The sequence below is a fragment of the Toxorhynchites rutilus genome, chromosome 1 (assembly GCF_029784135.1).
Source record: "Toxorhynchites rutilus septentrionalis strain SRP chromosome 1, ASM2978413v1, whole genome shotgun sequence".
In the NCBI taxonomy this organism is placed as follows: Eukaryota; Metazoa; Arthropoda; class Insecta; order Diptera; family Culicidae; genus Toxorhynchites; species Toxorhynchites rutilus.
The window spans coordinates 172,186,834-172,330,305 of NC_073744.1; the positions used below are offsets into that span (position 1 = coordinate 172,186,834).

The 143,472-nt window shown below is 39.6% G+C and overlaps 3 protein-coding genes across 5 annotated transcripts; 1 reads left to right on the forward strand and 2 right to left on the reverse strand.

Moving 5' to 3' along the window:
* Positions 1 to 56,276: 56,276 nt before the first annotated feature.
* LOC129775350 (transcription factor SOX-8) lies at positions 56,277 to 113,574 on the forward strand. 2 transcript variants are annotated; one of them, XM_055780017.1, is made up of 4 exons: positions 56,291 to 56,375; positions 56,448 to 56,913; positions 94,622 to 94,768; positions 111,717 to 113,574. In XM_055780017.1, exons 2-4 carry the CDS (start codon positions 56,540 to 56,542, stop codon positions 113,170 to 113,172), a joined length of 1,977 nt encoding a protein of 658 aa, XP_055635992.1. In that variant the 5' UTR covers positions 56,291 to 56,375; positions 56,448 to 56,539; the 3' UTR covers positions 113,173 to 113,574. The 2 variants fall into 2 exon arrangements, with proteins under 2 accessions (XP_055636002.1, XP_055635992.1); XM_055780027.1 differs by lacking the exon at positions 94,622 to 94,768 and having other exon boundaries at positions 56,277 to 56,913.
* Positions 113,575 to 117,984: 4,410 nt separating this feature from the next.
* On the reverse strand, positions 117,985 to 119,808 carry LOC129761910 (syntaxin-1A-like). 2 transcript variants are annotated; one of them, XM_055759755.1, is made up of 5 exons: positions 119,669 to 119,808; positions 119,517 to 119,612; positions 119,140 to 119,458; positions 118,574 to 119,076; positions 117,985 to 118,524 (listed from the first exon to the last, which is right to left on the reverse strand). In XM_055759755.1, the coding sequence occupies exons 1-4, from the start codon at positions 119,699 to 119,701 to the stop codon at positions 118,622 to 118,624; spliced, it is 903 nt and encodes a 300-aa protein (XP_055615730.1). In that variant the 5' UTR covers positions 119,702 to 119,808; the 3' UTR covers positions 117,985 to 118,524; positions 118,574 to 118,621. The 2 variants fall into 2 exon arrangements, with proteins under 2 accessions (XP_055615730.1, XP_055615731.1); XM_055759756.1 differs by having other exon boundaries at positions 119,699 to 119,795.
* A 7,515-nt stretch (positions 119,809 to 127,323) lies between these two features.
* LOC129762622 (syntaxin-4-like) lies at positions 127,324 to 136,609 on the reverse strand. The gene is made up of 6 exons (XM_055761071.1): positions 135,997 to 136,609; positions 135,463 to 135,543; positions 128,166 to 128,262; positions 127,841 to 128,092; positions 127,701 to 127,774; positions 127,324 to 127,641 (listed from the first exon to the last, which is right to left on the reverse strand). Exons 1-6 carry the CDS (start codon positions 136,027 to 136,029, stop codon positions 127,324 to 127,326), a joined length of 855 nt encoding a protein of 284 aa, XP_055617046.1. The 5' UTR covers positions 136,030 to 136,609.
* Between the last annotated feature and the right edge of the window lie 6,863 nt (positions 136,610 to 143,472).

Below are 143,472 nucleotides of genomic sequence, written 5' to 3' on the forward strand. Positions count from 1 at the left end.
AGCTTTCGCTTATAATCAGATAAGAGTGTATATATCACGTTGGCCATGCTTCACTGTCAATTTTTCGTAAATTTGGAAAAATGTCGTTGAAAGAAAAAGAGCGTCGTGAACTAATCCTGTGCACTCATTTCGAGAATCCGGAGTTGTCACATCGGGACATCGATAAGATGCTGGGAATCGTCCAATCCACAGTAGAGCAGAGTACTAAAACGATACTTCGAGAACCTAACCATCGACCGGAAGGTGAAGAACGGCAAAAATGGATGCTCCGTCAGTGAAAAAGATCACAAGCGCGTAGTTAAGCAGTTTAGACGTGATCCGAGAAGTTCGGTCCGGGATGTCGCCAAAAAGCTGAATTTGTCAAGTTCATTCGTCCAGCGGACCAAGCAGCGGGAGGGCCTGCGTACATACAAGGTTCAGAAGGCTCCTAACCGCGACGAAAGGCAAAACATGGTGGGGAAGACGCGAACCCGGAAGCTGTACACCGAAATGCTGACGAAGCCGCATTGCCTGGTAATGGATGACGAAACCTACGTCAAAGCGGACTTTCGTCAGCTGCCGGGCCTGTTGTACTTCTCCGCAGAGGACAAATTCAGCGTTCCGTAGGAGATTCGCAAGCAGAAACTATCCAAGTTTGCCAAAAAATACATGGTGTGGCAAGCGATCTGCTCTTGCGGAAAGTGGAGCGCCCCCTTCGTGATGACCGGCACGGTAAACGGACAGGTTTACCTTAAGGAGTGCCTACAGAAGCGCTTACTACCACTATTGAAGCAGCACGAGGGCCCGACCATCTTCTGGCCGGATCTCGCTTCGTGCCACTATTCAAAGGACGTGTTGGAGTGGTACGAAGCCAACGGGGTCACCTTCGTGCCAAAGGAAATGAACCCGCCCAACGCGCCGGAGCTTCGCCCAATAGAGAAATATTGGGCGATTATGAAGCAGGCCCTCCGGAAGAACCCAAAAGTTGTCAAATCGGAGGCGGACTTCAAGAGAAAATGGATTTCTGTTCAAAAAAAACTACAACCTGACGTTGTACAGAACCTTATGGACGGGGTGAAGAGGAAGGTGTGAGCATACGGGCTTGGGCTCGAAGTATGAATAAAAAGAAAACGCCAAAAGTTGTTTAATAGTTTTTATTTTACTGTCTAAAATTTTCAAAAGGATCGGTCTACTGGGCGAATTTCTACAGCGTTTTTTCCGTGATGCAATTTTATGTGACACACCCTTTACTTCACGATGAACTGTAACACAGTTTATGTCTAAAAAAATATTTGCTATAATTCTTCTTCGCGTAATATATTTTGCAATGTATCACAAAAATAATAAATGGAGTTTTCCATTAATCCTTTCTTCAAGCATGGATGACAGCTTTTGTTTATACAGAGTACCGTTATCTATTATACATAGTAGCACCGTTTTGATTCGTGGATAAGTTCACAAGACATTAAAATTCGTTTAGAAAAAGTGTGAGCTGATACACTGTTCCATAAATTATAATACTAGTATACTTTTTTTGCTGTGATAGCTGAAGGCATACAAACGACCGCAAAAGGTTGATACAGATTTCGATACAGATTTTCTGAGGAAAAACACAAATAAAAAGATTTTTTGAGAGAAAAAACACAGATTTTATTATGGCAACCCTGCCCCAGACTCCATGGTTTTGAAGTCTGTGTTAGGAAAACATCATAGTCGTGAGTGTCACCTGGCAACACCGGGGGCGGGCTGTCTCCGTACACTACTGTATAGGGGGTAAACTGAAAATCTAGACACTGAACAGGTAGGAAAAATGGAATATTTAGAATGCTTATATTTCAAGAATTCCTTAATAGATCGCAAATATGTTTGCATTAGTTGATGAGAAATATTTCTACGCATCTATCACAATAACATTTTTTTTTCTTGAGATAAATCACTATGTACCACGTTTTGATTGTTTCAATGTGTGCTCCTTAAGTGGTTCCGACCAAAAGGAGCAACCAGAGCAAAAGCTGAATAAAATTTGAATACAAGCAATGAATTGTATTGTAAGCGATTTCCCTTGCGATTCTACTGCCAACAGAAAAAAAATTATAGGAGGTTGTGTCCAAAATACGACCGCATTGTTGACGTAGAACTACGCTGTTATTCTATATAAATCGCTTATTCATACCTTCGGATATTATTCTATAATGCTGTGAAATTTTAGAAACAACTGCTTAGTAGAATAATCTCTGAAATGGTTTTTTCATTGTAGAATTTGTTGACGATATTTGATTGATGATTCATTCTTGCCCTCGCAAAACAATACACTAGTTGATCGTAAGTCGCAATTTATTTCATGTCAATGCAATGAAAATTTACCTCGTACGCTTTTCTTTTCTTTTTGCCTTTTTCGCAATTGACATAGACTCGGCTAGACTCGATTATATACATGTTGCATCAGCACCATTATTCCATATCTCATAACTACATCAATATATCTTTGGTACCGCATGGAAACAACAACAATGACAACACTTGCAAGTATCAAATATCATGCTACATGTTATTTAGTATTGTCTTAAAGGAATCGCACCTCTGGGCATCGTTCGTACAACGTAAACCAAGCGCCAAACAAGCGTTCGCCATAGCATGCATACAGAGCCATACATTGGTGGCTTGAAACTACTAAGAATATAAAACACTTCTCATCATTTTGCGCTATTCTCAAAAAAAAACGCTTCTGTTAATATTACTGGCCTCGAAAAAAGTTGTATTTCTTTCTCATGCTCGAGAGAAGCGCAGCTATCACCCTTAGTGGAGGAAGTTTTGATACTGGCAAGCGAAACCACATACAAAATTCCAGAACGACATTTATTTTCTCGGTGACTAAACAAGCGAAATAAACTCTTTTTGTTAATAACAACCTCGAAAACAGTAGCAATGCCTCATAGCGCTAATGCATCTTAGCTGAAGGCAGTTTTGCAACTGGCACGCGAACCCAAATAACTTATAACATTCCAGTAAGACATTCAAGATGCTTGGTATTCCCCAAATATTTTTTGATGCACAACCTTATGATGACGGAAAACAAACAATGTTAACTGCTTGGAAAAAGACTGAATTATGCCAAACAGCTTGTACTCCGCTGTAACACCCATCGATGCGACTTCGCTGATGAGTTTGTCAAGAGCGACCGCCTTCACCACCAGCGGGGGAGCTTGATTTTGATTGCTGCCTGGGTAACGGCGTTTACATTTTCGACCGACGCGCCGAAATCGCCTACTTCGCTGTTGTGCCACATCGGTGTCACACTCGCGAAAGTTCGGTTCAGTGCGAACGCTTTTCACTGCACCAACATCGCGTGCATCATTTGATGACACTTGCCTCGAAATATTATTGCCCCTGGCAATGCGTTCGGTTTTTCAGGACTCGAGCCTGCCTTCCTCTTCTTCTTGCTCATCATACACTACGCGAAGCGTCCAATTTATGACGCGGAAAGAAAAACACACGATACGAATAACGCGAAAAACGAACAGAAAACCCAAACGACGATATCCAAGTTGGATTACCACTGGTGGAGTCCAATCTTATATCGAAGCGCAGCGAAAGCAAAGTGAACTGGATTGTTCAACAGTCCGATGCCTAATGAAAGTTTGCCTTCTTCTTTCTTTCATTCCTCTGGGAATTTAAAAATACATTCATGTGAAAGAGTTTATTTTAATGTTTTCTATCCATAAAATATCCATATAATACATTTGGGTTTGTGATTTGTCAATCAAGTACAGTTAGCAGGTTAGCTTCTGAAGATTATTGTTCAGAACAAGGTTTTTCGTATCCTATATTGGATGCATAAAACCTTGTGCCTCCAACGTAACGCTCTCGTTTCCGAATTCCCCCAAATATTCATTTATTCATTCATTCAGAATTTGATTTAGATTCAACTTCAAACAAATGATCTCTAAATCAACGATAGTCCTACGTCACCCTTGCGGTTATACCATAGATATAACCCACTTCCTGTTTTTAAGAGGCTTTAAACTTTGCAGTTCATTCGCCTCTAAGTTTGCCTCAGCGAGATCCACTGTTTATACTCTAGGCAAGTATTCCCCTTCATTCTTCTACTTTTCCTTTGTACATGGGGAATTTGAATCCTACGATTTCCCCTCCGTTGGCCGTCGATAAGTTGCTCGTTATTGACAGGTCTGTTCGGGAAAGCACACAAATGTACAGAACAAATGTATGGGAAAATGGAAACGCCTCAAGTTTTCATGAATTTTAACCATTTACAAACCAGGGGATTCTAATGTATAGCATATTAAACAAATCTTACGGCATTTCCGATTCGTTTAGTATGTGAATCGCCAAAATCCGTTCGCGGCAAAAATAGTTATTAACGTTAACTTTATTTCATAAAAACGTGACCTGTTTTCTGATTTGGCACCCTTAATGAAAGACGTAGTTCTACGTCAAAAATTAACGCTAATAACTATTTTCTATAATTTCTTCGGTACGTTATACCTTACTCATGAACGATTTAAACTAACGATAAAAGGAAGAATATGCATATGGCCGAGTATATATACGTTTGTTTAAATATATAATTATTAAATAATTAGACAAGCATAAATCGGTCGCTCGAAATGCAAATGCAGCATTCATTCTACGGATAATATAGATAGAGAAAATGTTGCAATCTAAGCTCCGCCGTATTCTAGTCACCAGACGACAGCGAGGCTTTCTAAATTATTTTTCTCAAGGCCGGTTGTTTAGTTTAGTTTTCAAAAATGGCCTTCTTCAAGGATAGGTGCGAATGAACTGATGAATTTTAATTCAAAACATCATCAGCATCATTCAAGACAGCAATTTATCTTAATGCTGATGTCACATACAGCGATTTTGCTTGATTCTAAGAAAGAATGAGCATTGACATCGCAGAGTATGGTGCAATCTTATTCGGTTGGAGCACCGCGGCGATTTGCATGCCGTCTGGTGAAGAGTGCCTCTGTGAAAGTCCATCTTAGCCAAGATTTGTCTTTGGCTGTCAGTGAAAGTTCTCTAAATATTGTGCTCGCCCTTTTTTTTATCCCATTTATTTATTTAAGGCTCATTAGCATTTAGCTGTAACAGAGCCGAATTTTAATCGTGTACATGTCACATGGTTATCATATCTATAATTAGCACATTACACAGTTGCCATTGGCCAGTATTCCTTCTATACCATTACATATGGTACATTCACACAGTAGCCATTTAGGCGTAAGGGTATTCTTTCTGTTCTTCCATTATCCAGTTGGACCACCGGACAGCGGAGACAGTTGATTGATCATTGTTGAGTTATTTATAGAACAGTAGCCCGATGTGTCTGGCAGAGAGCAGAGCAGTTGTATGGATGAATCGATCTTATTTCGACCGTGGATCGATCTCCATCGCTGATGATTGTTGCGTGGACGTAGCTATTCTGTAACAACACAAAGATGATCAATGAGGGCCCTGAATTTTGAACTCACGATCGATCGCTTACTAAGCGAACGCGCAACCAATGTGGCTACGGAGACCCCCTTGTGCTCGCCCTTGCCAACCTCAATTTCATTTCTATTGTGAAACTGTGTTGAACAATTTTTTGCCAAAGAATCCAACTTCAGAATATAAAAGAAGCAAACATAGTGTAGAGCAGAATAGAAGCAGAATAGAAATACTAAATAACACGTACGTCTTCGGTTCGGAAACGAATGTCCCGATGCATACTGAGTGGGTAACGTGAGTGTATGTGTTGTTCTCACGAGAACAAGAATGATCCATGAATCAATCATTTTCAGCTGCGTTTACAAAACAACGCAAACCCATTGGCCCTTTCCAAGGCCACTAACTTTCGACTACACTAACACTAACTAACCTTTGACTCAAGAGTTATTTTAAGAATTCAGTTGCATTCTAGAAACCTATTGTATATTTAAACGGAAACTACTGAACCAGTCGACATGAAAATTGGTATGTAGGGGTTTTTGGGGCCGTGGAAGGTTTTCATAATAGTTTGAGACCCATCCCTCTCTAAGGGGATGAGTAGAACTGCAATACAAATGAAACATAAATTTCTACATTACTCGAGAATTAATCAAGAAAATGAAACCAAATTGGGCATATGGAGGTTTTAGGGTGCAATAAATGTTTCTATGGTGGTTAGACACTCCAACCCCTCTCTAAGGGGAGGCTGTCATACAAATTAAACACACATTTCTGCATTACTCGAGAATTAATCAAGCAAACGAAACCAAATTTGGCATGTGAAGGATTTAGGGTGCTATAAATGTTTTTACGGTGGTTAGATACTCCTCCCCCTCTCTCAGGGTGGGCTATCATACAAATGAAAAACAAATTTCTGCATAACTCGAAAACTAATCAAGCAAATGAAACAAAATTTGGCATGTGGAGGTTTTAGGAGGCACGAAACGTTTCTATGGTGAATAGACACTCCTCCCCCCCCCCCTCTCTAAGGGGAGGAGAGGGGAGAGGTCTGTCTTTATTCTATCATATTTTCTGTATAAAATATTTATTCCATGTCACGGAGAAACACGTTATTTGCAAGTGGTTGAAAAATCTTGAATGAGAATTGGGTCTGAAAATAATTTGATATTATAATGATGAGTTTTGTTAGAAATACTAGGAATTTTATAGTAAAAGGTAAATTCAACGGGGTCGATTAGAAGATCAATCAATGAACAGTTCTGCGATTGGACCCATGAACTTGCTCATAGTAAGAAAACGTGAATGTTTGAAGGTATTGATAACAAAAAAACAAATTTTTGGCGGGACGAAGTTTGCCGGGATAGCTAGTTATTTAATAAAAATCGCTACGAAAACCTCTATTCAATTTACTTCCAACTTCTTTCAACTTCGATTTCGATTATCTTTTCATTCTCCACTCAAAACCTCCCTTTGTTTTTATTTACACTGCAGAACACATAGCTCCCGAAGTTGTCTGCGATCACTTAGTAAACATAAAATCTCATTTTCAGCGGCGGGATTTTTGCGCTCAGTGCAGTGTTCCCAACAAGTAGTGTGTTTATTTCGGTGTTTTTTGGTACAATTTTGGTGCAATGAGGTTATTTTGAATTATTTACCACTAGCTTTGGAAAATACCAATAGCCTTGGAAAAGGAATGATAGCTAAATTGTGAATGACTTGTTTGTGATTTTTTTTTTCAATCGATCATTCAATTTTTGTGATTTCAATTGTTATTCCCGGGTTTCCGTTGATGCTCTGCATCTTCTAAGATGTTTAGTTCTGCATTGAAGAGATACTGAGATACTACTTAGATATTCAAGAAGTTCAATACAGTAATGTCTCGATTGTTTTGGGTGTTTTAATCACGTCTCGTTCATATCACCCTCGATTTTATCACTGAAAATGTATCGTTTATTTCACGTTTTTCGAAATGAAAGAAATGATATGCAATTTTCAATTCGTCGTTGAGTTTTTGAACAAAAAACGAGAAAAAAAAGTTCCTAAACAATCGTATAAATTTGTCTTCATTGCGAAAGGTTCGAAAACAATCTTAAGTCTGTCCAAAAGTTATATGAACATATACATAATAGGACAATGAAGCCAACAGACGCACACCCAGTGATCTGTTGTTGCTATTACATACAACGATTTTTCCAAATACAATGAACACATAAACAGAAACTGAGTATTATATTGTAAGCCACATCCCTTGTGATTTTATCGCCAATTGAATCAAATAAATTGGGCAGTTGTTTTCTTAAAACATCACTCATTTTCTAACCGTGAAGCAGAGCTCATATGCTCAGGCCATCGTTCTAGCATGTAGCGATAGCAACGACAGAAATGCACAGAAGAAAGACCAACGGACAACCATAACCAATCGTGTAATCAATCCACCACACAATGATGATATTTATGAGAAATTGCATGTGACTGCATTTAGTTTGTCTAGAAAAGTGCATTGGAAAAATAAGGATACAAATTTCGACATCGCGGAAACAAGAATGAATCCATTGGGGCTTCATATATACAAATACTTCACGCAGAAGAAGAAAATGAAACGATATATTTAAAAATATATTTAACGAAGGCTGTCCCCTTTGTGTAGTCCTACGTCACTCTGGTTATGTTCCCGACATAACCCACTCGTTTTTTATAGGGTCACAAAGGTAGATGATCTATATATCGATGTTCGTATCGGCTAGGATTGGGCAATTTTTATAAAAAGATCGATCTTATCGGATCGATTTTCCAAACGACTTAGGGATCGATGCACTGAATCAATCGGTACCAAAGAATCGATCTTTGCCGAATCGATTTTTGAAAAATAAAAGCTGTCGTTTATTTGAACAGGGAATACAAAATTTATATTTCTATTCAAATATCAAAATCATTTTGTTTTGTTTCACATCATGAAGGCCACAGCCACAGATCACTCATCTTGTGCCGCCAGGTAGTCGTTTTATCTGATAAATAAATTGAAAAAGTATTATTAGAAATTCAACAACCGCCTTAAACTCAGCTGACAATGATCCCATAAAAGCCAATCGTGCCATACATCTGTCATTTAGTCGAAGCCGATTCTTGATTTTGGTCTAGATAACAACCTTTCGCCAGTAATTGATGGCAACACCAGGTTCAGTGATCCTATGTGCAACCGATTACAGCTCATCCCCTCAGTAGCTGCCGCTAGTTCTGTCTCTGTCAGCATTTGTACAGAAGTAAATCGTACAAGAAGCAATCCAAATGTTGACATTATGTTTAAAAAAAAAGTTAGGTGGCCTTTGGTGAGATAAAAAAAAATCGATGTATACTGAAAAACAAATCTACAAAAAGATCGAAAAGATCGAAATCAAAAATTCGATTTTCTCGATTTTCTCGAGTACAAAAGATCGATCCAAAAAATCGGAAATCGGAATGGAAAAGATCGATCTTCTAGGAATCGATCCGAGATCGCCCAATCCTAGTATCGACAGCAGAATTTCTATCCGCCCAATTTGAATGGTACATAATGAACAAAGGATTTTTTTATTGCGTCCGAACCCGTATTAATTTTCCTCGGCTGATCCCGATCTCGCTTCGCCCCATTAAGCGCCACGAGCCGATCGCGGATCGTTCCTTCTCACTCACGCACACAAATATTTGCCTGCCGTCTTCTCCAAATGCATCCCCACCGCCCGCCGCGTTCTGGAGCGAAATGAAACCGCGGTGGAAATGTAAGCCTATTTTTAAAATTTTACTCTTCCGTTTGCATAGAAAATAAATTCGATAAACAAATTTTCCAGCCACTTTCTCCGTCACTCACTTCCAGACCTCTCCACAATGATCACCAGACACTAGTGGCAGGAATGTTAACTACTACTACTATCGCTATCACCACTATTTCCACCATTGTGCATTTGCGTTGCCAGCTTTCTTTTTTCCCACCTTTCACAAATCTCTTTTCGCATATGGCATCCTCGCCACCACTGTCACTCTCGTGTTGACACGGGTGTCAAATACGTGCCCTCGTCTCGCGATCTCCCCGCGTTTCTCTCCTTCCCACTATCTTTCTCTTTCTTCCGCACACAACCACCGATTCTAAAATTGTTCGAAAAGTGAAAATTTTTCCCACCGAGATGACCACCGCGAGCGAAACACACTCAAAGACGCGCACCAAACAACTGAAAAGCGAACTGAAAATATGGGCCAAACTTTTCCGCACTTTTCCGAATTTCGAGACCGGAGCGAGTTTTCGTATGCGCGTGTGTGTGTGTCTGTGTGGCGTAATGTTTTTCAGAAATGTCGGCAAGTTCTCAGGTTTTATGGTTTGGAAATTCTACGTTTTATGTTCTCGACAGTCGGCGATGAAAAGCGGCATAAACAACTGAACCGCGCGGCCTCTGAATTGGTGGATGATTTGCTGAATTATCGTAAAGTTTTCAATGTTTCAATGCTCGCAGTATTTTGTTTGCTTCCGAGAAAGCAGAAACAAAGTTTTTTTTTAAGCGCGTAATCGGGGAGAGCGAATCGAAACCCGTGATGTTTGCTAATTCGGGAATGTTTGATTCCCATGCGAGAGCTGAGACGCCATTATCGAAAGTGGCAATAAAGGCGCGAGATTGCGATCACGCGTATGTTTGTTTATCGGTTCCAGCACGGATCGAATGTATAACATCTGTAATTTGTAATTCGTGGATCAGGGTCCAACGTTGTAGACTTCCTAGCGCAGTGTAACATGTACAGAGTGTGGTCAAATTATTATACTCAATTCAAAAAAATAGGTTATCGAAGGTTCAAGCAATGAAAATTGCGAAAATGTCTCTCGTTTTTTAGATCTTTTGAAATTTTTCGTTTTGCATTGTACTATTCAGGCCTCAGTTTCAAGCAAAGGACAACAACATTTGCAGTATTACTTTGTAATCCATCTTCTCCTTTATAGAAATTGACAATATTCTGCTTTTACGCTTTGGTCGTATGAACAAGTTGCCATCGGGTGGAGCTTAAAATGCAATATTTCCTTTCTCCACAGCGTCCGTTCATATGTGGCAGTGTTTGTTCTCTGCGTATACATTTACGTACGACTGATTCGCAGCTGATCATTAATGACGGTGATTGAGGTTTCGAAGTATTTTCCTTCGCCGGTAAATCAAAAACGAAGATTTTTCAAATTTTTCGATTTTCTTCTAAAAGTTTCTTCAAAGGAAAGAGGAGGCCTCTAACTTTTGTGGTTTTTCCAATACGAATATAATACTCATAGTATACTTATAGTATACGGGAAGGTTGCCCTAATCCGACCGGTGGCCCTGAACCGACCACCCCTTGGATCTCGGGAATGGCGCTACCTACTGGATTTTCTAATAGTGTCAAAAAAAGATGTCTCTATACTAACAATTTGATTGAATGGTGACCTTTCTCCTGCTCCCTGAATTCTAGCGTTTTGGCGTCGTTTCGTGTTCGCAATGCATAGAAAAGGGAAAAGATAGAAGGTTAACTAGTACGAAAAGTGAGTTAAAAGTTCTTGTCGATGTCAAAAAAATTACAAAACTAGGCAATTTCGATTGCTTACGGTCACGTCACTGCACGTCAAACCAAGCAGAAATGTTGAAGAGTTAAGCGTTGAGCTGTGAGCGTTTAGCATTGATAGTTTAGTATGAGCCTTGAGCGTGAGGCGTTTGGCATTGCATTAGCGTCGAGCGTTGCAGTTCTCGTTCTCGTTCTCGTTCTCGTTCTCGTTCTCGTTCTCGTTCTCGTTCTCGTTCTCGTTCTCGTTCTCGTTCTCGTTCTCGTTCTCGTTCTCGTTCTCGTTCTCGTTCTCGTTCTCGTTCTCGTTCTCGTTCTCGTTCTCGTTCTCGTTCTCGTTCTCGTTCTCGTTCTCGTTCTCGTTCTCGTTCTCGTTCTCGTTTTCGTGGTTAGTCGGCGACGACTGGTTTGCTACGATTTGCTGGGCACTGACATCGTTATAGAGATGATTTTTTGTAAACCATGGGTTCGTCATCTATGGATAGAAATGATCAGGTTGACCTGACTGGATAGAGAGATATTGGGACCGCATTAATCTGCTTGGTTCCTACGAGTCTTCGAGCGAATTTTGGTGTGCTGCACCAGGTCTCACTTTTTTGGTTCCGGACGAAGATTCTCCAGTGTCGGAGATTGCGCAATCTTCGCTACAGACCTTATGATCGCTTCCGGGTAATGCAGTTTTTAGGATGCCGTCACGTATCACTCTATCTCTACCCGTATGTACCTTAGTGATCCTCCTGGTTAGTGGTGTACGTGGCGTTTGCACGGCCAAACAGCGAAACATGCATCAAAAAAAAAATTATCATCCTCTTTGATTACATTGTATGAGTTTAAAGGTGACAAAAAATGTTCCTTCCACCCGTACTGGTACAGCATTAACTCAAGCAAAAAGCGAGTTTGTGTATAATATATATGACATAACAATAAAAGAGCAATATGAGAGAGTAAATTAAGAGACACTTTGCAAATAAACACACATCAACCCTTTCGCAATGGTGCACCTGTAACCACACTTTGTCACATTCCGTGTACTCTGCCACATACACCGCACCCGTCCCGAAAGGGTTAATGGTTCACGTTATTTACGCTCTCCGTTTTACTCTCAGATAACACTTTCCGTGTATACTTTTAAGATTCAACTTCATTTTATAATGTGGTGTAATATGTAATACTCCTGTCCATTAGTATAATACCATCTGTGGTTATGTGAATATCGTGGTCATGCGGAACAGCCTCACAACCCAGCCGGTTTGGATTTAATTTTTTTTAATTTTTTTGTATAATTCCAAGCAGACATTCAGTCTAGAAAATGAAAAATCTGCTCCATACATACAAAAATTTTTTAGATAGTTTCGTAGCCAATTGTTCCCTTACTAAGCGAATGATCGTATGTTGTATACCTGGACTCTTTTTTGGAATCTCCTAAATGGCCTTTTACAAGCCTATAGTATTTTTTATCCCCAGCTGACCAAATTGTAAGCATTTCACGTTGCAGTTTCGTGTCTACATCCCCTCAAGTAGTATTCCCGCATGAAATAGGACTAACGTACGAATCCGTTTCGGCATGTTTAAAAAGCTTCTGTTGATGATTGTTTAAATTCCTAGACAGACGTTAGCTTATTAAAGTTTCCCTCATAGAAAAAAAAAGTATAAACTAGGTTTACGCCGTCAAACTCGTTCGACTTTTCACCGTACCGTTCTCCCTGACTACTTGATAGGAAATAAATTGAGGCTCTCCGTGTGAATTTTCGTCCGCAATCCCAATCTGCATGTCAGTGGGCATCACGGTTGTACATTGTGCAAACAAAACACCTCGCTTCACTGAAGAAGACCGGCATGTGAGCGATCGCGGCAAGTAAATGGAACCTTAAAGATAAAAGAGCTGCAAAAAATGAAGCGCTCAAAGTGTACATTTACCTAAATTCTGAAATTTGCTTCCCTATTAGTCCTACCGTACCTGATGCTTATCTACCCGTACCGTCAATAAGGAGCAACAACGAGGAACTATTTTTAAAAACCACCAAATCAGTCGCACGTAAACTGATCACCCGAAATGCATATGCAGAGAACAAACACTGCAATATGTGACCGGAAACTGTGGGAAGAGGAAGTATCGCAATGTAAGCCCCGCCCGATAGCATTGATTCATTAAAATGATGAGAACACTAACAATTTATTTTACTTAATTACACTTCGGTAGTGAACTAGTTAACAACCAGTCGGTGGCGGTGGCGGCGAATGCGTCCAAGATGGCTCAAGATAAATCTTTTAAATTGATCTTAGAGACGAATGAACTGCGAAAGTTTCAAGCCTCTACACTTCAACGCTTACTAAATTTCTATTACTCAGTCTTGCTTCTCCTAGCGAACTGTCAACGTCAAATCGTGGTGCGATTTTGCTGGCAATTTAAAATCCAAGGAGGAACTCGAAGAGATAATACAAAGCGTCAGCTTTCATGCCATCTGGTGGAGAGCGCTTCTGTATTTTTACATCACATGCACACATTATTAAGCGCTTTTATTGTTCCGTTCATTAGAAATGTGAAATAAAGGTGGTGGTGGAAACAAAATGCAATCCCTATATGCCAACTGGAAACAGCTCGTCGAGATAGCCGTTATAGGAAGGTAACACAAAGTAGTAGGAAACGCTTGTGATGCTTTTTTCATAAAAAAAAAATATATTAAAGAGTTCAATCTTAAATTTCTATAATGTTGTTTCTCGCCATCAATAATTTCGTAGATCTACGTGTCTTTATCCGATTTTTTCGATGAAAAAAACACATAATTTTCACGAGCCTCAAAATAATTTTATTTAAAGTAATCAGACAAGTTATGAATTCTTTTCAAGAAACCTTTTTTGTTTCGACGAACTGAGACTATTGAATCAAACCACGCAAAGCCACCAAAATATCTACCGGAAAGGGTATACTCAAATTTTGTCTTATACACGCATCATTCACGGTCAAAGGTCGTTGCTCTGGAAACATCACAAGTTCTCGGTAGCACCTTCTTCTAGATAATCTGTTCCAAGCGCTCGTGATGTCCGGACCATATTTTAAAACACAATTAATAATGAGTTGCCACGCTTCTCAACAATACTCTTACTCATGTGCCCCAATTGCTCAGCAACGATTGGAATCTTTTCTGGGAAACCACATTCCAATTCTGAAAGTTTTCCATTAGAGAATCACGCCAAAGCTATAGGGTAACGACATTTCTCTGACTCACTTTTTGTCCTACCGCCGAAATACTAGCGAACTTGGAAACATTCGCTCTGCGAACGCGTTTTTATCACCCCACGTAATAACGGTATAAGCAAATTTTTAGTGGTTGGTTATTCTGCGACGTAATCACCGTCATAAGCAGGGAAAACCGTTACAGTGATAATTGAAGCTGATTAATGTGCGTGACAAAACGTATCTTCGTCAGGGAAGCTGCGAAAGAGAGCGTGCGCGAAATACGCGCCGAGGAAAGAGTTTTCATTCATTAATATCGTGCCGAAAAATTATTTACACGATGGGATGTTTCTTATTTATATTTTGCTTCTGTTTCGCTCCTGCAATGTTTGTTGTTTTTTGGTCGTTTTCCCCCGGTGTGCTTGCTGTCACACGATTAAAGCATTTTCACTTTCCTGCTTGCGCAGGAAAAAATCCCACTCAAGTGCAACCGTTACGGTGGTAAATCATTTCATCGGAATTCGTTCTCGAAAATATAGTTTATACTTTCAATAAGAGGTGTGGACCCTCATTTGCAAGTTTGTCGCTTAGAATGAAATCCAACACAGTTCTTCAACATAATTATCGTGATAAAACAGATGTATTTCTCCACATTGTTTATTACGAGTGTAGGCAGTTATATTTGATTAGAAAGTTTTTTTGACGTAGAACTACGTCTTTTATTAAGGGCGCCAAATCAGAAACAGGTCACGTTCTTATGAAATAAAGTTAACGCTAATAACTATTTTTGCCGCAAACGGATTTTGGCGATTTACATACCAAACGAATCGGAAATTCCCCAATATTTGTTTGATACGCTATACATTACAATCCCCTTGTGTGTAAATGGTTAAAATTCATGAACTGTAAGCGTTTCCATTTTTTCATACATTTGTTCTGCTGATTTGTAAGCTTTTCTACCCGTGCCGTCAATAACGAGCAACTTATCGACAAGCGATGAAGGGGAAATTTAGAGGCAAATGAACTGCAAAGTTTAAAGCCTCCTAGAAACAGAGGACTGACTGAAGGGGAAATCGTAATATTTAAAGTATCCGTGAACAAAGGAAAAGAAAGAAACAAAGGTACGGAGGGGAATATTTGAATAGAGTATAAACAGTGGATCTCGCTGAGGCAAACTTTCAGTATCGTTCTAGATACGAAGCAATGAACATCGCTTGTTTTTCCTTGTTTTGCGCCATCACATGTCTTCGTTTCGGACTGAGCTGTGGACGCGACCAAATTACTCACTCACTGATGTCTCTGTCATTGCAATCATTGTATCACACTGACGCCATTACATTAAAGTTCCGAGCTACACAATTGTGTGGGGCTAGACAATTGTCGGCGCACCAAGAAAATAAATGTGGAATGGAATTTTGCCTGTGATTTGGTTTCGCATGACGGTAGCAAAGCTCTCTCCTCCAAGGCAAGCTAAGCTAGCTAAGCTAATCTAGACCGGCAATATTAACAGAAAGGGCTTCTGTTGAAATAAGCGCAAATCGGAGATAAGTGTGTGTTAGTTGCTTCTGTGGGCGGGACCGATCCTCCACAGCTGGAGAATAGCACAGTTATTCGACTAATGCGTGAGAAACTGTGAATTCCGGATGAAATAAAAGACACTCGCGACGACACATGCGGTTACAAAGTTGTGTACTGTTTTATTCTATGAAAAGTTCAAGGTATTATAACAAGGTGAGACAAAAGAAAAACAAATCTTACAGTTCAGTGGCTCAGCGCCCCTATGGTAAATTTATACGTTCAACACTCCTCCTCGCTGATTACTGAACAGATTTTTTCTCTTACCAGATTGGTCAACCCTAGATTGGCTGTATGCTGCTTCATCTTCAGTGGTCCCAAAGGCTTCGTAAAGATGTCCGCAACCATTCTGTCGGTTGGGCAGTACTCGAGCTGAATCAACCCTTTCGTATACAGATCTTTCGCATGGTACAGTCTTGTATCGATATGCTTGCTGCGTTTGTTTTGCCGCTCAAGAGAAACGAAGTCGATACACCCTCGATTATCCTCGTTGATCTTGGTTGGCAGCTGCTGTTCTTCCCCAAGCTCACACAGCAAACGTCGTAGCCACACTGCTTCCTGTGCCGCCTCAGACAGAGCGACATATTCCGCTTCCATTGTGGACATGGTTACACAGTTCTGCTTTCTACTGCCCCAGCTGACCACTGCATCACCCAGCTTGAAAACGAAACCGCTGGTGGACTTCCGGTCAGAAGTATCACCAGCCCAGTCCGCGTCGCTATATCCAGTCAGCTTCAACTCATCTTCCTTCTTGAGCCCAAGTCGTAGAACCAGATCTTCGGTTCCGATCAGGTATCGAACCACGCGCTTAAGTTCGATCCAATCCCGCTGTGTTGGATTGCTACTGCTGCGACTGAGGATAGACACGGATGCTGCAATATCCGGTCTGGTATTCGTGGCCAAATACAATAGGGCTCCCACTAAGCTGTGGTACTGTACGTTGTCGGGTAATGGTTCAGAATCCGATTGCTTCATGTATCCTACGTCCAATGGATACTTGGATGCTTTCGCCCCGGTAAGTCCGAAACGTTCCGTGATCTCCTTGATAAACGCTTTCTGACTAAGAGAGTAGAATCCATCACCGCTTCTTCCGACCTTAACACCCAGGAAATGGCTTATCTGTCCTAACGACGAGATTTCAAAATGCTTGCGCAGATGTTGTTCCAACAGGTTCATCTGCTGCTCGTCACCACATACCACAACAATATCGTCTACGTATATAAGAAGGTACATCCACTCACCGCTGTCCAGCTTCTTCAGAAACAGACAAGGGTCCGAATCCGACTGACGAAATCCCAAACTCAGCAACACCTTTTTCACAGTTGCGTTCCAGACGCGAGCTGCCTGTTTTAGACCGTATAAGCTCCGATGCAATCTGCAGACGAGCTCCTCCTTTCCGGGTTCAGCATACCCAGGAGGTTGGCGCATGAAAATTTCTTCGCTCAGGGTTCCGTTCAGATATGCGTTCTTCACATCGATGTGACGAACCTGTAGCTTCCGCTGTCCCGCCAGTGCCAGGAGTACCCGGAATGTCGACTGCATTGCAACGGGCGCAAAAACTTCGCCAAAGTCTCTGCCGTATCGCTGCGCATATCCCTGGGCAACAAGCCTCGCTTTATAGCGCACTACCTGTCCAGATGAGTCCTTCTTTCGTCTGAAGACCCACTTAGACCCTATCGCCTGTCGACCCGTCGGTAAGGGAACCAACGACCACGTACCCTTCTTCATCAGCGATTGATATTCGCCGTTCATCGCTTCGACCCATTTCTCACTTTCAATACTGTTCATTGCTTCGCGATAGCTCTTCGGTTCACTTTCGTCAATTTTTGCGACACCGACAACAAAATCATTGAATTTCGACGGTAGCACACCGGCATTTCCGCGTAGGGGTCTACCGAGCCCCGCTTGGTCTTCACTGTAGTCTTCGATACTATGATTATTCACTGATTCTAAATCAATCAACACTAATTCTTCCGAACTCACCTTCGATTCAATTTCGTCCATCTTCGCAGGTTGCTTCCTGTTACCTTTTTCTGAATTCTTATCATCGCAAGATAACTCCTCCTGCAGTGCTGGCTTGAGTTCCAGAAACCTGGCATCTCGACTGATAACTATCTGGTTCGTCTGCGTATCTAAGAACCGATACGCTTTAGAACCGCAAGCGTAACCGACGAAAATAAATTTTTTCCCTCGACTGTCAAGCTTTACCCGTTTCGTGTCCGGAATGTACACGAATGCTTCGCATCCGAACACTTTAAGGTGACTCAAATCAGGTTTTTCTCCACACCATACCTCCATGGGTGTCTTCGTCACCGACCGTGAGGGTAGTCGATTTTGAATATATGCTGCAGCAGCTATTGCCTCTCCCCAATACTGCTTGTCCAAGCCGGCATCGAGGAGCATGCACACCGCCATCTCTTGAAGGTAGCGATTCCTCCGTTCCGCTACGCCATTCTGCTGCGGTGCGTACCCAGCCGTCAGCTGCATCCGAATACCTTCCTCTCGGTAGAAGCGTTTCAGTTCATTGTTGACGAACTCACCACCTCGGTCAGATCTAATTATCTGAGGCTTCCTTCCGAACTGGTTCTCAACCATTCGAACGTAACTCATAACACACTGTTTCGCCTCAGATTTCTCTTTAAGAAGGAACATTACCGTGTACCTGCTATAGTCGTCGATGAAGGTTAAGAAGTATCTCTTCCCGCCAGGAGTCACGTTACTCATCGGACCGCAAAGATCAGTATGGATGAGCTGCAATGGCTGCGTTGTTTTCCGCTCGGCTTGCTGCGGATATGGCAGCCGAGTCATCTTCCCCTCCATACACAACTCACACGGAATCCTCGCACCACAGTTCACTAGTTTCATGCCGGTAGCCAGATTTCCCTTTTCGATCTTCTCAAACACTGCCGGGTCACGATGCCCGAATCTTCGGTGCCACGTATGCTGGCAGTTCACTGTATGACACTGTGTAGCTGCCACCGCTACCCTTTCCGGCTTCGCTAACACGTACAATCCACCGCGGCGCTCGCCTACAGCGACGACCGAATCCGAATCGTTTCGCACTTCGACACTGTTCTTCGTGAATAGCACACTGTACCCTTTATCTGCTATTTTACTCACTGACAGCAACCCACCGTCAAGGTTCGGCACGAACAAAACTTTTTCCAGTTTGATCTCAACCGGATCACCGATATCGTCAACACCGCTCAAGGAACCGAAACCGACACCACCGGACTTCGAACAGTTACCGTTTGCCATCGTCACCGTCACGCACGACTTTTCAAGCTTCTCGAAAAAATCCGGACTGCTGGTCATATGGCAAGATGCCCCACTATCGACCGTCCACAAACGATCCACTTTCGCCGTTGCACAGATGTTTTCGCCCTCGACATTGGCAGAAAAACAAACACTGTTATCTTCCGGTTTCTTCACCTGTTTCGCCTTTGCAGGCTGTTGGCTACTCGTACCCGGCTTCCCAACGGATGCCGCTTCACTATTTTTGTCCTTCGCATTCAACCATTTTCGACATTCACTTTTAAAATGTCCCGACTTTTTGCAATAAAAACAAAGTTTGTCTTTGTTTACACCCTGCGTTTTCAGCACTTGTTCACCGGATGACGATTTTCCGCTTCGTTCTTGCCTCTTGTGATACTCGTCCATTAGTTTTGACCTAACCAGTTGCATTGTTACGTCCGCATCCGGCCGTGCTTCCAGGGCCGATGCCAGGAAATGGTACGACTCTGGCATACTCCTGAGTACCATCGCAATCTTCAATTTTTCGTCCAGCTGCAAACCTGCATTCACTAAGCGCTCGAACAACGCATCTAGCTCCAACAAATGTTTCTCAACGTTTCCCGTTTCGCCTAACTTGGCATCACACAACCGATTCAAAAGCGCCAGCTGCGACGAAGCTGTCGACTTTTCATGGTATGCCTTCAAGGTGTCCCATACCGCTTTTGCACTGTCACAGTCTTTTATTAGCACATATTGATTTTCTTCAATACACAGTCCCAGCGTTGCACGGGCTTTCCGATCCGCTTTATTCCACATTTCGGTCACTGGCTCCGGTTTGGCATCCGCCACGACGTGCCACAGATCCTCACGAATGAGGAACATTTCCATTTGGAACTTCCAACTGGCATAGTTGGTGTTCCCCAGCTTGCTCAAAGAAAATTTTCCCGGATCCGCCATTTTGTGAAAGTTCACTGTCGGCAGCAATCAACCGAAAAACGTACAGAACGACGCCACAAAAATGACAGAATAAACTTCCGCGAATTCCACCGTAAAAGACGCCGATTTCCACAATTCCGCTCTGGGCCCATAACCTGTGGGCGGGACCGATCCTCCACAGCTGGTTATTCGACTAATGCGTGAGAAATTGTGAATTCCGGATGAAATAAAAGACACTCGCGACGACACATGCGGTTACAAAGTTGTGTACTGTTTTATTCTATGAAAAGTTCAAGGTATTATAACAAGGTGAGACAAACGAAAAACAAATCTTACAGTTCAGTGGCTCAGCGCCCCTATGGTAAATTTATACGTTCAACAGCTTCAAGCCATCGATATATGGATATTTGTGTGCGTACGTGCGTACTTCATAACCCGTACGTAAAAATAGTGCATCTTCGCTACGCTGAAACCCTTTTTGTATCTGCTCCCGTGTGCGTTGGCCCTGTCACGATGCAAAATAGCCTAAATTGTTGGTGCTATGATTGACGATTGTTTGGTGGTGCAAATTATGCAGCCGTAATGATAAATATAAACAAGGAGGGGAGATAGCGGGAGGAAAATATTTGCGCTAGGGTATTAGTAATGAATCTCTGCTGGGGCAGTTAACATTGTTAACATTTTTCGGTCATCATAAAGGCTTCGTTGGTGCCTTTTGTACAATCCTTGCAGTCGACTTGCCACAAGCCCTCAAGCTTCTATCCGCTGGTTAATTCCTTTAGCACACCGTGGATACCACGTCCGTTCAGCAAAGGGGCTTACTCTCAACTGCCTTAACTTCCCATTCCTTGTGCAGCACATTCACCAATACGTTCGTTACTTATATACATGTGCATATGTGTAGATACCGTTGCTCGTTGCTCTGGTACCGCCAAACTCTCCACATACACTGTTGATATTATTTAGTCAATTCACCATACTACCTTCCCGTTTCTGATTAAATATGTTTCATCACAACTCTACACCTTTGACATTGCATCAATGCATTGAACTGACCCTATGGCGCAACAGGCGTTAAGGTCATGCGCCAAAAAAATATTTGGGGAATACCAAGCATCTTGAATGTCGTGCTGAAATGTTATAAGTTATTTGGATTGCGATTGGGTCGCAAAACTGCCTTCAACTAGGAATGCGTTTGCGCTAATCTTGATCATAATGAAGCAACGCTACTCTTTTCGAGGTTGTTGATATAAACAGAAAAACAGAGTGTTGACTAGGTACCTTGAAAATCCTTGAAAATCAGGGAATATCAGGGAATTCAAACAATGTCAGGGAAAATCAGGAAATATCAGGGAATTTCATCACCAATATGGAAAATGTGAAATTCCGTCAATTATAATTTTAATTATTGAAGTAATTAGAAAGTTTATGATACCGAAAAAGTTGTATTTGACTAGTTTGACTCTCTGTAGGTTTTTCAGTATATGATGTTTGCTTTTGCCTGTAGGCGAACTTAGTCCTTCCGAAGGGTAAACAGCGCAAAAGTAGACGGCTTTTGCATTCGCGATGTTTTCCTGGTATTTTTGGCATCAGTATCTGCCGTTCAGCTTGAACAAATTCCCTTCCTTTTCTTCTTCGAAAACTATCGATAAATTAATGCCTGAAAATCATACTATGAAAGCCGAGCTCCTGTGGTGCCTGGAAACAGTTATGTAGCACAAATCACTCCACACTGCTGAAAAATACATTATTGCATTGAGAAGAATGTTTCATGACAACCAGGAAGCTGAGAAGGTCCAACTAGGGCGTGATAAAATGAGCTTCATGACGATTTTTGTTTCGATGAGACTATGTAAGCTATACATTGCCTTTGGTTTCGGCGAGTCTTTGAACAAGACTGCAAAGAGGATACTGATGGATTTGAATGTCAGATTTTAGGATGAAAATGAGAATATAAACGTGAATGGGTCATATTACGCGAGCTGCAACTGGTTTTTCAAAATGAAGAGAAAAAAAAACTCTTGAATTTGGGTAGCTTTGAATTGGATATTTTACACGGTTCATCAAAGGATTAAAAACAAACACGCCAAAATTTTACGACTGACAAATCTTGAAACTTCGTCTGAGATGCGAAGCACTGCGTTGTGTATCCTAGATCTTTCCATCATTGATTACTATAAAAAATGGAGGGAAAACGATTCGAGAAGCTTTTGACTATAGACTTTTTTGATATTTGACGGATTTTGGTCGTATCAGTGGAGCTCCAACAGATTTATCATTGAAACAATATTGCTAGCAACATAAACAAGTTTGCTCACTATGATCCGAAAAACTGAACGACTGAACCATTTTTGAAAAGGACAGGTGTACGGAAGATTTACCCAAAACGGTCTCTCATTACAAACCCCAACGTCGAGAGGGCTTTTCCATTAGCGAATGTTTTTATGAAAATATGTGGGAGGAAACGGTTGTGCTATGCGACAAGTTTATGATGCTATTCTTCACTTCGGAATTGGCTCCAAGCCTCCAATGTATGGCGCTGTATGCGTGCTATGACGTGCAACAAGTATATAATCGACTGTAGCTGAGTCTATGTCAATTGCGGAAAAGGCCACCGGAATAGCGTTCGAGGTAAATTTTCAATGCATTGACATGAAACAAATTGCGACATACGATCAGCTAGTGTGATGTTTTGCGAGGGCAAAAATGAATCATCAATCAATTATCGTCAACCATAAACCATTCTACTAAACAGTTATTTCTAAAATTTCACAGCATTAGAAAATAATATCCGAAGTTATAAACTAGCGACTTATATAAAATGACAGCGTAGTCAACAATGCGGTCGTATCTTGGACACAACCTTATATAATTTTTATTTTTACATTTATTTATTTTTTAAATTTTATATTACATTAACTGCTATCCAAGAACTCGTATATTGCGTGGGTAGAGCAAAAACGAGAGAGAGTTATGAGGAAGATAGGGCAGAAGTACCTATTATCGCAATAGTACATATAATGGTAATATGAGTGAGGTTTTTTTATAAATATATAAAATATATTTGATTTTAAATGGCCCTAATATGATTTTAAACATCAGGAACAACTTTTTTTGTTGTTGAAACATTTAGTTTGAAAATAGTGTGTCCACTTGATGCTTGCTTTCTAGCATTTTGCTAAGGATTATGTGATCAAAATAATGAGATCTTAATACTGTGAATAGGTTATTTTGATGCAAATACAGTGGAGACGCATGCATTACAACCTTGTTGATGTTGTGATTCGACAAATTTATACGATTTTATCGAAATAAACTTGTTTTTTTATATTACCATAATTGGTACAATTTTATACCTATCGCAATATCGCAACTAGAGGCGAATGAACTGAAAAGTTCAAACCCTCTTAAAGCCAAAAAGAAGAAGAAGCAATATCGCAATATCCTATTATCGCAAAACGAAAACCTCACGTTTCGACGCTGTGCAATTGCATATCATAGGGCGCTTTTGAAAGCTCAGAGTACTCATACACTGTTTGACCGAAGCCAAATATTTGACTCTTTTGACAGATAAAATTTGATCAACGTGTACTGATCAAATATATTCGACACAAAACTCAACAAGCAAATATTCAATTATTGGATTGTAACAGTTGCCACAACTGTTTTCATCATATGATATTTTTGGATTAGTTATTTACTTATTTATTATTGGTGTGCATATTTATTGAGTGTTGTTTATTTATTTCAAAATTAATTTATTTACAATATTATTGTGTATTTATAATTATTTATTTATTTATATATATAGTTATTTATTTATTTATTGATTAGGATAGTTAGTAATTATTCAAATATCAAAATTTAAATTCAAAAATTCACACTGAAACATTTACAGTGTACCTGTACTAAGTCACAACCGAAAGTAAACTAAAAGATACTCCAGAAAGTATACTTAAGAGCTTAGATTTCCCATCCCACCTCCCTGGAGCTGGGCGAAAGCTCAATCGCCAAAGTTGTTCGGCCAATGAGTGTCTGTTCGCGCAGCGCTTACTTTCGTGGCCTTGAGTTTGAGGAGGGGAATGAGAAGGTCGTATTCAAGGACGGTTAGTTGAAGCAAGATGCACACAAGGGGATGCTTTGGGGAAATTGTCTTCGGCTGAGCTTGAGCTCTGAATCGCGAGATACCCTGCGGTTTATCTGAGGACTACAATGTTCTTCGACCATTTTGCCAAGAACTGTCCGACATCGCGGAACCATTGTGTGTTTTGTTCGCGATCGCTAATTGTAAGTTTTTTTTATATAACGTGAAGTCTTTGTGGTGATAAAGTTGAATTGTTTCAGTGCCATCATTTGTTCCTAGTTAGCAAACAAACGCTCAATAAAATTTAACGAGCAAAAAAAGCGACTACAACAGGTACATATATTGTATAATTTAGGGACATTTTTCTAACTGTGAACAATTTGCTAAAATAGGGAAATTCCTCTTGGCTAGACCCGACGAACCAAAACGCGTCGGAGAAAAGGCTGCGCCGTTACCATCGCGCCTTCAACAGACCCGCTGGAAGCTATCAACCGGTGGAGAATCCGCCGCAAAGAAGCAGAAGGAGTCGGTGAGGAAATTTGTGTCCTCACCGCACTTCCCAGGTACCCTGTTTTGTCCATGTGCACATGTGATGTCCCTTAGATTTAAGCAAAAGTAAATGTACAAATAAATTGTATAAATGTGAATCTGTAGTCCACTCAGGAAGTTTTTCGTCATGTTGTTAAGTTATGAGTAAAAGTCATATGTGATCCTGTAATCGTTCACTTTATATTTCATTAAGGTTTCACGTTATCCGTGTTTCGAGATTATTATTTGGATTTCGTTGTTGTTTTGGAGCCTTTGTTTCCCAGATGGTTAAGCCAGTCTGGTGATTTGTTCGCTGAATACTTCCGGTGATGAGAAAACCCTGTTGTGGTATTCTGTGCTTTTAGGGTGATTCTTGGTCGTTTGATGGTTCTCTCGGAGTACCCTACGGGTGTCTTCTAGAAGTCTTCGCTGGTTGGAATTGGTACAGCTCGATCGTCCCCCGATCCTGATAAAAGGATACAATTTAGGCCTGCCTGTCAGGCCTCTAGCTGGGCAACTAACGCGGCGATTGGTCCTCGAAAGAGGTGACGCTTAAGCCAATCGCTTAAGAGAGGTCGGGTGGGAAAGCTGAGCTGTTAGCCTTCTTCGAGCTGGCCGTAGGTTCCGGGTTGTCTTTTGAAACCCGGTCCGCTACAGGATGCCTAAAATATTTTTTCGGTCTGTTCTTCGAACCTGTCGGTACATGGTTAGGTTACCTAAAATATTTCAGTCGACTTTTCCATGTTCGATTTTTGGCATTGTTTGCCACTGTTGAAAATTGAAGTGAGTGTGTACCGCTAGAGTATAAAACACGCGGACCCCAAAAAAATAACTTATTTTCTTTCAAACCGTAAACCCGTGTGGTTGTACGGCATCGGCATCGTGGAAGTACAAAGGAGGACAAGTTAAGGGAAAGGCAAAGTCGCACTCGAACCGTGCAGGTCTCCAGTTCCCTGTTGGTCGCATTCACTGATTGCTCCGCAAGGGTAACTAGGCCGAACGGATTGGTGCCGGAGTACCAGTATACCTAACTGCGATTATAGAGTTTCGGCCGTCGGAGTGCTCGAGTTGGCTTGCAAAGCTGCTCACGACAATCAGAAAACTAGCATCAAGAAAAGAGCAGCTTCGGTTCGGCGCTCATCAAGACAACAATTAGTTTCAGTGAGTGGCAAAGTGTTTCTCCGGCACGTCGCATTAAATGTAATTCACTGAACAACATGTCACAAACTGGATGGGAAGAAATTTTCCAACTGTGAAAGCTGTGGCGAGTGGCAAACGCAATAGCTAAACAGGAAGGTTTAACCGAACAAGATGGGAATATCGAGTGATAACAAAAACACAACACCAAAGGTTCTTTTCAGAACCATCAACATATTCATAAATAGTAAACAGTAAACTAATCCATTTTTCAGGTAGATAGGTAGGTATTCACGTAGGTGAAGAAAATAAAACAATATATTTAAAATATATATTTAACAAAAGCTGTCCCCTTTGCATAGTCCTACGTCACTCCGGTTATGTCCCCGACATTACCCACCCGTCTTTTTCAGTTTGGTTTTCAAAACCACTACACATGGTTATTCCTATTTGATTACCTGACGTGCGATTCGGGCGGTATTTTTGAAAAAATCAGTGTTTTTGGACCGATTCAGTCAGCGCGCAGAAATGTTTGTTTTGATTTCACGGATCAAGTAAGAGTAAACAAAAGCGCGGATTGCGTTAATGCATTCCAATATTCTGGTAATGGCTGTCATAGGGTGGGCTGAAAGATAAATTTTACTATATATATTTTAATAGCGTCAATCCATCATTCCTAGTGAAAGTTATGATTCCCGTTTTAACTTACCCCGAATTTCAACTTGCCCCGGTGTACCTTATAGTAGTTTGCAGTATAAGTAAGTTGTGTATATTTGTATTATATTGATGGGAAAAAATAAAAATATTCTAAATATATATTTTTATCTAGTTATAGAACTTAACCCAAAAATGCAAAAATGTTTTAGAGGACGTAACAGATTCAAGAGAATACTTTGCTGATATCGATCAAGATGTTTATGAATTTAAATTCTGAAATTTGACCAGTATCTGAAATATAGATGATCAAATCATAAGAAAAAATGTTTGTTTTATCAGAGAGCAATAGTGAAGAGAATCAATTTACGTAGAAGAATATTGAAACTGTCGTCATCTTTGGAAGAGAATGACCGTCAACATAATTTCTTTTGATGGAACTACCTGCACAAAAAGCTGAATGCACTCCAGGAAGGATATAAATAAACAGCATTTTCAAAGCAATAAATAGAGGGGTAGAGTGTGTGTATATGTGAAAATACGTAAGCATATGTGTGTATATCATCACTCCTTACGATCATCATACTCACAAACGCATGAGAACGGAAGTTACGAATCGTTCATTTGGAGGGTACGCATAGCATTTTGTAATTTTGTTACAGTGTGTGATGAAGTGCTGCTCTAATTTACTCCAAACTTTGATCGATCGGCTAGAAAAAACGGCTGAACGTATCAATATGGAATTTTCACAGGAGTATAGGGGATACACTATGCTAAAAATTTACTTGCTAACATTCAAATTTACTGCAATATTTGCAAAATTACAGAAGATTTTATAAAATAGCATAAAAACGTAATTTTGACACTTTTTAAAATTGATGCAAAAGATTCAAATTAATTTTGTCGTCAAAGCAACAAATTAACTTTATACAGAATTTATTGGAGTTCTCAAAACCACCTCTCCGTTTGCGATGAGATAATTATTTATTGAATTATTTATCATCAAAGATTAAGGGGTAACTTTTCATTCAAACAAAAATATCTTTGCATGTAAAAGTCCTACATGAATGTTATAGGTTTGATTGGATTTGTTATTGATTTGGTTAGCAAAAAATTGTGTTAGCCTACAAAAAGTTTGAAAAAACAAAACGAAATCGATTTTTTATTACTTCCTGATATTTTTGTCCACTACATCTACATACACCAAGATAAAATTATGTTCATAACTCCAACACAAGGGAGTTTGAGCTTCAAAATGATATGCATCCCATCTTCATACGTTGATTTTTCAAGAAGTTACAGCATTTCAAACATCGCTTTGCACTTTGCACTCTGTTCCTCTAACTTTTTAGTCTTTTATGTCCAAATAAAAATACAAATTGAAATACTGTATTTTATGCAAACAGATGTATTTATCATGTACTTGCAACATTAGAATGAAATATATTTTATTCTCTGTAATTTTTTTTCGAATTTTTATAGTTTGACAGCTAAACATCACACCGGTCAAAATGACCGGTTTGGTGGAAATAGGTATATAACAAATGTCGGTAGTTCTAGTGTGAATTTTTTTTCCCTAAAATGTTTTTTCCAGTTTCGTATTTGCAAATAAAGAGCCGAATATCCGGCTATCGGATCTTCGGCCATCCGCCCTCGAAGCTTGCCGGATATCCGGTATCCGGCCGTGTTTCTTTCAATCGATAATTAGTAGTGGCAGTACAATTATAAGTTCTTCTCAGAACTAATTTCCGAAAGATTTTCGGTTGTTGATATTGCATGTTCAAATTTTCAGAGACACCTTTCCAACGCAGAACCGTGCACCATCCGACAAGATAATATAATTAATTAAATTAAATTATTAAAGTATGGCATATAAACAATATAATATTATCATCAGCTTGCCCTGTCTATATGTATGTTTAAGTGTTTGTAGAATTGTCCCACATAAACTGAAATTTGACCCCGTTCCTGATCACTGATTGATCTGAAATTTGGAACATACCTTTAATTCTACTGCTATTATAAAACTGGGTATTCCATGATCTTGAAAAATTTAATTTGGCCGCCACCTTGGAGTATACACCATGAACAACATAAAGTCGAAAAGGTCGCCGCCACAAAATAGTCGACTATGTATTTTTTTGCAATCCCCTCAATGTTGGTATCAAATGAAATCATTTGATTAATAGAATACAGTATATCATCGAAATATTCCGGAGAAAGTTAGGTAAGAAAAAACATAAAAATTTAAAAAAGACGGGTGGGTAATGTCGGGGACATAACCGGAGTGACGTAGGAATATACAAAGGGGACAGCTTTTGCTAAATATATATTCTAAATATATTGTTTTATTTTCTTCTCCCATGTGAATACCTACCTATCTAAATGGATTGGTTTACTGTTTACTCTATATGAACATGTTGGGGGTACTAAAAAGAACCTTTGGTGTTGTGTTTCTGCATTTTTTTTACAAACTTTCTCAATTTTTTCTCACTATCTTATAGTTGATTCTTGATTTTTTTCTGAAGGCTTTGTACTTATTAAATGTTCAACGCCGGGCATCTTTTGGCGTATGCATCGTACAATCAAAATGATGGCTGTGATAGGGAATGCATAGGTGGTCATCAGCTCATTCACTATCATATATTTCACTATTGAGCACATTACCGTACCTTAAACTGTGGTTTCGGAGACGATAATGTGTAAGATTTGTAGTCTCCGCAAACAAAGTAAATAAAAAAGAAAAATAACTGAGATTTTGGAGACGAACTCTACGATCTGTCGAGGAATAGACGAGCTATAAGTGTTCTGAAAAACCAACAGTAAATAAAGGACGGATGACCTTCAGATTAAAGTGTTTTAAATTAAGAACAGAGCAGCAGGAAATACATAGCTCATCATGTTGCAACTTAGTTATGTTTCTATAGAATGCAGATGTTACGTCAGTCAATTTTCAACATCAGTTATCAACCAAAGAAAGCAGTTCTTGCTACCGAGAAAATTCGTTAATGCCATGCAGACCAACACAGTTCGAGCAGGATTTTGCCTTTCCCTTCACTTTTCCTCCTTTGCCATGTCCAGACAAGGATGCTTGTGTTGGTTTGTTGATCTGATATGATGCGAAACGATGTGGTGTACGGTTTGGATGAGAATGATCGTTACGGCAGCGGAGCGGGAATTTTTAAGCTGACTGGCTGGCTCGAGAATTACGCATGTGTGAGACTGCGACCAATGTTTCGTTTATTTTATTTTTCTTCCTTTCCAATCGTGCTTCATTCTATTTCGCTGCTGCTCTGGTTGCCCGTTTTGGTCGGTACGATTTGAGGAGCACAAAATGGACCAATCAAAAATGGGCACATAGTGCATTTGGACAATGCTTGATATTTCACAATTATTCAATTGTTTATCTCAAGAAAAATGAAATGTTATTCGTTATGATAGATGCGTAGATATATTTCCTATCAATTGATGCAAGCACCTTTGCGATCTATTGAGAAATGCTCGAGTTATAAGCGTTCCAAATCTTGCATTTTTTCCTACTTGTTCAGTGCCTTGATTTTCATTTCACCCCCTATATCTTCCGGTTAGACGTAGTCCTACGTCAAAAAAGTTGAATGGTTTTATTGTAGAGAATTATACTAATGATACAGATAATTAACTAAAAACTAGAAAATAAAATGAGTAAAAAAACTTTTTAATTTATACGGTTTAATACACTAAGAGCTAGAAAATAATTAGACAAGTAGCAGTTAGTAATTATCACATCCGTTCCTTCATTAATCATTAAGCAATGATGAGACTAAAATAAAATCGTGGGGTGTATGATGAAACAACTAACTGTAGATAATAGAAATCTAACGTTTATTTCTTACCTAATTTTCTTCAGAATATTTTCTTACATCATGAAAATATTCCGAAGAAAATTAGGTAAGAAATATTAGTCATTCTATTAGTCAAATCATTTCATTTGTTACCAATATTGAGGGGATTGCAAAAAATTATAGGAGGTTGTGTCCAAGACACGACCGCATTGTTGACGTAGAACTACGCTGTTATTTTATATAAATCGCTTGTTTATACCTTCGGATATTATTCTATAATGCTGTGAAATTTTCGAAACAACTGCTTAGTAGAATAATCTCTGAAATAGTTTTTTTATTGTTGAATCAGTTGACGATAATTGATTGATGATTCATTCTTGTTCTCGTAAAACAATACAAAACAATACATCAATATATTTTTGGCACCGCATGGAAAGAACAATGACAACACTTGCAAGTACTTATCAAATATCATGCCACATGTTATTTAGGATTGCCTCAGTGGAATCGCACCTCTAGGCATCGTTCGTATAAAGTAAACCAAGCGCCAAACAAGCATTTGCCATAGTATGCATACAGAGCCATACATTGGTGGCTTGAAACAATTTTTTTTTTATCTGTATTATAGTGACTTTCAACTCATTTGGCTGGTTCGTCACTTCTACTTCCATTTTTGGAAGAATGTCGGGAGTGAGAATTGAACTCGTGACCTTTAGCGTGAGAGGCATGGATGTTACCACTACGCCAGATCGCCTCCTCTTGGCTTGAAACTACTAGGAATATAAACACTTCTCATCATTTTGCGCTATTCTAAAAAAACGCTTCTGTTAATATTACTGGCCTCAAAAAAAGTGTCATTACTTTCTCATGCTCGAGAGAAGCGCAGCTGTAACCCTTAGTGGAGGAAGTTTTGCTACTAGCGAAATCTAATCACATAAAAAATTCCAGAACGAAATTTACTTTGTTGGTGACTAATCAAGCGAAATAAACTCTTTTTGTTAATATCAACAATCTCGAAAACAGTAGCAATGTTTCATTATGATCAATATTAGCGCAAAAGCAATCCTAGTTGAAGGCAGTTTTGCGGCTGGCACGCGAACCTAAATAACTTATAACATTTCAGTAAGACATTCAAGATGCTTGGTATTCCCCAAATATTTTTATAGAGCATAACCTTGACGCCTGCTTCGCCATAACGTCAGTTTAATGCCTTGATGCATTCTCAAAGGAACCAAGGAAGCCCTTATGATGACGAAAAAGAAACAATGTTAACTGCTTGGAAAAAGACTGAATTATGCCACACAGCTTGTACTCTGCTGTAACACCCATCGATGCAAATTCGCTGATGAGTTTGTCAAGAGCGACCGCCTTCACCCCCAGCGGGGGGAGCTTGATTTTAGTTGATGCCTGGGTAACGGCGTTTACATTTTCGACCGACGCGCCGAAATCGCCTACTTCGCTGTTGTTCGATGCGGTGTCACACTCGCCAAGTGCTCAGTTCAGCGCGAGCGCTTTTCACTGCACCAACATCGCGTGCAACATTAGATGACGCTTGCCTCGAAATTTCATTGCCCCTGGCACTGCGTTCGTTTTTTGCAGGGCTCGAGCCTGCCTTCCTCTTCTTCTTGCTCATCACAAACTACGCGAAGCGTCCAATTTATGACGCGGGAAGAAAAACACACGATTCGAATAACGAATAACGAACAGAAAAAGCAAACGACGATATCCAAGTTGGATTACCACTGGTGGGGTCCAATCTTAGATCGAAGCGCAGCGGAAGCAAAGTAAACTGGATTACTCAACAGTCCGATGCCGAATGAAAGTTTATTAGAGGCGAATGAACTGAAAAGTTTAAACCCTCTTAAAGCCAAAAAGAAGAAGAAGAATGAAAGTTTGCCTTCCTTCCTTCTTTGTTTTTAGGAGGCTTTAAACTTGGAAGTTCATTCGCCTCTAGCTAGTTTGCCTTCCTCTTTCTTCTTTCTTTGTTTTTAAGAGGCTTTAAACTTTGCAGTTCATTCGCCTCTAGCCCAGTGAAGAGCCACAATAAAACCAGCCCAGAGGGGACTGGCGAAAGGGAAACCAAACAAAATCACTCATCAGATCTGTCCACTCTACTCTCGGTTAAAGAAGAAGGTAGGAAGGGATCCTATGCTTCATAAGATATTTAATATATGCTGTAAAGAAAAGTAAAAATTTACTGATCCGAGGACCAAAGCAGTAACGAAGCACAAGTGACCTAGCGAAAGGCGTGTTCCAAAGCCAAAAAACAAAACGGCCCCTCTCAGGAGGATAGGAAGGAAAGGAGTGGAAAGGATTTGGGTGGGATTAGTGGAGTGGGAGGGGGTGGGAGTGGTATGGGAAGGAAAGAGGGGAGGAGTGGGTGTGGGGTGGGGTGAAATGAAATGAAATACAGTTTGAATAGATAATAAAATATAGTGGTTTTGAATTTAATGGCATATAGTATAGCTGAAAAATGGAGAGGTTTATTTAATGAATTTATCCTCCTTGGTGAGTGTGGCTGTAGGAATAGGAAGTTGATTAAAGTATAATGTAATGGATAGAAGATAGATGTGGGTATGAAAGTATATATTATATTATTTGTTATTTATTATTATTGAATGCGTGTATATACATGTATGAAAACCTTCCTTCCGACCCGTACATACATGTGTATACACACATAAACACGCATACATGACTGTGAAGTGGCGAACTTTAATAAGCAATTTCCAAGGTATTTAGTATTTCGGTTTAGATTTTACCAAAGAAGTCGGTTTCTTTCAGAAACGCAATTAAATTGGTTTCTTGGGTCTCGTCTCTACTGAGGATATCTCGGAGACTCTGACCTATGTTGTGTCGGACTCGAGCATCTTTGATATGTTGACATTCAAGTAAAAGGTGGCTAACGGAAACCGGAGCTTCGTTGCAAGCACATTGGGGTTTTTCGGCTCTGCAGAACAAGTGTGAGTGGGTGAAGTTAGTGTGCCCAATTCGAAGACGGGTGAGGACTTGCCTTTCCTTACTATTGAGACGGTCCTCCCAAGGAAGAGTGGAATTTTTAATTTGAAGAAGATGGGTGGGACGGCTGTTTATCCAACCTATGTCCCAGCTTTCACGGACTTGCTGTTTTACCCAGCGGACAATGTCAGATGGAGGACAGGGCATGTCTGGGGGTTCTATTTTGCTGCCCTTGCCGGCCAGTATGTCGGCGGCTGTGTTTCCGCGGATTCCTGAGTGACCAGGAACCCAGCAGAAGGAGATGTTTTTATTTGAAGCAGCCTCTTCTGTTTGCTTAATCCATGGGTGTTTGCTGTTTCCACTTAGAAGATCGTGGAGACAGCTAGCTGAGTCTGAGAATATTGTGGTAGGAAGAAACTCATGGGTGCATTCTTGGGTAGCTATTAGAAGGGCGAAAGCTTCCGCACTGAAGATGGAGCATTGCGGTGGAAGAGAAAAGCTACCCGTGTATCTACTCTCAAAGATTCCACATCCAACTCCATCGGCACTGACTGAACCATCTGTGTATACCTGGTGGTTGATTTGAAAATTGGATGCAACGAGGTTATTGAAGCAGGCTTTGACTTTTGGAGAAGGGTCTCCCGCCCGAACTGCCTTGAGAAGTTCAAGGTTAATGTTCGGCGGTTTGACGTTCCAATTTCTTCCCGTCGCAGATGAACGTTCACATATATCGGGAAGATCTTTGTTCGTGAGATTTTTGAACCATGTTTTAGCTCTATGTATTAATGGGACATTGTGGTCGCTTTCGGGGAGTGACAAGTGACGGATGGCTTTATTCGTGATGGCTTTTGTTACCAGGTGGGTGAAGGGAAGTTGCCCACTTTCTGCCATTACAGCAAGAGTAGGACTGGTGGGAAAAGCGCCAATTGCGAGCCGAATTGCTTTATTATAAATTGGTTGAATGGTGTTTAACACCCTGTCCCCTCCACGGCTGAAGGTGCCTATTCCGTAAAGGATTTGTGGGACCAACCAAACATTTACAACATTTAGCAGCGTCTTTCTATGGCCAGAGGCTAGGTTGCCTGCGATAGCCTTGATGATGTTCAATTTCTTTCTGGTGGCTATTTTGGTCTTTTGGGAATGTGATAGGAAGTTGAGTTTCTTGTCGAAAGTAACCCCTAGTATTTTCAATGTCCTCATTGTAGGGATCGGGATTTTGTTGAGCTGAAGATAGGTTCTCCTTCTGAGAGCTTTTCCGATATGTATGTGTTTGGATTTCTCCGGGGAAAGTTTGAAACCTGTTTTTAGAGCCCAGTTTTGGATGGAGTCTAAGGTTTTTTGAAGCCTCTTTCTCTGGATTAAGCCGAAGCAGCTCGTAGAGATAAGAGTGATGTCATCTGCATAGACTATGACCTTTATATGGTCCGGGATAATCTCGAATAGAGATTGCATGGCAATGTTGAAGAGGGTTGGTGAAAGTGCTGAGCCTTGTGGGAAGCCGTTTTCTGGGATTTTTAGAGAAGATTGGTGGTTGTTAATAACGGTTTTGAAAGACCGGTTTTCTAGAAAACTTTTAACGAAGAGACCTAATCTCCCACGAATCCCCCAGTCGAAAAGGCTTTTCAGCACTGGGTACCTCCATGCCCGATCGAAGGCCTTGGATAAATCCAGGGAAACAATATCAATGTGGTGTAATTTTTCAGTTGCGTCGTCTAGGATTTTTTCGATTGCTACAAGGCAATCTTCTGTACCTTTTCCCGCACGGAATGCGAATTGTCTGGGATCAATCAGCTTATTTGACTCTAGAAAAGTCGTTAAGCGTCGATTGATCATTTTTTCCAAGACTTTCCCAACACAACTTATGAGGGTGATGGGGCGGAAATTGTCAAGAAGATGATTGTTCATGTCTGGTTTCGGGATACAGATCATTAAACCCTCTTTCCAGCAACTGGGGAGGGTTCCACTGTCCCAGACTTTGTTGAGGAGCTTCAGAAGTGCTTTTTTCCCGAGATGGGGTAGATTCTTAAGCATAGGGTAGCTGATGTCATCAGGTCCTGTGGATCCTTGTTTGACTTTGTTCAGTACCCAATCGAGCTCTTTGAGGGAGAGGTTTTTGTTGAAGTCAAATTCCACATCGGTATGAAAATCGATGGGAATTCTTTCGCATTCCGTTTTGTGGGTTAGAAAGGTTTGGTCGTAGTTTTGATTGGAGGAGGCGGAAGCAAAGAAATCTCCAAACGCCTCGGCGATGATTTTCCGGTCATTGGTGTATTGACCGTTAATTAGAAGATTATATTCTTTGCTTCTTTTCTTTCCATGAAGCCTGCCAATCTTACTCCATAACTCCTTTGTTGACGCGTTGGGATTAATTTCGCTGACGAATTTAACCCAACTGTTGTGCTTGGCTGTGTTGATAGCAGTCTTAGCTTCTTTGCGAGCCCTTTGGAACTCTGCAAGCAGAGTGGGTCTCAGTGGGCTGTCCGGATGGGCCTTTCTTAATTTGCGTAGGGCCTTACGTCGACCTTTGATCGCTGCCTTCAGCTCAGGCGACCACCATGGGACACATTTCCTGCCAGGGATGCCACTGGTTCTGGGGATGTGCACCATTGCAACTTCTAGGACAACTTTGGAGAATTCCTCGGCTGTCCAATCTCGTTTAGCGGAGAGGCGGTTTTCAATGTCAAACTGATAGCCAGCCCAGTCAGCGTATTCAAATTTCCATCTTGGCCTTGTTGAAAACTCTGGAGAAGTTTGGCCGAAGGAAGTGAAGATTGGAAAATGATCGCTTCCGCAAGTATCATCGTGGATGTTCCAAGAAAGTTTTGAAGATAGTTTGTCTGATACTATAGTGAGATCGATGGCTGAAGTAGTACCAGAATAATGGATTCTGGTGTGTTGGCCGTTGTTAAGAAGGAGAAGAGAATGGTCGGATATGAAATCCTCAATGATGGATCCTTTTCGATCGAGGTATGCACCTCCCCAGGCGTATGAGTGGGCGTTGAAATCACCCATAAGCATGATTGGGGCGGGAAGTTGGGCGAACAGATGGTCCAGTTGGCCGCGTAGAGTGTTCGGATCGGAATCATAAGTGATGTAGATGCTAACGACGGTGATTGGAAAGGGGTGTTTAATGCGCACTACCACTGCCTGAAGATCAGTGGTAATGGGAAGAAGATCATGTGGAGTGCCATCTTTGATTGCGATTGCAACTCCGTTTTTTGAGGGGTTGGGACCCTCTTTGAAATATGTGATATATTTTGAGATGAAGTGTTTATCGAAGTTGTTTGGAGTCATAGTTTCTTGAAGGGCTATGACTGTGGGACTAGAGTTTGAAATAAGCATTTTCAGTTCTAGAATATTTCGTCGGATACTTCTGATGTTCCATTGTATCCCGAATTTCTGTGTTGGAGTGAATGTGTTGGTGTTTTTAACTCTAATTCCTAAGTCTTAATTGTGTGTATGTTTGAACTATTCAAAGAGAATTAGTTCGATGGTCCTTTACCCTTGGAAAGAGAAGCTTTCTTTGAGGTATTGGTGTTGTTTTTGTTTGGTGTAGAAGTCTTTGGAGTGTTTGTTGTGTTTGTGTTGTTTTTTGTTGAATGTGCGTTGCTGTTGTTGTTGTTGTTGTTTTCTGTTGGGGATGTATTGTTATTTGTTGTTGGTGTCTGTCTTTGTTCATTCTTAGTTCTTTTCTTGTCCTTGTTTGTTTGGGTCTCATCTTCAGATTTTTTATCTGACTCTGAGGATGATCCTTTAGTTATTTTTCTTTTGTTTTTGTTTTTGTTTGGAACATCAGACGTATCCATAGAAATGACTGATTCGCTTTCGGATTCAGTTGATGAACTACCAGTTGTTGAATCTGTCATGGTTGTATCGAATGTAGTGTCAATTGGGGGGGTGCTTTCGCGACTAGAAGTGGCCGAAGCGGCCGAGGCGCAGTTACATTTGCAGTTACATGTGGGTGCTGGCTTTTGCAAGTTGGTGAGTCTGTTTTGCAGAACACTTGCGAATGAAGAGCCATTGTTTTGAAGTTGAAACTGTTCCTTTGCCTCTTTGTGTGAAATTCCATTATCGATTCTGATTCTGGTAATTTTATTTTCATTTTGCCATACGGGACAATTCATACTGGAAGAGGAGTGGTTTCCTTGGCAGTTGACACAAAAAGCTGAAGCATTGCAAACTATGTTTGCTTCTGCTTTTTGTTCCGGATGTTCTTGGCCGCAGTTTCTGCAAAGCGGATTTTCGCGCTTGCATCGCTTGGTCGTATGCCCAAATTTATAGCATTTGTAGCACTGCATGGGATTAGGGTAGAAGTTTCTAGTCCCGACTCGAATGAACCCGAAATAAATGAAATCGGGAACAACCGTTCCACGAATGGTCAAAATTAAGGTTGCCGTTGGGACAACAATGTTGTTATCCTTCCTGGTAATACGCTTGACATCGATCACACCTTGATCGGAAAGCTCAGTAACCAGTACGGATTCTTTGATGTCAATGACATCACGGCAAGTGACAACGCATTTGCGTTGATTTAATGTTGGGTGAAAGATAACTTCAACAGGGGTTTCATCTATCAATTTAGTTATTGAAAGGAGCTTACCAATAATATCCTTGTCCTTGGTTGTAAGAATATACTGCGTCCTCTTTTTTTCGTCTCGTTGTGGTCTCGCGCTGTTAAATTTATCCCCCGCAACGTTGGAGATAGTTTTACTAACTATGAACGGATTGGAAGGGATCACGTTCTCTCCTGTTGCACGAAGGAGCAGAATCTGCAAATTGCCGTTGAGTGGGTCGGCCCACTTTGGAGAGGTACGTTGGGTAGGTTTCCCTTCGTACAGGTTTGTAGCCCGGCCTTGAGGAGGCCCGGAGCTACTGGAAGCCATTTTGTTGTCTGGCTACACCCTAGGTATAGCCGACAAGTGGGTTTCACTTTGCACTAAAGCACTGAGTTATTCTTGTGAGGGCTTGACACTTGGGGATATGTTCCCAGAAAATACTACTTTTTATACAAGAGCACTTGAAAAACCACCAATATCGCGGGTAAACTTTTGGAATTATTCCCTCTTGTCACTTCACAGTCCGTACGCGTGCGTCTTCTTTTTAAATTTTATTTTATTTTGTAAACACTAAGCACTACTATTAAAATTGGCAACACTGCCAGAAAAGAAAAAGGGGGCGTGGCGTCAGTGACGCCGCAAAAGCGCGCGCTTTTCCGGTTCACCGGTAGGCGCCCGCTCCTGACGGTCGAAACGAACTGTTGTTTCCTGCTTCTTTTTCTGCTGCCACACTAAAACCGTTGAAATCGCTCCTTTCGAAAACGCCGGGGGGGGGGACGTCCTAGTCCGCTTGTCCAAAACGTCCAACTGCTAAGCTGAAAATAAAAGCGACCTTCTCGGTCGGAGGTTAAAATCAGTATGTAGTTTGCCTCAGCGAGATCCACTTTTTATACTCTAGGCAAGTATTCCCCTTCATTCTTCTACTTTTGCTTTGTTCACGGAGACTTCAAATCCTACGATTTCCCCTTCGTTGGTCGTCGATAAGTTGCTCGTTATTGATAGCTCTGTTCGGGAAAGCACACAAATGGACAGAACAAATGTATGGGAAAATGGTAACGCTTAGAGTTTTCATGAATTTTAACCATTTACAAACCAGGGGATTCTACTATTCCACTATGTATAGCATATTAAACAAATCTTAGGGAATTTCCGATTCGTTTGGTATGAAAATCGCCAAAATCCGTTCGCGGCAAAAATAGTTATTAGCGTTAACTTTATTTCATAAAAACGTGACCTGTTTTCTGATTTGGCACCCTTAATGAAAGACGTAGTTCTACGTCAAAATACATAGTCGACTATTTTGTGGCGGCGACCTTTTCGAATTTATGTTTTTCATAATTTAGTGTATTCTCCATGTCAAGCCATTCAGCCATTTTTAAGCGACAGAAGAATTGAATTTTGCAAGATCATGGAATACGCAATTTTATAATGGCAGTAAAATTAAAGGTATGTTCCAAATTTTAGACCAATCAATGATCAAGAACGTGGTCAAATTTCAATTAATTTGGGACAATCCTAGAAACACTCAAACACATATACAAACAGGGCAAGCTGAATGAAACTATTCAAAAAGTAATAAGATATTTGGGGACTGCGGTCATCTTGGATTTGGATTCCATTTTGGATTTGCATTTCTAATAAATAATCGTGTTCTACTAGTAAATCCCTTTCATCTGATATACATATTGATGGGGTTTTGAGAAAATGTGTAATCCGCCATTATGTAGCGGCCGCCATCTTGTATTAACATTTTTTCATAAATAATTGTGTTCTACTAGTCAAGCCCTTTCATTTGATACCCATATTGATGGGATTTTGAGAAAATATGTACATATTCCACCATTTTGTACCGGCCGCAGTTGGATTTTCAAGATCATGGAATACGCTGTAATGACACTAGGGATAAAGATGTGTTCCAAAGTTCAGATCAATCGGTCAACAGGAAGAGGGTTAAATTTCTATTAATGTGGTACAGCGCCACAGACAAAGTTACAAAGTTACTAAGTTACAAAGTCACAAACATACAAACGGGTCCAAGCTAGATAAAAACGTTTAATAAATAAGGGCAAATCATAAGCATGTTACGTTTACTGAGAGAAAATTATTTTTTTTATGATTCGATTATCCGAAGTGAAAAAAATCAATACTCCGGAGAATCGAGTGCGACCTGTATAACAAAATCATAGATTTTAGGAAAACAAAAAACCTAAAAATATTTTTTTCTGATTTATCAAATATTTATGCACCGCACAGTTCTTGAAATTTTCTGAAAAAAAACAACACAAATATAAATAATCACATACGAACATATTTATATTTAAATTAAAGCAATACTAGGTCTTAAAATTCTTCAAAATATTCAAAAATTTGGGTATTGATTTTTTTTTGTATCCCGCAACACTGTTTAAAATCAGAAAAAATCACACATATGTAAAAAGGGCGTGGGAATACATCTAAATGCGAATTGGAGTGGTTCCGAATCTCTGAATCCCCAAAAAAAGTAAATATTTCAATATTTTTTAGTACAGGTCGGACTCGATTATGTACAGATTCGATTATATACAGACTGGATTATATGTAATTCGATTGTATACAATTTTGGACTCGATTATATACAGTTTCCGATTTCTTTTCACTTTATATAATCGAATCCTGTATATAATTGAGCCAAAAAAAATTCCAATTTAAGTTCTCAAACTACTCTACAATTTGTTCTTTGACACCCAACTTCTTTTTTTTTTTTCCAAAATATACATTTTTATCAAGGCTCATATAGCGTTAGCCTCACGGGGCCGGGAGTTCAATACTTTGACAATTTTTCGTATTATCTATGTTAGTAATATGTAACCGATTACTCGCGGTTGGCTCGAGATTAGTATTACAAGTGTTTTCGCTATTGGGATGTTGCTGTCTCCAATGATCTGTACGTGTGCCCGACACGGGATACTTCCTATTGGGATGCAGCTGACCATTAATCAGCAACGCCCCCCTAGTCTGTACCTCATATCTAGCGTGGTGCGTCTTTCTCGACTCGAGGAATCCAGGATAGAATGGTCACTAGCCGGCGCAATCCCAACTTCAACACCCAACTTCTCTCTTTCTTAATTTCGCCGCAATATCGATATAAACAATTCCTGTTGAAAATTCAAGCAAAATCTTCAAAAATCACGATTTTTACCCCACTGTACATATAATAGCCACCTAAATTCCACTTGACCGTTCAAAGGTTACATTTTTTTTTTCGAACTGTATACAGATCGGACTCGATTATATACAGACTCGATTATATGTGATTCGATTATATACAATTTTGGACTCGATTATATACAGTTCGAATTTTATTTTTGCATTTCAAATATGACTTGTTTCAGAGTCCGAAACAAACAAAAGTTCTATAACTCTGTCATTGTTGAAATTCGAACATTTGCGTAGATGGTTTTTTTCATCAAATATGGTCATCTATCACCCTCTGAGAGATTCTGGAAAAAATATTTTTTTCATATGAGAAAGGTGCTTTCTGACTTTAAGGGGATGAATCTCAAATTAAATTCTTCTTTTATTTTCAATAAACGAAAAATATATGCATAAAAACCAATAAAAAAATTTTTTTTGGCTCTATTATGTACAGGATTTGAATATATACAGTGAAAAGAAATCGGAAACTGTATATAATAGAGTCAGCGCTGTACTTCAATTTATGAAATTTTTGATAATATTTCTCGATACATCATAGTATGATGCACTTTATTTTATAATTTTTTTTTCAAATTTTTATCTCGAAGCTATTGAGTGGCGTGCAACAAATTGAAAAGTACGTTTTGCATCATAGATCCTCGCAGATTATTTCTGCTGACTGCAACGAAATTTGAAGGACAAATATGAGCACCCCTATAGCACCTAAGCTTGCGCCATGCAATGAATGCTGCATACTTGCTGGCGTAAATCCATTGTGCACACATAACGAAAGCACAACCTTAAGTGGTATATCTGAATGCCATCAGAAAGCAAACGATGATTTCGAAATGAAACCGGGATGGAAACTAATTCTATGGAACTGCTTTCTTTTTAATATTATTAAATATTGAACAAAAACGTCCATCGGCATAATAGAGATATGAACAAACTTTAGCAATGTAACAAATTGTTCATGATAGACGCCGATGCGATTGAAAGCTGTTTTAGATCGAATGTATTATATTAACCATAGTCAAAATACTACGCTGTGCATATATCCTGAAAGCATATTAAGCATACAATTTTTGAACCACAGACTTCTCTCATACGTGACAGCATACGACAGCAACCAATGCGTCTTCGTCGCTGTCTCTAGCTCCGCCCAAAATTTTATCTGATTGGTTATGCACTCATCTCTTTCCCATTCAACTTCAAACGAGAGCAAGATGGAGAGGAACAGTGCGCATACTCCCGATTTTCGATCTCCCGAAGCGTGGGTGTCGGATGAGAGGAGAATCCCTCCAGTTTTGTTTTATTTATTTCAAAATTTGTTCCCTTCATATTCTTGTTTCTTCTACGTAATTCGGCAGTTCGGATACAAATGTCCGGGGGTATTGCTTTCCCGTTACACCCTTAGCGTTGCCGCCTGTCAAGTGTTTACACAATACTGTGCGGCCCACTTGAGCATCGCTTCGCACCAACCCGGCTCATATTTACGTCAACGGTGCCATTCGTAAGAACACAGCCACACACACAAGCACTCACACGCATTGGACCGATCGGATCAAACCAAACCTTTCCCTTGAAATTTCCATCAATCAGTTCGGTTCTTCAACTAATGTTCTAGGTCAGCTTACAGACGGCACTGGCGAACCAATGTCTGGCGTGTATCCTTCAGAACGATGCGTACATATCGCATTGCACATTATTGCGGCATTGATGAGTAGGACTACTCAACCTAACCACCACGGGAAACTATATCCGTTATTACGTGTGCTTCAAGGAAAACTGCACTTGAGCTCAAGTCGAAAGATTGGATTACATGCTTTCTTGGTCTTGTTTTAAAATTGAATCTGTCGGAGATTGGGTTTGGAAATTAATTTATGATAGTTCTGAATGAATTTCTGAGAATCGGAGGTTTTATTTAATCGAAGTTTACCTACTGATGTTACGTTTTGAAGAACGTAAGGTAAATGATTTTGGTTAGTCCAATCGAAAATATGATCAAGGTATGTCAACTTTTTTGAATACTCTAATTCAGCACACCTTTGTCAAATCAGGTATTCGAATGTTTCAAAACATATAAATAAAATTGTCTTTTTCATGATTTACAGTAGTTTTATAGTATATTTTTACGGAATCACATGTTTTAAAGGATTATAAAATACACCTTCTATAGGTATCAATGCGCCCCTCATTCGAGCCAACTTTTAATCGATCACCAGATGATTATTTGGCACGTATTCAGACCTTTTCTGGATTATAACACTTACAAATATCGTAAACATCATGCTTGCACACCATTCGTATCAGATTTACATAGCTAAACCATTAAATTAACGCATTTTGATGAAATCAATTCTGATCATGAGTTGCCAAACTCACTAATGTTGTTTTGTCCACATGATTTCTATGGCAACCGCTTGGCGCGCTGCAGTTTGTTTATTGTGTCCTTCGCACATAGCAGAAATAAAGTTTTTCTGTGTTGAGTGTGTTGAGGGCAATATTCTGAAGAAAGCCTAAACTATGAATGGATCAATATGATGACAGTAAACTCAAGCAATGATAAATGTAACATCTACCTGAGAATTCGAATGTTTTCATTCAAAAATGGTGATTTCTAAAACCGGACAAATCATGATCATTTTTTGGACAAACCATGATCAGAGGTGGTCAAACCATGATCATAATTTCTCTTTGAGGAAAATCGTCAAAAAACATAAAAATTTGAATAATGTCAACGCCTTATGGCAGAATTAGAAACTAGAGACTTAGGGCTTTTCAACAAACCAAAACTCGTATCGATTAAATGTGATTTTCATGAAGAAAAAACGATTTGCATTTACTAGTTGCGTAAGAACACCCCAAATCGGACAAACCAAGACCATTTATCCTATATTTCTGCAATCTACATAAAATTGAGGTTTAATTTTGTCACACACAGAAAGAATTTAAAAATGTATCTATTATTAGGTAGAAGGCAATATCATGTGGTTTTCCAAAAGAAAAACTCTGTGGATTTGAGATGAACTATTGAAGTTTACCATTTAAAGCATCCGCAAATTGACACTAAAACTTTTTGTAAACAAAATACTTAGTAAAAGATGTCCAGCTTCTATAAAACCAGCCTCAATATTTTCCATAGTAATGCATGTAATACAAGTTTAAAGTCGACGTTAATACATTATTTAGTCCTTCAAGAAGCATTTTTATTCACCAAGAATCGTGTGTAACCAGTTATTCATCAGATTTCAGTAACCAGTTTCGGGGAATTACTTGAAGAAATCGGTTGGGCATACTGTTTACCAAATGTTACAGGACAGATTTTTCGATATTTTCTCGTGTCTCCGGAATCGCAGTCTTGAACTCACTTGTATGCCGCTTTCCCCCGTCGTAAATCCTGCGAACTAGGATCTCCCAAAAGTTTTACGCTGGGTTCTCACCCGGGAAACGTGCTAGCCTGTTGAGCAAATCGATTTTCTGCTCCTTGATCCACTGTTTGGTTTCCTTGGTTGTATGGGTAGCATTGTCCTACTGAAACGTGAACTTTATTCGACAATATTTGGTCTGGGTTCTGCCAAAATGAACCAAGCGCCAAGAACTTTATTTAGAGATAATTCAGTTTGACCAATTGATCACAGCTGATCAAATTTATAATGTTATCATTAATACTGGTAAGCATTTGTATAATATACATGGTACAGCAATATAAGATTAATACGAGCGAGCGAAACAAAAGACAAATAAGTTTTCCGCATACTTTGCCACATACACGGCCCAGACTAAGATAGATATTGTTCTCCTTCATGCGCTCCTTTTTTATTTACTCTTAGAAAACACTTTCCAACTTGTTTATATAATCAGGTGCAATATTATCACGTATTTGCTGAACAACTACTGAAGCATCATTAGACATGTGGATAGCGTGAATATCTTTGCATTCCAGTCGGCCTTGGTTCGATCCCCATTGACGTGGTATGGACTTTTTTTTGGCACAATCCCAAATGAAATGAGAAAAAAACAGAAAGAGATGTCTGCTCGCATACATACAAACAATTTTTAAGCTTTTATTTGCGCATTTGGCTCTCCAGCACACGGAATGGCTTCATTTCTGCCAAAGATCTAATGTTTTCTGCCAACGCTAGTTTGGGTGTACATGCTAACTAATAACACAATATCATCATAGTTACTTGCTATTGCAATATTTTATCTATATACATTGTCCGTAGAACGAACGCTGCATTTGCTATTTTTATTTCATAAAACGTACTCTGTTTACTGATTTGGCACGATTACTGAAAGACTTAGTTATTCCTTGCTCCATCTATGATAACCGATCAACCGGAGCCGGAGCACAAAACCGTCAACAACACAACTGAAAAAGAATGAACTCACTCCCGATTATCCAGATCAGGATAATACTGAATACGTTTCAGTTATCCACATGTCAAACCATAAGTCATATTTCGAGGTGCCACCAACTGAAATTGTGCCCAAATTTGGTAAACCAAAAGCATTTTTTTTTACATGGATATACATTTATTTTCATACTTTTTGTTTTCGATAAAAAATAATTTCGCAATACATGGATTTTTCCATCAATCCTTCCCTCAAGCATGGATGACAACATTTGTTTATACTGAGTACCGTTATCTATTATTCATAGTAGCACCTTTTTGGTTCGTGAATAATTTCACAAGACATTACAATTCGTCTAGAAAAAGTGTGAACTGTTACATTATTGCGTAGATTTTAATTTTAATATACTTCTTTGCTGTGGTGGCTGAGAGCTGACAAATGATCGCAAGGGGTTAATACAGATTTCGATATAGATTTTCAGAGAAAAAACTCAGATAAAAAAATTTTTCGAGACTAAAAACACAGATTTTATTATGGAAACCCTGCTCAGCATGCTGATCTCGTGATCCTTATACAAAAGCACGGTGTCATCGGCAAATTGGGACAATGTTCCATCACCGGGAAACGGTGGGATGTTCGCAGTATGAATGTTGTACATAATGAGCCCAAGGATACTTCCCAGAGGCACACCTGCATCTATAATTAATTTCTCCGAGTACACAGTCGGCAAGGACACCCGAAGTGTTCTATCAGAGAGCTAATTTCTAATGATCTTAGTAAGATACATCCGGAAATTGAATCGATGCAGATTGTACAGGCCAAGTATCACGTTTCTTGTAATGTTTTGTTTCCTTTTTGTAAACAGTGCTCATAAATTTCTAATTGTTAAATCGTTAAACTCGTTGCATGTCATCTATATACATAAAAAGTGAAAGGGTCTCTGGTATATTCGCCTGAGATACTTCAACATTATTCCTTTCCGGACTGAAAATGAAATCATTAAAAAAGTCCGTCAAATACTGTACACAAAGTATGGAGTGTTCAGTAGAGTGCCAATGGATATATGGGAAAAAAGTGACACTCGAATTTTCAAAGCGAACTTGATTAAAAATGTTGATTCCCACGAAAAACTACCCTATGCAAAATATTTGCTCATTCGGACGTCATTTACTATTGTTGCAGATGTCAAAATTATAGATTTCTGAAAATCGAAATATCACCCAAGGTGGGAGTAAAAGAAAACGAGGTTTTAAAAAAAATGTGTTGATGCCAAATGTCTTAGAATTACATGTAACGTCGAGATCTACTGTCATTTCGAAAAAAAAATCTCGTCAGAAATCGACTTTTCAGACATAAAACGACCAAGCGCCAGAAATTTTTGACAAAAAAAAAATGTTTTCGAGATAACTGTAAATCTCGACGTTTCATGCAATTCTAAGACATTTGGCATCAAAATTTTTTTTTTTGAACCCCGATTTCCTTTACTGAAATGAACCTGGCCAACGCGCTGGAGCTTCGCCCAATAGAGAAATATTGGGCGATTATGAAGCAGGCCCTCCGGAAGAACCCAAAAGTTGTCAAATCGGAGGCGGACTTCAAGAGAAAATGGATTTCTGTTCAAAAAAAACTACAACCTGACGTTGTACAGAACTTTATGGACGGGGTAAAGAGGAAGGTGCGAGCATACGGGCTTGGGCTCGAAGTATGAATAAAAAGAAAATGCCAAAAGTTGTTTAATAGTTTTTATTTTACTGTCTAAAATTTTCAAAAGGATCGGTCTACTGGGCGAATTTCTACAGCGTTTTTTCCGTGATGCAAGTTGATGTGACACACCCTTTAGTATGAAAGCGTTGAAGATCTTGAACAAGTCGTTTTAACGGCGTGGAAAAAGATTCAAATCACGAAGGAACAGAAGAGGACCTATGCATTATAAACTTGTTTTAATTCATGCGAAATTTATGAAATAATAAAGGATAATAAATGTTGAACTGGTTCTACAGTTATGAAACATTGGTATGTTGTTTTATGATACAAAACAATAATGTTTATGAAACTAAATATAGGGGCGAGGGGGGCACATTCGGACTGTTTTTTTCCTTGATTTTTAATATTTTTTGTAAACATAAAAAAAATCCTGAATTCATCCTGATTGTCATTTGGACATCAATGTATCATATGAGCGTGTTAGAGGTGTGCGTTGATACGATTACGAATGGTTTATTTGATTTTTAGAAAATTGCCTTTTTGTCCGAATGTGCCCCATGTGTGGGACAGTTTCGGACAGTCCTGGGGCACATTCGGACCACGGAAAAAAACTAAAATTTTATGTTTATCAACAATTACTTCCGTTTGTTCTTATTTCCAGCATTTTCTGCATTTTGCTGTTTATCAGAACTTGTCGGAATGGAAACTGCTTGTTATGAGAGTCAGTAAAAATTCGTGATTTTGCTTTCTTCCGTTTTCGAGTGATAGTTTTCCGCGGTGAAGTTTTTGGAAAAGGTTCAATATTTTCCGGGAACAAAGTTGCCAAAGTATCTACCTGTGCTGTAGACGCAATGTTTTGCAGCATTGTTGTATTACCCGATGAGTCAGTTGCTACCTCCGCTCCAGTAGGTGAAATCATTTGAACAATCAAAATCCTTGTCCGAACAAACCTTTGTTGAGAATGGATAGCAACCTGTCATTTTGAATCCAGCTAGGATATTACTCAGATTGAAAGAAGCATTGTAAGCCGATACAACTATACCTGAAAGGTCGTGTATAGAAATAGTTTTTCCACAATGGTTGAGTAGCCAATCGTTCTGGGAAACTCAAAGCTTTTGCTTGAAAGGGCCCATAACTGAAACATCCAGCGGCTGTGAGCGATTTGTGACATAAAGTGGAAAAGATACATGAATTGTGCAATTTTCTCTGCAATATTCAATTGTTTCCAAAGTGCAATTACTTTTTGATTGATTTTTGATTTTTCTAAATTGATTCGCTTACGTTGCTTTTTGCTACCTTTTTCAAATGTTCCAGAACATTGAGAAACAGTTTTCCCGTTATGCAACCTTTAGTTGGGAATTTAGCAAATACAATGGACCCAGATGGACCACCTGTGAGTTAGAATCATGAAAACGTTTTATTCGAAACTCGTTCAATAGCTCTCTCCATCTGATCTTCGTTGATGCTGGTTCTACCGGTTTTCTTTTTGTAGTTTCGAACCAACATTAAATCTAAGAATCAGACTAAATTGATGTTTGTTAGTAAACACAATCAGACACAATTTTATGAGGTATTAAACAGTGTTCGAATGTGCCCCGTGAACGATGTCCGAATGTGCCCCACCACCATGTTAAGACAAGTCATAATTTTACAAATAGACCTTCAATTTCCCCGTTGTTTTTTTTCATTTCATATTAGATACTAACTGAGGTAGTGTACTTAAATTTCTAAATCGTTCACAAAGGAATTAGAGAAATACCTACAACTTCTAGCTCAAAAGTTTCGAAACGTGTATGAAAAAGGGCACTGTGTTGTTTTCGTAAGTAATGAACGACCAGAAGATGTCAAACCATATAACAGCTGTTTTTGGAAGGGCTGTTAACTTACTTATATTTTTAATTTGGTTGAAAATTGTACCACTTAATGTATACAATCGTTGTCCGAAACTGCCCCCCTTTCCCCTACACAGAGGTCCATTTTATGTAAACTGACCAGACGTTCCGCTTTACGCGGGACAGTCCCACATTTCAACTACTGCCCCGCGAAACGTCCCGCAAAAGAAACGAAAATGTCCCGCGATATCACTATATTTCAATATCACAATTTGATCATGTTGATTTTCTTAAATGGATGAACTTCAAAAAAAAACTTTTATTTGGCAGACTGTTCAAGAGCGCTTCTAATGCATCTAAAGATTAATACGTTGAGCTGGTTTCATCGCACCGACATTGGGCTTTTTGTTTAGAGAGTGTCAACTGGAAGCGACAGCAACAAAATTGGAAAATGATTTTTATGAAAGTTCCCTATTGATCCGCAGGGACCAACGTGAGTCAGACGAAAAGTTCATCTTTGGTCCCCTAACTCGGTCAGGGCTTAACGTTTGAAATCAGCCGGAAGAACTAGTGTACACTCGACAGGAAGAGGCAGAGTTGTTTGATGAAGTATCGTAAATGAAGCGCTGGGCGGTCTTACGGAAGTTGGCCGGAACCTGAACCATGGCCGATGAAAATATGTATATCGGCGTGTTATTTTACCTTTTCGTGGCTTTGGTGGTCGTCTGTCTCTCTACTTTGGCCGTTTGCCCACCTTCCCAACGGCTTGGACATTCCCTTCACGTCTGTCAGAGAAGGACCTTCTTCGAGAATTTGAGGTGAATGATATATTCGACGTCATCGCTCACCTGGGGAACGTAAAGTACCCGGTCCCCTGCCATTCGTTGAATTCTAGCATTAAGTACGTCTCGTTTTTCATTATGAGTACGAAAAAAAGTTTTTCACTTCTTTCGCCGGAAAGAAGTTTTTCACCAGCACCTCAAGCTACTCCTTCTGGGCGATTGCCTGCTGCTCAGCTACGGCCGGTCTCGTCTGACGCTTCCGCATAAAAATGTCCATCTTGGCCAGATTTTTCTCCACCGTTTGGCCGGTTGCTTCGATCTCCCGGCTTAAGGAGCCGGAATGAGATGATATTGTAAATACCAGATCGGCTATATCTAGCGGACACAAAGTGCCTGAGGATGTCCAACTCCTTCGCTGTGGAGTGGAACTTGCAGTATGAAAAAATCATCAAGTTGCTTGACAGTGCTGCTGCTGCGAATGAACATTCTTGAATCATTTTTGTTGTAGAGTTAATAAACATAAGATTTAAAAAAAAAAGTTCCTATAAATTATCTTTCATCGTCATCGGAAATTAGTCCATGCGTAAACACTAAAATCGATTAAAAATGAATTGGAGTTTTCGAGCATTCCATTCGGTAATTTGAAGAAAATTGTAGAATTTGAATCGTGCTTGCCAGGCGTAAATGCTCTCATTGAGCGAGTGATTTTCGGGCGTAAACAAAATCTAAACCACCGAAAAATCACAACTGAGTGCCGATACTCAGAAAGAAATAATACTGATCAGTTTAGACTCGCTAAACTATGGTTTATGTTCACATAACGTATATACATAACATGTTGTTTTTTGACGTAGAACTACGTCTTCCATTAAGGGTGCCAAATCAGAAAACAGGTCACGTTTTTATGAAATAAAGTTAACGTTAATAACTATTTTTGCCGCGAACGGATTTTGGCGATTTACATACCAAACGAACCGGAAAATCCCTAAGATTTGTTTGAAATGCTATACATTACAATCCCATGGTGTATAAATGGTTAAAACTCATGAAAACTATAAGCGTTTCCATTTTCCCATACATTTGTTCTGTCCATTTGTGTGCTTCCCCGAACAGAGCTGTCAATAACGAGCAACTTATGGACGAGCAATGAAGGGGAAATCGTAAGACTTAAAGTCTCCGTGAACAAAGGAAAAGAAGAAGAACGAAGGGGAATGTTTGCCTATAGTATAAACAATGGATCTCGCTGAGGCAAACCTTCATCCTTCGTGAGGACACCGACTGAACAACATCGTTGCTGGGCGAGCTGGATGGTGAGGAGCGGAGGAGTAATACGAGGGAAAAGAAAAATTCTCCAATGGCCTTTTTGAAGGTTAGAGACGAATGAGCTAAAGAAGTTTAAAGTCTCACGTGTCTTAGTTTCGGATTGAGCTGTGGACGCGATCAAATTACTGACTCGCTGATGTCTCTAGCATTGCAATAATTGCATCAAACTGACGCCATTGCATTAAGGTTTTGAGCTACACAATTGTGTGGGGAATCATCAAGCTAGGCTATCGTCAGCTCACCAAGAAAATAAATGTTCTGGAATTTTGTCTGTGATTCGGTTTCGCATGACGGTAGCAAATCTCTCTCCACAAAGGATGACATCTAAGCTGATCTAGACCGGCAATATTAACAAAAAGGGCTTCTGTTGAGAAGAGCGCAAAACAGAGATAAGTGTGTGCATATTTAATTGCTTCAGGCCCTCGTTATATGGATATTTTTGTGTGTGTACTTGCGTACGTTTTAACGTATTGCGGATGAACATGTTTCACAGTTTTGAATACTGGGGAAGCAACCAGAATAGCCAACCCTCCTGCACGTTATCCCTGGATTGCATGTGGAAGGGAATCCAAGATCCCCACGGTAGTGATCACCCACCAATAATTTTATCGATCGCTAATGAATCAAGCTTTCGTGAGTCAGTCAATATTTCGTATGACCTCACGAAGAATATTGACTGGAGAACATTTGCGGAAATAATATCTGAAGCAATTGTTTCAATGCATGAACTTCCTCCACTCGACGAGTATAACTTTATATCGAGTTTGATTTACGAAAGCGCACTTCAAGCTCAAAAGAAACGTGTACCGGCTACCACTTTCCGACGTCGTCCTCCATCACTTTGGTGAGACAAGGAATGTTCAAAGGTCTACCTTGAAAAATCATCCGCTTTCAAAAAATTCAGGAAAACTGGATTAGTGGAATGGTTTCTAAAGTACCAAGGTCTAGAAGCCAAACTAAAAGGTTTAATTAAAGCAAAAAAGCGTGGATATTGGCGGAAGTTCGTCAATGGTTTGTCAAGGGAGACCGCTATGAGCACTCTTTGGAATACGGCTAGGAAAATGCGTGGCTGGAACCATACAAACGAAAGTGAGAAATACTCTGACCGTTGGATTTTTAACTTTGCAAGGAAGGTTTGCCCCGACACCGCTCCTGCACAATACGTCGTACGCGACATTCCACTTCAAAGCGATTATGAGAATTTTTCGATGGCGGAATTCTCAATTGCCCTTCTCTCATGTAACAATTCAGCTCCGGGGTCGGACAAGATTAAATTCAACTTGTTGAAGAATCTTCCCGACTTGGCAAAACAGCGTTTGCTGAACTTGTTCAACAAGTTTCTGGAGCTGAATATTGTCCCGCATGACTGGAGACAAGTGAGAGTGATAGCCATACGGAAACCCAACAAGCCGGCTTGCGATCACAACTCGTATAGGCCGATTGCAATGTTATCCTGTATTCGTAAATTGTTAGAGAATTGTTAGAAAATGATTCTACTTCGTTTGGACAAGTGGGTCGAAACGAACAATTTGCTGTCAAATACGCAGTTTGGCTTCCGCCGAGGTAAAGGGACAAATGATTGTCTCGCGCTGCTATCTTCTGAAATCCAAATCGCATTTGCTCGCAAAGAACAAATGGCTTCCGTTTTTCTCGATATCAAAGGGGCATTTGATTCAGTTTCCATGGAAATTCTCTCAGAGAAGCTTCATAATCGTGGACTTTCACCAATTCTCAATAATTTCCTGTACAATTTACTGTCAGAAAAGCACATGATTTTCTCTCATGGCAGCTCGAAATCTTCTCGTTACAGTTTTATGGGCCTACCGCAAGGCTCCTGCCTAAGCCCCCTCTTGAACAGTTTTTACGTCAATGATATGGATGATTGTCTAACTAGAGACTGCACGCTGAGACAACTTGCAGACGATGGAGTTATTTCCATCACGGGTACTAATCCCGTCGTTCTGCAAAAGTCGTTGCAAGATACCCTGAACAATCTGTTCACGTGGGTTGAGGGCTGGGTATCGAATTCTCTACGGAGAAAACTGAAATGATCGTTTTTTCTAGGAAGCACGAACCCGCCCAATTCCAGCTTCACCTATCCGGCAAAACGATCCAACACTCTATGTTTTTCAAATACCTGGGTGTATATTTTGATTCTAAGTGTACCTGGGGGAGACACATTGCGTATTTGAAACAGAAATGCCAGCAAAGAATCAATTTTCTCCAAACAATTACCGGAACATGGTGGGGTGCCCATCCAGGAGACCTCATTCAGTTGTACAAAACAACGATATTATCAGTGTTAGAATATGGCAGTTTTTGCTTCCAATCAGCTGCCAGGATTCATATTCTCAAGCTGGAGAGAATACAATATCGTTGCTTGCGTATAGCCATGGGGTGTTTGCATTCGACACATACGATGAGTCTCGAAGTTTTGGCAGGAGTACCCCCGCTTACTCTTCGGTTCACAGAATTATCCTACAGATTTCTCATCCGTTGCAAGATCATGAATCCATTGGTAATTGATAACTTCGAAAATCTACTCCAACTGACTCCTCAGTCAAGTTTTATGTCTTTATACCATGAGTACCTTACACACGACGTGCACCCTTCACCAGGCATCTCCAACCAAGTTTGCTTCCCTTATTTCTGCAATTCCTCTGTCATTTTTTATCTGTCCATGCGACAAAAAATCCATGGAATCCCAGATCACCTACGCTCCGATTCTATTCCTCCGATATTTTCGGCAGAATATGGGAAAGTTAGATCTGATAAAATGTTCTTTACTGACGGTTCATTCATAAACGGATCCACTGGCTTCGGTATCTTCAATGAAAATTCCAGTGCCTCTTTCAAACTCAAAGATCCTTGTTCCGTGTATGTCGCTGAACTGGGTGCGATATATTACGCATTAGGGATCATTGAAACATTGCCCATCGACCACTATTTTATTTTTTCAGACAGTCTCAACTCAATAGAGGCAATCCGCTCAATGAAAGTTGATAAATGCTCATCTTATTTCCTAACAAGAATAAGACAACTATTGAGTGTTTTGGTCGGAAAATTATTCAAGATTACCTTAGCATGGGTTCCCTCTCATTGCTCGATTCCGGGGAATGAGAAAGCGGACTCGCTAGCTAAGGTGGGCGCTTTAGAAGGCACACTTTTTGAAAGGCAAATTGCTTATAATGAATTTTTCCACATTCCTCGTCAGTATACGCTCGTAAGTTGGCAGCGCATGTGGAGTGGAGATGAGTTCGGTCGTTGGTTAAACACGATTATCCCTAAGGTCTCGACGAGGGCATGGTTCAAGGGATTGAATGTAGGTCGTGATTTCATTCGCGTGATATCTCGGCTTATGTCCAATCACTACAACCTAAACGCGCATCTCTATCGCATTGGGCTCGCAGCAAACAATCTTTATGATTGTGGCGATGGCTACCACGATATCGAGTATGTTGTCTGGTCGTGTATCCAGTTCCATGCTGCTCGCTCTCAGCTCTCTAGAGCACTAAGAGCACAAGGCAGACAATCGGATATCCCCGTCCGGGATATCTTAGGTAGCCGTGATCCTGATCTTCTGCTTCATCTATACCTGTTCCTCAGAAACGCCGATGTCAACGTTTAATGATGTTTCCTTCGTTGTGTCCCCGTTTCATATCCCTCCTATCCAAACGATAAACTTTTACTTAGTCGCGGCAATACATACACACACTCTTTACAGATACACGGACCAAAGGTTGTGCAGTCCACTGATCATTCAACAAGAGCCAAAGGTTGTACCGCTTATGACAACTCTACACAAGCTGATGATTGCGCCGGCTAGTGACCATTCTATCCTGGATTCCTCGAGTCGAGAAAGACGCACCACGCTAGATATGGGGTACAGACTAGGGGGGCGTTGCTGATTAATGGTCAGCTGCATCCCAATAGGAGGTATCCCGTGTCGGGCACACGTACAGAGCATCGAAGACTGCAACATACCAATTATGAGAACACTTGTAATACTAACCTCGAGCCAACCGCGAGTAATCGGTTACATATTACTAACATAGTTGTAAGCAAACATTGTCGAAATATTGAACTCCCGGCCCCGTTAGGCTAACGCCATATGAGCCTTAATAAAAATATATATTTTGGATAAAAAAAAATGTCGATCCGAACGTGGCGACAAGGATATAGCAGGAAGGAAATATTTGCAAAACTTTCTCCATAAAGGATGATAACTGCGCTTATCTCGAGCATGTATTGTTCTGAGAGGACAAAAATGAATCATCAAACAATAATCGTCAAATGATTCTACAAGAAAAAAATATTTCAGGGCGACCAAACTGGTAGAATGGTTATATCTGAAATTTCGTAGCATTATAATATAATATTCGCAGTTATAAACAAGCGACTTGAATTAAACTACAGTGTAGTTTAACGTCAACAATGCGGTCGTGTCTTGGCACAACCTCCTATAATTTTTGTGTCCCGCGTTAGACCTCTGACCATCTGGTCACTTTAATTTTATGATACAAAACAAAAAACACGAAATAACTAGTATTAGAGGAAATGGGGCATTCTGTATTCATATTGAAATGCTCTACCCCACAAACCACTAAAATTATCGTCAGAAATTTCAACACAAAACAAAACACCAGCATCGATTTCGAAAACTGGCCCTAAACGCCTGTCATAAACACAGAGATACTCCAGTCTCCACATTCGGCGGCAGGATCCAATCAATGAAATCTAGAACAAACGCGCTAGACACGATCCGCTCGCAGAGCGTGGAGCTTAATCCGTCCTTGTCTAAAGCGGCAGTCCCCCTCCACACGATTACTCGACACACACTCAAGCCAATCCCCCAATGAGAAGTGCCCTCTTTCCGATGTGTTCCACAGACCACCTTCTCTCTGCCATTCCGTGTGTGTGGTTCCACTCGATCGCCGGATTACGGACGAACATACGAAGTGCCGCGCGCACATGAACGAATGAGTGGCTGACGGACTGACTGACTGACTGACTGCAATCAAATACGGCCCAGGGATCCGTGCGGTAGAGGCACGAAACGAGCGGTCCATCGGTACCGCTCAAAGGAAATACAAAGAAAAGACGCGCGCGACGGCTCTTACGAACGTGTTTCCGAAGTGGGCACGTGTTTGGAGGTGTGTCTACAAACTTGCAACAGAGACTATACAGCTAATAAAAATTTTAATTCATAAATATCTCTTCTTAGAAGATGTTGTCCTGAATAACTGAAAAAATATTTTCGACAAATTAAAATCGGTGCCAAAACTATCTCAGCCGGGCAGCACGACGAAAAAGTAAACATTGGTGCGTTTGAATCGCGGATAGATCCGAAATTTACATATTCTACAACACTCAAACGGACAGACCCACACACAGCCTCGTTCACTCGACATCCCGATCAAACCCTGCCCGTTTATTTTTCCTTATGTCTTGTCCTAGCCCATCGCGCAGCCTCAGCTCGTCAGTTTTGGTTGAGACTTCATTCGGGTTGTGCGCGCACGAAGTGTGACTTAGCTTGCGTCCCCGGAGCCACCGAGGGGCTAGACAATTGTCGTAGGTCGTAGTTTGCTTCGATATTCGATAATTTCGTGCTATTTCAATTCCGTGTGTTGTGGCGTAACGTTTTCAGGTATGACCTGTGCGGTTTGTCGTTGCCAATTACAAAAGGATCCAGTGTTCTAGGAGGGAATCGCGGGTTTTGTTTGTGTGCGAGTTGACAGCATGAATTGCAGCAGCATGCAACAGGATTCAGTGACCTTGGGCGACATGAAGGCATTGGGGAAGAAGGAAAATCCCATCAAAATATCCAACGTCAGTGTAGGGGGTGGCGGTGATGGTGTGAATAATGCCCACAATAACAATGTTGCGTTAATTAATAACAACAATAATGCTAACTGCAGTGCGAAAATCGTCAACGGGAATAGAGTGCTGCTCGGAAGCGGCTTAGCGGCTCAGGCGACGAATGCCTTCGCAACGGTTTCGACGGCTGCCGTCGAAGACAACAAGCTCGGCGCCAATGACAAGGAGAAGCTCACGAAAGCGGTGATGAAGGTGTTCGAGGAGTACAAATGGACTCCGCCCACCAACGTGGTCAAGTAAGTGGAGGGATAGGAGAGGCAAAACTATCGTCCGATTGAGTGTAATCATTTGAATCGATTATGTTATGGCAACTAAATCGAACACTGAAATAAATACTTATGTAAATTGGCAGTCAATGGGTATTTTGAAAACCTTTTCATAATACATGAATAAGATGATATAAATCATAAATTCATAAAGAACTCAGATTTCGATGATTTTTTTTGTTGTTGCTTGTAACGTGTAAACAAACGTGGGACATAATATCATTCAAATTTCTGCCACGCGCTCTCTCATACGACTCAATTTTTTGAGGTCATTTTCGAACATTGTTCATTTTATGGGTCTGTTCTTCTCCCTCTTGACAACCATTCGCAATGAGACGATGTTCAGAAATATTCGGAGGATTCAGGTCTTTCGACAACAAGCGATCATCGTTACCTTTGTACCTTTGTACCATGATTTGTAAAAATAATGATGCCAACTGCAAGAAAAGCCACTTCTAGAAACATTTTTTTCTGAGACTTGTCTGTCTATGATATCGGATAAGCTGAAAGGAACGTTCAATCGCCAGATTAAACATTTTCAACGATATTCTACATCTTGCTTCTAATACAGGGTTTTCCAACTTTAAATTCCGAAAGTAAATTGAAATAAAACACACTTAGAATTCGAATTTCGATGAAACTTTTATTTCAAATTAAAGTTTGTTTTATGCCATTATGTGTGAAATACAACATCATTCAAATGTCCACCTAAGGCTTCCTCGCACACCTTGATCCGGAACAGGTAATTTTCGATGACTTTTCGGCACATATGGGGCGGTATCTCGGTCATAACTTCACGAATGTTGTCTTTCAAATGTTCAAGAGTTTGCGTGCACCAAACAGTGACTTTTGCCATAATGTGCACCAAACAGTGACTTTTGGCGGATGCAATGGTCTCTCAACAATGACGTGTGGATTTTCTGAGCCCCATATACGGAAATTTTGGGTGTTCACATAGCCACCGAGCTCGAAATGTGCCTCATCGCTGAAGAAAATTTGCTGCTGTTGTTCGTTCACCCAATCGACGTATGCCCGACGCATTCCATGGTCACCACGCTCTAATTTTTGTACCAGTTGGACTTTATATGGATGTAGGTGCAAGTCCAAATGCAAAATTCGCCACAATGATGTGTTTGACAAGCCCAATTGCTGAGCACGCCGTTGAATCGAAACATTCGGGTAATCCTCCACACTGGCAGCAACAGCAGCAATATTTTCGGCCGGACGCACATTACGATGATGCGCAGGTTTCACAATATCCGCTACGGATCCAGTTTGTTCGAATGTACGCAATACATTAGCGATTGTGTGCTCTGTAGGCCGTCCATGACGACCAAAATCCGTCCGTAATGCTCGAAAAACATTTGCCGGTTTTTCATCATTTTTATAGTATAATTTAACAAAATTAACACGTTGTGCGATGCTAAAACGATCCATATTGTAAAATGGCAGACATTCAACTAACGATATGACGCTTTGGTTGACAGCTATGTCAAACGGTTGTCAGCGCAGGGCTGTATACTTTCGGAAGCCCGAAATGGAAAACCCTGTAATATGCCCAAGATCTGTCAATTTAAAGAAACCAATGAAATACTCCTGTACCAGCAATGGCTTTTCTGAATAAGGCCTCGTGCACAAATTACGTAACGCTAAAAATGCGGTTTTTGGACCACCTCCCCCCCCCCTATGTAACAATAAGTAACGCAAGACAAAACCCCCTCCCCCTCATGTTACGTAACGCAAAATCAAAGTCGTTTGAAAAATTTTCATACATTTCAGATTTTATTAAATAATGAAAACATCAACGTAGAAAATCCAGGCCGGAATCAAAGAAACAGAGAAAGAAAATCAATGCTTACATCTGTTGGGATTGGTACTTTCAAACCATCTAATGTTTGGCTGAGAGGAACAGGAGCTGGTATAAATTGATGTTGATTTATACAAAAATAACTGTTTGTTTTCAGAAGTTCGAGACTGAATCGAGCATCGAGATTTGTCACCGCTCAACAAAAGGGTCGCTTTCTTAGGAATATGAAAAATACGTTCTCAAATTTAAATAATAGGGGGAAATAGTCCTAATCCGACCGATGGTCTTGAACCGACCTCTTTTTGGATCTCGGAAATGGCGCCACCTACCGAACTTCCAGCAGTATCAAATGAAGGGTGTCATAAAACTGATGATTTTAACGTATGATGACCATTTTTTTGCACCCTTCATTCCAGTGTTTTGGTGACATACCGTGTTTTCAATGCTTAAAAAAGGGAAAGATAGATTTTTAACCAGTACTGAGAATGAGTTAAATGTTCTATCAGACGATGAAACATTACAATACTAAACTATTTCGATTGCTTATGGTCTACTCTTCAAGACAAGTTATATAGACTGAATTTACCTGATGCTTGAAGTAAACGGCATACTGTTAATTGAAAAAAGTTGTGGTGGTCCTGAATCAGCCCTCTGTGTTTGCTTCGTAGTTACTTAACACGTTCCCTCGTGTGTTTAATATCAACGGAATGCATTTGCAATTTAAGGGGCATCTTCCCCTATATATTTGACTAAGTTTGAAATTGACGCACGTATGATTTTGGAAGCTGTCTGTCGTTCTACTGATGGGTCCGCTTTGAGATCAACTCATCTGCGCTATATTCGCATTGAGATGCCTAATCTTGTATGCGGGTATGTGTGCGGGACAGAATAACGGATATGATCGGGAATGGTCAGATTGAGCCGTATTTGGTTTCCATCGGGACTAAACAGCTTTGTATAAATTCCAACAGTGACTACTCCTTGTTTCAACGCAGCGTTTGTCGTTTGACTACTTGCAAAGAGTACTGGGATGTTTTCACGTGACGAGCAAAATCATTCGGCTAAATATCCTACAAATTCCACTTCCTCATTTTGAAGTTTTCGGGCTTAATATATTAGGCTTTAACGAGATATCCATCGATTGCTACACCCAAAATTGATTTTTAGCTCATGTCTTGTCATCCCGATTTACGACATCAAATGAGACATAACATAACATAAAATGTCATGACTCACAAATACTGGTAAGCATTTGTATAATATTCATGGCACAGCAATATAAGATTAATACGAGCGAGCGAAACAAAAGACAAATAAGCTTTCCGCATACCTTGCCACATACACGACCGAGATAGATATTGTTCTCATTCATGCGCTCCCTTTTTACTCTTAGAAAACACTTTCCAACTTCATTATATAATCATGTGCAATATTATTACGTATTTGCTGAACAACTGCCGATGCATCATTAGCCATGTGGATAGCGTGGTTGTGTGAAATAGCTTTGCATTCCAGCCAGCCTTGGTTCGATCCCCATTGACGTCGTATGGGCTTTTTTTTTGGCACAATCCCAAACGAAAAGAGAAAAGAAAACAGAAGGAGATGTCTGCTCGCATACATACAAACCATTTTGCGCATTTGACTCTCTAGCACACGGAATGGCATCTTTTCTGCCAAAGATGAAATATTTTCTGCCAACGCTAGTTTGGGTGTAGGTTGTTCCACAGATCATCTAACGATTTCGCTACATACTCAAAATGTTTCGCTTCCAGTTTCGGATTGTTTTGAGTTTTTCATCCAAGTGAGATTCATAATTATCATGCGAAAGTATGAATCCTTTTAACTTCTAGAAAAAATAGCCTTCCGACGTTCAACTCGGTTGAAAACCATACGCTCTGGACCTTTTGTAAAAAAAAGAATATTGCATCAAGATTCAATTGATTAAAATGATGAAAATATATATCTATGACCTTTCTAAAACGAGGGTTCTTGTCTGGTCCTTCATCAACATTGATTATGATTACTGGGTTGATAAATCTTCGATATCGAATAATTTCGAATTCAGGGAGCTCGCCACCTTTTTTTAAATAGAACCCATGAATTTGAAGAATAGTTCCTTCCGGAACAAACTGCAACGTACGTTGGATCACTGTATCCAACTGATTCAGAATGACCAAAGTGCCCTAGCTTCTTTCTGCACCTGTGTGTTTAGCCCATTACAACACGTGCTTTTTCATTTTTTTTGACTCAGCAAACACACCACATTCGGCCCCATAATCGAAGCTATCTACTCAAGCATATAGGGGCGCTGAATTTATTTAGGAATGAAAATCGAATTTTGTTACGTAACGAGCACGCTAAGCGAACCTAAGCCTAATTCCAGCCGATACTTCAGGCCCTTCATTAAAACTGGGGTATAATCGCGTCAATCTGAATCTGCAATGAGATCTTCCACGACACAAAAAGATCTCGTCAATCATCTGTTAAAAAGATAAATTTACAAAAATTCCGGTTGAGCTATCCCTAGCTTGTTCGCAATTTCCACTTTCAATCCCTTAGAATGATATAATTTTCTTAAAAACAGAACCATTATTTTTATCCAATGCTCAATTTTAAGCTTCTCTATGCCGTTTCACGTGCACGATGCTCAAACTGTTGTAGACTACTCGAAATGTATATAGAAAAAAAAATTAAAAACTAGTACAAACAAATAAAATACCACCATCATCATAGTCTATTGATAAAAAAGACAAAAGCACAAGAAAAATTAATCCGTCATAGCTTCGTCATCTTACATTCTTCTTCTTCTTCTTCAATGGCACTAACGTTCCTAGAGGAACTTCGCCGTCTCAACGTAGTATTACTTGCGTCATTTTCATTAGTACTTAGTTGAGATTTCTATGCCAAATAACACGCCTTGAATGCATTCTGAGTGGCAAGTTCTAGAATACGCGTGATCACAGTGCAAGTCGGAGGAAATTTCTTTGACGAAAAATTCCCCCGACCAGAACGGGAATCGAACCCGAACACCCGGCATGTTAGTTATGACGCTAACCACTCGGCCAAGGGAGCACTCGTCATCTTACATACTAACATTGATTATACACCAGGTCAAAAATCTAAATCATGCTTCAAAAACTCTTTACAAATACTACGGAACATTCGAAGGCTTGTTGCTGTCTTTGCCTCATTGGGTAAGGTATTATACAGTCGATATCCCTTATAAAAAAAAAAGAGTTTTGAGTACACGACATTCGGAAGATCATGGTTCTGAGGTCACTTGCTTGTCTTGTATTATATCGATGCATATCTCTTCCATACATTATTGTATTTCGAAGGTAATTCGGTGTCATATTATTCGTCATTTTGTATATAAACGTGAGTGTGCAATATTTACGAGGGTCACTTTTTATATTTCGGGTGATGGACGGTATTCGGAATTGTGTCAGACAATTCACAAAAAACACAATTTTACAAAGGAACACTTTATTTAAACGGACACTACATTTATTGGGGACAACTATTTTACGACTAACTAATTTAAAATCTGTGGTGGCGTACGAAAGCTCATCAGCTGTGTGATACTGATGTATTAGTGATGTTTCTTCGAAATAAACAAGGGAGATGGGCGTATAGTCTATTCCGAAACACAATCGCAGGGTTGGACTGCAATTGGTTTCGGGCGAAATTGAATCGTCACTCACCCGTTGCATGTTAATTACACTAAATACTAACTCAACTCAACATCGGGAATAGGAACAAAAACAAATAGTTAAGCTGCGAATATATTTTTATTGTTTTTCAAAGTACTCGCCACGATGATCGATACACTTTTGCATGCACTTAAACCAATTTTCAAAGCATTTATTCCAATCGACACGAGCCTTTTTTTGAGCGATTGTCAAATTATATGGGATCCAACGTAAACATAATTTTCGCACAACTAATTTTAAGCACGAAACCAAACTTTCAACTAAATATAAAATAAACAAATAGCGTCCGTATGACAAAATGTTCTGAGTACGTATATCGTCAAAAATGTCAAACTTTATGATGGAACCGTCAGATGGACTCACATGACATCAGTGTTGCCAATTCCCGAAATATAAATAGTGACCCTCGTAATACGCTGACTGATTGACATCCATTGTAGGCATTCTAGCATGAATCTCCGTGGAGTTCGTCGATCACATCTCAATACCAGGCGCATAGCCTTGTTTTGCGACATTTGCATTCTTTGCATCTGTCTCTTATTTGCAAGAAATAGCACAGATGCACAATAATCAAAATGTGGAGCGATCAGCGACTTTTGCCTTCAAAAGTCAAGAAACGACTTATTCTACAAAGCACTCCACATTTTTGAACTGCCTTCTTTATAGTATAATTGATGTTCTCTTCAAAAAGCAGCGTTTCGTCTAGAATAACGCCAAGATATTTGATTGATGATACTCTTTCCACAGGTTACCCATCTATACTTATACTTAGACTGCCACTATCAAGACTGCGTGTCGTACTACCATGTATTTCGTTTTACTTATATTTAACTTCAATTTTTTCCATTTTAACCAGTCATCTAGATTTTGTAGTTCAATGTTCATTTATCTGTAACAGTCTTGCAATGTATCTGCCACAACAAATATCGCTGTGTCGTCAGCGAACGAATTCACGTCGCTGTCATTTAACACCTGTTTGATGTCATTGATATAAAGCAAGAAAAGTAACGGCCCCAGAACACTTCCTTGAGGCACACCCAGATTCACTGATCCAGCCGATGAGTTACCGTCCCTATAAATAGTGATTTGTGTTCGCCCGCTTAAGTAGCTTTCAAACCACGTCAATACAAGCCCAGTTACATCATAACTGGAAAGCAGTTTAATCAATTAGCATCGGTCTACTGTCTCGAAGGCCCTTTTCAAATCAATAAATACGGTCAAAATAACTTGCTTCTCCTTTATAGCCTATTTTCATTTTAAAAGCAACAAATTAAGAGCCGTTTCACAAGAGTGGATTTTTCTAAATCCAGACTGTTCATCTACCAGTATTTCATTTCCTGTTATATGTTCCAACAGTTGATCTTTGACAACGATTTCTAGGATTTTTTCGTACATTGGTAACATATTAACTGGTCTACGGTCAGCTGGTTTGGTTGATTTCGGATTTTTTGGAATCGGTATGACAACGGATTTCTTCCAACTATGTGGCCATTCACCACGAATCATCGACTCATTTACTATATATAGTAGATTCTCTTTGATTATATCAAATGCATCTACTAATACCGTTTTATTGATATTATCAGCACCCGCACAGTATCTTAAATCCATCACAACCTTCCCCAGTGTTTCCACGCTGATGGTTCTAAAGCATCTCAATTGTGAAGACAAACTAGGAAAAGCAAGATTTAGTCGATTTGTAGGAGGCACAATACCATTATGGATTTCCTCCACACTTGACGTGAAAAATTCGTTCAATTTTTCTGCTGTTATGAAATTACTTTCTGTATTACCGTCAAATTCAATGTACGTCTAGCTATTATTAGGTAATGCTCCAGTTTTCTTCCGATGGAAGCTAGCGTAGTGGTATACCAGGCTTTGTCTCCGATCTGTCTTTGTGCTGGAATGCCCGATCTTCTAGGGGTCAATATCTTTTTCATTGAAGAGCAAAGTGCTTCCTCAAGATTTTATGCAACATCATGAAGAGAGGATTGTTCTCCAATCGGGGTTATTTTGTTCTGTAAAACAGATTCCAATTTGCGTTTCGAATAATTATTCCAGCACTTATATAACTTGTCCTGTATTTCGATAAACTCAACATCAGAGAAGTTATACCGATATGAATCATATTTCGGACACTTAAGGCATATGATGCAGAACACAGATCTAAAATTTATGCACAGGTATTATTTGGTTGATATTTTTAATAAATTAGTTCAATATGCTTTTAAGCTTTCTATTTTGGTATCTATTTAATTGAAAATATAAAAAAAATCATCAAAAAAATGCTTTTCAAATGAAGCGAATAAGAATCAAACTTCGGATACTAAATCAAATTTCGATTTTTTGGACGAAAATTACATTACACTTTTATTTTATGGTCAACTGCGAAACACTTAGCAAGCAATCACAGTAAACTGTTAACGATGATGAGAACTGATGAAACACGGGAGAAATTGAAATATTTATGAACGAGTAAATTCTACGTGCTCACGCTAAGGAAACGTCAAACACAAACGATAATGAGTAGTGTTGTAAGATTTCTGCCGATTATGTTATAATTCAAATGTAGTTCTCATGTGAAATGATAGTGAAACCAAGGGATTACTCTAAAGAAGCAATTGTGATATTAATTTGATAGTTATATCATCAGTGCATTAAGCATTTTAAGATATTAGAATAAAGTGTCCGAAATATGATTCAGAACGGTATCATTATTTAGATAGAATGATACGAAATTTTCTTTTCGACATAGAAATGTAGTGAAAGAAGATCTGCATGGTGGGGTACGATTTCGAGTTTAAGTCACTGTGTATCACTTTTACTCGTCTTTCCCGATGAAAACGCAGCTTCCTCGCTCGCATACTCCTCTATTTTTATCTACCATATTTCTTGAAGCTGATGTGCACGTCAAATTAGAGAAGAATTGGATAATACTTTGGCTGTTTCTTATTAGCGTCAAACATATCTAGCCGGAGGTTTCGGACTCAATTTCCATTCTGACTGAGGGATTTTTCGTCAAGGAAATCTTTGCCGACTTGCATTGGCGCACGCGTATTGTTCATCTAGGAAAGTTCGGGCCATCTAAAAAGAAAAAGACTAATCTAAGACTTTTAATTTTCGAATACTCAATGATAGTAATAGTATTTTTGACAAGTGATTAATATCAGTGATTTGCAATTTTGTTTCTTCAATTATACAGAGTTTTTCAGATTAAACGCTCACGCAAAAAATCGAATAGCTCCTTTTAAAAAAAATGGGTGGGTTTTATCTATGATATAACCGCAAGGTTGACGTGGGACAACCTTAGCATAGCAATCACTTGTTTGTATTGATTACATTCTTGATTGAATGAAACAATTTCTGAATTCAATTGAATTGAATATATTTGCTTTGTGAGTAAAAAGATTGAACATGTAAGGTCAATTCATGCATTGTGATAGATTATGTTCTTCGTTACAAGTAAATTAAATGACAGTCCTTTTACGGACGAAATATGAGTACGGAAAAAATAATTAAACGATTATTTTATTTTACATTTGCCTCTGAAGTTTGCATCTCTCAAGTGTACGCACTTCTCGAACCGCGAGTTTGCTTGAAACCTGTAAGTTCATTCGCCTCTAGTGTCTGCACCATTTTTCCAGGTTCCTAAGTTTAGAAGACCATGTTAGGGAAACGCATAGGCAAGCGAGTGCAAAAGTACTCGCAGTTTGTATTTATTTGCAAGGCCGATTTCCTCAGAAACCTTGGATTTGAAGTCTGTGTTAGGCAAACACAATTCAGTCGAAACAAAAATGCTCTCGACTTGCATGTATTTGCAATGCCGATTTCCCCAGAAACCTTGGTTCTGAAGTCTGTGTTAGGGAAAAACATTTTAGTCGGAACAAAAATGCTCCCCGACCTGCATGAATTTTCAATGTCAATTTCCCGACACTCCATGGATTTGAAGTCTGTGTTAAGTAAACACATTTCAGTCGGAACAAAAATACCCCCGACTTGCATGAATTTGCAATGCCGATTTTCTCCAGGAACCTTAGTTTTGAAATCTCTGTTAGGGAACATATTTTGGTGGGAACAAAAACTTCCCCTGCTTTCATGTGTTTGCGATGCCGATTTCTCCAACGCTGCTTGGTTTTGAAGTCTGTGTTAGGGAACACATTTCGGTAAGAACGAAAACCCCCCTACTTTCATGTATTTGCAATGTCGATTTTTCCAAGGTTGCTTAGTTTTGATGGCTGTGTTGGGGAAACCGTAAATCGGACCAATCGAAACGAGGCAGTTAGGACGTTTAGATAACGCTTAACATTTTACAGTTATTATATTGTTTATCTAATGAAAAATTACATTTTATCAATTTCAATAGATGCGTAGAAATATTCCCTTTCAATTGATGCAAACATCTTTCCGATCCAGTAAGAAATGTTTGAGTTATAAGCATTCGAAATCTTTCATTCTTTCCTGCATGTTCTGTGTTTAGGTTTTCATTTTACCCCCCATATATTCCGGTTAGACGTAGTCCCACGTCAAAAAATTCGCTCTGTCGATGGTAACACTGCATTCCCCACTTCGGGACGATAATATTCGGCTACTCGTTCAGTTTGATCGGATGGTTTTTAGTCTCAAGATCAGTGTTGAAAAAAATCATCTTCGCTAATTTCGGACTTTCGGACTAGGTTGCATCGAAAACCTATATACTCCAAACGAAAATCAAAATGACAGATCCAGACAACCGGTGAATATGAGTAAATTAACTTTCGTTCTTCAATATGATTTGAAGTCGTCGGAATTGAATTTCATTTTTGCCAAATGAATATCAGCTGTTCTCGATGTCGCAAATCACTTGACGGTAGCTACAACGACTCCTTGCATCCGTTCTGGATATGCCGGTGTTACCGTCTCGCCAAATAAAATCCTGCGCGATATCTTGCAAAGTTCGTTTCATTGAACTTTGGTGTTTCTGTTCTCTGAATGGTCCAGCCTGACTGAGTTTTTTATTTCTGAATTTTGACTCAAATTCACTACTAGAACGAATATCGTTTCGAATGTGATGAATATCAATCTGTTGCTTTTGATATTCAAATTATAAATAACAGCGAAGTTATGAACCCCACTCAATGCCGCATTCATTCATCATAGCAAATTTGTTCATGCATCACCGATATGAACAAAATGAACTCGTTTGTTATTGTCATCAATATGATGAGGGCAGTGTGTTTCATGCTGAGAAAAAGTCAAAGTTTCAGTGTAACAAAATCATATTCGTTACTCGTGAATAGTTTTTTGATATTCTAAGACACTGCTCAAGATATACAATTTACGAGAACGTGTATTTTCGAGCAACCGAAGCTTTAATGAAACTTTATCCTCTTATGGTAAGAATTTCCACATTTCTCGTCGTCGATTACTTCCTCTGGGGGTACGTGAAGGACCGTTGCTATATTGAAAAAAAATAAAGAAATAATTCGGACTTTCAACAGCATCGAAGTCATAATGTTAGAGTTGTGCATGAAGAATTTTGTTCGCCGTTTAAAACGCGTTATCGAAAAAAGGGGTGGTCACATCGAAAATGACCTAAAAAAAGCATTATTTTCGTTTTTTAAAAATAAAAATCGGTTCACTTTTGTAGAAGTTATTAAAATTTGTTGCGTGAGCGTTTAATCTGAAAGACCCTTTAAATAAATGTGTTCATATTCTACTGTGGTGATTGTATAACATTTACCCGGAACTAAAGTTTACTCGAATATAACAACTATCCGAATGCAACCGAAACAACCTTGGTTGTACTTTTCACTACCTTAGTTATGAAAGAAATACATTCCTGTATTCAATTCTGATAAGTTAACATTATCAAAATAATTACATTTGTCTTGTACGCTCACAGTTATCTAGAAATTGAATACTGTAAGGAAGTCTAATTTTTATATTTACGGACTTTAAAATATAACCTACTGTGTGAAGATTTGTATCGTGTTGATGAGATATTATTATGTTTGCGCTTAACATTCAGTATCCGACGAAATTCCATCCGGTCTCCGGCCGGGATCCGTCCAATCTCTACATAATGCGCCTGATCACGATAGTCACTTCACGGTGAAAACGAAATGAAGTGCATATAACCTTGCATACAAATCATTTCGTTTTCACCATGAAGTGACTATCGTGATCAGTCCCAATCTACTGTTATTGACGGCTTATCCCAGCGATAAAATTCGATATTTTGAGCAGTCTGTTTTATATACAACTAGCTGAGCCGGCAAACTCCGTCCCGTCCAAAAAATTTTTTTTTGTTATCAATACCTTCAAACATTCACGTTTTCTTACTGTGAGCAAGTTCATGGGTCCAATCGCAGAACTGTTCATTGATTGATCTTCTATTCGAACCCGTTGAATTTACTTTTTACTATAAACATCCTAGTATTTCTAACAAAACTCATCATTATAATATCAGATTATTTTCGGACACAATTCTCGTTCAAGATTTTTCAACCACTTGTAAATAACATGTTTCTCCGTTACTTGGAATAAATGTTTCATACAGAAAATATAATAGAATAAAGACAGCCCTATATCGGACAATTCATTCCTCGAGTTCTGCTCTTATCAACACATCTGGCGATCTTTTTTTTTTTTTGTATAGATAGAAGAAGATATAGGAGGGCATTTCATCACATTAAAATCCATTTCCAGTTTCGAACAAAGATCAATTTCGCTAGCGCAAACATCAAATGGACTAACAGCACTTGTCACTGTGTAATTATAGAACATATGGGAATTTAATTTTCCCTTTTTCCTTCAGAGTTTTCCGAAAATTTTCAATTGTCATATTTGGTTGAAATATGTGTAATATTTTTATGGGACCCCCTCTCCATTCCAGAGGAGGAAGAGGTGTCATACCATTATAGAAACATTTCTCATACCCAAAAACCCTCACATCCCAAATTGTGCTTGATTAGTTCTCGAGTTATGCAGAAGTTTGTGTTTCGTTTGTGTGGCAGCCCTTCTTAGAGAGGGGGGAAGAGTGTATTCACCATAGAAACGTTTCGTGCCCCGTAAAGTCTTCACATGTCAAATGTGGCTCCATTTGCTTGATTAGTTTTCGAGTTATGCAGAAATTTGGGTTTCATTTGTATGACAGCTCACCCTTAGAGAGCGGGAGGAGTGTCTAACCACCATAGAAATATTTATTACATACTAAAATCTCCACATGCCAAATTTGGTTTCGTTTGCTTGATTAATTCTCGAGTAATTCAGAAATTTGTGTTTCATTTGTACGGCAGATCCGCCCCCGCCTCCCCCCCTTAGAGAGGGGGTGGAAAGTCTAACCATCATAGAAACATTTATTGCACCCCAAAACCTCAAAATACCCAGCGTGGTTTCTTTTTTTTTTAATAATTCTCGATTGATGCAGAAATTTGTGTTTCATTTGTATGAAATTTGTGTTTCATTTGTATGGCAGCCCTCCCTTAGAGAGGGGGTGGAGAATCTAATCACCATAGAAACATTAATTGCACCATAAAACCCTTACATGCCTAATTTGGTTATTTGGTTTCATTTGCTTGATTGATTCCCGAGTAATGTAGAAATTTATGTTTCATTCGTATGGCAGCCCCAGCTTAGAGAGGGGGTGGAGAGCCTAACCACCATAGAAACATTTATTGTACCCTCAAACCTCAATATGCCTAATTTGGTTTAATTTTCTTCATTAATTCCCGAGTAATGTAGAAATTTGTATTTCATTTGTATGGCAGCCCCCCCTTAAAGAAGGGGGAGGGGTCTCAAACTATCACAAAAACCTTCCCCGGCCCCAAAAACCCCTACATACCAATTTTAATGTTGATCGGTTCAGTAGTTTCCGAGTCCATAAGAATCAGACGAACAGACAGACAGACAGACATTTATATATATATATATATATATATATATATATATATATATATATATATATATATATATATATATATATATATATATATATATATATATATATATATATATATATATATATATATATATATATATATATATATATATATATATATATATATATAGTCAATTTTTATATATATTGATTGATGGGTTGATTATTGCACAAGTGGAAATGCAGCATTGAAGGAAGTCTACCATTTTGTACTACCAATCAATATTTGATCCAAATTGAACGGTTCATTTGATTTCTCATCATAAGATTCAAACTCTCTAAATTAATTGGATCCTATGGCAAGTGCATTACATAGTGCCATCTGTACCATGAGCAATGAATCCACTGCTGGATGCATTTACGACCAAAGTGTCACCTGAACGCATTTACATAGTTGGTCAATCTCAACTAAAAATTCGCTCCCGCATGTCACAATGCGAACACAACAATCACAATAAACCGAATCACATATATCCCCGTTTAGCGACGAGGTGCTAAATAGTTCAGCTGTACGGTACGATCTCTCCGTTTTTTTACACCCGCAACAGACGGGAATTGTGACCACATCCCTCCGGACCGTCTCTCTGACTCATCAACACCACGCATGCTCCTGACAGGAGAGTATAGGCCAGCAAAATTTAAACTTTTAAGTTGGCAGCTCATTACCCAACTAGTGTCAGACAGTGGGGGCACACATGAATGCAATTTACAGATACAAAAAATCGTCGGTAAATATTTGAAATTTCTTATAAACGTGTGAAAGTCATAAAAATGCTCATAAACAGGTTTTCGAGGCAACTTCTAAGGTTTCTACTGCATCGGATCTAACAGAAATCGAGATGAGGTTAGTGGCATTAAACTTACGAAATTCGATGTTGAACCTGATCAGATGAATAATACGGACTGATCTGTATTTATCATGTCTTATTATGGACCGAGCTTTTGTAATCCACGTCCTTCCTCGATTGCATAGATTTTACAAACTAGTAAAAGTATGATTCAAAATATCTCGATCAAATCAAATAACATTCCAGGGAATTTCGCTTTTCGTTATGTCTCGTTTCTCCGTTTCACGCTCCGTTCGCTCCAATGGTTTGTAATAAATATTTTGATTACTAGACGAGAAGCCCGTCCGCCCCGAGTCTAATCCTCAACAGCCTCACCAACCCAGTTCCTCAGCTGACGATGACGATCATCACCCCAGGCACGATTACCGCCGGCCAGAGCGCATCGGAGCCCTCCACCGATCTGCCACAACCTTTGGCGGCAATCCAGCCTCTGATGCCGATGATGACTCCTTCTTCTAGTCAAGTATATCATTCCCTCGGCGGCGGCGGCATCGGCGGCATCGGCGGCATCGGCGGCCACTTTATTCGCACTCTGGCTCTGACCGAATGTTTACACATGTTACAGTTCTTGTTGTTGTTAATCATGATCGGCAATTATGGAGATCGACTGTTGAGGCTGTTTGTTGCCCTATTGCTCTATTTATTCGTCGGTTCAGAGCTGAGTTTTTGGCAGCTGAAAGAATTCGAACGGTTCCCCATCCGCGGACAGGTTGCGACAAAAGGCGCTCGCTATGAATGGATGATTAAAAGCTTCAGTGCCGAATTGAGTGCATTTTGGGTTTCTACAAACTTCCATGGCAATAATTTTGAATGTTGATTAACTAAACTGGTGTAACCGGATTTTGTTATCTTTTCCATAATCAAATGCTATTGTGAGGGTGGCTGAAAAAAACTTTAAAAATAACGCACGGCTCATCAATTCTCGACGAATCGTGGCAACACGCACTCGAAACTATTAAACGTAAACGTGGCATTCCGTGCGTTGAAACATTGTGACCGCAGAGCCCGAAAACCTTCTCTAAACAGTCGTAAAGTTCCAAACTTATACCCGAAAATTCCCGTATATCACTCAAAATAGTCCCGAAGCAATTAGTTTCATGAGTTCAGTGCGGATAATTTACTACGATATGCTCACGCAGCAGCAGCCCGAGTGCTGTAATAACCTCGATTGGTGACGGGTCATTTCTAATTTATTGTTTCAGTGAATGTAATTATTGGATACTATTTGATGAACCATTTGAGAAACGAAAAGCAAAACAACAATTGGGAAAAAAAGGAGCGCGTAACCACGACGACGCGAGAGGATTGCTTTCCATCAAATTTGACGACGTAAAGCGATGCGTGGCGGTGGAAACACTTGAAATTCGAGCCTCTCTAGCATTTTTTTTCTTATGATTCGAACAAGTGCGTTGCTCCGGATAGCTACAATTCGCCCGATCGTACGGTTCTACATATGCTTTGGGATAGGTCAATGATTCGTTGAATGTCGAGTTGAAGTGGAAAAGTGTCACACAGCAAATAGTGCTCGCTCCAGATGAGTGGTACACTTCTTATGTTGTTCTATTGCAATTATAGCGATAAGGGTTGTTTTAAAAGTAATGAACATTCGGCAAATCTCAGCATTCCAGAAAATAATGGAGAGGTCGATGAATTGGATCAAAATTTAACGATGTTGTAAGCCTGAATCACTGTTTATGGGACTCGTTTGAACAAACTCGAACATTTTTAGTAATTTTTCTGGAACTGTCTAAACACCCCGGGACTGATATAAGAACGGGACCGATTAATTGTTGTAAACTCTGATCCACAGTTTGAGGAAATAAAAATATTTTTACCTTAGAAATAATCTCCTCAATTAACCTGATTATCCTGAACTTGTCAACAATTCAACTTGCTACTCTGCTACTTTGTGATAACTGAACTGTCAAACCGATGTCAACAATTATATTTTTCGCAATTGAACGCATTCGAACGAAAACTGTAATAGCATTCGAGCGAGTAATTTTTCGTGCTTCTAGCGAAAACAGGAATACAAATAGGAATACTGATTCGAAAGAAAACAAGAATGGTTGCTTGCGTCATCATACACTTAGAAAAATCCTGGTTCGAAAACTACCAAAAACATTTGGGAATGCAAACATTAGTAGAATGTACAAAGTTTTTCTACATATTGTTAACAAACCCGCATCCCTACCAGAGGTTAGTACATTTTACTCGATAACATTTGTAAATTTGGATGTTGTTTTATCTGAAAACTGGTGAGAAAAGCGCGTATTATTCATTTTTATTGTTGCCATAAGGCAATACGGAGGTATAATAAGGATATACACTGAAGTCGCTTTATACGCGGTTTTATTTTACGCGGATTTTTTTACGCGTTTTTTTTAATTTACGCGGTTTATTTATAGGCGGATTTTGGAATTTACGCGGATTTCGACATTTACGCGGTTTTTTTACGCATTACGTATCAAGCGCGTACAGATTCAATGTGCTAATTGATGTGACTTTTCACGAAATAAGTTTGAATTGTATCACTGATTAGTAGCTGAGAAATAAAAGGAGATACAGATATCATAATTGCAAAATACAACAAAAATCAGTTAATCAATTGTTAAAATATGAGTTGCAATTTTAGTTAATAATTCACTGTTTGTTAGATTTTATACGGATTTTGAAATTCACCCAGTTTATTTTTACGCGGTTTTATTTTACGCGGATTTTGGAATTTACGTGGCACGTATCCTCCGCGTAAAAAGCGACTCCAGTGTAATGCTAATATATGAACGTTTATAAATACCATATAAATAAGTTTAGTTTATATGAATACACCCAGGTTTTTTTTACGTGGATTTTCCAATTAACGCGTCTTTTACGTAGATTTTCCAATTAACGTGTTTTCTTTTTACTTATTTTCCAATCAACGCGGTTTTTTTACGCGAAAAATCATCACTAACTGAATACGGATATAGTCAGTCAGTTCTCAGTTGACTATGACTATGCAGAGCCCTGGTGAAAAGTAGTTCGCGCATTGAAGCAGAGATAGCGCCACTTCCCGATTTCAGCGCGCGGTAGTATCGGTACTTTTTGAATGCACTGTGTATCTGCGAGTCGCAATTCATATCACAGTAGGCTAACAACCAGTGATTGGAAATATGTCAATATCCAATAAACCACGATGTGTCATGCTACTTATGATTCACGAATATGCATACCATTTTTGGACAAAAATTCGTTCAAAATGATCGATCGATGAACTGGAACATTATCGCGGTGCAAAGTCCAAGTATTATCCTTCCACAATTCTGGCCGTTTGCGACAAATTTTCTCGAATGCCTCTGCCAAGGAATTCCGAATGGACAACACCACGAATATCGAAGAAAACAGTCAGAATTACCTACACTTTTGATCGACTTTGACGTGGTTTGTTGGTTTCGACTCGTTTGCAGAGGTCCATGCTGATGATTGTTGACTCGTCGCCTGTAATTATCTGTTGAATGAACGTGGGATCAGAATTTGATGGTTCAAGCATGTCTTCAGCCACTTGATTGCGATGAAATTTTTGAAGAAAATGGAGTTGTTTTGGCACTACTTGTGTGTGATCTTTCTCATGTCCAAAACATCAACCAAAATATGACGAACGATCTCGTGAGAAATTTTTAATTCATGGGCTAGCTCTCTCAAACTTGGATGACGATTTCCGAGCACCATTCTTTTTATTTTGTCGGTGTTTTCATCAATTGAAGAGGTGGATGTTCGTATTTGACGTTACAAATCGTTCATCTCTTCTCGGCCTTCTTTGAATGCGTTCTACTATACATATTTTCTGTGTTTTCGACATAGTTGAGTCACCAAATGTATTCAGCCACATTTTCCACATTTCGGCACAAGAAATTTTGTGTCCAACACTAAGTTTCACACAATATCTTTGACCAATAGAATCGTCCATATCATAATTCGCCGAGCAAAAAAAGTTAACTTAATTTTAATGACACTGTAAGCAAACTAAATGACACAAAATTCGGGCTCAAAATTGATATTAAGGTCACTGACAATAGTAACAACAAAATTTGAAACATATTCAGCGTAAAGATATAAAATTACTAATTCCAAAAAAATTTGACAGAATGTAGAACTCAGGGTGAGTCCAATTTTCGTTCACTTATTCTTGCATTGAAGGTAATAAGCAGTGTTGCCACATTTTCATCTGTACTGTACTTTTTCGTCTGTACTTTTTCTTCAAAAAACTGTACCAAAAATCGGTACCATCGAAAATATTCATTGCAGGGAAAAATTATGTTGTATTAGCATGAAAAAAATCTCATTTATTTTCTACAAAATATCACATTTACTTACTACAAACACTACATTTGCTGTAAATGTACAATAACATTTGCAAGCCGCGAATAACTCGTTTGATGATGCTTATACATAGTCTTTCTAAATTCAGATTGCATTCCATCATTCAAAACAATTTTCGATCTGCCGCAATGTTTTTCGATCAAACCTGTTTACCTTACAATTGCGTTCATCGTGTCGTGCCGAATTCGAAGCCTATTCTTGTTTTGATAATATTCAGAAAAAAACGATTTTGATCAGCTCCACGAAAAAAATGCTGCAAATATCCTTAAAAATTATCTGCCTTCGCAATCCATTGTTCTGATAATTTCTTCTGCTGTCATCCCAACAAAACTATTCGTGACGATGGAATTCAGTAGCATTGGAGCAATGCAACAGAGGTTATGTCATTGAATCTTTGAGGGCAGCCAGTATTCTGCAATCGATCTGATTATTGTCACAGTTAGACTGAAATCTTCTTCATCTGTACTATTTCATTCAAAAATCTGTATCGCAATATATAGGGGAAGATAGTCCTAGTTCGAGTACCATTAGACAGGGAATTTATCCAGCATTTTTGTTTTGCTTAAGACATGAACAGTGAATAAAGTAAAAATAAGCTAACAATTTTGGCGTTTAAAATGAGTATGTTATTTCGATTCTACTAACCACTCGTTTTCCCCCACAACGCAACGAGCAAACTTCAAGTAACCCTATGCAAAATATTAGCTCATTGGAACTTAATTTATTAGTGTCACAAACGTTAAAATTTGATTTTTTTTTTTTTTTTTGAGAAACGAAAGATCACCGAAAATCGGGGTTTTCAAAAAGATTTGTTGGTGCCAAAAGTCTTAAAGTTGCATTACTCGTCGAGATTTACTGTCATCTCGAAAAAGAATTGTCAAGAATTTTTTTTTGCGCTTGGTCGTTTTTTTTGTCTGAATAGACTGAAAAGTTTCGCCAAAAAAAAAATTGAGATATCTGTAAATCTCGACGTGTCATGCAATTTTAAGACATTTGGAATAGGATTTTTTTTTTCAAAACCGGTATTTTTTCTGTTTTTAAAAAACTCAATTTTTTACGGCCGCATTAGTGTTGCGGAAGTTTGAATGAGCTAATATTTTACATAGGGTATATTATGGTGCAAATCAATATTTCGCAACAAGTTCCGAATGAAAAATCGAGATAACTATTTTCATTGGCACTTAAAACCATAAGTTTCGTCTCGTATTTCGGAAAAAAAACAAAGTCCCAGAGTGTTGGTTTTGGACAAAAAAAAATATTTTCGAGATGACACTAGATCTCGACGTTTTTTCATGCTACACATTTGGCATTACAAAAAAAATCCCGATTACCTTTACTCCCCCCTTGGGTGATTTTTCGATTTTCAAAAAACTCAAAAACTTTGTATAGGGTAACTTTTTGAAATTTTAGGGTCGATTTTTTCCCATACATTCATTGGCACCCTAATGTATATTATACAAATGCTATACCAGTATTTGAGAGTCATGACATTTTCTGTTATTTTTGAACTCATTTAATGTAATGAATCGGTATGACCAAACATGTTTTAAAAATTAATTTTGGGTGTTCTGGTCATTCACTGCGGGATTCACGACAGCAATTAGTAGTAAAAAATCTGAGCCCTAGATCGCATCAGTCTGTGCTATCAATAAGCGTCGAAACAATCCTTTGAACACTCGATTATTTGCTCAGCTATATGATGAAAACGGCGAAATCTTCATTCGGTTACTTCTACACGCTGGAGTTCGCTGACTTTCAGCTTTCAGCTTTTTTGAATTTGTGTTTCAGCTGCAGGGTGACGATTTCAACTTGATTAAAACAATGTCAATGTCTGACAAAACTTTAAAAACAAAATTTAAGCAAAGAAGAATATTTACAGTTTCCACATTTGTCAAAATTAGCGCAGGCGATCTGGCGTAGTGGTAACATCCATGCCTCTCACGCTAAAGGTCACGAGTTCAATTCTCACTCCCGACATTCTTCCAAAAATGGAAGTAAAAGTGACGAACCAGCCAAATGAGTTGAAAGTCACTATAATACAGATAAAAAAAATTGTCAAAATTATCACAAAAGCTTCAAGACCATGTTATATTATCATATGTCACTCGCTTGGACGAATTATACAGCGATTTCACTAAGATGTTTTATGATCTTCAAAATTTCCAAACTCCTCAATGGATAATAAATCAGTACTATACAGCCAAAGTTGTCATAAGTTGTGGTTACAACGCAATATTGAGTATCCTGCGTTGTGGGACACTGCTGAATAATATCTTTTCGTTTTGCCATCATCATACTTTGCCGAGAACGGCTTCAGTGTGGTAACAAACAACCCGAAACCGAAGGAACCATTTGGAAATCAACGAACGCGGATGTTAACCCAGCAAACATTAAATCGTATAACTTTGCACATGATAAGTTACATATAAATTCGTATCAAATCCCAATCGCATAAAATATCAATCAAAATATCGATCATGTATCAAATTGTATATCAGTCCAAAAAGCATCGCATATCGTTATATACGGCTTTATATGCGTACAAAATATGGCATATACGTATATCGCCTCCACTTTTGCGTGTATAAGCTAGTTATATGCATCATATATCATACAAATTTGTCTTGGTTGTATGTATAACACCTCCAATTATGGCTATTCATACGACTTAATGTTCGCTGGGAAGGCTTTAACTAAACAATATTCACCCGTATTTTGATATTTTGGTAGTTACGGATAGATTGGTTCGCGGTTTGAATGTTTTATAGTTTGTGAGTAATTTGTATTTATAATTATTGATTACACCGGGCATTTACTAAATTTGATGTCTATTTGTGCACCCGTGGCCGAGTGGTTAGCGTCTCACATTATCATGCCGGGTGTTCGGGTTCGATTCCCGTTCTGGCCGGGAGATTTTTCGCCAAAGAAATTTCGACTTGCACTGTGGTCACGCGTATTCTAGAGCTTGCCCCTCGGAAAACATTCAAGGCGTGTTATTTGGCTTAAGAAATCTCAACTAAGTATTACATACGTTGAGACGGCAAAAGTTCCACAGGGAACGTTAACGCCATTCAAGAGAAGAGATGTCTATTTATTTTGTTCAATATGATGAAACATTATTTTTTCTGTATTTTTAGACTTTAAACACGTTTGTATGGTTTGTCACATTACTTCCATTTTTCGGAAAAATGTCGGGAGTAAGAATTGAACTCGTGACATTTCGCGTGAGAGCTACGGATGTTACCACTACGCCAGATCACCTCCAAGAGAAAATAATGTCAAGTTTACTCATTTCATTAATTGCAATGTTTTTAAATTGATAATTATTCAGTAAGAAAAAAAACTAAAGGTAGGATTTAAAAAAAAATGGCCATAGGGGTCTGAGGTAGATTTCGTTCTGGAAAAGGGGTATCTTGCCTAAAATAGTTTGAGAACCCCTTGTTCTGGACGGCGACATTTTTGAAGAGAAATTGGCCAATGATTCCACCGGCGCAAAAAGCTCACCGACCGCTGACAATACGTGTTATTGTACAGATTTAATTCGGTGCACGTACGATCCATGATTGCTCGAATTGGTTGCTCTGATGGACGGTTAAGTCGACCGTACGTATGTGCGATAAATTTCTCTGTCTGAACCATGGTTTTCGTGAAAAATCTAAACAATTTGCAGACGTTGTTCGGGCGTCAGTCTATTTGAGATGAAACGGCAAATTAAACGTAAAACAAAACAATGACAGCTGTCAAAATAGCGCACATATCAAAAAGTGTTTCCAACATTTTGTTGTAGTTTCAAAACACAAACATCAGCAGGAGTCCATTCCGTTCCCCAAACATACTCCAGAAAACTGCCAACCATGAAGCAGAAAAGAGCTTCCACAGCATAGACTTCGTAAACCTCAAATATTAGTGTTCGAATGAACTCAAAAACAGAGGAATACTCCAGATTGGGAAGATTATGATAGAACCTTCCAAAACCATATACTGGAAGCGCTGTGCGAAGCAAAAGTGTGCCAGTATTGATATTCATCTATTGAACTTTTTATGGCATAGTTGAGCTTAACTAATAGTCCAAGTCTATTTCAGTACAACGTGAATCTGCAATCAATCACACCACAACATATACACCCAGGTTTTTTCTCGCGGATTTTCCAGTGCAATATCACATCTCCCCCTCAGCTTACATTTTTCTCTCATGTTCCCTCAGAGCATATTACGGTAATTAGGGCTTGTAACGGAGCTTAGTGCCTAGTGCCGAACCTTATCACGATTCTTACATGGATTTTAGGTGTTGGGAAACGGGGAGCTCGCCGGGCGGTACAACGGGACGGGGTTTTTACGGGCTGCGATTCGTGAATGTCTACTTAGCTCTGGATGGTCCAACAGTGGTACTGCACGTGCATCGGCAGAAGAGCGTACAAATTACTAGGGAATCTTCTAGCAACAGCAGATGACCTCATTCGTGAGGAAAACCGAACTATAGCTACCAGTAACAAACGAAATTGCAGGAAAAAACTACGGGTTTTCGGAAGCGAGCAACACTTAACTTTTTACTTCCGTTATACATAAGGATAGTCCCATTTGATATCTATCATTAGGTGACATGGTTTTTTTACGCGGTTTTTTTACGTAGTCCAAATCTCGGCGGAGAGCTCAAAACTATTAATTTTCATTTTGGGATCAGAATAAATCCATCAAGCATGTCAAATACACATCTAGTTGTACGCAATGAGTTCATATCTATATGATGGTGGGATTTCCAAGCAACTGGTTTTCGGTAACCACGGCAATATCCCGCGCGCCTGTTTGTAACAATTTGCATCTGAATTACGCAATTTAGCGCTGTCGCAGACGTCCGACTTTCATGTCAGACGCACTGTTATTTGTCTTTCATGTGCGACATTTCCAAAAGAAAACACCGACAATGTTGTCGAAGATAAACACACTTTGGAGATGGAAAAAACGACCATATCAATACCAATCGGTAGCACGGGAAGTGACGCACGCCGTGAACTGAATGTCAAGCACGCTCCCATCGGGCGAGCGAACGATTGGGGCGCCCCAAACACGACCACTCTCGATGAGTTTTGTTCAAAGAACCTTCCGAACCGAAAAAAAACCGGCAGCCTCTTTTCGGAGCACTGGCCGGAGACCAGCTGTTGTTATGCAAATATCGTCTCACATTCGTCCATGTGGTGACACTTGCTCAAATAAGTGTACTTTTTCGGAACTCGTCGCACCGGGCGGAAGTTTTTTTTCTTCTAGATCTAACGAAAAAGCATGATAACCTCGAGCGCGGGAACTTGCACTACTTCGAGTGAATTCATAAAAATATCCGCACTTGTTGTTTGGCCCCTGCCTTGTTTGAACCGGGATTAGTTTTCCGACTAACACAAACTAACGCAGACAAATATTTGCTTAGGATGCAGGTGAACTCTCATCCTGGAGTCATATCGTTTTAATTGGAGTTCATTTCGCCTGTCAAAGGCAGCCAAATCTATGAGCTATGAAAAAAGTCAAATATTTACCATGTTGTTAGAAGCCGCGCCACTCCTTGGAAGATCGACCGCTGGAGAGGGGAAACGTTCGAGTGGTCCGTCGCCGCAAAGGTTATGTCCAATTAATCTTTCGAAGCCGAACCGAACCGAGCGTCGATAGAGAATAAGTACTCTACGAAATACGTTTCAATCTATTAAACGCTAATCACCACATGGCGATTGAAGCGACAGATAAGGGGAGATCCAGAAAGTGAATTGTTGTATCGAATGGTCCAGCGGATTTTCGGGCATGACAAGGCACTTTGTTGGAACTTGTTTTGTGGTGGGCTTGAACTGAGCCACCCGCAAAGACGGGTATTTGTGTAATCACGAACCATTTTCGATTCTGCGACACAGCGTTGCACTTTTTCGATTTGAATAAATATTGACATCATACAGATCCAACCAAAATCATGTCACCCTTTTTCATGAGCCACTGGTACTCGAGATAAGACAGATAAATGGAAAAAATAAATATTTCAAGAGGGACATCATCACAAAGCACAAGCCGGCAAAAAAGATAAATTACTGTGGGAATTTTTCTCATCCATCCAACAACAGCACCAAAACATGAAATGGTTCCAAAGCGGCGGTCGGCGTTCGAAGGCACCGAAAAATATCACGTTTACATTCTCGTTAGCATCTTCCGAAGAAAACCCGACATTTATGGTACTTCGAAAAGCTTCTTCGCGCGGTCCAGCCCACATTTTATTTTTTTTTTCTCTTCATTTTTGTTTATGGATGCCAAAATTTTCTCCCAATTTAGTTTACGGCACGCGGGTTCCAGCCGATTGAAGGTGGCATTAAATTCACATCTGTTTGGTTTTCGGGTTTTCGGTTGCCGCGTGACACATTCGCGCGGACTCATTGGGAGGGACAAATATTCGGTGTAAATTGCGACCGACCGCGTATGATATGTAAATGAGGGCTGTCACGTCACCACGCGCCCCTTTATTTTCATACTAATTTGTTTTTATTTGACGAAAGCCTCCGCGATGGGTTGTTGGGGCTCTCTCTCAGCCGAATATAGTTTGTGCAGCCGGATGCACCCAGCCGAGGTGGGGTGGTATCATCCCAGTTTTACAATTTGGCGTGATGTCGGAAAATAATCTCCATAAATTATTGCACATTTCTTAAATTTTTAAATGTATCTCGGTACAAGACAAACAGAAATTGCATACTTTTCTGCTCCGCAGAAAGCCAGAAGCCTGCAGATGACGAGATTAACAATTGCTAACCAATCTGTCAATATTGACAGATAAACATTGCAGCGAAAACGCACCTGTAGAGTGCGCACGGAGATGCACGGTTGGCAGCATGCAGTTTGTCTATATTAGCACTGGTGCACTAAAACGATTCGCGGCGGCATTCTGCTTCGCTTGCAGAAATTGTGAGAGAGCGCGTCGGAAGCAAATGAAAAAAGAACAAATCCGACAACTGTCAACCTGACGATCCCACCCAATGAGGTGACGCTTGGACCGCTTTTCAGCTAATTAGAACCGGCCTCCGGTGGTAATGTGACGCACTAACAAATTCTACAAACTCAACCCATTGGCATCGGCTGGGAAGTGAAGGTGATTCGGTTGATTGAAATTTTGCCGCTTCTGAGAGTGTCGTAACGGGGGAAGGACATTGACACTGGTAGAAATGTTGACACAGTTCAGGTCCAAAATCCCCTCTCTGGGTCCTGGGCATTGCACTTTTAGATATTTGCTTTGGTTTGCTCAGCCAACGTCCAGATTTCACCTAATTTGCTGCCTCACGCGTTTAATCACGTTCTTCGTCCCGATATCCTTTATCCTGCTGCTGCCCAAGCTGTGTCTCACATTGACATTTCCAAACTTCTAGAGCCTTTCGAAGGTAGAGGAGACAAAGCTTCGACTTGCTCCGAACTGTTTTACACTTGTAGAAATGTCACACGGTTTGAACTCTCGCGGGTCAAATGGAATCGCGTATTCGCTCCAACGATCAAGTACCGTAATATACACACAAAACTCGAAATAATCTTTTTTCTGTTGAAAATAATCTTCTTAACATAGAATACAAAGGAAAAATTGTGACGCCTATTCCAGCAAGCCTCCAAGATTATTCTGCAGTCAATTTGGATGCTTCCTAACAATCTATTTCGATATCGAAAATTGTCATTTTTCCAGCAGTGAATTTCTAAGAATAGCGTCAGTGCTTATAATTTCCCATACATTTGTTCTATGCATGGCTGTGTGCAATCAATAAAGAGCAACTAATGTAGCGACGAAACACATTTTTTATCTCGAGCAAAATGAGCCGATGAACAACCGATTTTGACCCGATTTTTGACCCTTGATTACCAGTCGTAGGATAGAACAATTAATTTTTGGAATTCCGATCATTTAATTTTTGACTTAAATACACTTCATATTAGAAACTAAATTTACGAACATCAGTGTTCGTTTTGATATCTACAAATGTTGTTATACGGAAGGGTATACCATAGAGATGGGCAAAACGATTCATTTCAATGAGTGGCTCAGAGCCGTGCGCTCACTGTAAAGAGCGGGCACATTTGAGCGGTTCGACGACTCTTTTCAAGAACTGGTTTATTCGGATATGTAAAGAATGGAAGACGTAAAAAATATGGTTCTAAAAAAATTATCAGTGCAGAGAATAATAAAAATATTACTTTACTGAAAGTTTCCTCTGATATATTTTCATCACAATGTTTCAATGTTATCTGGTGAAAGTCTACTACATCTTTCACTGGAATATTTAAAAAAAAAAGGTAGAGCCGCGGAGGGATAGATTTCCTTTCATTCCACCAAAGCAAAGGGTCGCTTATTCTCAGCAAATGTGATTCCGCTAAATATTTATCTACAATAGATATTGCAGCAGCTTTTGTGAGCATCGAAGATTGCAAACCAATGCATCAAACTCCTCCCATACAGATGACCGCGCTCCATCACCAACCATTTGTGATAGTGTCGTAGGCGTGTATTCTAAGGATGTCATTTTAGCGTCCTTATCAACGACTGGTGTGGATAGTTGTACTTTCTGTTATCCCCAAAACATTTCTGCTTGTAGCGAGGATCTAGCAGTATTGGTTTGGCTACTAATTCGTCTGACTCAAGATTTGTAAATCAATTTACCTGCTCCGAAATCAATCCATTACAGAACTTTTTTTATAATTACTAGAACTGATTTCTCTTGATCCATATAATGTTGATCATGTCGGATTATCAGTCGGGAGAGTATAGCAGTTTTCGATAACGACACAGTTTTCTCCCCGTTGTATATCCCAAACATTATTAAAATGTTTTGAATTGAATGTTTTCATGATTAAGTGTATTATATTAGTCTAATCATTTCATTCGATACTCATATGCCTGAGTTGCATGAAAACATTAATTGGCCATTTTGGAGTTGGATTTATCGTAAATAACTGTGTTCTACTAGTCAAGTCCTTTCATTAGATACCCATATTGGTGGGGTTTTAACGAAATTTGTTGTCTGCTATTTTGTAACGGCTGGCATCTTGGATTTTCATTTTACGTAAATAAATGTGTCCTACTAGTCATGCCTTTTCATTTGATACCCATATCGATGGGGTTTTGACAAAAAAATACATATTTCTCCATTTTGGGGCGGCGGCCATTTTGGATTTGCATTTTTCATAAATAACTGTGTTCTACTAGTCAAGCCCTTTCATTTGATACCCATATGGATGAGGTTGTCTGCCATTTTGTAACGGCCGCCATTTTGGATTTCCTTTTTAAATAAATAACTGTGTCCTACTAATCAAGCCCTTTCATTTGATGCCCATATTGATGGGGTTTTGGGAAAAGATACATATTTCACCATTTTGGAGTGGCGGCCATTTTGGAATTGCATTTTTCATAAATAACTATGTTCTACTAGTCAAGCCCTTTCATTTGATACCCATATGGATGGGATTTTGTCGAAATTTGTTGTCTGCCATTTTGTAACGGCCGCCATCTTGGATTTTCATTTTACATAAATAACTGTGGCCTACTAGTCAAACCCTTTCATTTGATACCCATATTGATGGAGTTTTGAAAAAAAATACATATTTCGACATTTCGGGGTGGCGGCCATTTTGGATTTGCATTTTTCATAAATAGCTGTGTTCTACTAGCCAAGTCCTTTCATAAGATACCCATATTGATGGGGTTTCGAGAAAATATGTAATCCGCCAAAATTTACAAACATACAAACAGCTAAATGAAACCGCTTAAAAAGCAGCATGGGAAACATATATTTCTACCGCACTGCCGCATGCCACGGTTCGTCAGAATGATCGTACAATCCACGGTTCTTTACCAGTAAGCCGGCTCTTAAAAGAAACACGGTTCTTTTACGAAACGCCGGTTCTTTTTTAGCTGTAACAGAGCCGGATTTTAATTGTGTACATGTCACATGTTTTGTCGTATCTATAAATAATACATTTCACAGTTGCCATTTAAGAGTATTCCTTCTATACCATTGCATATGGTACTTTACACAGTAGCCTTTCAAGCGTAAGAGTATTCTTTCTGTTCTTCCATTGTTTAATTAGACTACCGGCGAGCGGAGACAGTTGATATGATCATTGTTGCGTTATTAATAGGACAACAATCCGATGGTTCTTGCAGAGAAGAGCAGTTATATGGATGAATCGATCTGCATCCGACTCTGGATCGTTCTCCATCGCTGATGATTGCTGCGTGGACGTAGTTATTCTGTAACAACACAACGATGGTCAATTGAGGGCCCTGAGTTTTGAACTCACAATCGATCGCTCACTAAGCGAACGCGCAACCAATGTGGCTACGAAGACCCCCTATTTATAACATTGATGTTCAGTAAATTTAGTTTTCGAAATTAAGTGTCCGGAATTTGAGAAGATGAATCATTACGGAATTTTTGGCGGAATCTGTGGCAAGCTTTGCTTCCATATCTCAAGGTTTGCAACTCAATTAAGGGACAAGTTTTGTGATAGGGCATTTTACCCTTCATAAGGTCGTGGCAACTATATTGCCACCCACGAAAAATATTTTTTTATATTTTTCGGACACCAAGATGATGCCAGTAAAACAAAAATTCACCTAATACAAAAAAACCGATTGTTTATTTCAGTAAAATAGACTTATATCTAAAACAAGGTACTTACTCCAAGGCTTACTCCGATGTTAATTACGTTGTCTGTAAAATTCGCGAACTTTCTTGGGAACATCTGCCATTAGGTTCCGTACAATATCCTCAGATATGCTAGCGGCGGCGCTTTTCCATCTCCTCTTGAAATCATTAATGTCATTGGCTTTCTTCTTAGTTTCGAATAGTTTTCGCTTAATCAGAGCCCAGTACTTTTCCACTGGGCGAAGTTCTGGACGGTTCGGTGGATTTGCTGTTTTTGGCACATATTTGACCTCATGTGCATTATACCATTCCAGGATGGATTTTGCATAGTGACAAGAGGCCAAAACTGGCCAAAACAACGCTGGAGAGTCGTGGCTTCTTATGAATGGTAGCAACCGCTTCTGGAGACATTCCTTCTCGTAGACATTTTTGTTGATAGTGCCGGTAGAGACGAAATATTTGGATTTTCGGTCACAACTGCATATGGCCTGCCAAACCAAGTACTTTTTGGGGAATTTAGACTGCTTCTTGGTCCGGAAACACTCCGCTACGGCATTCCTTCACATTGCAGTATAAAAAGCAAGACCCGGAAGCTGTTTGAAGTCTTCGAGAACATAAGTTTCATCGTCCATTATGGTGCATGAACATTTTTGCAAAAACTGGGTGTAGAGCACCTTAGCACGGCTTTTTGCAGTGAAATTTTGCATATCATCGCGATTGGGCACCTTTTTCACTTAGTACACCTTCAGTCCATGCTTCACTTTTTGTACATATGATTTTGATTTTCCACATTTCCACATGCCACATTTCTAACTGAAAGGTTGGGATGTTTCTCAATAATGGCAACCACCTTTCGGTCCATCTGTCGGGAGCATACTTTTCGATTTGTTCCGCTTCCAACCTTCCGATCCACAGTTAAGCGCTGGTCAAACAATTTGCACACACTAAACACGGTACTCTTCGGCAGTTTTAGCTTTTTGGCGAGATCGCGTACCGACAGTGTTGTATTTTGCTGCCATTCGCGCAAAATGCGTTTGCGTATTTCCACTTGATTCGACACCATTTTACCAAACTGAAGAAGAATGTAAACATGTTGGACATCGAAATAAAGAGGAGGGTTTCAGCTGTCATGTAAGTGAAATATTTCACTGACTAGTGAAATATTCCATAAACTACATAGAAAGAAAAGTGTCCGAAATTTAACGTGGACAAGCTTTAGCTTACTTGCAAAAAAAACGCCCTTGCGAGCCACCTTCCGGCAGTTAACCGGAACATCCGCCATGGCGGACGAAAACATGCGTGTAGGCATGTGTTTTTGAGTTGTTTCTTCGTTTTATTTATCAATTCGTTCTCAGTTTTCGCGACAAAATTGTTGGAGTAGATCTTACGCTGCAGGTTTACCCAGAAATTCTCGGTGGGACGCAGCTGGGGGACGTTGAGCGGGTTCGCCGACGTACAACATCGATATTTAGCCGCTCCACCTCCTCTAATGATCGCTTCGAGTAATGGGTCGATGTCAGACCCGGCCAGAACACTGCGTCTTCGCCTTATTGTGTGTCTTGATGAACGACTCAACTTTCAGCAGGCACTTCATACTATGAATTTCCCCGTTCCGGCCAGTCCGGAGCTAAAGAAGAGCTCTGACATCCCTTTCTCGCTGATTGTCAGCCACAGCAGCACCTTTTTGGGGAACTTGGTGTGTGAAATAAACTTCACTTCGAAGCTCACTTACTTCGTGGGGGAAGTAAAATACGAAGTGCCCTCCCAGTCGTTGACCAGTGATACATGCCTGTCCCTTTGGCATGCTCGGATTTCGGATTTAACGTAATTCACGAGTCGATGTCTGTCACAAGAGTGTATTTCTCTTACCAACTAATTTACGAGCTAAGTTCGCATATGATATTACATGTTTATTTATTATCATTATTGTTGTCTACAACAAGCGTCGAGCGGGGCGGTATGTTATTGTTGTTAGTTGTTGGAGGTCGTATACAGGGAAGTTTGGCGTGCCATAATAGCGTTCAGCCGATGTTATGGAATTAGTTGGTTTGGGGGAATTCCGTAAGGAAATCAAAAGTTGCTGACGAATGTAAATGTTGTTAGATATGGTATGCGGAAAAATTGTTATGGGAAATAAGTAAGAATGCGGAATTGAGGATGAGAAAGAATGAGGGTCAGGATGTTTTGTGTTTAATTGGAATTGAGGTTAGTTAGTATGCTAAACCAGTTGACCGAGACCAATGGACGAGGCTTCCGCTCGAGCAAACAGAAAGTTTGTAATGTGCCCAGGAAGGGAAACTTGAATGCCCGAGCACAGAGGGCCAAAAAATCAGTAACTCCAATTTGATTATTCCAAACAGCATGAAACACATCAATGTCTTACTGGAAAGATGTTATTTCCGTAGATGGGTCCTAATTTGACATTTTTGTCTCCGATTTTTATCGTTTCGTATGGAGCCTACGATGAATTAAAGGTGAAAAAAATCTGAAAGCAACGTTTAAACATGGTGATAATGGAGGGATGGTATGAGAATGCATGTATGAGCAATTTGGTTTTCATCGATGGTGTATTGGATCAAAATGCTCTCGAAAGCAGTAACATTTTCGGTGAAATTTTGCAGTAACATTTTCGGAAAAACAACATACACACCGACACTGAGAGCCTTCGAAACGTCAACTCCATAACGTTAAAATAATGAAACTTCGCTTGTTTTTATGAACGTGGGGGAGTGAAAATGGCACATGGATGTACCACTTTTATTCGTCTTTTTCGACTTGATTTCTCAAATATTCACTGCACGCTATTACATTAGCCTCATATTCAGGGGAAACTCTAGAAAAATGTCCGTTTTTAATTGATCAATTACTTCCGGAAAATAGCATGTTCACATGGATGCGGTGGGCAATCGAAGATAAACACAACAACTGACGTCACTATTTGAGAAATAGTTATGGCAGCGCATGCTATGTCACTCGAAACTCTACCATCTTCATTACCTTTTTTCAGGACATTGGGTAAATATAAAGTGAAACGAAAACTTCATTTCTGATGCAAAGTAGTTACAGCATTAATGGACGGCTTCATTGTGAACGTGAACTCAAACCAACGAACTTAGACGATTGCTAGGTATGCTATAAAGGTCCTCGCGTTAGTATTAGTAAATAGCGTGAGAGGAATTGTTAGGGGCCGATCACCTAGGGGGGAGGGGAGGTTAGGTGGTATCAAAATGTCCACGCTTGTCCACGGAGAGGGAGGTGGGGGTATAAACTATGTCCACGAGGACACGAATAATAAATATTTTTTCAAATATAATCACCGATACTTTCTAAAAACTGTTCCGTAATCAAGAATTTTAAAACTTCGCCCAACCTGAGTATTCCGTAAGCATCAATAAACCGATTGAGTTGCCTGAGAGTGCTTCATATATTTTTACTAATTCATTGGACTTCTTCAATGAAATCCATATTCTGAAAATGACTCACGTAAACTGTGAACGACCGAGCTATTTCCTATGATCCTATGACTTTTGCAGTTACGGGCTATGCATAGACGTTTATAACCTAAAACTATAAAAATTAAACAATTCCATAATGGTTGAGTTTTATATGAATATGGTTTTTTCATCAAATATAATTTTCTATAGATTTTGTTCTATCTCGAGAACAGTTAGTCTTAGAATAAAAATGTCTGTATAGTTTTTCATGCGGAATGACGTGTAAAATAAATTTGTTATATTACTTTTCTCGAAATATCGTTATATTACAATTTTTCGAAGCATTGGAATGTTTTTTTTCTTCAATTCCTAGGATTTAATGTGTAAATATAAATTGCGTATGATGATTGATGCACCACAAGTCGTCATAATTTCCCTTGAATGAGGTCCTATTATCTATCCACGCTAATAATCTTTTGTTTACACCGAGTACCGTTATCTATTACCTATAGAAACTGCGTATTGAAAAGTGATCAAATTCACTAGACATTGAAATTCGTACAAATGAAGTGTAAATAATTGCATGCGGTAGGATAAAGTATTCAGTATGATTGCTTGCTGTGGCGGATGATAGCAGACATACGACCGTAAAAAGTTAATGAATTGCAGTATGGTCGATAAGGATATGAAAAATAATAAAAAATAAATACGCTTTCAATACCCTCTGAAATTTTACAAACTATGGCGGAAAAGGTTTCGTATTGCGATACCTACCAAAGGCGAATCGGAGATCCAGAGTGAAGATGAATCGGCATTTGCTGTGATCAATCATATTCCGGAGTGGGCAAAGATCTGTACACAACAACAAAAAAGGACCAGAATGCGACATCGCAAATTTTGAGTGGGTTTTGGAACGCTGTAACTCTGTCATAAAACAATGCATTTGTCAAAGCAATTACTGGATCTTGTATAGAATTTTTCACAACTGCCCATCAATTTGCTGTGCGATGAAAAATTCATAATCCAAAATGAAAGGATAATTTTTCATCCGATCGAGAATATCAATGTGAAAAAGTTTCTACTGGAATTTCATATGGGACGAATGGAAGCGAATCAATCAGGTTAATTTGATTATTACTGACGAAGATGTTCGAGATGGAATAAGTACACATCTGAAATAAAGCTGTGAACTTCAATTAACATTATTGTATCTATGTACTCTATGTGATATCATCACATTTTATTGCAAGTGTTGTGTAAAGGGTGTGTCACATCAAATTGCATCACGGAAAAAACGCTGTAGAAATTCGCCCAGTAGACCGATCTTTTTGAAAATTTTAGACAGTAAAATAAAAACTATTAAACAACTTTTTGCATTTTCTTTTTATTCATACTTCGAGCCCAAGCCCGTATGCTCGCACCTTCCTCTTTACCCCGTCCATATGTATACAACGTTCTGTACAACGTCAGGTTGTAGTTTTTTTTTGAACAGAAATCCATTTTCTCTTGAAGTCCGCCTCCGATTTGACAACTTTTGGGTTCTTCCGGAGGGCCTGCTTCATAATCGCCCAATATTTCTCTATTGGGCGAAGCTCCGGCGCGTTGGGCGGGTTCATTTCCTTTGGCACGAAGGTGACCCCGTTGGCTACGTACCACTCCAACACGTCTTTTGAATAGTGGCACGAAGCGAGATCCGGCCAGAAGATGGTCGGGCCCTCGTGCTGCTTCAATAGTGGTAGTAAGCGCTTCTGTAGGCACTCCTTAAGGTAAAACTGCCCGTTTATCGTGCCGGTCATCACGAAGGGGGCGCTCCGCTTTCCGCAAGAGCAGATCGCTTGCCACACCATGTACTTTTTGGCAAACTTGGATAGTTTCTGCTTGCGAATCTCCTCCGGAACGCTGAATTTGTCCTCTGCGGAGAAGAACAACAGGCCCGGCAGCTGACGAAAGTCCGCTTTGACGTAGGTTTCGTCGTCCATTACCAGGCAATGCGGCTTCGTCAGCATTTCGGTGTACAGCTTCCGGGCTCGCGTCTTCCCCACCATGTTTTGCCTTTCGTCGCGGTTAGGAGCCTTCTGAACCTTGTATGTACGCAGGCCCTCCCGCTGCTTGGTCCGCTGGACGAATGAACTTGACAAATTCAGCTTATTGGCGACATCCCGGACCGAACTTCTCGGATAACGTCTAAACTGCTTAACTACGCGCTTGTGATCTTTTTCACTGACGGAGCATCCATTTTTGCCGTTCTTCACCTTCCGGTCGATGGTTAGGTTCTCGAAGTATCGTTTTAGTACTCTGCTGACCGTGGATTGGACGATTCCCAGCATCTTACCGATGTCCCGATGTGACAACTCCGGATTCTCGAAATGAGTGCACAGGATTATTTCACGACGCTCTTTTTCGTTCGACGACATTTTTCCAAATTTACGAAAAATTGACAGTGAAGCATGGCCAACGTGAGCTATACACTCTTATCTGATTATAAGCGAAAGCTGAAGATATAATTCCTAAAAATTAAATTTCTACAGCGTTTTTTCCTTGATGCAATTTGATGTGACACACCCTTTAGTTTATATTCAGATGCGGCTTGTTCTTCACCTGGTCAACTGTACATTACGAGTTTCCGTGTTGGCAAAAAAATATCTTCGCTGATAATGGTAAAACAAAAAAATATAGTTTACTCACAATTATTTCAAAATGAATTGAACCCTGTGCATTGTTATGCTACTCATTTCTCTACCGTACAACAACAATGAGCCACAGCAAAGCTGGTACAACAGGGTACAGCTAGTAAAATTTGAAATAAAATAAACTTAAATGGAATTTAGGCGCAATTCAGTTATTTCCTTAATTATTTTCATTGAAAAAAGGAAAAATGTCCACGTGGACAAAGGGGAGTAGGGGTATGAAAATGTCCACGCTTGTCCACGGAGGGGGAGGGGGGAGTCTAAAATCGTGCTTTTCAATTTTGTGAAAATAAACAGGAAAACGTTTATATCAACAAAATTCACAAATTTGTCAGTGTTTCTGAACACAACACTGCACGCTATTTTATATGTGTAATTTTCAAGTGCGATACAAAAAAGTCTAGCTTACCTGTAGTGTATGTCAAACCAAGTTGAACTCAAACATCGATACATGCATACGTGATACATGAGAGGGATAAACGAATTCCTTTTTGGGGGGGAGTCGCTTCAATATGCAATGAAGTCCTTTCGACGGAGAAGACAGAGAATAGTCGAGTCGAGAGTGAGATAGCAACTGAACGTCCCAATGACTGTTGAGTCATGTTGACGGAGGTACTGCTGGAAGAAGCAAACACTCATTTCCCATCGAATACGAAGGCGAATTTCTTCATAGTCCCCTGACTATTCTCAGTTGAATGTGACTCTGCCGAGCCATTATTATTATCGTTATTGCAGAATCACGATTCCTCAAAAATGCAAGAATGCAAACGAATATACAAAATACAATCGCAACAGAGTCGTTGCAGACACTTGCAGGTCAACGGATTCGTTCCACTCTATTTCCCGAAATGATCACCACTGAGATACCGAAGACGAGAATGAAAACACAAAATGGTACTAATCGAGCCAACCGAGAATCGTATCCATGCGTATCACTTTGATCATTATTTTTATGGCGTACGTCAAAAAAGAAGCTTCCAACGAATTGCATTTCTCTGAAAATTACGTAACAAGTTGCTGAAGTGCTGCGCATCAAACGAAGCAAACTTCATATTGTTGGCGCACTACAAAATTCAAATGCCAAAGGCATTTCAAAACATTCCGCCATATTAGTCTCTCTAATCGTGCACACGAAGGAAACTATCGAGACACGTGCAATCCGCCGCCGCCTGTGGAGCTCTTATGGCGTCCTCCTACTTGGAATCCCGACGACTTCCACCGGCGTCGTGCGTTGGCTGACAGGGTTCTCTCCTTCTAGGCGCAACAGGCGAGTTTCACTCCACTAAGAATTAAATGCTTGCGATAGCAATCGAAGCATTTCGAGCGTGCGATGGCGAACTCAGCACTTAATTAGCGCACTCCACTCCACGCGTTTCTGCAGCACTAATGATGATGGGACAACGACGGTGACGCAGGAGTGGAGCTGGGGTCCTGACGGTGGATACTAATTATTTGAGAATTATGTGAGCTGCACACACATCCATGCCAACAATATTATTCGCAGCGGGAACTATCTTTCACGCCCAAAATATAAAAATAAATCCACTTTCGACACCTATGATGACGTGAATTAGATGGGAAAAAGTGGGGTTCCCCTTAAAAAATAGAGGACCGGATCTGTAGTTCGGTTGGGGAAATTTATGGTTGCGGGCAAAAAATAAGCACATGTCAGCGCGCGATGCGCTTATCTCCGGGCGCCACTCTTCTCGGGTGGCGATTTGTTTGCAATGTTTCCGGTTGATGGCACAATTTTTCGATCCGATGGACTGATGGGAAAATGCTCGTCGAAGTTTTTAAATTATGCCAGATGCATTGTGTTAGGTCAACATTCTAAGCCGGTTGAGATTAACCATGCTTTCTAACGAGCGATGACTTAGATGGAAAACATATGATCTTGCTCGGGGTCTCATCATCATCGTCATGCAAGTGGCGACAAGACATCATATATGACTCGCTAAAACACATCGGCTGCCGGAGTGGATTTATTTGATATATAATATTTTTGCACCAACCGGCAAAACGTCCGCCGTCCCCACAAGAAGATCTTAATTACGGTCCGCGTCTTTTTTATTTTTTGCTGCGTTTTTTGCTTCATTTTTCAACCAAACGACTAATTAGATTTCGCCCGCCTCCAAGTACACACACGGAATTCGCTCATCCCGGGCTGATCTGTTTCTTTATAATTTTTTTCCTTCTAAGATTTGTTCGTGTTATTCTCTGGATTCTTATGCTTTAATCCGATTCCCGCTTGGTTTGCGTTCATTTCCAGATCACCGACAGATAAGAAGAAAAATCACATCAAACGACCGATGAACGCGTTTATGGTTTGGGCCCAGGCGGCCCGCCGGGAAATGTCCAAGCAGGAACCGAAGCTGCAGAACTCCGAGATTAGCAAGGATCTGGGGAAAATGTGGAAGTGAGTATCGTCTCTATCAAAATTTTGTCCAAGTTTTTAAGAATACCCTCAACACCATCCAACAAGGGTCTGAGTGGAGAAATATTGTTCCTCATTCCGTGGAACACGCCAGTATACGTTTAATTCATCAGAACCATATGGGTTGAACTTTTTTCGTCACTAAAAATTGTTACTTGAAAAAGTTTGAAATACCAGAAATAATTCTTGACTTGTAGATTTTAAAAAAATATAATCACAATAAAGACTTTAGAATGAATTAAATTTGTATAAGCCTTACTTGTTCCATTGCCGATCAATGTGAGTTTCAGTAGACTAAATCGTTTTTCAATGTGAGAAGGGTTATGATTCGGGACATTCACTTTGTTAGACTTTCTAAAGATAGGACTTTTTTCCAATACTTGACGAATTGCCTCCCGAGAAACGTTCGGCTTCAATGACGGAAGGATACGGCAGGAAAAGATGTGAAAATTTATGGTATTTCTTTCAAGTCCCATTTTAGACTACTTCAAACAACAATATCAACGTTTTAGAGTTCAGTTACCTTTATTAGTCCCTTCCAAACAAATTTATAACGTTTCCTCCATTCTTATTGATGACATTCTCAAGACGACACCGGAACCTGACACACGCCTGTCACGCCTGTGTATCCCTCCGAAAACGAGTGCCAGGTGTGCGTTATGACAGACTTCAGAGCCTTCATAACGCGATCTAGGGTGAGATAGTTTACAGGGTTGTGCTTCAACATAAGCCAGAATCAAATAATCCAAAAGGTTAAGGTTCGGACTGCTAGGCCACAAAATCTTTCGACCAAAACTTCATGCAATCCTTAGGTCCCATTTGATGTGTGACAGGACATCGTATTGATCCTCAGAGAAATTGGCCTTCAACCCAGGGAAGCACTTGGTCCATCAAAATACCGATATACACTCCGGTATTGATTTTAACTCCAGCATCAATGAAAACAGGCGGCATTTTCAAACCGTTGGACACTACCAAGCCAAACAACAAATTTACGAGATTGTGTCCAAGGTGCGCTCCCAGTGTTGACATGGGACAACTTTTTTTCAACCATGACACAACTTTTTTTTTCACCCCCTAACTTCAGCAGCTTGTGACTATTCTAATTATGAAAAATTTTCCGTTAAATGTGTGCTTTATTGTTAAAAGAAGGATCAACAAATAATGATATAATGGATAGAAAAAATATTCTTTGTTTTATTTTTTCGGAGCTAGAAAAAACGTTCAAAATTTGTGCCTCTACGCTAGAATATCCCCTTCCGAAAGTTTCTTTTTTCTACTTCCAAAAGAAGGAAAATGGGATCTGCATGGTGTGTATCACTGTAATTTTTTAGTTGAAGATGGTTGATGGATGATTCATTCTTGCCCTCGCGAAAAAAAATCTCGTTGACGGCAATGAACATCGTGTACCGTCATTGCAAATTAAAAATAAAAAGAATTTTCAGGTAGAATAAACAAACTTTCAAAATAAAAAAATATGAATGAAAGTTTACTTCATCGTATCCATATACCAGCATAGATGACTTTTTGACTTGTAATTCAGTGGTCTAATTAGCTGAAGAATCTTGTCGGGATTGTGACAAACAATACTGTATATCGACTTAAAAATTATAAAATTTATATCTACAAGTAAAATCAGTTAATTTTTTGTGCAAAGCTGGTTTCAATGTCGTTATAAAGCCTGTCCACGTTAAATTTCGGACACCAAGATGATGCCAGTAAAACAAAAATTCACGTCCCGCATTACGTGAATTTTTGTTTTACTGGCACTCGGGAACACTCGGCTACGGCATACCTCCGCATTGCAGTATAAAAAGCAAGACCCGGAAGCTGTTTGAAGTCTTCGAGAACATAAGTTTTATCGTCCATTATGCTGCATGCACATTTTTGTAAAAACTGGGTTTAGAGCACCTCAGCACGGCTTTTTGCAGTGAAATTTTGCTTATCATCACGATTGGACACCTTTTTCACATTGTACGCCTTCAGTCCATGCCTCTGCTTCACTTTTTGTACATATGATTTTGATTTTCCTCATTTCCACATGCCACATTTCTAACTGAAAGGTTGGGATGTTTCTCAATAATAGCAACCACCTTTCGGTCCATCTGTCGGGAGCATACTTTTCGATTTGTTGCGCTTCCAATCTTCCGATCCACAGTTAAGCACTGGTCAAACGATTTGCTCACACTAAACACGGTACACTTCGGTAGTTTTAGCTTTTTGGCGAGATCGCGTACCGACAATGTTGGATTTTGCTGTTGTTTGTGCAAAATGCGTTTGCGTACTTCCACTTGACTCGATGCCATTTTACCAAACTGAAGAAGAATGTAAACATGTTGGACATCGAAATAAAGAGGAGGGTTTCAGCTGTCATGGAAGTGAAATATTTCATAAACTACACTGAATGAAAAGTGTCTGAAATTTAACTTGGACAGGCTTCATAAAAAAAGCTTTATATCTTATAGAATATTCTTCTCCCTAAAACCTCTTCGTATTCCACAGATCTCCTATTTGACATTAGCTTAAATTTCATAACCCATCAATCAATTGAAAAGAAGAATTTTTTTTTTAAATCGTTTATTTGTACAGGCTCAGTTACATAACCTTAAATGAGCACCGGCACATTGGGTTGTTTCACTCGGGCCCAAGAAAATTAAAATGACCTTTATTGTAGAGATGGGCGAGCGCTCACGAGCCGCTCATTTGAGCCGATACGTCAGAAAGAGTGTACGATCCACGGTTCTTTAAAAATGAGCCGCGGTTCTCAAATGAACGACTCTTGAATGAACCACAGTTCAAAAAAGACCCACGGTTCTTTTATGAGCCGTGGCCCTTTTTGAACCGCGGTTCATTTAAGAACCGTTCACTTGAGAACCACGGTTCAAAGAAGAACTGGGGTTCATAAAAGAACCGTGTTTCTTTTGAGAGCCGGCTTATTGATAAAGAACCGTGAATCGTACGCTCGTTCTAACGAACCGCAAAATCTTTTAGGTGGATTACAGATTTTATCGAAACCCCATAAATATGGGTATCTAATGAAAGGACTTGACTAGTAGGACACAGTTATTCATGAAAAATGTAAATCCGAAATGGCGACCGTTACTAAATGGCGGACTACATTTCTTCTGAAAACCCCATCATATGGGTATCAGATGAACGGGCTTGACTAGAAAATCACAGTTATTTATGATAAATCCATCCCGCGTATGGATATCGAATGAAATGATTTGACTAATATAATATAGTTAATCATGAAAACATTCCATTCGAATTATTTCAAAAACGTTTGGGACATAAAACGCGGAGAAAACTGTGTCGTTATCGAAAACTGCTATATTCTCCCGACTGATAATTCGACATGATCAACATTATATGAAAATCAGTTCTAGTGATTATAAAAAAGCTCTGTATGAATTGATTTCGGAGCTGGTAAAGCGATCTACAAATCTTGAGTCAACCGAATTAGTATCCTAACAAATACTGCTAGATCCTCGCTTCAAGCAGCAAGGTTTTGGGGATAACAGAAAGTACAACTATCTACACCAGTCGTTGATAAGGACGCTAAAAATGACGTCCTTAGAATACACGCCTACGAAACTATCACAAATTGTTGGTGATGGAGCGCGGTCATCTGCAGGGAGGAGTTTGATGCATTGGTTGGCAATCTTCGATCCTCACATGATCCAAAAGCTGCTGCAACATCTATTATAGATAAACATTCAGCGGAACCACATTTGCTGAGATCACCCTTCGTTTTGGTGGAATGAAAGGAAATCTATCTCTCCGCGGCTCTACCTTTTTGTTTTAGAAAACCTTCAGTAAAGTAATATTTTTACTTTTCTCTGCACTGATTATTGTTTTAAACCTTAATTTTTACGTCTTCCATTCTTTACATATCCGAATAAACCAGTTATTGAAAAGAGCCGTCGAGCCACTCAAATGAGCCGAATCTTTTCATTGAGCGCACAGCTCACCGCTCACTGAAATGGACCGTTTTGCCCATCTCTACTTTATTGTGACCGATTACATATGAGAAATTTTTGTTCCTGCTTTGAGCTTTCATCCATCAAACATAAATTTTGAATTGATCGTTATGCTTTTGATTTGTTTCCAGGATTTCATATAAATTGTTACCATAATTTTCTTTTCGTTTCTGAGGCAACGCTTATCATTGCACACTATTTTCGCACATTCATGTCCATACATATGTGCCGCCATCATAATAACAGCAGCAACAGCATGGGCGGAAGAGGGCAGTGATTAGACTAGAAAAGCGGTCAACGCAGGCGGACATAAACAAACATAAATAATTCCCCCCGGACGCGTGTGCTATATTTTCGAATTGTTTATTTGCACACATGCTATCGATGTATCGAAGCAGATGTGACCAGCAGCAATCTGCACATACGATTGACCATCTTCAGCGATCGGACGTCGGCTCAGCGCTAGAATATGAACTTTAAGAAGCGTTCTGAAAACTATGTACATCACCGAAATCGTATGAAAAATGAAAGAAAGTTGCTTGATAAGCATACCATACGAAGGGGAAAGCCATCCGTCCGGCGAAAACAGTCTATGAATGGTGCTGGGTGCGTTGGTCAGGAATACAAACCGAGAGAACTTGTTGCAGACAGCACCCCTTATTTACCCTCCGCAGCTTCTTCAAACAAGTAAACAACGCCAAACCCCGTCACCCACCGGATGTTGGGCATTAGTGCAGTAAAGAAGTATAACATAAACCAGATCATCTTATCTAATTTCCCATGCTGCACTTACTTTCTTGCAGTCTCGCCAATCCCCCCTGGTGCCCTGCTGGATGCACCCGGCTTTGCTGAATGGCGGCGAAGAACACAATTGGAACCATTGTACCAGAGGCGCGGCCGTTTGGTGGCTGCATGCAACCACCGGCCGGTGCTGACTCTTGGGCAGATCTCGTGATTCCACCGCTCGGTCGCTCGGTCGGTCGCCGAATTCTGTATGTCGTTAGCGTTTCCCCGCCGCTGAACGAGACCGTTGACGTTTTGGAGCAGAGATTACACTGTTTGGAGAAGTGGTTCTGATGTGTATGTTGACAAACTTGGTCTGTCTCTTCTTGGAGAATTCAAGTTCAGGAGCAGCAACAGACCTTGATTTCGGGACCACACATAGTTTACTTGCCGTTTATTTCTTTGCAATATTTCATTGATACAGCGATACTTGAGTTTTGCGACCATTCAGAGATGCCGTCGGCTGGTTGCTCATCATTTATTTATTTTCGTCAAAGGCATCATTCTTATACATACAGCCATTCCATGTCAAACCGATATAGTGGTTCTCAGGTTTTCGTGAAAAGTGGTAGTTTTGTTCTTTACCGCAAAACATTAGACCCGTATTTTTTTATTTTTTTCATTAGGGTGACCATTTCCATTTTAGGGTTGTCCGAAAAATCTACTTTTACCTCTTTTTTCCAACACAAAAATTCAACCATTTTGATCTACCGGTTCGATTTAGATGATCGACAACTAAAATTAAAGCCAATTAGACAGTCTTTTTTGAAAAATATACGCTTGCGAAAAAATGGATTTTGATTGTATCAGTTTTTAATAGTTTACGTGGTTTCGGGATGCAAGGATGTTTTTTTTTATTTTTTCTCGAAAGCTGAGGTTTTTTCACATTATCATAATATATGTTTCCAGGTGTCTACAAGATGCCATTCGATGCAAAAACTTATAGATGGTGATGATGGACCCGCCTCCTTTCCCTACAGAGCTTTGACCAAGACGAGTTATCTAAAAGATTTTTTTCTCAACATTGAAATCAGTTTAGCAAACACAAAAAACGAACTGATTTAATTAACAGATATATGTTCAAAAAATTGAAATGTCAAAAGTCAAGCCGATACTCAGTCATGTCCGCCACAGAGCTGCATTTTTTCATCAATATCACTGACAACTGACGAGCCACGTTAGTCACCTCCTACTGACAAAAATCTGGGTCAAATGGTGACTGACGAAGTGCGTTGCAACACTTTGCCTGTTACTGAGCTTCGTCAATACTCTTTGACCGATCAAGTAGGCGGTAAAATTGTCCGTAACGAATTGATGATTGTCGCAGATTGCATTTTATTTTCACCGAGCAAAGCTTCGATTTTCGTTCCAGTTGTTGTTTATTGTATTTACTGAAGTAAATACTATGTCGAACACGCGAAATTTCTGCCCGATATCGAAATTCACGTATTTGAAAGTCCGTTTAGACTCATGTGTATCCTTTGTTCTCCTCGATGTTTTAGCATTTTATATAAGAACTAGCTGACCCGGCAAACGTTGTTCTGCCATATCAATTATTTCTAGTGAATATTTTGTTTGTTCAATAAATAATAACTAATGTACTGTGAGTGTGTTCAAATGTTTTAACGATCTAAGAAATTTATCGATTGTGATCGATGAAAGATATGTCCGACGTAGATATCGAGCAGTAACGTGAAGGTTTGACTGTGTATTAAATCGGACCGTAAAAAATGGTCTTCCCGAACCCGAGTGTAATGTGGAGGTGGAAATGGGATCTATAACATACAGAGAAATGGAGTGTTTTAGACGACAACCGCCGAAAACTCAAAACAAAAAAACTTTTAATTCGATGTTTTATATTATCGTATCTACTTGATCTCTTGAATGTTAAACATAAAAACAGGGAAAAAAAATAATATATTTTTGTCGTAAAATGGAGAAATAAAATAAAGAAAATCAATACAGGTCGGACTCGATTATATATAATCGCAATTTCACTTTCGACGTTAATTTTCGTATCCAATACATAATCGAATCACAAAAAAAAGCTATTTTTCTATTAATGTTTGATATTCATACATTAATGAAATAATTGTTTTCTTGAGATTCGATTATGTATAGGATTTGAAAATAATTGTTGAAAAAAATGGTCGACTATATGTAATCGAGTCCGACCTGTATTAATTTCGTTACGTTGTTATGCAGGTAGTGAAAATTACGCGCTGCTGTTTTTAATATAGACGGCCAAATTTTATAGTTTTTTTTTTAATTCGTTCATTTTTACAGGCTCAGTTACATAAGCTTAAAGGAGCCGAATTCTTAAATATAAAATTTAATAGTTGACATATTGGATATCACCCTATACTTTTGATTGTGTCATTGATGAAATCCCCTATTCCGGAATCCGATTGATTTGAAATTCGATCGGAACTCACGATTCGTCTTTTGCATTCTGAAATCCGATCGACCTCAATTCAATCGTGCTATGAAATGTAGCAATCTTGCCTTGTCGAAAAATAAACATCAAAATAATTAACAGTTCGGCTGAAAGGTTTATAAGGTATTTATATAAATAAAATATAAATTAAATTTTATTATTCAACATTTTCAACACCAACAACAACGAATTTAGGCTTTTGACATTCAACCAAATACATCCAGCAACACGTTGGACGGAATTCGTGTATTTTTGTAATGAAGCTAATTAAAGACTTCATTTCTTTTGTTTGAACACACGCGCTGTCATGGCAATGCAAACGTTTTGGACTGGTAACAACAAAGGCTGTGTCGGTGTTGCTCATTATAGCGTCAAGTGAATGTATTATTCCGCAAACCGCTTCTATTAATTGTATCATATGAATCGCAGTCGTTTCTCAACGTTCCAGCTCAAGAAATGGTAGAATGACGTTGCCCTGACCGCGTCGATTCATCAAACGAAACACATAAAAATCCATCAAGCGAATTTAGGTTATTTGCGTATGTGTGGGGTGGAAGCTCTATGAAGGGGACGATGTGCCATCTGACATTTAGCAACATACATAAATTCGTTTTGTTTGAAAAACGTACGACGGATCTATTATTTGGTATTGTTTATATAAAAATAGAAACATCGTGATTCAAAATAGGAGATATGCGTGAAGATTGGTTATATGCGTTTTTTCAACTCAAATTTATGCAAAAAATACAAAACCAAATAATTCAGGTTTTTTTTTGCACAGGACCACCCTAATCGGTATTAAATATGCAGTAATCGGTATCTTAGCGGTATCATATATAGTTTACGATCTATTTTCATGTCTAACAAGTTTTTTTTGGGTATAATTTCATTGAAATCGGTAGAGCCGTCTCGGAGGAGTTCGACCACGAACATCGTGACACGAGATTTTTATATATATAGATGGTATTCAGGTAGTAACATGAACAAATGATTCCTGGTAAACGTGTAAACTTCCTTGACATCAGGTGACATGGTATTTCTCGTCTTGACGATCAGAGCGCACTGAACATGCTTTGATCGTCAAAACATTCTGACAAACTATTTAACATCAAGGAGTGTAGAATTTGTTTTGTCGGTTCATCTTTTGTTGCACTTCGTTTGGTGGTAATGTTGCAATGGTCGTCATAGTAGCCCGAATAGATGCAGTGACTGTGACAAATTGCAGCTCTGCTTGCAGCCAGCCAAGTGGTCCACCCGAGCACAAGTCCAACTGCCAGCATTGTGTTGGATTCACTAAGAGTATCCTCATTCTTAATATCCCTTATATCTGTGTGACGCGCACGATGCTCAAACTTTTGTAGGCTTTTTTATATTTTTTTAACTAATACATCTATAAAAACGACAAAATAAAAATATATATCTTATAAAGAATTGATTCTCGACGATAGTGTATAGGGTGTTAGGTAGCTAGCCTAGAATCTTTCAGGGTGTGATAAAGGATCATTTCTTTAAACTGGGTCTAATTCAATAAGTATGCTACTTAGAATGATTATGTTGTTAAGTCAGAGGGGACCAAGTAGCAGCATTAAAAATTTCGAGTTATTGATTACATTAGGTTAAGTATTTCATAAGCTACATACCACATTAACCAGATTTGGAAAAACACGCGTGCAGCAGAATTAACGTATCGAAATCGTTTCGGATGCTCTATGAAAACCCATTATAGCACCAAACTTCAAGCTCGTTTTTTTCGAAGTCATAAAAATGGTCCGATCTAACTTAACACTGACCCTTTTTTTAAGATGAAACAATTGGGTACTACATACATACCGTTGTAAAACATTGAAATTAGTAGACTTTTTAAAAGCAAATATGTGAAAGCTATAGTTTTCTTATGCGCTTTGGGTAATTTTCTCTCAAAAATGCATGATAATCTTGATTATAATATGATTCTTCTTTCTTCTTTCTTCTTTCTTCTTTCTTCTTTCTTCTTTCTTCTTTCTTCTTTCTTCTTTCTTCTTTCTTCTTTCTTCTTTCTTCTTTCTTCTTTCTTCTTTCTTCTTTCTTCTTTCTTCTTTCTTCTTTCTTCTTTCTTCTTTCTTCTTTCTTCTTTCTTCTTTCTTCTTTCTTCTTTCTTCTTTCTTCTTTCTTCTTTCTTCTTTCTTCTTTCTTCTTTCTTCTTTCTTCTTTCTTCTTTCTTCTTTCTTCTTTCTTCTTTCTTCTTTCTTCTTTCTTCTTTCTTCTTTCTTCTTTCTTCTTTCTTCTTTCTTCTTTCTTCTTTCTTCTTTCTTCTTTCTTCTTTCTTCTTTCTTCTTTCTTCTTTCTTCTTTCTTCTTTCTTCTTTCTTCTTTCTTCTTTCTTCTTTCTTCTTTCTTCTTTCTTCTTTCTTCTTTCTTCTTTCTTCTTTCTTCTTTCTTCTTTCTTCTTTCTTCTTTCTTCTTTCTTCTTTCTTCTTTCTTCTTTCTTCTTTCTTCTTTCTTCTTTCTTCTTTCTTCTTTCTTCTTTCTTCTTTCTTCTTTCTTCTTTCTTCTTTCTTCTTCTAACAGCCATAGAATTTAGCCATAGAATTCGAAAAAAATTGAACAATCATTGAAGAAATCACAACAAACTTAGCAAAATACGTTATAAGATAGATGGATAGACGAGTTAACTATAATATCAAACCAAATGGTACATTTATTTTCCTGGGGCGATGTGCGGCGTACAATCACGAGCCTAAAAATGTGTACACGTGAGCACAGCGCAAGTCTGAAGCCAGAACGGGAATCAAGCCCGAATCCCCGGCATGATATGTGTTACGCTAACCACTCGGCCACGGGAGCACAAAGAGCTATATTATTGATTCAATTGATGTATGAAACAAACTTGTGTCAACATACGGATTCTTACCATTGCTCATAGCAGGCGATTCCTTGATGGACATGGATAACCATGAATTGACTTCCTTCCATCTGAAAAATATTGACGGATGAAGTGTTGTCCACCTAGAATCCGAATAGCGGAGCTACAGGGTCAATATGATGACATTTGGCAGATTTGCAAGCGTTCCTGTATATTTACAGGCAAATGAATGGAAAACTGATAATCTCAATAGAAAAATACGATACTTTTCGCAATACAAACCTCCAAGTAAACTGACAATGTGCTTTTGAGAGAGTGGATGAAACGTAATAGCGTTTTAGGAGTTTTTTTAATGTTCTGAAATCGATCTTTTTTTTTGCGCTAGCAACCGGGCAGCTACTTTAGTGTAAGCTGTGTATTTCTTCATATTCCGCTATGACATTTGGAGAATGATAAGATCTGGGAAAATCACAGGCAAAAAAGACATGCTTTGATTCAAGGTATAGGGTGCATATGGTCTATAAATTATATATAATCTTATCCATAGAATAAAAACATTAATACAACTTGCAGATAATACAACTTGTGGTGCTCCCGTGGCCGAGTGGTTAGTGTCAAACCTAACATGCCGGGGGTTCGGGTTCGATTCCCGTTCTGGTCGGGGAAATTTTTCTTCAAAGAAATTCCCTCTGACTTGCACTGTGGTCACGCGTATTCTACAGCTTGCCACTCAGAATGCATTCAAGGCGTGTTATTTGGCATAGAAATCTCAACTAAGTACTAATGAAAATGACGCAAGTAATACTACGTTGAGACGGCGGAGTTCCTCTAGGAACGTTAGTGCCATATAAGAAGAAGAAGAAGATAATACAACTTGCATATGTTTTCACAAACTACTCTGAAACTGAAAGGTCTGCATTTGTAAAGCGAGTACTGTGATGTGTTTTTGAAAAGGGAAACGAATTTTAAAGTGTAAATTATGAATGAAAATTAACTTTTCAGAATTAAATTAGTATTCACATAAATCCAAATCACTTTTTTTCTGCAAGTGGTAAAAAATCCTATACGAAAAGTGTTTCTGAAATTGATTTTAAATTATAATAATAAGTTTTAGTAGGAATATCGGAAAATTTAGAGGAAATAGTTTAAGTTATGGTTAGGTCAATTTTTACCAATTTAAAACTGTCAGTGCGGATACTTTTGTTGTCCCCTATGACAAGACGTGACAACTGGCTTCTTAAGTGCGATTCACATATAACATCCAAGTCACGTTCATGTCCCGTCACGTCACATTGCGTCAATTATGCACCCATGCAATTCTTATGAAAGCATTCACATACACCAACAACGGCAAGTCGAAGTCCACGATTGCATTTTTTACAAAAATACATGAAATACAGATAATTTGGAGGCAACTTCACGTCGACATAAGGTAAACTGTCTTAAACTAAATACAGCTTGAAGGTTTCACTGAATGTTTTTTTCTATTATAAAGGCTTCCAATTACGAAATTTATTCGCCTCTATCCTTCAAAATGTTTAATCAGAAGATCAATCAATAAAGAGTCCAGGAATTGAGTCCACAGTATTTCAAAAGTGGACGCGCAATCGTTTGACTACGGAGACCCTTACTACTTGAAAAGACATCCTAGACTCACTTGATACTACTATTGAAGCCTTCATGCCATCGACAAGCGATTAATTCCTTCACTTTATCATTATCCAAACACACATTTGAATTTGTTCAGGGCATTGCAAACACAATTTAATTTTTAAAGGTGTTGAGAATCGCTAAATTTACTGCTAAGCCTGAAAACTCAAGATCACGACGCTCGGTTGTCTGAAACGAACAGTAAAACATATGGTTCAATGAGAGGTCTAAGGTACGGTTTGTTTCATAACCGTATCTATTGCGACAATCCCGTTGCAACCAAAAGTGGATCCTTTACGATAAATCGGTTGAAAACAAATGAAACCATCACATAAGCTCACTACCTACCACAATGCTGATCTTGCTGCTTTGTATCATTGTAAACAAACAATGCTTCAATTTATATTCTAGTGTGCAGGTATTGGTGACTATCTCACACTACACGATTTTCATATGTCTGTGTGCAAGTGCCGAGCGTAAACGAATGTTTTTGTATTTTTCAAGTGTCAAGTTTCTATAAGATCAGTTACATTTTCCGTTGTTGTAGTTGTTTTGATCAATAGATCTGGAAAATGCCGAAGGGAAAAGAGCATTTTCGCTCACGGAGAGCGAAGAAAGACAAATCGATGCATTTCGCCAGGAAAATGTTGGTATCAGAGAAATTGTTCGTCGGATTTGACGATCCCTTCAAGTAGTGCTCATTTATTTGGCGAATCCTCAAGGATACGGTAAGAAGGAGAGAGCACCACGCAAATCGAAGCACTCTAACCTCGATAAGCGGGAAATAGCTAGAACATCTACGAATACCTCAAAATCGCTTATGCAAACAAAGCAATATTTCAACTTAAATATTACTCGGGTGACAATTCGTCAAGTGTTGGTAAAAAATCCTCACATAAAATGGACTTAGAAGGTTAAAACTCCTCATCTTACACAATCTCACATCGGAAGATGTCTGTTATGCTAAAGCCCACATGAACCGACAGTGGGACATTCTTTGTCGCAGAATGTTTCCAAAAGAATGCATTTTTCTATATACCATAACGAAAAGTTCTTCAATGTATAGGTTATCTTCATTGACGAAAAAAGTTCAATTTGGATGGTCCTGATGGTTTCAATGGGTACTGGCGTGATTTACGGAAGAAGGAACAGTATTTTTCAACCAGGAATTTTTGTGGAGGCTCGTGCATGGTTTGGGTGCATGGTATATTAAATGTATTGTTTTATTTTCTTCTCCATCGTGAATACCTACCTATCTACCTGAAAAATGGATTAGTTTACTGTTTACTCTTTATGAATATGTTGATGGTTCTGAAAAGAACCTTTGGTGTTGTGTTTTTGTTATCACTCGATATTCCCATCTTGTTCGGTTAAACCTTCCTGTTTAGCTATTGCGTTTGCCACTTGCCACAGCTTTCACAGTTGGAAAATTTCTTCCCATCCAGCTTGTGACATGTTGTTCAGTAAATTACATTTAATGCGACGTGCCGGAGAAACACTTTGCCACTCACTGAAACTAATTGTTGCCTTGATGAGCGCCGAACCGAAGCTGCTCTCTTCTTGATGCGGGTTTTCTGATTGTCATGAGCAGCTTTGCAAGCCAACTCGAGCACTCCGACGGCCGAAACTCTATAATCGCTGTTGGGTATACTGGTGCTCCGGCACCAATCCGTTGAGCCTAGTTACCCTTGCGGAGCAATCAGTGAATGCGACCAACAGGGAACTGGAGACCTGCACGGTTCGAGTGAGACTTTGCCTTTCCCTTAACTTGTCCTCCTTTGTTACGTCCACGATGCCGATGCCGTACACGGGTATACGGTTTGAAAGAAAATAAGATATTTTTTTGGGGTCCGCGGGTTTTATACTCTAGCGGTACACACTCACAGGATAGAGACAAATCGGCAGACTCAGCCAGAGGGGCGAGTCCAACGAGACGAACGAATGAGCGTTAAAAGGGAGCGATGGCAAAAAAATACATTCATTACGATTTGTTCTCTCATTGGATTCACATGAAGGATAAAAAGGGTCCTTTTCAGGATCACAAAATTATCTTCAATCTAAAGAGTTTATTGTTTTGTTATCACTCGATATTCCCATCTTGTTCGGCTAAACCTTCCTGTTTAGCGATTTGTTGCCACTTGCCACAGCTTTCACAGTTGGAAAATTTCTTCCCATCCAGCTTTGTGACATGCTGTACAGTAAATTACATTCAATGCGACGTGCCGAAGTGCCACTCAGTGTTGCATTGGAGGCGATTCTAACCTGTAATTGAACATTTGCGATGACAGTGGTACAGTGTCGACTTTCAATGTGGGGTCATAATTTGGATCTCTATGTTTACAAAAATGTCCAACTAAATAAGTCGCATTACATGTCCGTCCAATTAGCTAAATGTCGAACTAATTGTAAATTACTGTACTTTCAATCTGGAAACAATTTAAGAATTGATGAAAATTGAATAATCAGGTAAGCCCCAACTATCAATAAGCTCAGAACAACTGTCAAATTCACATACTCATCAGATCCTGGCAAACAAATGATGAAAAAATCAATTTGTGTTTTATTATTATTTTGGATAATGTTTTAGAAAGCATTGAACTGTATTTCCTAAGCTCTTTTTTGGAAGGTTTAATGGCCCTGAAAAGCGCCTTGTTTTATGGAATGGTTCCAATTTAGAAAACTTAGTACTCGTGGTTTTGAAAAAAACCATTTCGAACGCCCTCGATGCCGCCTTGTTCTGGATTTGCCACCAAAGCAGATTGTGTAAAGAACAAACTTTTTTCTTCTGCTACCTGCTGCCGTTTTGCGATTGCGTTTGCCACTCGCCACTCGCCAGCTAACTCGATATCATCGGCGGCCGAAACTATATGTCGCCTGCTAGGTGGACTGGTGCACTGGTACTAACGCGCTCGGCCTAGCTACCCTTGCGGGGAACTCCAGATCAACACGGTTCGAGCGGGATTTTGCCTTTCCCTTCACTTTTCCTCCTTTACCATGTCCAGACATAGCTGCTTGGGTTGGTTTGTTGGTGTGTTGTGATGCGAACCGATGTGGTGTACGGTTTGAATGAGAATGATCGTTACGGTAAACGGTTATGAATTAGAGAGACTTTAAACTCTGAGAGTTCATTCGTCTCTTATCGTTACGGCAGCGGAGCGGGGATTTTTAAGCTGACTGGCTGGCTCGAGAATTACGCATGTGTGAGACTGCGACCAATGTTTCGTTCATTTTTTTCTTTTTCCTTTCCAATCGTGCTTCATTCTATTTCGCTGCTGCTCTGGTTGCCCGTTTTGGTCGGTACGATTTGAGGAGCACAAAATGGACCAATCAAAAATGGGCACATAGTGCATTTTGACAATGCTTGATATTTCACAATTATTCAATTATTTATCTCAAGAAAAATGAAATGTTATTCGTTATGATAGATGCGTAGATATATTTCCTATCAATTGATGCAAAAACCTTTGCGATCTATTGAGAAATGCTCGAGTTATAAGTGTTCCAAATCTTGCATTTTTTCCTACTTGTTCAGTGCCTAGATTTCCATTTCACCCCCTATATCTTCCGGTTAGACGTAGTCCTACGTCAAAAAATCACATTCAGCAAAACAATGCTACTATTCATACCAGCAAGGAAACTAAGCAATGGATTAAGGACCAAAGCTCAATTTTTGGACTGGCCGGCTCGCTCGCCAGACTTGAATCCTGTTGAAAATCTTAGGGAGTTGCTTGTACGCAGAATCTATACTGAGAGAAAGCGGTACACCACGATTGAAGTGCTCAAGGTCACAATTTCGGAAACATGGAAAAATATCGAGAAATCCATTCAGTAAAATTTGGTAAACAGTATTCCAACACAAATTTTCCAGGTTATTAGCCGAAATGGCAAGGTTGCCAATCATTGACATGTAAATCAACCGATCGTTTTGAATTTTTTATTGATAATACTTATGAATTTTGAAATGGTCTTATAGAAACTGGAAAGCTGAAATGATCATATTTAAGCATAATGAATAAACAAACAACTCGTTTGAACGAATTTGATGTTAAATATACTTTATTCGAAGTATTCAACAATCTATGAATGTATCTTGTTGAAATTCTAACTATTTGTGTTGCAACGAAATAGAATCAGGGTGGTCTTATAGAAGTTGGACAGAGTGTATAAGCAAAAACCCGATAATGGGCCGTTGTTACACGTCAACCCTTGGCCACATGTTGCTAAAATCGTTAAAAATTATCTAGGAAAACTTCAATCGAATCTCCTACCCCACCCACCACTCTCTTCAGATATCGCTCCTTCCGAAATCGATAGTTTGTTCCGTTCGATGAGGCTGAACTGAGTTGCACTTCCATTTATACGATATGATAAAAAATTGGATCAAATCTTGCAATGCTTCAAAAGTCCATCGAATCTTCAGATAAGGAATCCATTTTCTGCCGGTAAGATGGGAAAAGGTAGCGACAGACGAAACTTTGAAGATTGAGGACAGAACCTTCAAAGTTTGATAGGAAGGAAGGAAGGTATTGAATTAGAGAGACTTTAAACTCTGAGAGTTCATTCGTCTCTTAAAGTTTGATAGAAAAAACGGCGGATTTATATACCTTCACCCGACAATAACCCTATCTGAACTTTTTCATCCATTTCATTTTCGAATACATCTCGCCCCAACAATAGCGAAAAATATTTCATGGGAACGTTCTAAATTATTGCCATGACGAACGCAAGACACAACAAAGTCCGGCCTTCTAGTAAATAAATCACACCCAGTATCAAAACTGCATTGGTTTGTTAAGTCTCTGGTTTTCAAAGCGCATAATTTTATTCATGCATCGGTATTTCCCCCCTAATAGTACACGTATGGCGTGTAAATACATGTATATTAGAAAAAAATTAACCCCCTCATAAACTCACAGCGCATGGTTTGCATATACTTATCGAATTTTCTTATCGCTGATATCGAAAAACAATATTTGAACAAGGTATTCCACACGTAAGGGCAAACCAGTTGTTTACACACGTGTTCCTGCGACAAAGTATAACAAAAATTCCCTGGCAGAAGCGACGAAATCTATCCCATAGTAACACTTTAATTCGAATATTCTTCCCCCATCCGGAAGCCATGGTATTCGTTCGATTAAATCCATTTTTATTGTGGGAAAATGCATACACCTTAGCGCACATTCTCGTAAACATGAAAAAACTAACAATAACTGTTTCCATTTTTGTTTTTCAGAAACCTTGCAGCCGAGGACAAGCTGCCATTCATCGAACAGGCGGAGAAGCTACGAATGACGCACAAAAGCCAACATCCCGACTACAAGTACCAGCCGAGGAGGAAAAAGTCTAAGAAATTTGGCAAACACGGAAAACACTGCTGCGACGAGGAATGCGAGGAGTCCAGCAGCCCTCCACCTCCACCCAAGCCACGCACCAAAAAGGCCACCGGTGTGACCACGAGCAAAACCAAACTTGTGCAACAAGCAAAAGCGCTGGCAGCTTCAAATATGAACACCAACTACGAATATCAACTCAACGATCAGTCGGTGACAAAAGTGGGACACACGACCGATCTGTTAACTCCTTCGTCCTCGACCTCGTCGATCGAGCATTACCCGGGATATTCGGTCAGCAGGCAGAGTTCGGCTAAAATTCCAAATGGCGAGCTGATCAATCGTTACTACGGCGTGGTTTCGTGCGAACTAGAATCTCCCTGTAGTCCACAAAGTCCTGGTGGAGCATCGATTCATTCCTCTACGGAAGGCCAACCGTTAACTCCGCCCACAACTCCGTACACCGGACTGGCCAATCTCAAGTCGTTTTCGCCACATTCCCGATTGTCCAGTAACGACTCCCCGGTGGGATACTACAACCGAAACGATTACATCAATGGCTCTTCGTTGGACTATCGTTCAGAGCAGTGGAGCTCGTTGCACATGAACAGTGGCTATCCCACCAATTCACTCTCTGCTTCTTCCTCTGCCTTTGCGTCCCAAAGCAACGGGAAAGATTTTTACCGCGCTTTTCCGAACCAAATGCACCAACTTCATGAGTCAAATTCGGTCGCATCTTACCATCTACCAAGCTCGGTTCACCTTCAACCGAACCTATCGTCGTCTCCTATCCATAACCTCCCCCCTGATTACACCACAATAACGGCAATTCCAAACCAAAGCTACCTTATATCACCCCTAGACCAGGACCAAGTCGATATTGAGCAATATCTGGACAGCCAGGCGGTGGTTAAGAAAACACTCGCCCAATACTGCAAACCAGAGGAGTCCTCCTCCCATGACCTAGCCGATCCTCTTCTCAACCACCATCAGCCACATTGTCACTCCCCGGCTGGGACCACCATGAGTGTAATCGCAAGCGATCCCACCGGAACCTCCTCGTCATCGCTTACCGCCGCTACTACCGGGATGGATCCCAACTCAACCCACTCTCCTGTTCCGGCGGGTCTGTACTACGAGAATGCCCACTCGTCATCGTCGGTCATGACGCTACATGCCACGGCTTCCAGTGGACCACCGCCGCCGCTGCCGTCATCCTCGTCGTCACACCACAACTCTTCACCGCAGCATTCGCACGCCCATTTGCACCATCACCATCACCACCACCACTCGATGGCCGCCCATCTGCCCTCGTACTACAACAGCTGGGGCACCGGGAACTATGGGACCAATTCGTAATTGGTGCGTTTAGTTAGGTTATGATTTACCGGAGGGGTGAGATACAAACTTGTGTAATTCAATAAGGTAGGGTGTAAGCGTGTCGAGAAATGTTTCATCGGATCGTCAAAAATCCCTCACCATGTGGTTCCGATTTACAAGTCTCAGAAAAAAGTTATTTCAGATTAATGAGGTAGCATCAACTTAAGTTTTCAATTTTCAAAATGAGCCCCTTATGAAAATTAAAATGAAAAACAATACGTAAAACGAATGAAACCCAATGATAAACTTTATGAATGATATAAACAGACAGCTGAGAGTAGGAAAATGTCATGATGAGTTCAATCTGTATGATTTGTTCCAATTGCAATTTAGATTAAGGCGAAATGTAACGGTGAAATACAATAAAAACAGATATTGCAGAAAAAGGATTTCATTCGGGAAGCTTTAACTTTATCAGCGTGCAAACTTGCCTGGAAGAAATCCAATTAGTAAACAACTTGCATGCGAGTGTGACATGCAAGCCACTCTACTGGGCGTTGTGGGGCAAAGTGGGACATACGGCTCATCAACCGAACTTTTATTTTCTTTCTTATGGGCTGTCCACATCCATGTGGACAAATTTAGGGGGTAGGGATTACAAAAATGCAATTATGCATTCTCTCATTTGCCTCTCGGAATGACGTTAGAAGGTGATAGAATCAAATTGGAAACTTTTGCTTGAGCCGTTTCGTTTTTCACTCAACGAGCAATCATTGAGCCTCGATCGCGGCAGTAAAATATAGGTAAGGTAAATGATTTTAGTTTGTCCAGTCGAAAATATGATCAAGGTTTGCCCACTTTTTTGAATGCTCTAATTCAGCGCTCATGTGTCAAATAAGGCCTTCGAATGTTTCGAAACATATAAATGAAATTGCCTTTTACATGATTTATAGTAGTTTGATAGTATATTTTTACGAAATCACATGTTTTAAAGTATTATAAAATACACCTTCTGTTTGTGTCAATGCGCCTCTCATTCGAGCTAACTTTTAATCGATCACCAGATGTTTATTTGACACGTATTCAGACCTTTTCTGGATTACAACACTTATAAATATTGTAAACATCATGCTTGCTTGTATCGGATTTACATAGCTAAACCATTAAATTACCGCATTTTGATGAACTCAATTCTGATCATGAGTTGTCCAATTCAATAATGTTGTTTTGTCCACATGATTTCTATGGCATCCGCTTGGCGCGCTGCAGTTTGTTTATTGTGTCCTTCGCGGATAGCGGAAATAAAGTTTCTCTGTATTGAGTGTGTTGAGGTGAACACTTCTAAAATGCCCAAGAAAAGGCAATATTCTGAAGAAAGCCTAAATTATGAATGAATCAATATGATGACAGTAAACTCAAGGAATGATAAATGCAACATCTACTTGTGAATTCGAATGTTTTCATTCAAAAATGGAGATTTCTAAAACCGAACAAACCATGATCATTTTTTTGGGCAAACCATGATCAGAGGTGGTCAAACCATGATCATAATTCTTCTTTAAGGAAAATCGTTAAAAAAAACATAAAAATTTGAATAATTTCAACACCTTATGGTAGTATTAGCAACTACAGACTTGGGGCTTTTCAACAAACCCAAACTCGTATCGATTATGTGTGATTTTCATGAAGAAAAATCGATTTGCATTTACTAGTTGCGTAAAAACACCCCAAATTGGACAAACCAAGATCATTTACCCTAGATAGTTGAAATCGAGTTGTTTCCTGTGCACTATTGCAATGACATTTTTTAGGTTCTAGTATGAAACGATCTAAGCCAGTGGTGTTCAACCTTTTTGCCAGAGGGGCCACAAACACATGCATGGTGTCGTGGGCCGCAAAACAAAAATAAATGTACTACGAAATTATAACCGGCGTGAAACAAACATAGAAATTCAAGAATGAAGATCTTTTAGTACAAACATTTGGTAGCACTGATAAGAGTCAATGAATGAATGCTTTAACTGAGTGAGGGACGCTGACTTTCACCAATATTTATTGATTTTTGTGTATGAGTTCCAAACATCATACACACCAGAAGAGCCCACCGGGCCACAGGCGGCCCGCGGGCCGCAGGTTGAGTATCACTGATCTAAGCCAACGCAAAAGACCATATTAACGCAAGTTATTGGTGAGCGGGAAGATGGATTCATGTGCACTTGAATGCAGACAAGGAAAAGAGTACAAGGGAAAATAAAATCATTCATACACGCAGATTCAGTCTATTTTGACTCACTCGTTATTTTGTTTCGTGCGATCCTTCCAAAGGAGTATTCATTCATTGAATGTTGTTTTCCACTCTTTGTTTTGCTATGTTCACTCTCAATCCCGAAAGAAGATGGTCGGAGAATGAAAAATGATTCATTGTGCAATCTTACGATTGCTTGTTGCATTCTTTTCGTCATGATTATTCCAAGCAGATACAAGAGTGATTTATAATTAGGTGTGGAGAAATGAGCGAATGACCTTTTCCATACTTGCCATATAGCTGGTTTTGCAGGTCGAGGACCAGTTACTGCTGAGGTGAAAAAACGGTTCTTTATGATTCGTCGGAGGCTGGCGACGAATTCTGCATGAATCTCTTCACTGTTGCTCGAGCGTTTTCAAACACTTTCGAAACTTCGCACAAAGAAAACCCGCCCTTGATGGTGTTGCCCTTTCAAGCTCTTCCAATACTATCTATCTATCCTTTTTTTGTAATTCCGCGACATCTGAAATTTAATTAGACTGAAGAAAAGTTTCAAACCTGTATGACCAATTTACCCACAGAAACGTGTCCATATCACCCCAAACAGCACGCAAAAATTAAAATGCAATTTCGGTTCATCAAATGGTTCCTCTTCTGTAGGCGAACAGAGCTTTACTACATACTACACGAAAAGTTTGTTTTATCAGCAGGAAAAAAACCTTCAAAGCACGCTCGAAAAACTTACATTTTCTTACAATCAAAGTGCTTGCTTTGTTCGTGCTACCGTTTCCCTCCACCTGTCAAATTTTACCAAAGTTTTTTTACGTTAAGTGCATACAGTTCAACAATAAAAAGAGATGGTATAATAAAATATCCAAATTGAGCCGATAAAAAGGGTGTGTCCAAATCACCCCAACTTACCTAACATGAATAACGGGTGTTAAATAAAAAGTGAGAATTTTTTCAATCACATATAATTTTTTTTTCTTTTTCATCGATTACAGTATTTTTTATCAATAACGTAATGTATTTTCTTCAAAAAAATGTCAGTGAATGTTTGAGTAAGGGCCGCGGTTTGCTGTTCGACGCAACTTTGTCGCGATGCTCTCACAAGAACGTTGTACGGTTCTACGAAACGCATTTCCAGCAAAGAAAAAAGTTCACGGTGGCACATTTTAAAGAAGAAAATGTACCTGTCAGTACGGTATATCGTATCCTGGATTCCCTGAACGTAAAGCGGAAGGTCGGAAGTGGTCGTCCGGTGACGATAATGACGAAGCAGAGGAAGACTTCGTTAAAGAAGCTGTTTGACAACAAGGACGCAACCAGCCTGCGTGACGTCGGTCGGAAATATGGCTGCTCCCACGTATTGATCCGGATCCGGTCAAGATGGGAGGAATCGTCTGCAGGAAGAAGACGAGGTCGCCGGAGTACACGGAGGAGCAGATTGAGACGGTTAAATCACAGTGTCGGTGGATGACCAAAAAATACCACGGGACGTCTTTTGTTCTGGACGACGAAAGCTATTTTCCGCTATCCAAAATGCATATTCCAGGAAATGATAATTACTACTCCAGCGACAAGTCATCCACACCGTCTGATGTGAAATACAAGTTCAAGCACAAGTTTGAAAAAAAGGTTATGTTGTACATCGCCATCTCCGACCGGGGCATTTCAAAGCCTTGGTTTAAGCCGAGCGGTCTGGCTATCAACCAACAAATCTATCGAGAAGAGTGCCTCGATAAAATCCTGCTGCCGTTCCAGAACGAGCATCACGCGGATGGGAAGTACGTCTTCTGGCCGGACAAGGCGTCTTCCCATTACGCCAAGAAGACGCTGGCGTATCTTGAGGGGAAAAAGATACCGTTCGTGCCGATAGATCGTAACCCAATAACGTAACGTAACTTGCTTACGTTATTGGGTTACTTGTTAGATCGTAACCCAATAACGTAACGTAACTTGCCCCAGTGCCGCCCAATAGAGGATTTCTTTGGCTCACTCAGTGCCCTAGTGTATAAAAACAATTGGAGGGCCAAGGACACGAAGCAACTGCGTCGAACAGCAGACAACGGCCCTTACTCCAACATTCACTGACATTTTTTTGAAGAAAATACATTATGTTATCAATAAAAAATACTGAAATTGATGGAAAAAATAAATTTATATGTGATTGAAAAAATTCTCATTTTTTATTTAACACCCGTTAAGTGGGGAATGAATTAAGAACAAAATATCGGAAATGGTCGAGGTAGCCTTGTTTTGGCGTGAGATTGTTCTATAATAAGTTGTACGTAAAGGCGATATTATAATGCAAAAGTTTGCAGGGGAAATAAAAAAACATAAATGGAATCCTATAACAATTGGAAAGCGATACACAAAACTTCTTGGACAATGATTGAAAAAATCAATGTTGTATTTCTGTTGACGTTGTACAGAACCTTATGGACGGGGTAAAGAGGAAGGTGCGAGCATACGGGCTTGGGCTCGAAGTATGAAAAATGGAAAATGCCAAAAGTTGTTTAATAGTTTTTATTTTACTGTCTAAAATTTTCAAAAGGATCGGTCTACTGGGCGAATTTCTACAGCGTTTTTTCCGTGATGCAATTTGATGTGACACACTCTTTAGAAAACATTCGCGACTATTAATCAATTAATCAATTCATGGCAATTGACACAGTTAATCTGGATTTTATTTCAATTTAAAATTAACGTCTCTAAAACCACCCTGTAATAGTCCATTGGTTGAGTAGACAACAAGTAATTAATGTACACTGAGAAAACACTGAAAAATTGGCACCTTGGATAGACTCGATTTTAAAACTTTTTTTTATATTTTCAATGGTGTATTTACGCAAAAAATAGTCTGAACATACTATGAAATATCTTCACAAAATTGAACGTAAGTCAAACATCTTCGAATTGAAGCTATTTCTACACATTTGTCTTTATTCTGCATTCTGTAGTTCCGAAGGCGAACGGCGTGACTATAGTTTGTTTATAGATGATGTTTGCAATCGAGTTCTGTTCTGTTATCGACTCGGGGAAGGAATAGGAACAAACAAAGGACTACTTTCAGAATAAAGTGAATCTCGCAGAGCAGAACCGTCCCTGTGGCAGTTCGTGTGACAATCATGTATCTCCATCACCTGTATACGACAATATTAGTGTAAACAAAAAAACACGCAATTATAATACCTTTATCTGATCTGCCTGTACATTATGAAATAAGCGAGGAGTTTCCGCTCAGAACACAAACTGTTCGACCAATAGAACTACCAGAATAATCACAAGTACAGCTAGCACAAACAGCATCATGCCCATCTGATAGCAACAAAAGAACTTTCGCTTGGCCACCCGCCACTGACAGCGTCGAGCTGCTTGCAATCTTTGAACCGCATTAGCAACATGCGCAGATGCTATCTCAACATTACCTTCCGCTAGCTGCAGTATACTTCCGTGATCCATTATCAAGGTGGAGAACAGCACAAACAGATCGCGCATCTCAACCAATGATCGTTCCAGCGCCAACAGCTCCTGGTGACGGCCCTCCAAGGAAGCGAGGGTATGGAGGGCTTCCTCCACAGTCTGTGGTTGTGTCGTGTGACAGTCTCCTGGCGGAAATTGGTGGAGTTGAATCTCTTCCAGTAGTGTTTCGGAGGGTCCGCGCTCAGATGGATCTTCATCCTCAACGAGAGATGCTGAAAATTTTGTTCGATCGTGAGCAAGAGAAGTACTGAATTGACTCAAAAATTGGCACATACAAACCGATTTGAATCGCGTGAGTTTTTCTTCGTACCGCCGAATTACTCCCCAGTATCTCCAATAGGCTTTGATGTAGATTGTTTTTAGACAATCTAACTGAACACTACGAGCGCGGCTAACTAAATCATCCCCCTCACCAACATCCGGTTTGTCCAGCTCAGTCTGCAGTTGCTTCACGGCGGTATAAACGGTGTAGCACAAGTTCGCGTTTCTCTTCAGCTTGTGTTCAACTCTCGCGTAGTCTTCGGCAAAAATGGTCACCTCAATGTCCAGCACGTTTCGTTGCAGGTCACGAATCCGGTGGAAGATCTCTGAAAACTACTGTTGGTGTGGTGCTTGTCCCGAATCCCGCGTCTCATTCAGATCAATTACTCACCCGATCCAGATCCTCCAGTAGAATCTCCTGATTGTGCAGCGTAAGAAATTCATGCTCCTGGACAAATTTGTACTCGAAATCCTTGAAGGTGCTCTTCTGGAATACGAAATGCCTTTACTCTGGGGGAAAAACGAAAGGTCAATCCAAATAACCTCCAACATTTCATTGAAACGATCTCTCACCATTCTCAAATGGATTTTTTTTAAACCACAACATATTATTGCAAAGCGCAACCGGCTGCCAGGTACTGAATGAGGGCGCGAAATAAAACGCGGTGATGGTGCTGTCTGTTTTGCTCAGTTCCCTAATGAATGATAATAGGTTTCGATAATATCGCGGCTAGTTATGAGAGTGTGAAAAGAGCGACACTTTTTTTAATTCAATTTATTTTCAACTGGCTCGGCAACGGCAAAGCATCATTGAGCTGTGTTCATAAAGAAGGAAAAGCTTATGAATCTTTTGGATTTTTTGATAGAGATAACTACCTCCTTGGAACTAAGACACTGAGGATTGCGCACATCTGAATATGTTTGAGTTCTGAAGAAAATAGTTGAAGAAGAATGGAACCGTAGATTATTACTAATAATAAAATTATGCATAACAAAAAAAACAAGAATGTTGGGGATATAAACAATAATTGAAAATAAAAGAAAAAATACACACATATACGTAGTTGAAATTGTATAGACTTGAGGAAATCATAAATCAACGAAATAGTATCGAGATTGCGAGTAGTCAGAACGTCACAAATCGTAAAATTGAATGGGGAATGTCAAAAAAATTAGCGAATTTTTTCTATTGAAAATAACCTGTCATTTTGAAATTCAGAGCAATACCACACAATATGAACAATATCATGGGAACCTATACCACAACTATCACTAAAATTTATTCGAAAAAAGTGTGCATTCGAGGAATAATGATTAGACATGAGTCTGCACACCAACCGTATGATATTATGAGAATAATTACAGTGTCGGACAAAACATTAAGACCACTGTTCAAGCAATGCAAGAAAGTGACAAACTTTAAGAAAAGCGCACTATAAAATGTGTTCTAAAGTTGTTAATAATCATGAAATCGGTTCTAACGTAAAGCAAAGGTTTATTGTATGTGTTAGTTTTGAAGGTTGATGCAAATCGTTTTTAAAATTATTTTTATTGAATTTTCATGAATATTCTTTTTCATATAGAAAAGGGTAGTTGGTCACACAACAGCGGGGCTAGTTGGGCATACGAATAGCACCGTTGTAGAAATTGAAATTTGAGGGTATGCTGCGTTTTATTATGAAAACTACACTGAGAGAAATAATTAGTATATATTACTTTTTTTTATTCTTTATTATAGAGACTTTTAAATATATATTACATATTTTCTAGTGATTATTACCAATTCGTTAGTCATTTTCTACCGTACTAATTATTCGTATATTTTACGCGAGTAAATTGGTAAAACATGCCTAAACATGAACCAGAATATCGCCCCAACTTCGATTCTGTTTTTGGATTTCTTGCCAACGCCCCATTTATTGATATCGAGTTGCATTCGTATTGTTATTATATTTTCAGTTTTTGCAATAATGACGATAAAAAGTTTATGGTTTGTTCATCTATTTCCATCGGATAAAATTTCAACTTACAAAATGGGCACTTAAGCACTACCTGCCAAAAGTTTCACAATCGATGGGCCTCGGAGTGCACTTCCTTTTGAGGTGGAAGTTATGTTGAATAAGCTCGCCTGTGGAACACATTTACTTTGTTTGGAAACACCGCTGCTGCTTAGCGACATAATAGCGTTTCTTCTGATGTGTGTATTCGGTGTGGCCCTGCGTTTCTTCCCGGCGAAAATAGCTTCGCGACCGAGAAAAATATAAATCTCGCGTAACTTTTGAAAAGGTCCTAAGTAACAAATGTAAACAAATCGAGTTAATGGATGCATACTATTAGTGCTCAATCATTGAATGCAATGCGAAAACAACCGTTCAAGTATCTATCCTTTTCACCTTTTTATCACCGATACAAAAAATGTCCAATGTACAGATTCGAATTTTAAGCACTCCACTATTATTTCGGACGCCTCTTTCCTCTGACGCTCGATACGTCCGAAGTAACAAAGCAATCAAAACAACACGAAGTCGCACTTCGGACATTTTGAGTTTTTGTTATTTTCGGGTGTTGATATCGTTTTTAGTGCAATTCAACGAGTTATAACAATAGTGATCTGCTTTTGGCACGAAATGCAGGTATTTGAAGCGTTGTTCAGTAGTTATTTGCAAATTGTCATCGTACAACGTAATTTGTCCAATGTACGAAGCGGTCAGTCAAAACGTCCAATGTAACATTTTTCGCTCGGAGGTTTCAATATCAAACTAAAATCACATAACAACAGATACGATTGGTTTCGCGGAGTTATTATTGACTGCTAGTGGTAAAAGTAGTGATAAAGATCGATTCCTTTTGAAACAATTCGCGGAACAATGTTCCGATCTTCAACTTCGTTTTTCTCGAGTTGATGTGAATGTTACATAGGACCTTTTCAAAAATTACGCGAGAAGTGTATACTTATATTTTAAATAAAACAAACTGCTTACCTCCGAATTGGATCACTTTCATAAGGGAAATGGCGACTGCGGGCTGTGCACTACACAATCGCTCTGATATGCTACTCCGTTCAGAAGTGTACGCGTTCAAATAACGGTACCCCGCCGCGTCGAAAACGGACACCGTGCGGCACTTTGTGGACGCCGGATACGCCCGTTACAGCATGTACAACATATTGGCACTATTGGAGAACAATCGGAGCATCGAAAGAAAGCCCGTTTCCGGACGGCCGACGAACCTGAGCAACAAGAGGCTCCAAAGAATGCTGAAGAGGAAGATCCAGGGAAATGGCTACATCGCTGCGTGCGCTTGGCCTGGAAGTCGCGAAAAAGTACCTGGCAAATATGGACATATATGTCAGGAAGCGGAAGTCCCATCCACTGGTATTGGAGCTGTATGCAATGACGCAGCGGCTGAATAAGATGAACAAGTCGATTTTCCCGGCGAATCGCGACGTGGCGGTAGTGATGGACGACGAGATCCATCTCACTCTGGATAACAACAACCGGCAGGGAACTTCGTATTTTACTTCCCCCATGAAGGCAGTGAGCTCCGAAGTGAAGTTTATTTCACACACCAAGTTCCCCAAGAAGGAGTTACTGTGGCTGACAATCAGCGAGAAGGGGATGTCAAAGCCGCTCTTCTTTAGCTCCGGACTGGCCGTGAACGAGGAAATTTACAGTACGAAATGCCTGTCGGAAGCTACGTCGTTCATCAAGAAATACCATAAGGGCGAAGAGGCGGTGTTCTGGCCAGATCTGGCGTCGGCCCACTACTCGAAGCGATGGTTAGAGGAGACGGAGCGGCTGAATATCGATGTGGTACCCAAGTCGGCGAACTCGCCAAAGGTCCCCCAGCTGCGTCCCATCGAGAATTTCTGGGCAAACCTAAAGCAGAAGATCTACTTCAACAATTTTGTCGCGAAAACTGAGAAGGAATTGATAAATAAAACGAAAAAAGAACTCAAAAACATGCCTACTTGCATGTTTTCGTTCGCCATGGCGAATGTTCCGGTTAACTTCTGGAAAGCCGCTGGCAAGTTAGTAGATTTTTTTGCAAGTAAGCTAATATAATTACCCTCCATGAGAAATTTATCAAACTCAATTATCTGTCTTTAGTTTTTTTATCACCATCCGAAAAAAAGTCCATGTTTGTAATGCAAACGTTATTAAAGATTTGGTAGCTCCAATTGAGAATGATTTCTTCTAGTGTATGAATAGGTTGACCAAATAGTTCAGGAATAAAAACAGGACTTGTGAGCAAAAAAAACAAACAAAATGGTATTTTTGAAGAATTTTATGAATGAATAAATAAAACCGAGAATGAAGTCGAAGAATCAAACCTTCCTAGGTTTACCTGTTTTGTTCTCTACAACGAAATTCATTCGTCAATATTCAGATGATGGGGAAACTTTGCGAAGCAGATTAGAATTTTTGGAAATTTTATCTTAGAAATTTGTTAATTCCAGATCGAAGTTTTGTTTCACAACTGCATTGTAGTGTAAATTTGCATCAAGAGCTCGACAGTTATTTTCTAGACAAAAAATTGTAAGGGGTTGTATCTAGGACACGACCGCATAATTTCGACGTAGAACTACGCAATTATATTATACAATCCACTTGTTTACCACTTCGAATATTATTTGAAAATGCATCAAAATTTCTGTAATAGATTATTTTCATCGTACAAATAAATTTGATGAACGTCCTTTTACGTTTGATATGATGCCTAGGACTACCAAAATATGCGAACGGAAGAATTGTCAAACGAACATTGTATTTTACATTTCCCTCTGAAATTATTGCACATGTTTACGTAGTTCTCGAACCGCTAAAGTTCATTCACCTCTAGTAGGGGAAAAGCGGTTAAAATGAACACCCTAAGGAATATGCCCATTTACTTCGTCCACATACTGCTACAATTTCCGTTCTCCAAAGAATATTATAGCTTAACTAACTGTTGTTCAATATATCAAACGGTTTTTATTATAAAAAATAAAAATAGTACATTTTTCATTAAAAGAAAATAAGATGTAAAATCGAGCATTTTTTTATCGTGCGGTTAAAATGATCACATGGTGGTGTAAAATGAACAATTACACATATCATGCTAAATGGGATAGATTTATGCGTTATTCCTTATCTAAATTTGTTTAAATCATTATTGAAATAGTAGGTACATGTATGAATCAAGCTGAGCTTTTTCACCAAGAGTAGTAATTAGAACTTACTCATACGTGCGAAAAAGTAGTAAGAAACACATAACGCTTCACATATTGTTCGGGTTTGTTTTTAGTTGAGGTGGCATATTTTTCAGGGTCAAAGCCACAAAAGGAACCCATCGAAAAGCAACATTTGATGAGGTAGATCAGCTTTGGAAACATGACATTGTTAGTCGTTATCCAGTGGTGGCTCATTTTGCCCCAAACAACAAAGTAATTTCGAATGCGAATTAATCACTGAAACCAAACAAAATATTTGTTTACCTCTCATTGAATATATGAACAGTTGTCCAAACTGATGATTTGTCGAAGATATCAGATTGAACAATTTGAATTTCATGGGAAAATTCCTTAAATACGATGCGCACAAAATTACATGAAAATGGCTACCGTGAGAGAAATTTCTGTTTTATTTATTATTCTTCACATTTGACAGTTCATGCACATTTGACAGGGTGTCTTAAACAGCTTCAAATGTTCTTAGAATAGGATAATGAAGATGTATCAATTTGTTTATAGTTAAATTATCGAAGTTTGAGCACTGGTTCATTTTACCAACCCTGCTCATTTTAACCTCATTTCCCCTATACGATTTTCCCAGGCTTCTCAGTTTAAAAGTACGTTTTAGGGAAATATATTCCGGTCTGCACAACGATAAGCGAGTACAAAAGTACTCAACACCAAAAAATACCCCCGATATGCACGTATTTGCAAAACGGATTCCCCCAGGCACATTAATTTTGAAGTCCGTGTTAGGGAAACACAGCTCAGTGGGAAAAAATACCCCCGACTTGCATGTTTTGACAAGGTGGATTCCCCCAGGCACATTGATTTTGAAGTCCGTGTTAGGGAAACACAGCTCGGTGGGTACAAAAATATCCCCGACTTGCATGTATATTTGCAAAGCGGATTTCCACAGATACATCGATTTTGACGTCTGTGTTGGGGAAACCGTAAATCGGGCCAATCAAAACTTGGCAGTTAGGGCGTTTAGATAACGCTTGTCATTTTACAGTTATTCAATTGTTGATCTTATGAAAAATAACATTTTATTAATTGTGATAAACGCGTAGAAACATTTCTTATCAATTGATGCAAACATCTTTCCGATATGTTAAGAAATGTTCGAGTTATAAGCATTCGAAATAAGGGTAGGGTCAGCACACAAATCGGCAGAATGAATGTATGGCAAAAAAGGAAGTTCTTCCGGTTTTCATGAATTTATACTGTTTAGAGATTAGCGAATTGTTTCCGATTCGATAGGTACGCAAATCATGAGAAATCATTCACAGTGAAAATAGTTATTAACGTTAACTTTATTTCATAAATACGTGACCTGTTCTCTGATTTGGCACCCTTCCTGAAAGACGTAGTTCTACGTCAAAACTGCTTTCGACAAAGTTGTTACATATGATATAATGCTCATTTTTATGTTGTCAAAAATAGGGTGACCAAAAATGTTAATGAAATAAAAAATATAACTTTCTTTTCTTTATAGATAGAGGTAAACATAGTTCCACAATGTTGTAGCCTCAGTTATTTTAAGTTACTTTGTAGAACAAACATTTTTTTCTATCTCTTAAAATAACCGACATAGTGCTTTTTTTTCTAAGTTGCGGTAGGGTTTCTACCAAAAAAAAAAGTTTTTTTTGCTCTAATTTTCATATTTAAAAATCTACATCAAAACTGCCTTCAAACAACTTTTAGAGCTAACTAAGGCAAACATTTTACGATGCAGAACTTGTCTGTATCTTAAATCTATTCAAAGTTATTGATGTTTTTCCTCAAAAATACGCCCTTTTCATTTGTTTGTCCTTCTTTATGGTGCAAACATAAAAAAAGAGTTTACTAATGGCATTTGAAAGAGCATATTTGATTCTACCAATTGTGAATTTTTCGAAACTTTATTTTTAGATTTTGAGTAAACTAAATTTGATATCATGAGTTTTTGGATAAAAAACTTCGATAACTTTGAGTAAAATTGAAATATAGACAAGTTCTTTATTGCAAAATGTTAGTACCAGGTAGACACAAGATAAAATAAGTAAGTTCACGATTTCCTTACACTCTAGAAATTCGTTTCCCATTTTTGAAAATATTTGCACCCAAAGATTTGCAACTAGCGCATATGCTTTGTTCCAATATTTTATTCATTTTATTATGATTCCTCTGACCATTGTCCACTAATCAAACAATGTGTTTTCATCTATCTCAATGGGTGTCTTCTACTAAAGCTACTTTCATACATGCTACTAATGCTATCTGTCCATTCGGGAATAGGCTTGAATACAAATCATTTATACTGCAGTGTTTCTCCTAGACTAGCCTTCCATTTTCCGAAAAAAATCAGCAAAAATCAGTTGTCGCCGTCGACTATTTATAGCACCTTGAGCCATCTCGTTGAAAGGGAACGAATCAAGTTGCATTATACCATAACAGAGAAATCAACAAGTAAACTATGAAGATGTGAGAAGAAAAATACTTTTTCTTTGGTGAAAGTTTGAATGCTTTGTCATCGCTATCCGCCGGCTCTACTCGCCATCTTACCGAAGGATTCTGAAGGTATCTGAAAAGTATTAGAAAAATCGTGCTGAGACGACATCTAAAACAACACTGTTTTAGGCACAATTCTTGACCGATTTCGGCTTTTGTTGAAGTAATGTTTTGGTAAAAAAAGCAGCTTAAACCCAAAAAAAAATATTTTTTTTAAATTTCAAATGATATATCTGTTTTTATTAGGGTGGACAGGACTCAAGCTCAGGAACATCCAGATTTGTGCCGAAGCCCAAATGTAATGAATTTTTGTAACACTGTATTTTATTATTAAAAATAATGATGAAGAAATGAATATTTTTTCTTTATACTGAAAATTTATTGTTTTATACAACCTAATCAAATCGTCAGGATGTCCCCCCACCAAGTCCCTGATATGGATCGTATGGAGTTTCTCAAGTATCATAAACTCGTCCGTTAGATATTCGAAGTTCTAGAATATTATTATAACCAACACAAGCACCAAAATCACAATCACCCAAATGTAGAGACAGGATTTCTTCTTCAGTGCCTTTATCTTATTCTCACGCGCCTTCTCGAGCTGTTGGGTCCCGTGGTCCGTGTTCATCGAAGCCTGCTGGGCGTGATACTCGATCACCTGCACCAGACTTCCCTGCTCCATCACCAGCGTCGATATCCGGACGAACAAATCTCGTATCTCAACCAGGGAGTTCTCTAGCTCAACCAGCTGAGTGTGGCGTGCCATTACGTCGCGAAGCATCTGGCGTGCCTTCTCCGTTTCTTCGAGAATCTACGGGAAAATCTTCGTAATCATCGCAACTTTTATCAATTGAAACCCGGGAGACATACATTGCCGACGAACGGTGACATCTGTTTGTTCATCAACAGCTGCGTCGCCTCGTCATCCGTAAGATTGGAATTCACTGAAACAGTTTACCGAAAATATTAATTTGAGTGCGACAGAGGAACAGCCTCAATCTCTTACTGACTCGCTATCGCCTCCATCTTCATAATTTTCGTAATCCTATCCTCGTAGTAGTTAACGAATTCCTCGTGCTCTCCGTAGGCTTTCAAATAGGCATCTCTGATCACCATCAACTGGGTATGCTTCACCCGGAATAGGATACTCCCTCGAGCGTCCTCGGTTTCCAGATCCTCCTGAAGCTGTTTAATCGAGGCGTGGATTCTTCGGCACAGTGCAATGCTCTGTTCCATTCTGTTTTCCACCTTCGATCTCATTACTGTGATGGGGGTTGAATTGTGGCTTCACATGAAACTTCAGTCTAGCATAAAATGATTGTCTATGTCAGATACCTTTGTCATTGTAGTGGAAGGCAGGTGTCGACACGGCTGCTTGCATCTCCTCGATGTTATCCCGTATCGTCCGGATCCATTCGTTGAGCTCAGCAAACTGTTGAACGAAACAAGAATATTTTTGAAAAATTGAGAAGGTTTTAACATTATTTATGTAGACTTCCTCAGACACACACGGATGACACTAACTTAAGAAAAAACGTTACCATAATCTGGAAATTGAGTTTCTTCTACTTGTAAATCCCCGATGCCCATCAGGCGGAAACACATGGCATCAATAGGAGAATTGCAACCATTTCCTCTACAAAATGTGTAGAAGGGACAGATCAATTTACGGTATAATCCCAGCTAGCTCAGGTAATTTATGAAAACAAAATCGATGAAGGTGTGCATGAAGGGTACATGCGAAGCGGTCACCGAGTGGTCGAAGCTAAGCAGAGCACCGTCAGCCTGCGTACGATAGCGATAGCGGTAGCACATGATTTAAGTTCGGCGCTCTATTGCCGGTCGCAAGCCCGGAAATGAACAGTGTTGGAGTCGAAACTTAGCCCCTAAGCTCCGGAAAATTATGTGGGTAGCCCCAACACTAAGATATCCGTGTCCGAGAGGTGTTACAGCAGGGTACCGACACGGCGAACCGTTTTTTCCCTAGAGATTCGTGGGATGCGTTAATCGTTCTAGTCAAAAAACCTGAAGACAAGTCAGATGCCTTTTCAGCTATTGCCAACCTCAGGTAACTCGAGGTCTGCTGAGTATGACTCAGTGACAGCATTTCATCTCAATCACTGAACCAAGGGTTGTGAGTGAATCGCATCAATCAAATGAGCTACTGTTAATACCTTAGGTAGCTTTGCGCTCACTGAATAACACAGGTTTTGATTGAAAGTCAAGTCAAGTCAAGCCAGGTACCCCATCAGCCACCTCTCAGGTTACACTAAGTCCACCTGATACGTCACAATGGAGGCATATCCTCTCACTGTTTGAACCACGGATTGTACTGGAACCGTTGGCAATGGTGGTGGTAATTGAGCCCTCATGGGTAAGGTCACTAGCAGAACCTCAAGTGTTATTAGAGCGACTAGATAGGGAAACTAGCCGAACACACATCTGCAACCTAGTTTGACTAGAAATGAATTAAGAATCATTATTCGATATCACTTTGACTAGAGACATACGGTGAGCAAAGCCGTCCCTATGATTCGTAATTGTTATGGGCCAATTTTTGATATCAGAACATGCTGGAAGTGGTATGCTAGGTTCCGAAGAGATAGGAGTTACATGTACTTGTTATGTTGGAGATAAACAAGCGTAATAACTTGCTTCTGAGTCTGGTAATGAGTCAGTAATGAATCGAAAATTTCATCCTATGACACATACAGAGAACATCACTGGATAAGAAGAGGTCTATTCTAAAAAAGTGCCGCATTTACCGTTTCTTCATGTTATGCGTATTCTGGATTTGTCATGGCGTGATCCACTGACAGTTATTGGATGCACGCGAGACAGTTCAACGGCATCGATATCAGGATCAACTTAGTATAATTGATAGAGCACGGGAGACTGCCTGCTGATAAGATGGCGGAAAAAGTGCCGAGTGCCCAGCCCACTTGATCGCTAAACTGACGATAGCCTTCTTCTTCTTGGATGGCGTTAACGTTCCCTGTGGAACTTTTGCCGTCTCAACGTATGCATTAACTAGCGTCATTTGTTAATACTTAGTTGAGATTTCTTAAGCCAAATAACACGCCTTGAATGTATTCCGAGGGGCAAATTCGTGAATACGCGTGACCACAGTGCAAGTCGAAGGAAATTTCTTTGACGAAAAATCCCCCGGCCAGAACAGGAATCGAACCCGAACACCCGGCATGATAATGTGAGACGCTAACCACTCGGCCACGGGTGCACTATTATGACGATAGCCGTGTTGCCAGAATTGGGCATGTCACAAATCTTCTCTCTTCTCCAAAAAAAGGAATTGAATAAAAAAAAAAAGACATAAAGAACAAATGCATATGGATTTTGTTTCAATGTATTTTCCTTCACAGAAAACATTTGAAACACCTTTGAGATGTATGAGCTAACTGATGACGTTTAAGCTTGAGCTTGAGGTAGACTATACAATTCATAGTTGCCCTCCGTGATTGACCTGAACCAGCGAAATGGCACAAAGAACACCCTGAATGACGCTTGGGAGTAGCAAATCATTATCATCGTGCAAGTTCCGGTGAATCGAACACTTAATAGTCAATAACGACGGCGGCCACGTCCTTACAATCACCAGGGGAAGGGAGGGAATGTTAGTATGATATTCACCGCCCGAAGGCCAGAAGGGTCACCTCTATAGCGTGGTTCACCAGTGATTATCACGGAAGGGGTTGTCTGTTAGCAGAGATAGGCATGAATCAGGATTCACTGAGGTAAGTGATGTGATTATGTCAACGGAACTGTCGACCTTACGTAGAAACGAAATTCTGAAAATTCTATGTGTCCCAACACGCGACAGAGATTATCTTTAGGAACCCTGAGAAGGAAAACCTGCTCAATTAGTTGGGCTGGATATATATTCGAATTGGCGATATTAATAACACAACACTGGAAGCCTCATATCAACAATCCCGCTGTGTCCAACAGTGAACATTCGAACAATAGGAATATTCTTACACCGAAAAATGCGACATGTGTTGTGTATCGATAGAATAGGAATACTCTTACACCTAAATGACTAATGTGTAATAGATGAAAATGAGTATCAATAAGATAGGAATACTCTTACGCCTAAATGACTACTGTGTAATACACAGCATGAGAAAAAATGTACACGATAAATACGACTCTGTTACAGCTGAATTGCTAAATGAGCATAATAAAAATAAAACTGATGGGATAAAACAAAAGTTTCACAATACATGATCGGTCATTGATATAAAATTTCACGATGCAACCAACATTGAAGTTCCAAATTTAAGTTTTATTTGCTAAAATGATTCGTATCACTCACCTTACTGCAATATAAAAATGCCCCTGGTTTGCATATATTTGAAATGCCGATTTCCACGGTTTTGATATCTCTGTTAGGGAACAAATGTAGGTGCGAACAAAAGCTCCCTCTATTTTCATGTATTTGCAATGCCGTTGGTTTTGAAGTCTGCAGTTTCATAATATAATATAATATCATTCATTTCCACTGAAATGAATTGTTGAGGAATGCCCAAAGTGACTGATGCAAAACTCTCGTAAATCTATCAGAAAATGACTGAGTAATAATTATGAGTACAAAAGGAAGCTTGTATCCTCAATTTCGGGGTATTTCCGTTTGGAGATTTTCGATTGTTTGATAGTTACAGTCAACTCTCCCTAACTCCCAAGGGACCATCGAGTTAGGGATCTATCGAGTTATGAAGAGAAGAATGCTTGTAAACCAATCAAGGGTGCCATGAAATTCATCGAGTTAGGAAAAATAACGAGAAACAGAACATCGAGTCAGGGAGAGTTGACTGTAGTTCCATATTGGGTTGGGGAAAAAGAAATGTCGCATATTGTCAATATATGGCAACACTTAAACATATCTTGTGTTGTACTTATCGCTTATCGCGTTGTATTTAAAGACGACAATCTGTGCTACAAGTGCCGTTTTGACAGTGTTGTGATTATCCTCTTCAGTCTCAAGTTATAGCGCGTCAGAGATGGAGTCCACCAAGCAAGAAATTCGCCATATTTTACGTTTTTACTACCAGCGAGGTAAAACTGCAACGAAGGCGACCGAAAAATTTGTTTAGTTTATGGACCCGATACTGTAACGATTCGCACAGCACAGCGTTGGTTTGATCGATTTCGTTCTGGTGTAGTGGCTGTCGAAGATACACCCCGTACTGGTAGGCCAATCGTCATGGAAACCAATAAAATCGTTGAAATCATCCAAGTAGACCGGCATGTGAGCACTCGCTCGATTGGCCAGAAACTGGGTATAGACGATAAAACCGATTGTAACCATTTGCAGAAGATTGGATTCCAAAAAAAAAGCTGGATGTATGGGTGCCATACGAGTTGACGCAAAAAAATCTTTTAGACCGAACCAATGCCTGCGATGCACTGCTGAAACGGAACGGACTCGACCCATTTTTGAAGAAGATGGTGACTGGTGATGAAAAGTGGATCACGTACGACAACCCAAAAGCGAAATTTATAAGGGGGGATAATGAAGTTGCCTTCTAAATGGCAACAAATTTACGAACAAAACGGCACATATTTGACTTAAATTGGATAATTTTAAGTATGTTAACTAAAGAGAATTTCTAATATAAAAGTTAGAGTAAAAAACACGTTTTTTTTTCATGGTTACCCTAATGCAACTGAGTTAAACCACAACTTTGTCGAAGATATTTATTCTTCAGACAAAAACTGTATTCGATAAAGTTGTTACATATGATAGAGCGCTCATTTTTATGTTATCAAAAATAGGGCGACCAAAATTGTCGATAAAATAAAAAATCTAACTTTCTTATCGTTATACACCCAAACTAGCGTTGGCAGAAAACATGTCATCTTTGGCAGAAAAGATGCCATTTCTTGAGCATGAGAGTCAAATGCGCAAATAATGAGCTATTTTAAAAGCTTAAAAATTGTTTGTATGTATGCGTGCAGACATCTCTTTCTGTTTTCTTTTCTCTTTTCATTTGGGATTGTGCAAAAAAGAAGTCCATACGACGTCAATGGGGATCGAACCAAGGCCGGCTGGAATGCAAAGTTACTTTACACGACCACGCTGTCCATATAGCTGCCAGCGCTATTATAAAGGAGCGTGATAATATTACACCACATCACAAACTGAAGTTGGAAGGTGTTTTCTAAGACGATAAAGAAGAACATGAACGAGAATATATCTTTCTCCGTCTGGGCCGTGCATTTGGCAAACTATACGAAAAGTTTTCATATGCTTTCATTTAAATGTGTCTCCTGTTTCGCTCGCTCATATTGGCTCTAGCATATATATTATACAAATGATATACATGTATTGGGGAGTAGAACATTTTATGTTATCTTTCAGCTCATTCAATGTAATAAATCGGGATGCCAGAACATGTGCTAAAAATTAACTTTGGGTGTAGATAGAGATAAACGTAGTAAGACAATTTTGTAGTCCCAATTATTTGAAGCAACTTTGTATAACAAAGCTTTTTTCTTTCTTTTAATATAATCGATTTAGCGCTTTTTCTTAAGTTGCAAAGCGGTTTTTTTGCTCTTCCTTGTATATTTCTAATTCCACCTCAAAACCGTCTTCTACAACTTTTGGAGCTAATGATTTCAATTTGAATTCACTCAAACACAAAAAATAACATATCTTCGAAAATCACACATCATGTAGAGTGAAATATGTTCTTTCAAATGCCGCCAATAAACTTTGTTTATATTTTCCCCAGAAAGAATGACAAACAATTGAAGAGAGCGTATTTTTTGGGAAGAAATATCAATAACTTTGAGGGAAGTGGAGATATTGACAAGTTCTGCATCGCAAGATGTTTTTATTAGTATGTTCTAAAAGTCTTTCGAAGACAGTTTGTATGTAGAATTTGAAATATAAACAGTTTTGTTCATGGTGACCCTAACGTAACTTAGAAAAAAGACGCTATATAGGTCATTTCAAGAGATAGAAAAAAAACTTTGTTCTACAAAGATGTCTCAAATAACTGGGACTACAATATTGTAGAACTATGTTTACCTCTATCTATAAAAATAAGAAAGTTAGATTTTTTTTTATTGACAATTTTGGTCACCCTATTTTTGATAACATAAAAATGAGCGCTCTATCTACATTTTTGTCGAAGACAGTTTTTATCTAGAGAATAACTGTCGAGCTCTAAATGCTAATTTCCACTTGAATGCATCTCCTGGACCATTGTGCATTGGTGTGGCCACCACAAAGCCTCGATTTGAATCCTGTTGAGAATTTATGGGCGATTTTGGACAACAAGCTGGACAAAACTGACGTTACGAACAAGCAAAACTATTTGGCTGTGTTGAAGAAGTGGAGAATTTGACAAAGAGTTTTTTTTTCCAATTCATTTATTTGTAAGGCTCAATCGCATAAGCTTTGCGGAGCCGCTAATTCAAGGTTTGTTTATACAAAGTTTCAACTATTTGCTATGTTTAGTAGGATTCGACCGAATACTCGCGGTTTACTCGAGGTTAGAAGGGCAACATTTTTGTGGGACGGGTCAGGTTAGGGATATAGATATGAGGTATCGTTGTCTCAACCGAGAGTTGCCGCACGCACTGTAGCATTGTGCATAATGACCAGGGATAGCATCTGGTGTTCGACTATTTGTCGAGGGTGGGCGACGGTGAGATGGGGGGACAAGACAAACAAACTAATAACGAAAAAGAAAAACACAAAAGCATTAAATACGTATACTAGACCGTTTCACGAACATATAGATCAACTGCATATAGCAGATGTCGCGAGTTCCCAACACGTCTCTAACAGGAACATAGGGTTGTCTTCCTTGGACCTCAAGGGCATTCAAAAGGTACTCTCTGGCTGCGTAATTATCCGTACATTGCCAAACTGCGTGATCGATGTCATCCTAACCGTTTCCACACCGACAGACGTTGCTTTGCACAAGATTTATTCTGTGGAGATGCACATCTAGCGAGTAGTGGTTGGACATAAGTCGACTCATTACACGAATGAAGCCACGACTTACGTCCAAACCTTTGAACCACACTCTCGAAGAAACCTTTTGAATAATTGAACATAACCACCGCCCAAAACTTCCAGTGTCCCAATCGGTTTGCCAACTCAAGAGGGAACTCTGACGCAGTAATTGGAAAAATGCATCGTATGAAATCTGTCTATCAAACAATTCGCCTTCCGGTGACAAAGAGTTGTGAGTTGGTTATCGTGGCCAAAGGGAGTCATATTGATTATTAACTATTTGTTTTCATTATTTTTAGAAAAATAAACCATGAAGTGAATTTCTTATGCCATACCCCAAAAATGCCCATTTAGGAACAAAAGTCATTCTTTTTTCTAAAAAAATAAATCAACGATACTGAAATAGCAAAGTGGTCCACTAACTATCTACTTTTAAGTAGTATTGACTGGAATATCGAAAAGTTTGAGTATTAATATTGGAACACTTTGATTTCAAATTGAGGTGAATTTTTAAAACAGAAATATATCTCGGATTATTCAAACACAAATCATTATATATCAGCAGTCTTGATGCACTAATGCTAAATTTTCATTGAAGGTTTCCATATAAATCACAAAAAAACACTAGAACAAACCAGAACTTACCCTCTCCATGTTACTGAAGATTTCCTCCTCCTCCTTCGATGGCGCCACATCCGGACTGACATCGGCACCGGATTTTCTTCTCTGTGGGAAACGAAAAGCCCCATTAAACTTCTCTCTCTTTGTCGATTAACGTAAGCTGTGATCTGTGATCAGTGAGCCTCGAACGGCGATTTTATTGTCACTCAGTGCGTTCACCTTGGAATTTCCGCACTTGCAGGCAACTATAAAACCAACCTCGGCTGCAATGAATCAGATATAAGTTGCATTGAAGTATGAAACAGCACAGATCTGATTTTTCTTTTCATTCGCGCTTCCTATGCTCCACAATACCCTTCAGCGGAGCGTAAGCTGCGACTGAATATAATTGACACTAATTGGTCCTGCAAATATAATCCGCGCCGTACACGCTAGCCTCATGACTAGTCGGGATTTGAGAGACACAACGTCGTTCCAGCGCCGGTTTTCCACTTTATCTATGAACCACACCTTGAGGTTGCCTTCTAACTCTAATCAAGACAGGTGGAAATCACTTACACTTTTCAGTTCGTTCAAGCGATCCTTGATCATTGTCAATAAGGATACCCTCAAACAAAGAACTGAAGTTCCACGGTCCCAGAATCGTCACCCCAAAGGTAACTGGTCACTGGACAGCTCTTTCGTAATCGCAGTCTTATCAATCAATTAGGCTGACGCGCGTTAAAACGATTAGCGAGCGACTGCACATGCGGTGAAAATAATAACACAAAACTGCTACCCCAAGCACTGAGCTGAGCGCGGTTGGAGCTACGGACCAATACTGCGCTATCGCGAGAGCGCGATCAATTTTAGGAACAACAGCGAGATCGGACCTGCAATTACGCTCCAATCTTCACTATCTTGCGATCGTCCGGCGAGTGCTAGCGAGGGCTGCCATTCAACCGCAACAGTGTAGAGAAGAAAGAAACTGTCACTATTCGTTGCATGCTCAACGGTTCCAGAACATTGATTTTACACTTAATCATACGGACAGTCGGTATGACTCACTCTGTAGTCGCCCCCTCGCGTTGGCCCAAATTAGCACTGAGCGGGTGGTGCTCTCTAGCCTCTATAGACATATATGCGTGTTATCGTCCAGTTTATACCATACCACCAGTGCTACTGATAAGCACACATATCCACCTAATTGATTCACCCGAATCGTGGCATCGAAATGACAAATACACCATCTTTGTGGAGCTGTTTTGATGCGATTCAGAGCCACAAGAGCCACAATCTGAGCAGCGCTCGCTATTTACACGACGGTATTAAAAACCGTCTACTAAAGCCGTGGAGTAACTGGGTTTACCGCAGTTCAACCACATCTCTAACCATGCATTGAGTTTGCAGCCACCGAAACCCACCCGACGTGGTTGCCTGTGAGTAAGCAGCTCTCGCAAGCATTTCTGCGACCCTCGCATCGCTCAATGAGAAATTAAGTCTATCAATTAAAATATATTGAGATGTGGGGACACTGTGTTGTTCTAACGATACAAATGAATGTAGGGTCCGGTATGGATGAAGAGAGTGTATGAAATAGCAATTCCACAATTCGATTCAGTGGTATAAATATGAACTGTTTGTGTTAAGGTATCAATCGAACGTCCATTCAGTTCCCTGATCAATCGTAAATAGGCCCTACGCACATGTCAGCGATGAAGATTTTCACTTTAAGTATATTTGATTGGTGATAATATGTACTTTACTGATGGGTCCTCTATTAATGAGTCCACAGGATTTGGAGTGTTCAACGTATTTTTTAGCATCTCACACAGTCTTCAGTATCCTTGCTCAGTATATATTGCTGAATTGGCAGCGATATACTGGGCACTGGACAGCAACGGCTCAACACCTGTTGAACACTATTACATTGTAACATTGTCGAAGTTCTCCGTTCAGTGAGACCGGAAAAGCACTATCCGTACTTCCTTGAGAGAATACGATAAATTTTGAGTGCTTTACCCAGACGCTGTTATGTCATTACCATTGTCTGGGTCCTTTCACATTGCTCAATTCTGTGTAATGAGAGGACTGACTCATTAGCAAAGGTAGGTTCAATTGAAAGCGATATTTATCAGCGTCAAATAGCCTTCAATGAATTTTATTCTTTAGTCCGCAAAAATACCATCGCTAACTGGCAACGCAAGTGGAACGAAGATGAATTGGGCCGGTGGTTTCACTCGATTATCCCTAAGGTTAGCCTCAAACCGTGGTTCAAAAGTCTGGAATAGAATCGGGACTTTATTCGCACCTTCTCCCGACTCATGTCCAATCACTGTTCGTTAGATGCACTACTCTTCCATTTCAATCTTGTCAGCAGCAATCTCCGCGTTTGTGACCAAGGTTATCACGACATCGAGCACGTTGTTTGGTCGTGCGAGGTGTATCTGGTCGCCAGATCGCATTTAGAAAACTCCCTTCGGGCCCAAGGAAGACAGCCCAATGTGCCGGTGAGAGATGTGTTGGCTCGGTTAGACCTTGATCATATGTCCCATATATTAGGCTGTCAAAAAAGTCCTGCGGTATTTTTTTTGAATTTTCATTTGTTCATAAAATTAGTTACAATCATCTGTTTTAAGTCAAATATGCGCCGTTTTGTTCGATGACTTGTTCCCAACGAGATGCCAACTTCATAATACCCCTGTTATAGAAGCTCGCTTCCTTATTGGCAAAAAACTCGGATAGCCAATTTTCACAGGCCTCTTTTGTGGCTAACTTCTGACTACCTAGCTCGTTCGCCATGGACAAAAACAGGTCTTAGTCACTTGGTGCAAGGTCCGGACTATACGGCGGATGCAAAAGAACCTCCCATCCGAGCTCCCGGAGCTTCTGGCGCGTCACCAAAGAAGTGTGTGGCCTGGCGTTGTCCTGATGGAAGACAATGCGGCCTCTGTTTATCAAAGATGGCCTCTTCTTCATGAGTGCTACCTTCAAGCGGTCCAGTTGTTGGCAGTACAGGTCCGAATTGAGCGTTTGGCCATAGGGAAGCAGCTCATAATAGATTATTCCTTGACAATCCCACCAAACACACAGCAGAACCTTCCTGGTCGTTAATGAGGGCTTGGTCACCGTCTGAGCCGCTTCAGCGAGCTTCGACCACGACCGTTTGCGCTTCACGTTGTCGTAAGTGACCCACTCTTCATCGCCAGTCACCATCCGCTTCAGAAACGGGTCGATTTTGTTGCGATTCAGCAGCGATTCACATGCGTCAAAGATGTTCTTTTGCGTCAACGTGTGTGGCACCCATACATCGAGCTTCTTTGTGAATCCAAGCTTCTTCAAATGGTTAATAACGGTTTGATGACTTATCCCCAGCTCTTGGCCGATGCTACGGCTGCTACTATGCCGGTCTTTCTCGGCTAACTCAGCGATTTTGTCGCAATTTTTGACGACAGGCCTTCCGGAGCGTGGCGCATCTTCGACGACCTCTACACCAGAACGAAAACGTTGAAACCATCGTTGTGCGGTGGAAATAGAAACTGTATCGGGTCCATAAACTGCACAAATTTTATTGGCTGCTTGAGATGCATTTTTGCCTTTGTCATAGTAGTACTGTAAAATATGTCGGATTTTCTCTTTATTTTGCTCCATATTTGCGACACTATAACTCACGAACGACTTAACCAAACAAAACACTGTCAAGGACTATAGCGCCTCAAAATACCTTTCCAACAAGCTATAGTATGACTCGATACAATGAATACAACTAGAACTACGCGCTTACAACGACACCTCGCGGAAATACCGCAGGACTTTTTGACAGCCTAATATATGTTTTCCTTAAAGCTATCGATCTTCGTGTGTGATTGTCCCTATATCCTTATACCCTCCTTTCTTTCCTTTGCGGGTAATTCGTCCCCTTTCTATAAATAGTAGAATAAGTTGAAACGTAAATACACTATAGATATACCAATAGATTTAAGAATCGAGTGTTCATCAACATTGTTACAATTTCCTTATATCCCATCCTTCTCCTAAAAATATCTCACCCTTCTAAACTCGAGTACAACGCGAGTAATCGGTTTTCCACCTTACTAACCATAGATGTACGAGTTGACGCAAAACAATCTTTTAGACCAAACCAACGCCTGCGATGCACTGCTGAAACGGAAAGAACTCGACCCATTTTTGAAGAAGATGGTGACTGGTGATGAAAAGTGGAAATGTCATATAACATTTTTAAGGTCGACGGTACTTTGACTGTTCATGTTATGATGTTCATTAATGGCACAGCACATACGTCTCCATAATTAGTGATACGATGGTAACCATTAACAAGACTGCTTGTGATTGGCTCTTTCTCTTCTCTTACGTAAAATATAATGATGCATTCAGGAATGCCTCGTCGCGTTTCGAGGCGAACGATGCACATGTGTTGTGTACACAGAGAGATGCTCGTGCATTAGTGTTCGCGAGACTTTCTCGTTTAACTGCCTCAAAGTGACATTTGGTCAGGCCTTCTGAGATCTCGCACAGCACGTAGAAGATACAATGTGCTCTGCCCTATTCAGCCTCGTATCTCACACAATTATTGCGAGCTGTGTGCATCAAATGAATGAATTGATTGGATGACTTTAGCAGCGATATTTGTGTGAAACAGTTCTTCATCACTAATTGTTCTACGTGCCATATTACGAAGATTACAATTTTAACACCAGAAGCACAACTTCCCCCAACTGCACCAAATGTCAATTTGAGGCAGGTACACGAGAAGGTCTTGCGAGCACTAATGCGCGAGCTTCTCTTACATGCATACAACACATGTGCATCGCTCATGCTGAGGTCCAACGAGGTATTCTTGAGCGCATCTCAATATTTTACGAATGAGAAAAGAAGGAGCCGAACCCAGGCTCGTGCGCTAAAGCCCGGTCTCATCGCTTGCACATGAAGGGGTTGTGAGGAGGAGAAAATCAATACTCGTCTCTCGAAATTTAGACGCGCGCACACAGGAAACATCTCTCAATATTTTACGAAAGAAAAGAGGGAAAGAGAGAGAGAGAGCCAATCCCAAGCTCGCGTGCTAAAGCCCGGTCTCATGGCTTGCACATGGAAGGGTTTTTTTTTCTCTATTATAGTGACTTTCAACACATTTCGGCTGGTTTGTCACTTTTAAATTCCATTTTTGGAAGAATGTCGGGAGTGAGAATTGAACTCGTGATCTCTGCGTGAGAGGCATGAATGTTGCCACTACGCCAGATCGCCTCCCACATGGAAGGGTTGTGTGGAAGAGAAAATTGATACACGTCTCTCGAAAATTAAGCGCGCGCACAGGAAGTCTGCCCGTTACGATGCAATTTGGCTGCACCAATCACTCGCTTCCTGGCGCGGGATTTGGACACCGTTTTCTGTTCATCGGTTTGGTTAGGTGCCTTGCCTACCTTGAAGACATGAAGTCCGGCCCGTTTCATTGTCTGGTGTTCGAATCAGACGGAAGAATTGACCTTCTTGCTCACGTCCCGAATCGGGAGGTTCGAATTGCGCAATTCCTCGCCTTCCTTGCCTTCACCGGGTCGTCTAGGTCTTAAACGATTTTACCACACGAGAAACGGTCGAATGGTTCCCGAATGGATTCCATCTGTTTCGCGATCCACCTGTGGGACTGGTCTGGATTTTCCACGACCAAACCCATCATTTTTTGTCGAGTCACTTCTTGCTTGGAAGCTATCTCGATAACCCCTAAACTGATTCTGAAGAAATTTCGCGCATGTTAACTTTACATTCTAAACTGCATCAAAACAATGTAATTTTTTGGGAAATTTGGCATCAATTCATAAAATCCGGAAAGTCATTGCACGGTTTAAAGAATAGTGGCTTCAAATTCTGGAGAGGTCAGATTGTTTATCAAAAGATTGGTATACTTGGTATACTTTGTGTCAAGTTTTACAGTGTTGCCAATTCAATATCATTCCACGACTGAAGAATAGCAATTTTCTGCTCATCAGCTGCTTCAAATAGACCATTATCAGCATAAATCCGTCGAAACATCATCCCGCATAGGTTCTCAATAGGCTTCAGGTCCGGAAAACATGCCAGCCAGTCCATAACATAAATCTTTTTAGACCTACACCACGTCATCGTTTCAGTACCGGTATGGATTCTGGCATTGTCTCTTGAAAATAAGCTTTGTTCTTCATCTTCTGTGAATCATTAGCAACAGATCGCCTTCAAGAACATTATTGTAGCCAGAGCTATTCATTTTGCGTGAAACAAATTGAAGTCCTAGTGCCCTGATCACGAACGTCACTTCATGGTGAAAACGGAATGAAATGAATATAACTTTGCATACAAATCATTTCGCTTTCACCGTGAAGTGACGTTCGTGATCAGGGCACTAGTTTCCGGAGTCCCAAAATGCTCCCCAGACAGATCCTAACCCAAAATTCCTACTAGAGAAAAATCGTAATTCTTTGCGCCGATCCGCCCAAGTTTAATATTTTCTCTTCTGGAAAAATCACCTATGAGCATTTCAGTAGAATTTATGTTAAGTGGTTTGGACGCATAAAATTTGAAAAGCACCCAAGAAGAAGCCCAATATTGAAGCATACATTTTTCCAATCTTGAAACATTTTCTATTTCTCTTGCAATTTTCCTTATCCCCCTCCTGTCCCTTGAAGGCCAAAATTTGTCCTTGTTCTTGCACACTCAGCTTTTCCTGCTTATCCATATTAGCAAAATACTGTGGACTGAATGATAATAGAGTTAGAATTAATGAATCTCTCGATAATGGAATAAGTGCACCAAGTGGTCGTATCTTACGTAACGAATTATCGAAGGTGCTCGACTCATTATGAAAAACACCTTTCCAATGCAGGAGGCGACTAGAAAAACCTTGAAAATCAGGGAATATCACGGAATTGAAAAACTGTCGGGTAAAATCAGTAAATATCAAAGAATTTCTTCAACGATCAGGGAAAATGTTCAATTCTTTTCTATGAGTACTGTATATAATTCGATTAGAATCTTAGTTATTGTGGTAATTGGAAAGTTTATGACACAAGATAACCAGATTCTGTATGTACGAACTCTTTTACTTCAGTACTTATGTTGCTTTTCCTATGAGGGAAGTTAGCCCTCAGAAGAACAAACAGTGCTAAAGTAGAAGGCTTCTGATATTCGCATCCTCTATCTACCGTGTTGTCATTCGCCTTTGCGGGTAAGAACTTTTGAAACAAACCAATACCAGAGAAGAGAAGTGGAACTTGAGAGAAAAAAGTGGCAACGATTTGTGGCAAGAAAATGTAAACAGTGAAAAAATTGACAGATGATTTACGCTCTAAAAATTGAACATAAGGGGCTGTCCACATACCACGTGGACAACTTTAGGGGGGGTAGGGGTTACGGAAATGTCCACGTTTGTCAACGGCCAGGGGGGAGGGGGTTTAGATAATGTCCACGTGGAATCGGTAAATATTTTTTATATAAAACATTCATGTTTATAGTCAAAATTGAATGAGGTCTGTTCTGTATTTTCAAGATTGTTAAAACTATACGCCCACCCTGAGAATTCTATATTCATCAATAAAAATACAAAGTTGCCTGAGAGTGCTGCCTGGTCAAACATCAATATTTTTTCATAATACTGAACTTCTTCCCTGAAATGTATATTCTGAAAGAAACGCACATGAACTTGGATCGAATAATTTATTCCAATCGGTAATAGAGGCCCATGGGTTCCGTCAGAACAAATACTCCCAAAGACACGAAAAATGTTGGAATATTTGTAGTATTGAAAATCACGACTTAAGTGCGGGTTTCTATTCAGCTTCCGCTCTTGATGACAAAACTGCTTCGTTTCTATTTTTCGAAATCTCTACAGGTTTTCCGAAAATTGGAACGTACAAAAAAATCTTCCATATTTACAGTGGTGTATTGTAGATTGAAAGAACATATCCGATGTCAAATATCGCAAATATATCAAATATCGCAAATATCAAATATCGCAAGTATCTAATCTCTCTCTAGAGATGCAAAACGAGTTCATTGAAATCCTGATGG

What these genes read in the sequence shown, in the direction of transcription:
- LOC129762622 (XM_055761071.1), bottom strand. Translation starts at nt 136,029, where the DNA reads ATGATCAAGGATCGCTTGAACGAACTGAAAAGT. An exon ending in CTTCCACTACAATGACAAAG is followed by an intron (nt 128,093 to 128,165) that starts GTATCTGACATA and finishes CCCCCATCACAG; the next exon opens with TAATGAGATCGAAGGTGGAA. An exon ending in TGTCACCGTTCGTCGGCAAT is followed by an intron (nt 127,642 to 127,700) that starts GTATGTCTCCCG and finishes ATTTTCCCGTAG; the next exon opens with ATTCTCGAAGAAACGGAGAA.
- LOC129761910 (XM_055759755.1), bottom strand. Translation starts at nt 119,701, where the DNA reads ATGGTGAGAGATCGTTTCAATGAAATGTTGGAG. An exon ending in GTTTCAATGAAATGTTGGAG is followed by an intron (nt 119,613 to 119,668) that starts GTTATTTGGATT and finishes TTCGTATTCCAG; the next exon opens with AAGAGCACCTTCAAGGATTT. An exon ending in CACGCGATTCAAATCGGTTT is followed by an intron (nt 119,077 to 119,139) that starts GTATGTGCCAAT and finishes CAAAATTTTCAG; the next exon opens with CATCTCTCGTTGAGGATGAA.
- LOC129775350 (XM_055780017.1), top strand. Translation starts at nt 56,540, where the DNA reads ATGAATTGCAGCAGCATGCAACAGGATTCAGTGACCTTGGGCGACATG. An exon ending in CCGCCCACCAACGTGGTCAA is followed by an intron (nt 56,914 to 94,621) that starts GTAAGTGGAGGG and finishes GTTCATTTCCAG; the next exon opens with ATCACCGACAGATAAGAAGA. An exon ending in GATCTGGGGAAAATGTGGAA is followed by an intron (nt 94,769 to 111,716) that starts GTGAGTATCGTC and finishes TTTGTTTTTCAG; the next exon opens with AAACCTTGCAGCCGAGGACA.